The 144,179-nt window shown below is 33.3% G+C and overlaps 2 protein-coding genes across 2 annotated transcripts; both read left to right on the top strand.

Annotated features, from left to right (window-relative positions):
* The first annotated feature begins 66,692 nt into the window (after window positions 1-66,692).
* Window positions 66,693-74,507, top strand: LOC111370415 (callose synthase 12-like). Its single transcript, XM_022992105.1, has 2 exons — window positions 66,693-72,247; window positions 74,114-74,507. Exon 1 carries the CDS (start codon window positions 66,887-66,889, stop codon window positions 72,239-72,241), a length of 5,355 nt encoding a protein of 1,784 aa, XP_022847873.1. The 5' UTR covers window positions 66,693-66,886; the 3' UTR covers window positions 72,242-72,247; window positions 74,114-74,507.
* A 26,338-nt stretch (window positions 74,508-100,845) lies between these two features.
* LOC111370413 lies at window positions 100,846-101,834 on the top strand. The gene has a single exon (XM_022992104.1). The coding sequence runs from the start codon at window positions 100,916-100,918 to the stop codon at window positions 101,606-101,608; it is 693 nt and encodes a 230-aa protein (XP_022847872.1). The 5' UTR covers window positions 100,846-100,915; the 3' UTR covers window positions 101,609-101,834.
* Window positions 101,835-144,179: the final 42,345 nt, after the last annotated feature.

Raw genomic sequence — 144,179 nt, 5'->3', positions numbered from 1 at the left:
ACTATTTATACAATAACTATCTTATTAAAAATCTAGTCTAGAAAAATTCAATGTGATAAAAATACCAAACAAAGGGAAAAACGAGTAAAAGTATTTGTAACAAAATTGGAGTACTAAAATGCTATCTTGTTAAAACCTTGTCAAAAAAATTCAGTGGGACAAAAACTAAGCTAAGGAAAAAGAATACAGCTGCTCCCCCTAATTTCAATAAATGAAAATTCTTGCATGAGGTCATCCATGTTTTGTACGTCAATGTCTTTAATATCGCAATTTTTGGTGAAGTGTGTCTCATGGTGTCTTGTTAGTCTTCAAGCAATATTGTCTTCATATAAGATATTTATCAATCTTAATGACTGTAGTAATACGATAATTCGGAAAACATCTCTTGCTCTTTTCAGGAGTCTCATACATGTAACAGTATTATTTTGAGAGTAATGTCTTATATGTTATGGATATTCATTATATAAAGAATATGCCTCATTAAAAACCTTATTAGAAAAATCATGTGAGAAAGAATATGCCTCGTTCTGTCACAAGCTCATTCTTTCAACAATAACATTAATAGTCATATCAAATGAGTACTATAATCGCATTTCAAATTTCATGTATTGTCAGGATAACAAGAATGAACTTGTGATTGCATCCACAACGATCTTTGCAAAATTTATTATTTTGAAAGTTGTGTATTGCATGTTATGATTTTGTTTTTTTACTTACTTCTCACATATTTTTACACATTTAGATTTTCGGATTACAGGTCCAGAAACTTCAAGTTTCTCTAGTAATTTTATTACGAATGAGTCATTTTATCTGGTCAATTATTTTTTTGTCCTTCAATGAATTTATTTTGATATCTTTGCTTATTTATAATATGAAGCGATATATTATGTACAAAAATATTTTCGACAACTTTTTCATTTCGGTTCTATTTATTTCTCATGACAATATAACTTATTGAGATATCTCCACTTTCAGTATTTCAAATACCTAAACCTCTTCTTGGATTTTATAATTAGTTATGTTTATATGTTCCCCAAAAATATACGCCTTCTCAATAAAATCTTTTTTCTTATTTATTTCATTTTCTTTTGAAGATTTTGTTTTGGAACTGTAATCCACAGGAAAACAATCATGAAAGATTAGTGTTTCTCTTTCTTGTGCTAGCACGGTGTAGTTGTGTCGTGAAAATTTCAAACCCTAAGTATTTATTAACAGATGATTTAAGCGGGCTTGACCCACCCACTAAACATAAGTCGGTTCGCTAGTTAATTAATCTAATTAATTAAATTTTACCTATTAATAAACAACTCAATTCATTAATTGTACAAATGTCTCAGACGTGTCAATTAATTAATTCTAGCTATCATTATTTTAGTTCCCGCTTTTTGTGTGTGACTTATTAGTTTATCACTCACAATATCAAATGACATGAATTATTCTTTTGATCTAAACAAAATAAGATAATTAAAATTCCCTTTTTTTTAAAATTTATCTCCAACTCATCTAGATTAATAATTCACCTTCGTCGTCCCTAATTGACATCGGCAATGTGTCAGGATAATACATGGGGTGAGAAATATCACATGATGTGACAAAATCAAACTTTTTCGTTTATTGTGGAACCATAATCCATTCATCAAAATAACTCGATCAATTATAAGAGATGAAAATGTGTAAACCTTGATTAATCGGTCATATCTTTCATCCCGCTCTTAAGTCAATAATCGTCGAAGCTCTTTTGGATTTATGAACTCACTTTGGCCAAGAATTTCGATATCAACTTAAATGAATGAGATGCATGTCATAATCTCTTATTATCTAAAAATGACGAAGCATCTATTGATCATTCACAAATTTCATGTAATTCTTGTCACACCCAAATAATATCATATTATCGACACTGGGCAAAGCAACATTTAATATCACCAAAGTATTACGACCTCGTACAAGGTACTATAACAACCTCAAGTCGAATGACCAATTCTACTACTGAACGTTAGATGTTAACTACTGACACTGAGATAGTTATCTATGTAGAATCTCTGTAGCGAGCCTCTAGTATTTTATTCTATTAAAAAAATCCATGCATTCATTTAAATTTCTCTATATTTTCGCTTGTGAGATCAATTACTCACTTTATAAGTGAGAAATCCATATGTCCTGGACTATCCGCAATAATGACATTCGTATCTTGTTATTATTTGATCGCGAATAATTTAAGATTTATTCTTATGTAACTTATATCTTACAATCACAACACCTTGTGATTAATAAGTTTCCAATACTTGAATCTATATATTTTATTAATTTAATTTATCAGAATGATAATTCTATTAAATAATATATCTGTCATAAATAGAATGTATCAATCATAGCCCAAGTTCGAACCCCTTTTTTTGTCAAAATACATTTTAGAATAGTGCTTTGTTGGAAGATGTTAATTAAAAGTAAGGAAAATTTTTGAAGATGCGTGTAAAATTATTTTATAGGAGAATGTGTGGTAAAAAAATGAATTTTGAAAAAAATGGGAGCCAAACATAGGCTAAAGGTGTTTACATTATAAAGTCGATTGGACCTATAGTATAACCCACGTACCATGAAACTGTGATCCACTAATTTTTAACTATGTTATAGCATGTGTGCAATGAACTTGTACAACATAGGGAATACAATAATTGTTAGGTTGTGACTCAAAGTCAATGTGATTTGAAATTGTAGTTTATGGAGGAAGTTCAGATAATCTTGGTTTAGAAGTCCGAATAAATAAAGGATCAAATTTCATCATGTATTGATAGTTTGATTTGGATAAGGACTCTACTTCATGTATAACTCAATTTGACCCCTATAAATACTCTACAAGATATAGGGTCTTCATAGGCTCAATATAATAATTAGATCATTATTGTATACATTAAAAACTTGAGAGAATTGTTTAGATTTATACTAAGAGAATTAAATCTTGTAAAGACATTTTTTAATTTCTGTTACAATAAATTTTCCTCCTCTTCAACAAAAAATCTTGTTTGTCGTGTGATCCATTAATTTTATATTGCCCATATTTTCTCACTCTTCAATTATTTGGACTGGGTTTCTCAAAAAATTGGTCCAGAGATGAAGCTATTTTGGTAGATTTTTGAAAAGTCCAAATTAGATATTAACGTGAGGTTGAAACAAGGTCAATAGTTTCAGGGATGGAAACTATGAAATTCGAGATTTCGATTTTGGATCGCAACAATAAATTCTCTTTATCATAGAACAACATGCAAGCAGTTCTTGCTCAATTGGATCTTGATGATGCTTTTTGGGGATAGGTAAAATGCTCGTAACAACGATTGTAAAGGAGAAGCAACGTAAGGATCGGAAAGTCATATCACGGATACATCTTCATCTTTCCAATCAAATTTTTTAGGATGCGATAAATGAGAAAGTGTCGCTGGCTTCTAACAAAGAGGTTGACCAGTACATTACACTTGAAGCTGAGCTCGTATTTTCATCACTTGACAATAGGTGGATCTGTGGAAGATCATCTATCGATGTTTAGGGAAATCATCATTGATTTGGAGATTAGGAGGTCAAGTATGATGAAAAGGATTTAGGGCTAAAATTGTTATGCTCGTTGTCATCTTCATATGTAACTTTTAGGAATAATATTCTTTATAGTCATGACACTCTCACCGTTGACGAGGTATATGATGAGCTTTATTTTAAAAAGAAGATGAAGCATCTGGTCATTAGTTCTAAGGCCTAGGCAGAGGGTCTTATTGTTCGTAAGAAGTGGTCATGAAAGGGGTAGAGTCAGAGATAGCAACAATAATAAAGTCTGTTGATATCACAACAACAAGAGGCACATGAAGAGAGAATACTATGAGTGGCGGAAGATATTAGCTACTTCAAATCAAAAAGAACAACCAAAAAATTACGATAGTGTCAATCTTGTTGAAGAAGACACTAATGGAGATCTTTCGACAATTGCTGATGGCGACACCAAATCGACAAGATTGGATTCTTGATTTGGCTTGCACTTTTCATATGTGCTCAAATTGAGATTGATTTCCTTCATATGAAATAGTTACAAGGGGTTCTGTGATGATGTGAAATAATAAGCCATGTAGAATAGTTGGGATTGGTAATGTCAAAATCAAGATGTTTGATGGGACGGTTAGAACACTTGGCATGTTCCAGGCATAAATAAGAATTTAATCTCTTTGAGTACTTTTGATTCAAAAGTTTACAGGTATACCAATAGAGGTGGGGTTCTGATAGTTAGCAAGAGGAGCCGGGTTTGTTAAGTGGAGAACAAAGTCTCGATTATATGTGTTAGAAGGTTCGGTGGTCACTGTACATGCAGCCGCAGCTTATGGTTCGATAAGCAATTACTCGAGTAGAGTTGGATATGATCAGATTGTTAATGGTGATTCGAGTAATATTGGAAAATCTTCATTTAGTTCAAGTAGAGCTAGTTGTGATATTGTTGATCATGTTGCTCATGGTGATTCAAAACAAATCGGGTAGAGTTGGAAGTACTCGTGGTGATTCGAGCAATTTTGATGATTCTGCTAGAGTTGAAAGTAAACGAGATGATTCCAACAAGGTTGGCGGGCAAGGTAATTATGCTCATAAGCAGGACTTTGATTTAGTTCACAGCTGTAGTGTATGTTCGATAGGGATATGTTGTACCCGAAAGGGACACGATGGAAGAGTTGGAGAATGACTTGAAGAGCGAAGATTTAATTCATTGTTTTGGAATTTGTATCAAAGTGGAGTTTGTTAGGTTGTGACTCAAATTCTATATGATTTGAAATTGTAGTTCATGGAGAAAGTCTAGATAATTTGGGTTTTAAGTTTGGAGAGATAACTTATCAAGAAATTACATACTTCGAACCCCTAAATTTTAAAGTCATTTCATAGAAAGTTCTCAAGAACCTAACAAATACTTTTGCTTGATCCCAATCGACACGTGTTGGTGGTCTATTTATATGTCTTCCATTGCATCCATCTTCAATAAAATAGTTTGTATAGTTTTCATTGCTTTTCAGAGCAACAAATGCTTTTTTTTAAACTTCATAGCAACTTGCAACATCAAGTATGTGGAATTTCATCTAGTTGTGACATCCAAACACAACAAAGCTCGAGACTCAATATTTGCTTTCTTGCAATTCTTGTTGAACCTTATTAGTTGTTCTTGGGAAGATCTAACAAACTTCATTGCATTACGAATAGCTCAAATAACATGGCTTATTTCTTTCAGGCCATTACAAACAATAAGATTGAGTATATGAGCACAAACACCTCATATGAAACATTTCTCCCCCAGTATTAGGGCATTCTTCTTCTCATCAAAACAACTCTTCAATCTAAGTAATGCTACATCATTGGAGAAGGCATTATCCATTATCAACAGTCACACAAAAAATCTTATTGATTCTCCAATCTTTAAGACAAGAAATCAACTCTTTTCCCACCATATCTCCCTGATGACTTGGGACTTGAATGAAACTTATAATCCTTTTTTGAATTCTCCAATCATTATCAACCCAATGAAAGCTCACTAGCTTTCTACATACTAGAATCAGTCATTCTCTTTTGCTTTTTGCTTGAACCCTACATGGATACTTATTGCACAACTGCATCAAGTGATTCCACAATGTACTAGTTCCATGATTTTTAGAATGATGCTTATATGTTTGTCCATAATAATTACATTCTACCTTCTCATCTCCGTGAATTTTAATCCCACGCCTCGGACTTTTTGTTTCCCTTCTTGCCTTTCCTATCCATCGTCATATCTTCAGGATCATCCTCTATTGAAATTGCATCATCGATTTCTTCTAGAATTAGATCCATATCTGTAAAAAGAAAAGAAAAAAAAAACAAATTAGCATAAAAAACCTTTCCCTTGCCACCGTTTCATTGGTTGGCTATGGTGGTTCATGATTATTATAAGAAGAATTTCATCAGAGATGCCCATTTAACAATACACTTGAATTCTGGTTATCCATTCTAGTTTATAAGCGTACGGTGCAATGCCTATCAGAATGGCAACCTATGATGAACCATGGACATACAAAACTATTAAATCAATTCTCTATAAGTAATGTTCCTTTGCCATTAAGAGGTGTGTAACAAAGCAAGATGGTTACTAATTTTCAATATATTTGGAGCGAGTTATGTGAATCTTGTTAACTTTTGTTGGTTAATTGCAATATCCATGGAAAATATGAGACAACTATATCTATAGAAGCTACAAGAATCATTTTAAAAATATTTATATAACATGACAACACAATCTGTTTTTGGAATAAAACAATTGGATAGGTAAAACTGTATATACAAAAGCAAGACTAAACATCTATGGAACATATACATCACAATAAGCTGATATGAGTACAACTTACACTTGAATACAGAAAACTTAATTCCCATAATTGGGTGAAGTACTTGGGAATGCAGTTGCTGATTATCCTTAAGGTGAAATTGAGAATGAAGTCCCAGTACTAGATTGGGAGCTTGAGGATGAAAACAAACTGCCATAGAAGGGAAATCGAATTACAATTTAAATAAAACAAATCCTCAAAACATGACATAATTTACCAAATACCACTACTTTGATTCATCTTCGTTAATAGTTTTTTTTGTCTCGATATCATTATTTCGATTCTTTCTCACAGATTTCACATGTAAGTAAATACCAACAGATTCAACACCAAAAATTTGCCTGTGTATTCTATAATATTGTACCAGATAATCCGAGAACTTCAAGACAAACTCTAGGATGCAAACTTTACTATATATTTCTCGAATTTCTGAAGATAATATGAGATTTAGGGTTTGGTTTGTTGGGTTATGTGCCCATATAATATATTTTGCTATGATAAAATAATCATTTATAATAAATAAATTGTGGTTTTATTTATTTATTGCATTACTTATTATTGAGTATGCAAATTAAAGTGCATATGATCACTTGAGACATTATAAGTTGTGTACTTGCGGTGAGAAGTACAGAGTGAAACAACTTATATTTTGATCATAAATAATTTGTTCACAGCCAATGTATAAGAATTGGCACCTTGTACTAGAAGGTTGTAGTGTTAACTGATTTACTATTCAGGTTTGTGATTTGTCCTTATCACGAAAATGGTAAGAGGTGACACTAGTTCACTTAGAATGTATTGAATGGACCGCGTGTTAAATTTAATTCTATAGTATGACGGTACGGAGAATTAAATCCACTAGACCGCTGTATATTTCATTTAAATCCCTTGACAGGATGATGTATATCATTTCGAGATTTTAATGATTCTTTGATTCATCAATGGGTGAGATCAATTTGTTTGGTCAAATATCTCAATGAATTGGGAACTTGAGAACGAGCGAAATAGAGAAAATGAATTCGTGTCGAGAATCGTCACCCTGAAAAATGGGTAGAGTGACTACTTGATTATTTTCTGTTGAATGGTTAAAAATCTGAGTTCAGTATTTAGCGACGGCTAAACTTCGACATCTATGATTAGTTCATAGGACCATTGAAGAAAATAAAACTTAAGTTAGTGAGAATAATTAGAGGAGCAAAACGATCATTTATGCTCGTACCTAATTATCGAATCTCGAACATGGATAAAATATATATATAGTAGTTCAGAGGAAAGTGTTATAGATTTATCGATTTCTGTGATTTTATATATTTCAAGAATTCAGTCTTTTGCCTTTAGTGAAAAAAATAAAGACTAATAATTAGAGTGGATGGTCGGGGTAGACTAGCCAGGATCTAATTATTGGAGTTTGGAAAATATATGTCCGATCAGGTTCCTGTGATAGCTCCATAAAGTATTGAAAGTTAATTACGATAATTATAATAGTTTTGGGCTTAATTGTAATTACAATAAAGTTTTTACTTGGTTGTAATTACTGTGAAAATTGTAAACTTAATTATAATTGAAATTGAAATTGAAATTCTAGGACTACACATGTAATTAAATGTAAACTAATTGGATTGAATTTTAATTAAAACTCTTGGATTTTAATTAGAACTCCTATTTGAATGTGGAATTATTATTATATAAAGATTGGAACTCTTCTATCTCTATATATAGAGATTAGATGGATCCTAGACATCCTATGGAATGAAATTATACAATATTCATAATACATAATTCTATGGTGTTTAAATTTTGGAAAGAGAAAAAATTATTTTTCTTGATTTTTCAATTGTCCAGTTCAAGAATTGGTTTCTTGATTTAATTAAAAAGAAGGTGTCCATCCACCGGTATAGTCTTGACTTTGAAAAATACCATAGAAGATTTGGAGGTTGGAAGCATCGAGTTCTTGGAATTAAAAAGACTAGAAGTTCGTGATCCAAAATGCTAAAACTTCGTGATTCAAAATTAATTCAAGAATTGATTATCCAATTTAGATAAAAATTCAAATTCTTTATTTTTGATATAACATAAACGTGAACATCTGGACGATCTTTTTTTGAATTAAAGAAATTTTTAATTTCTGGATAATTCCACTTCCGCATTCCAACATAGTTTGGGGTTGATTCTTTTTCCTTCTAGTTCATAAATCGACGACTATGGATGGGAAATTGATTCTATCATTTTAATTAGTTTTCTTGGTTGGTCTTAATCAATGGGCTGTATATATTAATTGATGTAGAATGGGCTATACATATATTTTAATAAACATAACATACTACATGGGCCTAATTTTGTATTTAATTTTGTAATTTGTACGCATATGAAGTCTCTAAATGGATTTGTACTTTAACAAAATTTAAATCTAAAAATTTATAATTTAATAAAATTATTTTCGTAATTAAAAATAAAAAGAAGTTCGATGTTTTATGTGATTTTTGAAAATCAAAACTTAGATCAAACCTTTTGAAATAGTTTGGTTCGGTTCGAGAGAGAAATTCGAGAATTCATATGGACTAAACCAACGAGTTTAGTTCAGTTTATGGTTTTATGGCTTATTGTTCAGCCCTATGAAACAGTTACAAGGCGTTCCTTGATGATGGGAAATAATAAGCCTTGTAAAATAGTTGGGATTGGTAATGTTAAAATCAAAATGTTTGATGGGACAATTAGAACACTTGGCCAGGTTCAACATGTTTCAAGTATTAATAGGAATTTAATATGTTTGAGTACTCTTGATTCAAAATGGTACATGTATGCTGGTGGATGTGGAGTTCTGAAAATTAGCAAGGGTGCCCGTATAGTGTTAAAGGGGCAGAGAAAGTCACAGTTATATGTGTTAGAAGGTTCGACGGTCACTGTAGATGCAGCTGCAGTTTATGGTTTAATGAGCAATGACTTGGGTAAAGTAAGTTGTGATCAGGTTGTACGTGGTGAGTCGAAGTGGAGCTAATTGTGATCTTGTTGATCATGTTGCCCATGATGATTTGAGTAGGTTTAACAACTCAGGTAAAGTTGGTGGTGATTCGAGCAATTTTGGTGACTCGGCTGGAGTTGGAAGTGAATGGGATGATTCCAGCAAAGTTGGCGCGCAAGGTAATTTTGCTAGTAAACAAGGCTTAGATTTAGCTCACAGTTGCTGAGTATGCCCAAAAAGGTATGGTGTGCCGAAAGGGATATGGTGGAAGAATTGGAGAATGACTTGAAGAGCGAAGATTCAATTCCTTGTTTTGGAATTTGTGTCAAAGTTTAGGTTGTTAGGTTGTGACTCAAATTCCATGTGATTTGAAATTGTAATTTATGAAGGAAGTCTAGATAATTTCTGTTTAAAATACAAATAGATAAGTTATCAATTTTTATCAAGCTTTGAGAGTTTGATTTGGATAAGGACTTTGGGATTAAGGGCTTCACATCATCCATAACTTTAAGATTTAGCTCCTATAAATACTTCACAAGGTATATGTTCTTCATAACATAATAATTAGATAATTGTTTTGTACATTAGCAACTTGAAAGAATTATCTAGATTTAAATTTAGAGAATTATTTCTTGCAAAAATAATTTTAGTTTATTGGTATAATAAATTCTCGTTTTCTTCCACAAAAATCTTGTTTGTTGTGGGATCCATAATTTTCATATTGCTCATTTTTTTATTGTTTTTTGATTATTTGGTCCCGGTTCTTAACAAAATGGTATTAAAACCGAAGGTTTTTTGGCGGGTTCTTAGGAGTTCCAAATTGGATATTAAGGCGAGTTTGAAACAAGGTCAATTGTTTCGGGAATGGCAACTATTAAATCAAGATTTCACTTTTAGATCGCAACAGTAAATTCTCTTTGTACCAGATCAAGATCCAATCGGTTCTTGCACTATTAGATCTTAAGGACGCTTTGTTGGGGATAGATAGAATGCCCCAAACAATGACTGTGGAGGTGAAGCAACACAAGGATTGGAAAGTCCTATCACAAATAGATCTTCATCTTTCTAATCAAATTCTTTAAGATGTGGTAAAGGAGAAATGTGTCACTGGGTTGTGGTTAAAATTGGAACAACTTTGTATAATACAGGGCTTGACCAGTAAGTCACACTTGAAGTAGCTATTGTTTTCTCATTGCTTGATAGAAGGTGGATCTTTGGAAGATCAACTTATTGGTGTTTAAGAAAATCGCAGCTGATTTGGAGACCAAAGATTTAGCGTTCCAAACCGAATGGACCGAAACATCACTAGAACAAATGTACATTATCCTTAGACTTAGTAATTAACTATATTTTTAGAGATAACATAAACATTTAATTTTAAAATTTACTTAAGGATTGTGTTTTTCAAATAATATATTTTTTCATGCATATTACCTGTTTTATTATATGGACAATGGCATGCATGCATTTATCAAATAAATAAGAAGGTTTTAAATAAATTTTTCATATATGCACATCTTTAAATAGTAAATAAAACTGGGCTATTTTCTTTTTCTATTTCGCATGGCAAGTGCTAAAATAAATTCGTTTACATAGCTACGAATCTCAAAGCTTCAAGAAATTTTAAGGAAATGTAGAAACTTCTTATAATATGACACATCCATAAAATTGGATTCTTTCAACAACATATAACGCACTAAAATATTTTTCAAAACCTACAACGACTCGGTTTGGAAGGTAAATTAGCGCAGTTTACATAAAATGACATAAAATTTTACAGCCATCTAATTGACAAGATTTTAAGTTTATTCAGTAGTTAACCTATTAAGCTATCAAACCCAACTGGTTTGTCCAAAAATTTCAAGTAATAATTGAGTTACGAATTTTTGGAGTCCAGGACAGAAGTTGAAATTTTAAATACAGCAACACTAAATCTTATCACTTATATTTTTGACATAAACAGTAACTTGTTCGTTAATTTCTATAGAACATAACTAATTTATAAACATCTTCTTAGAATAGTTTCACACATGATGTTCACATAAATCTATTTATTTAAAACAAAAACATGTAAACGTTTCATAATCGAATAAAAACTTTAAGTCATCGGCTTCTCACGTCCCAAGCAAATCAAATCAAATCAACTGTAGGAATGAAATTAAGTCATGAGTTTGAAACTCAATTGATATCATCGTTGCATTTCGTTATCAAATTAGAAAATTCGAACTGTAAATCCATACCGTTGTAGATAGATGAATTTTAGGCAAAATTCAATTTCTAAAGGATTATCATAACACGCAGAGTCGGAGAATGATCTTTCAGACTAGTAATTCTACCATATGACTTGAATCGTACACATATTTTCTTATCATAGACACGTGAAGAACATCATGCACGATAGAAAGCTCGGGTAGTAGAGCTAACCGATACACTACATTACCAACCTTGTCAAGAATTTCAAAATGTCCTATATAACACGATCTTAGCTTGCTTTTCTTAACAAACCTTAGTACACTCTTCATAGGTGCCAATTTCAAAAAGACCTTTTCACCAATTTCAAAATTCAGGTCTTTTCTTCGATTATCTGCATAACTCTTTTGTCAATCTTGAGCTACTTTTATATGGTTTCTAATCTTATTGACTGCCAGAACTATTCATTCGCTCGATGATTTCTGGACCTAAAATTCTCTTTTCACCAACTTCATCCCAATGAATTGGTTATCTACATTTTTTACGTAGATTGCCTTGTATGGTTTACATAGATTGCCTCGTATAGTGCCATACCAATGGTAGACTGGAAATTGTAGTTATAGGAAAATTCTACCAAAGGCAAGTATGACTCTCAGCTTCTTCCTAGGTCTAATACATAAGCATGCAACATATCTTACAATATCTGAATGATTCTTTCGAATTGACCATTTGATTGAGGGTGGTAAGCTGTGGTAAAATTCAATTTTGGCCCCATAGATCCTTGTAAGCTCTTCCAAAACTTAGATTGCATGAAACACCATTCAATCTTACAATCTCTCTAATGTAAAATTGTGTCAACTGATCTAGATTAAAATGTTATTTTTAACTAAAGAAAATAAGTTGACTTTGTTAAGCAATCTACTATTACCCATTTAGTATTATATCATTTTGCTGACTTTAGAAATCCTAACAAAGTCCATTGCGATATTCTTTCACTTTCATTCAGGTATGTCCAATGGATTTAACAATCGTACTGTTCTTTGATGTTCTGCTTTAACTTATTGACACACTATACATTTCAACACATAGGCCTATATTTCTTCTCATATTCTCCCACCAAAATGTATTTCGACCAAAATGTATCATGAGAGTCTCGATACATATTCATACTACCAAGATGTTCGGTGTATGGGTGAAATGAGCCTCTTTCAATAGCTCATTCCTCAAAATTTCACCGTTAGGCACACAAATTTTTCCTTTAAACATTTTGTCTAATTCAAAGCTATTCCAAAATCCTCTCTCTTATCAGTACCAATCTCGTTCTTGATCTTCTAGAAGAATGTATCTTTACTATGCTTCTATGATCTAATCTCTGAGGGTAGGTCGAACCACCAAAGTTGTTAAATGAACGGTAACTTGCTTAGGCATGGTAACCACTTCAATTCGCAATTTTTTCAAGTCTTTGATCAACTCCATTTGAATAGCGAAAAATGACGCCAATTGTCTCATCGACTTTCTGTTTAGGGCATCGACAACAACATTAGCCTTACTCGGATTGTGATGAATAGTGCAATCATAATCATTTACTAGTTTCAACCACCGTCTCAGTCTCATATTCAATTCCTTCTATGTAAAGAAATATTTGAGACTCTTTTGATTCGAGTAAATATCGCACTTTCCTCCATGTAAGTAATGACACCATATCTTTAATGCATAATCTACCACCACAACTCCTAGATCATGTGTCAGGTAATTTTGCTTATGTTCCTTCAATTGCCTCGACGTATAGGCAATCACTTTTCAATACTGCATCAATACACATCTTAAACCATGTTTGGATTCATCACTATATATAACAAACTCTTCTGAACCTTCGGTATGGTTAACAAAGGTGCGGTAATCAATCGTTACTTTAGCTCATAAAACTTTGCTCACACTTATTTGTCCATTGAAACTTTACATCTTTCCTTGTCAATTACGTAACTGATCCAACTATTTTGGGGAATCTTTCGATAAATCTTTAATAATACATGGTCAATCCTAGAAAACGTCAGACTTCATCAGCGTTAGTCGGTGTATTCCAATTTATTATCCTTCCATTTTTACTGGATCTACTGCAATTCCTTAAATAGTAAATACATAATCGATGAATCTAATTTTACTAGATCTACTACGATTCCTTAAGTAGTCAATACATGATATTTTTCAGTCTCGCATCTTGATTATTATTATATGTTGTTATACTGTGAACTGTTAAATGATGTAAACTCAATTTTCAATAAAAATATATAAATGGAAAAGTATAAAGATTTTCGAACTTCTCTACTCATTGAACTATCAATTCATATATTTTTCCATGATTTTCTTATTTGGTAACAGTTAAGTTTTTGGATATCTTTTGGAATTAAGTCTTTGATTTTGGGGTTAGAGCTACCAGACAGAGTTTGCCAGTATGACTCATTTCATGAGCATGTAATCAGTGTTTCAGGACACATGTTCATTGTTGGATGGGACTTAGTACATAGCTGCAGGACTCACTAGGTATTTTACATTCATATGTACATTTCATGTCGTTGTCGTAGTAAAGTTAAGAATTCAGCTTATCTTTATTGTGTTGTATTATTGTTAGGATTGGTGCATAAGGATTACAAGTTGGTTAGTTCTAGTTACAGGGGAAATAATGTCGAAATTCTATTAAAATAATTTACAAAAAGGTACATATAGTAGTAGCCTTAATGATGGGTCTGACTTTGGGTTGGTATCTATCATTGACGTAACATTTTAGGTCCACTAGTGTTATTCGGAGTGGAGCACGTCAGTTTGGTATCAGAGCATACTTTAGAGTTCATAGGCTTGCATCGTACATACATTGTGATGCCTAATATATCATGCATTACTCAAAGGCTCCAAGATATGTTGCCCTAGCCTCACATTGCTTCTGAATGAGATGAACTTAGAGAGTTCAAGAAAGTAGATGAATCAGTTCAGTAGCCTCCTGAACATCGGGATAGAGAAGCGTAATTGGAAATGATCCATGGCTATTGAAAGAACTACTACTGCTGCTGCTGCTTCTACTATACGTAGTATTGACAAAGATTTTAATATTGAGAGAGCTACAAAATTAGGGACTAAAGTTTTTACTGGCATAGCCAATCCTACAATTGCTGAGGCATGGATGATCAAGATAAAATGGGTATTTGATGTTATGGGTTGCCCAGATGATTGAAAGTTGCATTGTTAGAAGATGGTACATATGGTTAGTAGCAGTCAATATAGAGAACATATAGAAACCCTTCTATTATTACTTGGAAAGATCCAGACGTATATTTTATGATTCTTATTACCCTTGTTCATATAAAGATGCAAAGCATGAAGAATTTGTGAAGTTAGTACAAGGGCAAATGACTATTGTAGAATATCAAGTGAAATTCATTAAACTTTCAAAGTATGCTCAAGTTCTGGTTAGTAATGAAATTGATAAATGTAGACGGTTTGAAAATAGGTTAAGACAGTTGCAGATTAGAATGAATTTGGAAAATTGGTTGAATTAGCTTTGAGAGTAAAGAATAATATTTTTGATAGACCAATTGGTAAGGAAGCCAACAAAGTTCTAGCTATATACCACCACAAAGGGATAGTAGAGATTTCTAAATGGTGTGTCCATTTAAGTCATTTCAAGCCCAGATCGTGAAGAAGTCAAGATCCTAGATTCAATCACAATACTGTGCAACAACCATTGGCCAGTCATAATAATATTCAGGGTTCTTCCAAAGAAATTATTTACTCTGAGACAGAACAGAAGTTTTTACTAGTATTAGATTTCCTTATTGTCGGTTATGTGGAAGACTTATCTTGGCACATGTTTAAAGTTCAAAGAGGCAACTTTTATTATCATTATGGCCAAGATGGACACATTAGAAGAAATTGTCCATTTTTATTACTGGAGAGTAATATGTCACGAAGAATATCTTTCCAACAAAGTTGTGTTAATACCAGACAGAATCAGATTTAGGATTATGCCACGGCTAAAAAGGCAGGTACAAAAATATGGTCTAGTCCAATATTGTAAGTGGTAGCGGTACTAAACCAAAAGGTCAGGTAGGACAATCGAAGATCTAGGGCAAAGTTTTTACTATGACTCAACAGGTAGCAGAAGAGTCACCAGATGTTATTATTGTAATTATTATGCCCTAGGTCCAATCAACCTTGGACATAAATACTTTTAATATATAATTAATGTAATGGCAGATTTATTATTTAATTAATAGACAATTAAATTAAATAATAGAGTCTGTAGATTCAAATCTTCGTAATTTGTTAATCACAAAGAGTTATGATTATGAGATACAAATTACATATGATTGAATCTTAAATCGTCCGTGATTGTAAGTAATAATGAGATACAAATATTGTTATTACGGATAGACCATCACGTGTGGCATTTCTTACTTGTGAAGTAAGTAGCTGATCTCACAAGCTCAAGTGTGTTGACACTTGAATGAACACGTGGATATTTTGTTATAGAACAAAACATTGGAGACCCACCTAGAGATTCCACATGGATAACTATCTGAGTGTCAGTGGTTAATCTGTAACATTCAGTAGTGGGATTGGTCCTTTGACTTGAGATCGTCAGAGTATCTTATATGAGGACAATCATGCTTTGACGGTGTTGGATGTTGCTCTACCAAGGGTCGCTAATACGGCATCGTTCGGGTATGTCAAAAATCATATGAAGGTTGTGAATAACCAATAGAGGATTCATCACTCTTAGATAGTAAGAGGTTATGATTTGCATTTCATTCAATTAAGTCGATAACGAAATTCTTGGTCAAAGTGTATTCATAAGTCGAAAATGAGTTTTCGACTTATATTGACTTAATAGTGGAGTGAAAGATATGATCGATAATCGAGATTGACACATATCCATATCTCGTAATTGATCGGATCATATTAAAAAAGGGATTATAGTTTTACGGTAAATAACGAGTTTGGTTTTGTCATACCACGTGACATTTCTCGTCACATGTATTGCCCTGACACATTGCTAAAAGTCAATTTGGGACGGCGAGTGTAAATTGGTGATAAATTAAAAGGGCGCTTTAATTTATCAATTTTGATTAGATCAAAATAATATTTCACGTTGTTAGACATCGTGATCGGAAAACTAATGGGTCATACACAAAAGAGAACCGGAAGATTGTGATTTATCAATTAATTAATTTAACAAGCGTTAAATAAATTAATTAATTGGATTGTTTATTTATAGGCCTAAATTAATTAATTAGATTAATTAATTCATGGACTAAATTTAACTAAATGGGTTAATTCAATATTGGACCAGGTCAGGCCAAGCTCGTTTGGGCTTATATAAATATAACTAGGGTTCTCAAAATCTGCAGAGATTCATTATTCTTGCTAGCACAAGAAGAAAACCTTAATCCTACAATCTTGTTCTCTGTGGGATTGCTGTTGGAGGCTGGACAATTGGACAACTGTAGGTGGTGAATCAAGATCGTTGGAACGAAAGAATAGCAAAGTAGTTTGCAGATTTCACAAAAGGTTCAATCTTTATCATAGTTTCTATCTAAATACAAAGACGATCATTGGTGGGAATTGAAACATTGTTTTATTTTTCGTTGTGCACGTTTAAGTAAATTCCCAACAGTGGTATCAAAATCTACACTGTGTTTGATAGGAATTGATTTACATATTGACAAATAAAAGTTGATTTATTCATGGATTTCTTGAATCTAGCAATTATAGTTTTTATTTTATATTCAAAATTGATTTTGAACAACAAAATAAATAAAATAAAAATAAATTAATCAATGGATCTAAGGCGAGAAGAGGCGGCGGCGCGCACCCCACCGTTGCACGCATCAGCAGGCACCGTTGTAATCGGCAGTGACGCCTACCGGTGCTACTAACAGCGGTAGTGTGCTGCTGCTTCAACAGTGCCTTCGCGCTGCTGCAAAAACTGGGCAGTGTCGTCGCCTAGTTGAGTTGCTGGGCCGGCACCGCCAGCAACAGGAATCACAGAAAAAAGGAGAAGAAAAAAAATTCTCTAGGGTTTCAGTCGGGTGTTTAGAGGTGGGGGCTTGACCTGCAATTTCTAAATTTGTAAGTCCCGATCTGCAATTATGTAAAGGGGGCCATTTTGCAATTTTAAAATAAAGGGCTTCTGTGTAATTTTAATATTTTGGGGGCTCTACTGTTAATTTGCATCTTGGGTCAGATTGATTTTCAAAAGTGTTTTGAATTTGAATTTTAAATTTGATTTTAAATGGGTTTGCCCCTAAAATTTCAACTTTGACCCATTTAAAATTTTATTTAAATTTGACGACATTTTATATTTTCGTTGAAATTGGATTTTAACTTAAATATTAAACTTTGACCCCCAATTGAATTTTATTTTATTTAGGAGTGTTATCCTAGATTAAATATTAGTTCAATTTAAATTAGAGTTGGACTCAGATTTAATACTTAATTAAAATTTGATTTTAATTAATTAATTACCCAAATATATTTTTGAAATTAGAATTGGATTCTAATTTGATATTTAATTAAAATTTGATTTTGATTAAATTGTCTCGCCCTAAATTTCTTCTTGAGATTAGTGTTAGACTCTAATTTGACATTTAATTAAAATTTGATCTTAATTAAATTAGTTCTTCCTAAAATTTTGGAATTAGAGTTGGACTCTAATTTTTCTATTTAATTAAAATTTGATTTTGATTAGATTCAACCGCCTTGAATTTTAAAATTAGAGTTGGACTCTAAATTGATATTTAATTAAAATTGGATTTTAATTAAATAGTCCCACCCTATAACTATGGAATTATAGTTGGACTCTAATTCGATATTTAATTAAAATTTAATTTTAATTAAATATGCCCGCTAATTAAATTAATTGATTAATATAATTAATTAATTACTTAATTGTTCCAATCCATTTGTCTAAAAGAGTTTAGACGACCTTAATTGTTAGATTCTTGAAACGTATTTGCATTTAATATTAGATATTATATTAGCCTACGTTTATGTGACGAATGTATTATTAGTAGACGATAATGGACCCGACCATGTGGATGTGTTGAATGGTTAATTATATTCTTGTCGTTTTGTGAGCCTGCAAGCTCTTAATTGTTTTGGACCTACGAGTCCATTACTATTGTTATTATTGTTGGCCTACGAGCTCTTAATCATTTTGGTCCTGCAAGTCCATTATTGTTATTGTTCTTATGGGCTGCAAGTCCATTTTCATCTAGGCCTGCGTGCCAACTAGTGTAGGATACAGGTTGCAACTGAGCTAATTGAAGACACGCGAAGAAGAGGAAACTGTGGAGATGGTACATTGATACTGATCAATGCGATACCCCCTAGGAATTGACCAACTAGTCTTCCTTATGGTTCGGGAAGACTAAATAGTAAAATCCATAATTGTCCACAGTATTACGTTATATTATATATATGTTTATTTGCATGGTAGATGTGTAATACAATATATATGATTGTTATGATGAGACTTTTGAATGCAAAACCCCTCAATAAAATATTAACTCACATTTATAATCGTTTTCCAACATTATAGTGAAAAACTATATGAATCCAGTAAGATCATTCGACCTTCAAGAAGGTGCGAATCCGTGATTACTAAACAAATATTACTGATCCAGAATGATGAACCTACTAATTGCACAAAAATAGAGTCAAATGTTGACTTAAAAGAGATAGCAAGAGGCCATGAAACTCGAGATGAACTCGACGTATGTGAACAAGTTTTAGACCTGGGTCAACCCTCTTGATGGGATAAAACTCATAGGTTGCAAATGGTTTACAAATAAAAGGTTGACATGGATGGGAATATCCATACATACAAAGCAAGGCTAGTAGCAAAACGTAACAAACAAAGACAATGTGTTGACTTTTGATGAAACCTTTCGCTTGTAGCCATACTGAGGTCTATTCGGATTTTGGTTGCAATAGTTTCATATCGTGATTATGGGTTAAAACAAGTCTCTTAAAGCTGAAATCTTCGATTTGATGAAAAAATCAAAAGGTTTGATTTTATCAAATGTGAAGACGAATTATATGTTTACAAGAAGATAGTGGGAGCATTGTCGCATTTCGAATATTATATGTAAGACATATTATTAACAGAAAACAACATCCTTACATTTCAATCGTTGAAATTGTGGCTGTTAAATGATTTATTCATGAATGATATGGGAGAAGTAACTTGATCTATAGAGATATATCTAGAAGATTGCTTAACTCATTCTAATCTACATAGATAAAATCTTCTCACTCTTAAATGATGTATTATAAAGGTTCCAAACATGAAACAATCATTAATTCAATAGCAGAAACTTAATACATGATTGTTTCAGAAGCAGGAAAGAGTTGCAGTATGAATCAAGATGTTCATTAATGAACTTGGAGTAGTTCCTAATATTATTGATCACATGCCATTACATTGTGATAACAATAAAGCCATTGCGAAAGCGAAGGAACTAAGGTTTCATCAATTATCCAAACATGTATTAATGCGGTATAATCTCATCAGAGGGATAATACATAGAATGACTAAAGAGAAGAACGAATTCCCACATTTGACAATATTACAGATCCACTGACAAAGAGTTGTCATAGTATAAACATGATCGTCATGTAAACTCTTATGATATTGGATACATAAATGATTGGATCTAGTGCAAGTGGGAGTTTGTAATTATTATATCCTAGGTCCAATCAACCTTGGACATAAATACTTTTATTATATAATTAATGTAATTTAATGGCAGATCTATTATTTAATTAATAGACAATTAAATTAAATAATGGAGTTCGTAGATTTAAATCTTCGTAATTTATTAATCACAAGAAGTTGTGATTATGAGATACAAATTACATATAATTGAATCTTAAATCGTCCGTAGTCGTAAGTAATAACGAGATACGGATATTGTTATTACGGTTAGACCATCACATGTGGTATTTCTTACTTGTGAAACAAGTAGCCGATCTCCCAAGTTAAAGTGTGTTGACACTTGAATGAACACGTGGATGTTTTGTTATAAAACAAAACATTGGAGACCCACCTAGAGATTCCAGGATAACTATCTGAGTATCAGTGGTTAATCTCTAACATTCGGTAGTGAGACTGGTCCTTTGACTTGAGGCAGTCATAGTATCTTATATGAGGACAGTCATGCTTTGATGGTGTTGGACATTGCTCTACCAAGGGCCTCTAATACGGCATCGTTCGGTTATATCAAGAATCATATGAAGGTTGTGAATGACCAATAGATGATTCGTCACTCTCAGATAGTAAGAGATTATAATCTTCATTTCATTCAATTAAGTCGATAATGAAATCATTGGCCAAAGTGTACTCATAAGTCGAAAATGAGTTTTCGACTTATATTGAATTAATAGTGGAGTGAAAGATATGATCGATAATCGAGATTGACACATATCCATATCTCGTAATTGATCGGATCATATTGACGAAGGGATTATAGTCTCACGATAAATGAACGAGTTTGATTTTGCCATACCACGTGACATTTTTTGTCACATATATTATCCTGACACATTGTTAGATGTCAATCTGGGACGACGAGTATAAATTGGTGATAAATTAAAAAGGTATTTTAATTTATCAATTTTGATTATATCAAATAATATTTCACGTCTTTAGACATCGTGATCGGGAACCTAATGGGTCGCACACAAAAGAAAATTGGAAGATTGTGATTTATCAATTAATTAATTTAACAAATGTTAGATAATTTAATTAATTAGGTTGTTTATTTATAGGCCTGAATTAATTAATTGGATTAATTAATTCTTGGACCGGATTTAATTAAATGAGTTAATTAAATATTGGACCGGGTCAGGCCAAGCCTGTTCGGACTTATATGAATATGATTAGGGTTTTCAAAATCTACAGAGATTTATTATTCTTGCTAGCACAAGAAGAAAACCTTAATCCTATAATCTTGTTCTCTGTGATGGATCACCGTTGGAAGCTAGACAATTTGACAGTTGTGGGGGGCGAATCAAGATCGTTGGAATGAAAGAATAGTAAAGCAGTTTGTAGATTTCACAAAAGGTACAATCTTTATCACAGTTTCTATTTAAATACAAAGACGATCATTGATGGGAATTGAAAATTTATTTTATTTTCCGCTGTGCCCATTTAAGTAGATTCCCAACGATTATGGCTATATTGTCTATTTTTTATAGAACCTTTAGGCAGTTGTTTGGTAGTGGGTACGCCAGCAGATGAATTACTATTAGGAGATGGTATATATTGAGATTGTAGGATTAAAATATATGAGCACTAGCTGAAAGAAAATTTGATACTTCTTAACGTACATGATTTTGATGTTATTCTAGGTATGGACTTTTTAGCTACAAATCGAGATTCAGTTTATTGTTTTCAAAAGGAGGTTGTGTTTAGACAACTAAGACAGCCTGAAGTTATATTAACTAGACATTGTAGAATCTTACCATCTTGTGTAACATCCGTTATTGATGCTAGAAGATTACTCAATAAGGGTTGTTATGCATATTAGGCAAATATGATTAATACAGAGCTAAAAACGTAAAACTCGAAGACAATCTAGTGGTTAAAGACTTTTCTGATGTATTTTCAGAAAACTACTGGGTTTACCATCAGACAATGATATCTAGTTCATATACATCTGATCTTCGAAAGTACATCTATTTCAGAAACTCCAGAGTGGCTAGTTGTTAGTCGCCTCCACTATCGAGTAAGGTTTGGTTGGGACCGAGCCATGAAGAAGTGGGCAAAAATGTACGGATTAACTATTGAAAGGGCTTATTAAAAGTTCGGGCACCATATAAAATGGCTCTAGTAAAATTGAAAAAGCTAAAAGTCTAGTTGCAAGAATTGGTAGACAATGGCTTTATCGAATCTAGTCTATCTCCATAGAAAGTACTAGCTTTGTTTTTGAAGAAGAAGATGGCATCATGTGATTGTTCATAGATTATAGACAGTTGAATAAAGCGACAATTCGCATAAATATCCACTGCCATGTAGTAACGATCTATTTGATCAATGTTGCGGCGCTGTAGTATTTTCAAAGTTTGATTTGTGTTTTGGGTATCATCAACTTAAAATCAGGGATAATGATGTGTCGAAGATTGTTTCAGGACAAGGTATGGTCGTTATGAGTTTTTTGTGATAACGTTTAGGTTGACCAATGTACACCAACAGCATTTATGGATATGATGAATAGAGTGTTTCACCTATATTTAGACAAATTTGTGATTGTATTCGTTGATGATATATAAGTTTACTCTCGAGATCATGATGAGCATATAAAGCATCTCAGAATTATTTTATAGACTCTACACGATAAGCAGTTGTAACTAAATTTAGTAAATGTGAATTCTGGCTCGAAAGAATGATATTTTTAGGACATCATATCAGCAGAGGAAATTTACGTCAACCCGCAAAAAAATAATCAGTTGTGAAATGGGAAAGACCTATGAATGTGATAGAAGTACGAGGTTTTCTTAGCTTAGCAGGTTCTTACCATCATTTTGTAGAGGGGTTTTGATGTGAATTAAAGGAGAAACCAAGTCATGAGAAGACCAAGTCCTACGGGCATTACTTTGAGTTTGTTTGTTATTTTATTGTTTAGCCTCAGGTGATAGTTTTTCTGTTTCCTAGTCTTCAGTAGTTGGTTATTATTCCTGATTTATTCCCTAGTATTTAGCTTTGATTTTAACAAATGCTAAATGCTTGTGTGGCTGTATATAGCCATGTTATAATGAATAAATTGTAGCAATCGGGAAAAAAATAATAATAGAATAAAAAAATTATTTGTTTGTTAGGGACTAAAACGGAATGGGTTTTTAATTTCTATTTTATTTAGGCTAAAAAACTAGATAATGACGAAACAAGATTTGGTATATCGATATTTGGACTCATTTTGTAGATCGTAATTAATTAGAAGTATTCGACTTGAGAAAAAGTTATTTTGGATAAGAACACATCGAATTAGACCCAATTGACGGAAAACAGGATAAATAGAATTTTATATAAGTTATAATCCAATTCAATTTCTCTTTCTGGAAACGTTTGAGATGGATATCAAATTATTAATATATATATATATATATATATATTTTTAACAAAAATGTCTATAGGAGGGTAGACTTGTGCTCTAATACTAAGCTGTAACACCCCAAATTTTCATAAATCTTGTATCAGTAGGTGTTACCAAAATTTTCTTTACTTTATAATAGAGGTAGAAATCGAATACAAATAAATTTTCTTTAAAAAGAAAATAATTGAAATATTTAAAATCTAAAACTAAACATGAAATAAAATTAAACTAATCCAATTCAATTTCTCTTTCTGGAAACGTTTGAGATGGATATCAAATTATTAATATATATATATATATATATATATATTTTTAACAAAAATGTCTATAGGAGGGTAGACTTGTGCTCTAATACTAAGCTGTAACACCCCAAATTTTCATAAATCTTGTATCAGTAGGTGTTACCAAAATTTTCTTTACTTTATAATAGAGGTAGAAATCGAATACAAATAAATTTTCTTTAAAAAGAAAATAATTGAAATATTTAAAATCTAAAACTAAACATGAAATAAAATTAAACATGTTCATCAACAAATTAAAAAAAATGTATTTGAACAAATTTAAGCTAACTAAGAATTTAAAAACATGAAAGCTTGAAGTGTATCTTTTTCCTTGTTATCATTTTCCTTCGACCCACTTGGCAGCCCGCATCACCATCCTACCACTAATCCAATCAACCCGACTAACCTATAAAATTTTGTAAGAGTAAGTATTTAAAATACACAGTAAGATGCATACAATTTTCATAAACAATTATATATAACAAATAAAGTAAATAATTCATATCATTCTTCTCTTATGGAGTATATCGATGACCAAGTGGTACATCCATCTTATATCCTCTTAAATTTCAGTAGGATTTCATGTCTCTTCTTAAATAACCCAAAGGTTCACCGACAATTCATGCATATTTAATTGAATACATAAAAATATAAGAAAACGAACCACTTGCACATAAGTATCCTACCTCATCAAATAAAAACGAATTTGAATAAATTCCAATATCTAGGGATGGCAACGAGCAGAGTCGAGCCGGCTTGCGAGTCGAAAATCAAGGCTCGAACTTGACTCCGACTTTTTTTGGCCCAAGCCGAGCCGAGCAAAAGCTCGGCCAAAAAATCGAAGCGAAGGCTCGGGCCAAGCCGAGCCGAGCCGGCTCTTTTTTCCCCTTTTTTCCTCCTTTGAAAGGCAACAGCTTGCTGCCTTTTGCCTTTTCATTTTTTTCGACCCGGCTTGCGAGCCACACGGGCCTACTCGAGTTTGGTCCGGCACCCCAAGATGGGGCTCGGCTCGAGCTTTTTGTGACCCGAGCCACGGAGCCTTTTTGCCATCCCTACCAATATCTATTCTACTTTCTCGACCGCGTCAATAATATAGTGACTGACTCTTCGAAAATATTCTCTCACTCTCTCTACTGTCTACTGTATAAAACTTCTTGGGGGAGAATTATGGGACAATTGCATACTATTTATGGTAAAAACAAATTTTAGTTGAGTCATGGTAAAATTCTGATATAGGAAAAACGTGTACCAACTTGGATAGAATTTAAATTTGATAAACCAAATCATGATATGACACATGTACTTTGATTGAAAGCGAGTACATGAATATTCCACAAATAGGATTACATTCCAACTTTTGACTTTATCAAAATAAATATAGGATAAAAATGACTTTATAAAATTTTATCTCATCTTTATAAAATATCTAGTTGGTGAAAATAATTTTTAAAACAAATAAATCTTTAAACACATGCCATGGCAAGAGATGGGAAATTACCTAGTTTATATAATAAATTCTAGATTAGTCTAATTAGGATTTTACATAATTTGAAGTATCCTAATCATAACTAAGTATTAATATTAAACCAAAAAAATGATTAATAATTTGATATCCATTTCACGTTTCCCGAAAGAGAAATTGAATTGGATTATAACCTATATAAAATTCTATTTATCCTGTTTTCTTTCAGTTTGGTCTAACTTAATGTGTTCTTATCCAAAATAACCTTTTTCTCGAGTTGAAGACTCTAATTAATTATGACCTACAAAATGAGTGCAATATCGATATACCAAATGTTGTTCCATCATTATCTAATTTTTTAGCCTAACTAAAATAGAAATTAAAAACCTATTCTATTTTAGTCCCCAATAAACAAGTAAATTTTTTTTATTCTAATTTTTTTTTCGATTACTACAAACTACTCTCCTTAAGAGAATTTCGTTCTCAAAATTAGTTGCGTTCGGGTCTTCCATGGCCTGTCCCTGGGTTAAAGGAAAAACTCGAGCCTTTCCCTTTTCTGGCTTGTCATTCTTCTTCGAATGGTCTTCTTTGCAGTTTTTGAAAATATGCCTTGTTTTACAACATCGATAGCACACTTGCTTCTCAAACAGATACTCACCCCTATGCATTTGGTAGCACTTTGGATAGGATGAAATGACTTGTCCAAAACTTGATTCGAAGTTAACCTTCTTGTTCTATTCTTCTCCTTTCTCTTCGTTAGGCCCATTTCATTTCCTCTTCCTTAAGGTTCGATCCCTTGTTGGGGAGTTTGGTTAATCTCTAACATATTTGAGATTGCCTAGGCAGTCTGTAGTACCCGGCTATAAGTGTTGAATTGGTGGGATGTCAGTATTCCATCAATCTTAGGACACAAACTTTAGTTCAGACCTCCTTGCTTTCTTTGCTTTCGTGTCCACTAGGTGTGGTGCATACCACGAGAGTTTTTCGTATTTCTCTCATAATCCTCAAACTTCATTTTTCTCTATTTAAGTTGAAGGAATTCTATCTCTTTTTGATCCCTCGGAGTTCGTGGAAAGTATTTTCCCATCACTTATCCTTAAATTGTGTCCAAGTCAAAGCACATTGTTGCGCTTCTGTTCTAGTGCACAATGCTGACTCCCATCAGTGGTCTGCAGCATCAACTAACATGAATTCTATACATAATACCTTCTGAGCATCATTGCAAGATAGACGTTTGAAGATTCGCTCCATCCCTCTTATCCATTCTTCAGCTGCTAGTGGGTCTGCCTTGCCATCGAAGGTTGGGGGTTTATAGCAACAAAATTGTTCCACAATTGAGCTGGAATAGTTAATGTTTGCATTCTGGGAACCAGCTTGTGCTTGTTGTCTATCCAGATCTTATACAGCCCTCAACAAATCCCTAATGACTGTAGCTTAATTTTTGTTGTTGTCTTGCCATTTTCTTAACACAAATAAAATTTTAATTTAGAAATATATGATAACACAAGAATAACCATGATAATAATAATCTTTATAATGGCGAAAAAAAAATATTTGTTAGTCGGATACTAAAATAGAATAGGTTTTTAATTTCTACATTAGTTAGGCATGATGGAACAAGATTTAGTATATCAATATTGGCCTCATTTTGTATAGCATAATTGATTAGAAGTCTTCGTCTCGAGAAAAAGTTATTTTGAATAAGAACACATTAAGTTAGAGTCAAGAAAACCGGATAAATAGAATTTTATATAAGTTATAATCCAATTCAATTTCTCTTTTTGGAAACGTGTAAGATGGATATCAAATTATTAATCGTTTTTTTTTTTTTTTGGGGTTTAATATTAATCCTTAGTTATGATTAGAATACTTCTAATTAAGCAAAACCCTAATTAGACTAATCTAGAATTTATTATATAATCTAGGTAATTTCTCATCTCCTCCCACGGCATGCGTTTAAAGATTTATTTGTTTTAAAAATTATTTTCACCTACTAGAGATTTTATAGAGATGAGATAAAATTTTATGAAGTCGTTTTTATCCTATAGTTATTTTGATAAATGTTAAAAGTTCAAATGTAATCCTATTTGTGGAATATTCAAGTACTAGCTTTCAATCAAATTCTATCCAAGTTGGTACACATTTTTCCTCCATCGAAATTTTACCATGACTCAACTACTATTTATGTTTTACTATAAATAGTGTGCAACTGGCCCATAATTCTCCACAAAGAAATTTTATACAGCAAACAAAGAGAGAGAGAGAATATTTTTGAAGAGTCGGTCACTATATTATTGACGCAGTCGAGAAAGTAGAACAGATATTGGAATTTATTCAAATTCATTTTTATTTTACGAGGTAAGAACTTATATGCAAGTGGTTCATTTCCTCATACTTTTATGTATTCAATTAAATATGCCTAAAATTGCCAGTGGACTTTCAGGTTATCGAGAAAGAGATATGAAATCCTACGAGAATTTAAGAGAACCTAAGATGGGTGTGTCACTTGGTCACCGATATATTCCATAAGAGAAAAGTGGTATGAAGTGTTTACTTTATTTGTTATATATAATTGTGTATGAAAACTGCATGATCTTACTAGATATTTTAAATACTCACTCTTACCAAATTTTACAGGTTAGTCGAGTCCATTGAATTTGTGGCAGGATGGTGATATAGACTTCCAAGTGAGTCGAAGGAAAAAGATAACGAGGAAAAAGATACACTTTAAGCTTTCATGTTTTCAAATTCTTAGTTAGCTTAACTTTGTTCAAATACATTTTTTTTAATGAACATGTTTATTTTTTTAAAATTTGTTGACGAACATGTTTATTTTTATTTCATATTTAGTTTTAGATTTTAATTATTTCAGTTATTTTATTTTTAAACCAAATTTATTTTTATTCGATTTCCGCCTCTAATATAAAGTAGAAAATTTTGGTAACACCTATAAATACAAGATTTATGAAAATTTGGGGTGTTACATAAAAACGCAAGTTGCATTATTTGAAATATTCCCCATTTGGAGAGAGTCTATTAATAGAGAAATTCTGTGAAATTTTCCTCTTAGTTGCCAACGTGAAGCTGGTCAGGAAATTGTTCCATTCTTTAATTAATTTGTTGTTTTCTTGTCATCAGTTTTTTTTTAAAATTGCTCTACCTTTGACCAGTTTGACTAAAAAGAATGCTAAATTTGTTTGAAATGAAGATTGTAAAATAGTTTCCTAGAATTGAAAAATGGATTAATTTCAACTCCAGTTCTTACCCTTCCATTTCCAAGTGAAGAATTTGTGATATATAGTGATGCTTCAAGTCAGGGTTTTGGTTGTATTTTGACGCAAAATGGGAAAGATAAGCATATGCTTTCAGACAGTTGAAGAAACATGAACTGAGTTATCCCACACGTTACTTAGAGCTAGCAACAGTTGCTCTAGCTTTGAAGATTTAGAGACTACTTATATGGTGAGAGATGTTAGATATATACATATCATAAAAGCTTAAAGTATATTTTTAACAGAATGCGTTGAACATGAGGCAAAGGAGATGGTTAAAGTTGATAAAAGATTATGACTGGAAGATTGATTATCATCTAGGGAAAGCCAATGTAGATGCGATGCTCTCAGTAGGAAGACATCTAGTCCTATGACCTAGACTAATGCAATATGTTCTTCCTTATTTGGTGAGTTCAGAGTTTCACTTGTTCTATTGTTAGTTGCTAGTATAGGAGCATTGTTTGTCAATTTCCAAGTGATGCCTACTTTGATTGATATAGTTAGAAAAGCTCAAACTCAAGATCCAGTGTTGAGCAAATTGAAAGAAGTTCGTAAGAGTAAACATATAGATTATACCATTCGAGATGACGGAGATTTAGTTGAAGCAGATTATGTTTTCTAGACAATTCAAAATTGATTCAACTTACGTGATACATCCAAGTAGTACTAAAATGTATCATGTACTCAAAGAACACTATTGGTGGCATCTAATGAAGGAAAAATAGCTGAGTTTGTATCCAGACATCCCATTTGCCAGTAGTTGAAACTAGATTGTTAGAAACCAGTGGGATTGCTAAAAACATTGTTTGTTCCTTAGTGGAAATGGATACACATTACTATGGATTTCTTATTTGGGCTTTGCATACTTAGAGTGGACGTGATGGCATATGGATCATTGTAGATGGATTGACAAAGACTATTAGATTTTTACATATTAAATCACTTATTCACTAGATAAATAGGCAAAATATATATGTTGATGAGGTAGTCAGTTTGTATAGGGCACTAATATCAATTGTTTCAGATAAAGATTCTCATTTCACTTCTAAATTTTGGCCCAATTTGTAGAAAGTTATGGGTGCTAAACTTTTTTTTAGTACAACTTTTCATCCACAGATAGTTGGTCAGTCAAAAAGAACTATACTGACTTTGGAAGACATGTTACGAACTTGTGTACTACAGTTTAAAGGAAATTGGGATACTCATCTTTCTTTAATAGAGTTTGCTTATAATATCAATTATCATTCGAGCATAGAATGAATCTTTTTGAAGCACTATACTTTAGATGAAGTGGGCAAAAGGAAGTTATTAGGCCCTGAATATGTTCATATTACTACCGAGAAAGTAAGAATAATTAAAGAAAAGTTAAAGACTGCTTAAGATACACAAAGGAACTACGTAGAAGAAATCTTGAGTTTACAGTTGGGGATAGAGTTTTCCAGCGATTATCACCATGGAAAGGTGTTATCAGGTTTGGTAAACGGGGAAAATTGAGTCCGGGGTATATTGGCCCATCTGAAATTGTTGAATGCAATGTCTAGTTGCTTATCGATTGGCTTTGCCAACGAAATTGTTCAGAATTCACGATGTATTTCATGTGTTCATGCTTTGTAAGTATATTTCAGATTCATCTCATATTTCGGATCACAACCAGTAGAGTTGAAAGAAAATCTTACATAACAAGAACCGGTCTAAATGTTGGACAAAAAGGAACAAGTCTTGCGTAGCTAGATTATTCCATTAGTTAAGATCTTATGGAGGAATCATGCTATAGAGAAAGTGGCTTGGGAAAGTGAAGAGCAAATGCGTTCTTAGTATCCACGCCTTTTTCGCACATAGCAAGCTGAATTTCGAGGATGAAATTCTTTAAAAGGAGGTGAGTTTTGTAATATCTTCATTATACAAAAAGAAAAGAAAAGTCAATGCCTAAAGTGGAAGTCAAACATGTCGTGCAAAAATAAAAATAAAATGCAAACAAAATTGAAAATGTCAGGCGATGAGTGATTGCATATATATTAATCAATTCCATTTCATCCTAATCCAAATATATGCAAATCCAATTACACAAACAATTTATAGAAACACATGCATAGAGAAAGCAGGAAAGAAAAAGGAAAAAAAAATAGGAAAGTTCGCCAACGTCTTGAGACTCGCTTCCATTCACTGAAGGAGGCCTAAAGCCCTGTCGGGAGTAATTAGCCCCAGGGAGAGTCTATGAACGTATGACTAGATTACAAATTTCAATCAAAATGTAAATTTTTTGGTGGATTTTCGAGCATATTTGATGTGATGAAATGATTGTATAGATTTCAGTTATAATTATATCATGATGACGAGATATTTTTCAGTATTATAAGGTGTCTCGCTTCTTGATTATTACTATTATTTTATGTTGTTATACTGTGAACTGTTAAATGATGTGAACAGTTAAATGTATAAATGGAAAAGTATAATTATTTTCTAACTTTTCTACTACTCATCTATCAACTTATATATTTTTTCACGATTTTCTTATCAGATAGCAGTTAAATTTATGTGCATCTTTTGAAACTGAACTTTGATTTTGGAGTCGAAGTCACCTGACAAAGTTTGACAGTATAACTCATTTCATGGAGCATGTAGTCATTGTTTTGGGACACATATTCATTTTTGGATGGGATTTAATAGATAGTTGTGGGGCTCACTATGTATTTTACATCCATATGTACATTTCCTATCATTGTCGTAGTAAAGTTGAGAATTTGACTTATCTCTATTGTGCTGTATTATTGTCGAAATTGGTAGGTAATGGATTACAGGTTGGTTAGTTCTAGTTAGAAGGAAAATAATGCCACAATTCTATTAAAAATAATATACAAAAAGGTGCTTATAGTAGTAGCCTTAATGATGGATCCGACTTTGGGTTGGTATCTAACATCGGTGTATGTCATGTTCCAAATCCAATAGTGTTACTCGGAACGGGGCATGTCATAACATGATTCCTTTCCCTAGCATTTTGTCTTTCCCTTGCCATCTGTCAATCACAACTTTAATTTCTATCACAATTCATGTCTTTTAGATAACAAATTTTCCTTTTCAAAATATGTTTATCTTTGCATATAATAATATAAATAAATAAAAAAAGTGTAGAATGTACCTAACATGGAAAAATAACAATAGTAATAACAATTTTAACTTAGATAAACATACATGGGTCATAGGGTGAGATCGACTGATGGATGCGAGATGTCATGGAGTTTCTTAAATATTTCATTTTTTTCATTTTAAATTTCCCACTTTGTACTTAAAATACATATTTTTTTTTAAAAAAATGACAAGTTTCCAGAATCAACTAAACTCGTACTCTGATACCATGCTGTAGCGCTCCAACCTAAATGGACCGAAACGTCACTAGAATAGTTGTACCTTATCTATAGATTTAGTAATTAACTATACTTTTAGCAAAAAGTATAAAGATTTAATTTAAGAATTTACTTAAGAATTATTATTTTTAAAATAAAATATTTTTCCATGCATATTACCAATGACATGTATGCGTTTACCAAATAAATAAAAGGTTTTAAATAAATTTTCGTGGTTATCAATCTCAAAACTTCATGAAATTTTAAGGGAAGGTAGAAAATTTCTTATAATATAACATATCCAAAAATCAGCTTTTTTAACAACACATAAGGCAATAAAATATTTTCCAAAATCCATAGCGACTTGATTTGGAAAGTAAACCAGTGCAGTTTACTTACAATAACGTATGAAATTCTACAGCCACCGAATTGACAAGGTTTCAAGTTTATTCAGTAGCTAACCCATGAGGCTATCAAAACAAACTGGTTTTGTCCAAAGATTCCGAATAATGATTGAGTTACAAATTTTTGAAATCAAGGACTGAAGCTGAAATTTTAAAGTCAGCAACACTAAATCTTCTCACTTACATTTATGACATGAACATTAACTTATTCGTTAATTTCTATAAAATATAACTACTTTTAAATATATCTAATCCATAAACATCTTCTTAGAATAGTCTCACAAATGATGTCCACAGAAATCTATTTATTTAAAAAACACGTAAATATTTCATAATCGAATAAAAGTCATTGACTTCTCTATAGCATGTTGCATCTTCGTCTACCATCATCTACGCCTCAAGCAAATCAAATCAACCAATAAGGAGGAAATTAGCCCATGAGTTTGAAACTTAATAGATATCATTGATACATTTCATTATCAAATTAGAAAATTCGAACTATAGATTCATACCGTCGCACGTAGATGAATTTTCGGTAAAATCAAATTCTATAAAATTATCATAACACATAGAGTTGGAGAGTGATCATTCAAATTATAGTGGTGCCAAAACATCCTACCCAGAAGTACCAATTCATTCATAATTTCAAGGAAAAATCATAATATGAAAATAAAGTAACCACTTGCACTTCTACCTACCTTGATTTTCTTGAAATACAAAGGAATAAAATGTGTAAAAGCCTTTATCCTTCACACCCTTGCTATTTCTTTAATTTTAACATAAAAGATATTTTTGAGAGAAAATAAAAGTAAATTTGGATTTGAGGAAATGTGTAGTGAAAATTTAACTTTCCTCTTTTTGCAACCTCTTTTTTTAGCAAAAAACTAAATTGGAGAGTTATATTATCATTAACGTTGTTAAATTAGGTCTTTAACCAGGAATTTAAAGAGTTTTAAGCCCATAAAAAATAATTCTTATAAAAAGTTTTATAAAACATTTACATAATTAAAAAATAGAGGAAAATAAACTACTCATATGATCTGTAACCTACCTCTATGAATGTTCACTAATAAAACAATCATTCCATCCAATTAATTTAATATAATAGTTCTTAATGTACAAAAATGAGGAGCTTTTAACTTAAAAATAATTTTATAAAAATATCTACATGGTGATTGAAACTTGGGTTGCCTATGTGAAATATCATGCAAATGACCATTGTGGCGAATCAGTTATTTATTAAATGTAATCAAATTTACTTAAAATTTATATCTTAAATTATTGGGCTTTTAAATGACTTATAGATTGGGCTTTCATAACCTTAAATGGGCCAAGTTTCCGTAACTCATTTCTTAAATAGGTTACTTCAATCAACTAAAAATATAAAATTTGGGACCTTACAATATAGGTCAAGTATGATGAAGAGGATTTAGGGCCAATATTGTTATGTTCATTGTTGCCTTTATTTGTGACTTTTAGAGATACTATTCTTTATAATCAGGATACTTTTACTGTTAGCGAGATATATGATGCACTTTATTCTTAGAAGCATTTGGTCATTGTTTCTGAGGCCGAAGCAAAGGATCTTTTGTTCGAGAGAGGAAGACAGGTAGTCATGGAAGGGGTAGAGTCAAGGATAGAAACATTGATAAAGTCTAGGTATCACAATAACATGGGCACATGAGGGAGGATTGCTACAAGTGACGGAATAGGTTTACTATTTTATATCAGAATGAGCAATTAGATAATTTCGGACATGTCAATCTTGCATAAGAAGATAGTAATGGAGATCTTTTGGTGATTACTGAGGGTGATTTCAAATCTGACAATGATTGGATTCTTGATTCGGCTTGCGCTCTTTATACGTGCTCGTGAAAATTCAGATTGGTTTTCTTCATATGAAATAGTTATAAAGGGGTATCGTGATGATGGGAAATAATGAACCTTGTAAAATAATTGGAATTGGTAATGTCAAAATCAATACGTTTGATGGGAAAGTTAGAACATTTGGCCAAATTTGACATGTTCTAAGTATAAAAAGGAATTTAATCTCTTTAAGACTCTTGATTCAAATGGTACAGGTATACCAATGGAGGTGGAATTATGAAAGTTAGCAAGGTTACTCGAGTTGTATTAAGGAAGCGAAGAGAGTCTTGGTTATATGTATTAGAAGTTTTGACAGTCACTCTAGATACAGCTGTAACTTGTGGTTCAATAAATAATGACTCAGGTCCAAGGTTGGTTGTGATTGAGTTATTTTTGCTGATTTGATCAATAATATTGGAGAATCTTCCTGTAGCTTAGGTGGAGCTAGTTTTGACCTTGTTGACCATGTTGCTCGCAGTAATTCAAGTAGGTTTGATAAATTAGGTGGAATTGGAAGTACTTTTGGTGATTCAAGCAATTTTAATGACTCAGCTCGAGCTGGAAGTGAACAGAATGATTCAAGCAAGGTTGTCGAACAAGGTGGTTCTGCAAGTGAACAGTGCTTGAATTTAGTTCACAGTAGATAATTTTAGTTTAGAAGTCCGAATAGATAAAGGATCACATTTTATCATGCATTGAGAGTTTGATTTGCATCAGGACTTTGGGATTAAGGATTCTACTTCATCCATAACTCCAGGATTTGGCTCCTATAAATGCTCCCCAATGTGTAGACTTTGCTCAACATAGCAATTGGATCATTGTTGTATACATTAGAAACTTGAGAGAATTGTTTAGCTTTAAATTGAGAAAATTAAATCTTGTGAAGACAATTTTAGTTTCTTGGTATAATAAATTCTTTTCTTTTTCCACAAAATCTTGTTTGTTTTGTGATCCATTAATTTCATATTGTTCATATTTTCTGGTTCTTTAATTATTTAACATGGGTTCTCAACAAGAATGTTAATATAACATGTAACATGACAAATACAACATGAAGCATAATAGAACTGAACCTCAACATGTTAAAAACGCGAATTTGCAATATGGGGTAGAATGTAATATAAACTTGTTTAGACTACTTGGATTGATTCTCTTCATACTAATATTTTCATTGTTTTAGTTGAAACTTGAGTATGATTTTCTCTAAGTATTAACCGTGATTACAGGGATCTATAGAGATTATTTCCTAGATTAATTTTATTTCCATACATAGCAAGATTATACATGTATCTATACACCAGTGTACCATAAATAAAATCAATGAAATTATTTCATTCTATATGAAAATTAACATGGGATCAGAGCATTAGGTTTCAAATTACATGCATTGTCTCTGCTATAGCCGAACTGACCTCTGTCCCTGCCTTGGATGCAAATAAATCTCTTACAGATGCTTCATTCCCATACTTCTTGCATTCATCCGATCGACCAAACCAATTTCTTGTGGATACACATCTTAATGGCGACAACTATTCGGCTTGGCGTCGATCAATTACTCCTGCACTCAATGCCAAAAATAAATTAGGCTTTGTTTTCGGCACCATTAAGCGTCCTGCCGATGACACTGCTGTAGCACTACTTTGGGACCGATGCTTTGACATGGTAATGTCATGGCTTCTACACTCAATTGATCGACCACTACAGGAAGCCTCCTTTACTGTGCCACACCGAACGACCTATGGTAAGAGCTAGAGAGTCATTTTCAACAAAACAATCGTACCAAAATTTTCCAACTCAAACGAGATTTGGCCAATTTCCACCAAGAACAACAATCAATCACAGCGTACTACAGCAAATTGAAGGAATTATGGAATGAACTAGCTTCCTTACAACCCACCAATTCATGTACGTGTGGGGCTTCTAAATCTCTTGCTGAACTTCACGAAACCGATCGAATTTATCAATTTCTTATGGGCCTTAATGATAGCTTTCAACAACTTCGACCCTAGATTGTGGCTACTGACCGACTTTCTTCCATTGGTCGCTGCTATGCTATCCTCCATCAAGAAAAAACTCAGCGTTTGATTCAATTATCGCCACCTCGACCGGATGTCTCAGCCTTAATCGCCAGCTCGACGCTGCCAAAGACCTCATCTCGTCCTCGTCGTGAATGGCCTGTTGGAACATACTTTGTAAGGCGATTGGTAAACCTGGTCACCAACGGAACAAATGTTTTGAAGTTATTGGATACCCGGATTGGTGGCCTTCTAAGATCAAACACAGCACGGCAGGTTCTTCATCTCCAGCTGTTCATCAGGTTTCTGCCGCCAACACATCATCAATCGTGAGTGGAATTCCTGGCCTCTCCACCGACCAGTATGCCCAATTGATGGAACTACTCAAAAACCCACCCCTTACCTTCGCAGGTTCAGCCTTTGTTCCCTCTTTTGACAATGAATCGTGGGTAGTGGATAGTGGTGCCGCACACCACATTACTAATTTGCCCTTGCACAATTCTTATAACCATGCTAGTCCACTTTTTGTTTGTTTGCCTACAGGGTCACAGTTTCCCATCTCCAGTACGGGTGAAATTACTTTATCTCCTCATCTCCCACTTTCTAATGTTTTGTCAATTTCTGATTTTAAATTTAAATTGTTATCTGTCAACCAACTAAGTAAATCACTAAATTGTGTTGTCTCATTTTTTCCTAATTTTTGCACATTTCAGGACCTAACCACGAAAATGCCGATTGGCACGGATAATGAGCGTAACAGACTGTATTACTTCAAGCTAGCTGCAGCAACTACTTTTCAATCATCTACTCACATTTCTTTTGATACATGACATCAACGTTTAGGTCACCCCTCCTTACATAATATTCCACATTTTATTTCTCGCCATAAAATTATTGAACATTGTGATGCATGTAATAATGGAAAATACACTCGATTACCTTTTCAATTAATTGCAAATAAAAGTTCGATGTCTTTTGAACGCATTTTTTGTGATATTTGGGAGGGTTATCATACTGCCTCTCTCTCGGGTGCACATTGTTTTTTAACTATTGTTGATGAATATACTCGAGTGACATGGCTCTACTTAATGCGTTTTAAATCTAAAATTTTACCTTGTTTTCATGCATTTTTTGCCATTATTCACACTCAATTCGATTTCAAAGTATGCCACATACGCACTGAAAATGGTCAAGAATTCCTTGCTCGGACCACCCAGGATTTTTTTCTCTAAACAAGGTCCTCTTCACAAATGTACTTGTGTTGAGACACCTCAATAAAACGGTGTTGCTGAGCAAAAACATCGCCATATTTTGAATGTGGCTCGATGTTTACGTTTTTTGGCTTACCTCTCACTTACCTTTTGGGGAAAATGTGTGCTCACTGCTACTTATCTCATCAATTGCACCCAATCATCTTCCCTGCACAATATTTTCCCTTTTGAGCACTTTTACCAAAAGGCACCTCGCTATGACCATTTACGTGTATTTGGTTGCCTTTTCTATGCCCACACTACTTCTGTTCATCGGGATAAGTTTCAACCTCAAGCTCGTCCCTGTGTTTTTTAGGATATCCCTGCACTCATAGTGCATATCAGGTTTATGACTTAGAACGTAAACAATTATCATCTTAGGGACGTCACCTTTCTCGAACATGTTTTTCCCTTCAAACTTTTACCCTAGCCTTCCACCTCACCCATTGTGTTATCCCTTCCTGTTCCTGATCCTTCTACTCAGCCAACAACCTCCTCCCCCCCCCCTCAGAACCCCTTCCGGTACCCCTCCCATTCGTCCTCGACGCACTATACATCATCATGTTCGCCTTGCTTATTAAGTTTGCCCTACCTTACCATCCACCACATCCATTATGGCTTGCACCGCTCCAACCACATCTTCAAGTACTACTCATCCCATTTCACATGTTGTCTCATATCATAATTTCTCTGCTAATCATTTTACTTTTTTGTTTGCTTTATCACAATCTTCTGACCTTACTAGATACTCTCAAGTTATAAACATTCCCACTGGCGTTATGCTATGCAGACTGAGATTTTGGCACTTAAATCTAATAATACCTGGTAACTTACACTTTTTCCTCCAGACAAAAAAAATATATTGATTGTAAATGAGTCTACAAAACTAAACTCCATGTAGATGGTTCCATTGAGAGGTATAAAGCTCAGTTGGTGGCCAAGGGTTACACTCAGGTTGAGGTCCTTGATTATCATGACAACTTTGCTCCTATAGCCAAACTTGTCACTGTTCATTGTGTTTTGGAGATTGCAGTGACCCGTAATTGGTATCTCCATCAGCTTGATGTCAATAATCCTTTTCTTCAAGGTAATTTGCAAGAGGAAGTCTATATGTCACTTCCTCTTGAATATGGTCGAAAGGATGAGACTTGTGTTTGTCGTCTACTTAAATCTCTCTATAGTCTCAAGCGGGCTTCCCGTATACTTGCCGATTCTAGTAATTTGGGTTCACGCCTACCTCCTTTCCCATGGATCATGGTTCACGCCTACCTCCTTTCCCATGGATCATAATTTGAAGCTTACTCCTGACGATGGCACTCTACTTTCTGATCCCAGTTCTTATCGACAATTAGTGGGTTGCCTTCTGTATCTCACTCTTACTCACTCAGATATCTCATTCTCGGTTCATATGTTGAGTCATTTCATGCTACACCCTCGAAATTCACATCATCAAGCTGTTCTCCATATTCTATGTTATCTGAAAGGATCTCTAGGACACCGTTTATTCTATTCTACTCAGTGTGATCTTAAGCTCCCTGCATACTCCAACTTTGATTGGGCCAATTGCCCTACCACTCATCGTTCCACAACTGGTTTTTTGGTCACTCTTGGCACTGGTCCATTTCTTGGCGTACAAAGAAACAGACTGTTGTTTTACGATTCTCTATCGAAGCTGAGTACCGTGCTATGGCCATGGCTACTTGTGAACTTGTTTGGCTCAAATCTCTTTTGCGTGACCTTGTTGTTTTCCATCCACAGCGTAGATTGCTCTATTGTGATAATGAGATTGCTCTCCACATCAGCCGCAATCCCCATCGATTGCCATTTTGTGCGTGAGAAAATCTCTCTGGACTCATTTTTCCTACACATGTCTCTACCAAGCTTCAACTAGTTGATATCTTCACTAAGGCTCTTGGGAAGGATCTATTTAATCACTTCACTTGCAAGTTAGGCATTACAAACTTTCATGCTCCAACTTGAAGGGAAGTATTAACCCTTATTACAGGGATATATAGAGATTATTTTCTTGATTAATTTTATTTCCATACAGAGCAAGATTATACATCTATTATACACCAATGTACCATACATACAATCAATGAAATTATTTCATTCTATATGAAAATTAACACTAAGTTCCCATTTTAAAACCATACCTTATGTTGCAATAATTGAAGTTCATATGTCTAAATTTTGAATAAGCTAAAAATTATCTATATGAGGTTGAAACTTTTAGTCTAAACTCAGGGTGCTTGGATATACAAATTTATGTTGGACTCTTTGTAAGTCAAAACTTTGTCTAGAGATTGCAAACGTAATTTATTCGAATTCAACTTCAAAACTAAATGAACTTTTATAAGTAAATTTCTACATTAAATTTTTATATTCAGTGTTGTTGGCAACCCTAAGAATCTCTAAATGTCAAAAAAATAGTTAACAATTGAAATTGAAATCTTGGGATGTTGCGATTTCTAATTGATGTTCTGTTTTCATATTAATGATGAGAGAGAGAGAGAGAGAGAGAGAGGAGTTTTTCCTACGTAAGTTTATAACTATAATTAAGTTACTTAAAGGTAGTAACAATATTTGAAGAAAACATTATTTTACAATTTTGGTTTCTTATAACATTAATGGGCTTAGTTTTCTCAACTGATTACAGAAAAGATCTCTACCTAAAGCCCAACCAAAACAAGGACTGGCAAGAGAACTAAAAAGTAAATTTTAGCCCAAATGCAGAAAAGACATCGCAGCTTGCAACCCAATTTGGGAGATGAAACAAGAAATTACATAAACATTATTTGACTGCAGTAATTTCACCTTGTGCTGATCTTCCAAATGAAAAATATTTCTCGAATAATCTCAATTTCTTTAGTCGACTGTTAATGAGATTTTTTTTTTTCTTTTAAGTAACAGGTTACTCGATCTTGTACTCAAATTTCAAAATTTTGTAAAATATATGTTTAATGGGTGGACGAATCGGAGAAAGACAAAATTAGCCTCATCATGAAAGAGTTATTTTTGGCTGCCCATTGGAGTTACGCTTTTGAGTTATTTAGTACATCAGTTTCTTGTCAACAAACATCTTGATCATCCAACATCAATTTGAAGGGATTTCAATGAGTTTCCACGTAAAATCTTGGTACTCTTGTGATTGTTTATTTTATTTCATCTTGCAATTATCCCGTGCTTCATAACAAATCGGTATCAAGATATTCCAGTTTATACTCATATATTGCCTATAATAGTAGAGTAATGTACATTTGGACTTTGGGCTATAAATTATTCAATTGGAGTAGCAATATTGAGCTAACAAGATTGTGGCTCAGATGTAGAAATCTTAAAAAATTAACGAAAACCATGTTTTAAACTTTTCAATGTAAAAAGTTAGGTAACAATTTGGACTTGTTTGAATTCCATTCTTTCCACACTTTTTTCTACAAGATCATTTTTAATGATGTCTTCACACAATAAAATATTATGCACGTAAACTAAAAACTCTTTCACTACTTTTTAACCACATATTTTCCTAAATCACTATTCAAAACTTTTTTTTTTTTTAAAGAATGACCACCAACAGGGCCTAAATTAGCGTGCGACGATCAATAATGTCTCGAAGAATAAAAATGTCCAAAACTCATTTTTCTTTCTGTAAAATTGTCAATCGCATGAATTTTTTAAAATACGGCCTTATTTCTTTGGATCAAAACACATATGATTATTCATCACAGACACATTACATTCGACAATTTTACTCTATTAGGAGATATCATTTGAGAGTCGCGTACTAATTTAACGGCCAAAATGATGTTTTCGGACAATTACAGATGAAGTTGTTGGATTGTCAAAGCGAAATTATTCAAAAATTTAAAAAAAAATAGAAATCGTTAATTCAATAATCAAGATAGTCTAAATGTTTGCATGTGTGTTATATCAAGAATAAAAGATTCGAAATTTTACCTATATTCCATTATCAATTCTTGAATTATTTTTGAATCATGAACTTCTAACTTTTTGAATCACGAACACTTAGCTTTTAAGCGCAAGAATTTGATACTTCAAACCTCCAAGTCTTCTATGGTATTCTTCAAAAACAAGACTACACCGGTAGTGGGCACCTTCTTTTAATTGAATCAAAAAACTAATTCTTGATCTAAACAATTGATAAAAGCAAGAAAATTATTTTTTCCTCTCTTTTTCTCTCACAAATTTAAATACTATGAAATTATGTATTGTGATTATTGTACAATTCCATAGAATGTCTAGATTCCATCTAATCTCTATTTATAGAGACGGAATAATTTCAATCATCGTACAATATTAATTCCACATTCAAATAAGGACTCTAGAAGTACTATGGTGAAGATGGGGTCAAGGTCCTCAAGGATGAAGCATGTGACTCGTGCATGACTGAGTTTACAAACACTGATATCGGATTGGCTTTTAAATGTTGCATGATAGTCTCGAGTACTTGAGTCAATAACTACTTGAAATCTTCTTCATTAACCATTTTCTGTTCATTCACCTCAAACATTTTAAGAGCTTCAGCCATAATATGATCCATCTGCAAATACATTGACAAGAAAACAAATCGACAGTTTTTAATTCATCAATTATTATCATTATAGACAACACTTAAAAAGAAATATTGAGACGAGGCTAGGAATATGTAAGGACGACTAATACCTGATCCAGAGCACCAATTGGAGGAAAGCCAGCGAAGAGGCAAGAATTTCACGAACTCCACAGAAATATTACTTCGATATTTCCCCATTCTAATCTTTGGGTACAATTTCTATAGCAGGATTCAGTGTCTGCATTGAGCAAAAGAATAATAATGAAATGTATAAATAGGTCGTTTTCTAAAATTCAACTCCAAGATTTTCATGGCCTATTGAAAAGAACAAATAGGTTGTGTTATGCTCAGACAAACCAACTATTTCTCTACTAACCTGGTGTAACTCAAATAAAATATGATTTATCTTATTAGTTTATTGAGTATCAAATGTCATGTGATTTTTTTATTTTATTTTTTTTTTTAAATTTCGGAAATTGAATTTTCCTTTTTCATAAATTATTTTGAAATTAATTAACCCTTGAAATGGTCGGATTACACGGTTTGCATGACTTGTTTTTTTTCTTTTAGAGTTAATATGGACAAGAAAGGGCTTTATTTGGTATGTTTCCTTAGACTTATCAAAACTCCACGCGTAAGCAATTTCGACTTCTAGGTTACCAAAGTCATAGAGATCATTTCTAGGAGGAAAAAAAGGGTAAAAAATGGGACATTTTCTTGTAATAAGGAGAAAAATAAATAGAAAATTAATTAGGTGAACAACCATTTATGAACACAAATAGACTTTTATTTGTATGTTGAATTTTTAATATGATAACATGAAGTTCCACTAGTTAGAATTTCTATACTCTTTCCCATTCAATATATTAATGTTTTTCCCTAAATTAATATATTAGGCGCAAGTAACTCGAATGTTAGTATTGCAATATTGACTATTTAGAGTTGAGATTTCATTTTAAAATATCAACTTTTTTAATAGTAATAGCAGTACAATTTCTTATATGTTAATTTATATATTTTTTATTCGATATCAGATTTATCTACTAACAATTAAAGTTGTCTTGTATCGAAAATTACGTGTTATCAAATTAGTGCCTAATGTCGAAGTATTCTACAATTTATCATTGTTGTATACATTAGAAACTTGAGAGAATGGTTTAGCTTTAAATTGAGAGAATTAAATCTTGTAAAGACAATTTTAGTTTCTTGGTATAATAAATTTTCTTCTCATTCCACAAAATCTTGTTCGTTTTGTGATCCATTAATTTCATATTGTTCATATTTTCTCGTTCTTTAATTATTTAGCATGGGTTCTCAACAAGAATGTTAATGTAACATGTAACATAACAAATGCAACATGAAGCATAATAGAACTGAACTTCAACATGTTAAAATCACGAATTTGCAATATGAGGTAGAATGTGATATAAACTTGTTTAGAATATTTAGACTGATTCTCTTCATACTGATATTTTCATTTTAAAACCATACCTTATGTTGCAATAATTGAAGTTCATATGTCTAATTTTTGATAAGCTAAAACTTATCTATATGAGGTTGAAACTTTTAGTCTAAACTCATGTTGCTTGGATATACAAATTTATGTTGACCTCTTTGAAGTCAAAACTTCATCTAGAGATTGCAAATGTAATTTATTCGAATTCAACTTCAAAACTAAATGAACTTTTATAAGTAAATTTCCGCATCAAGTTTCTATATTCAGTGTTGTTGACAATCCTAAGAATCTCTAAAAGTTAAAAATTGATTAACAATCGAAATTGAAATCTCGGGACGTTGCGATTCCTAATTGATGTTCTGTTATCAGATAAATGATGAGAGAGAGAGAGAGGAATTTTTTCTAGGTAAGTTTAAAACTATAATTAAGTTACTTAAAGGTAGTAACAATATTTAGGGGTGGGCGCGGGTCGGTTCGGTTCGGTTCTCTTTAGAACCGAACCGAACCAAACTTTTCGGGTATCTAGTAAATGGAACCGTCGGGTCCAAATATAATTATGGAACCGTTCGGGTTCGGTTCCATTCGGTTCGGTTCGGATCGGTTCGGTTCCGTTCGGTTCTGTACTATAATTAAATTTTTTAACATTTATAACAACGTTATATAAATACGACTAATGATACATTCAATAGTTTTGGAATGTCAGAGATTAGTAAACTATCTTGTTCAAATGATCGCTACGATCAAAGCTTCAGTCGGGGAAAGTCACGGCTTCGATCGGAGGTCAGAGTGTCGGCCGACGATTGTATAGGTTTTGGAATATTAGATAGGCTGCGAGAGTGAGTGCGAGAGTCGAGACAACGTTATACACTTTATTGTAGGTGCTTAGGGTTATTTAGTGGATTTGATTTGTTTGGCTAAGAAATGAAACAATAAAATGGGTAATTGGGCCAAAAATTAAAAAATTAGAAATGAAACAAATTATTGGGCCAAAAATTTGGATTTAGAAATCATTAATTTGTTAATTTGTTTAGAAAAAATTAAAATTAAAATAATTTGATTTACTCAATATAAAAAAAAATTAGAAAGATTCGGTTCTTATTCGGTTCTTCGGTTCTTGGTCTAGAACCGAGAACCGAACCGTACCCGTCGGTTCTCAATTCAGATACCCGTTCGGGTATTTAATTTGACAAGAACCGTCGGGTTCGGATCGGTTCGGTTCGGGTTCGGTTCGGTTCGGGAGATTTGCCCAGCCCTAACAATATTTGAAGAAAACGTTATTTTTCAATTTTGGTTTCTTATAACATTAATGGGCTTAATTTTCTCAACTTATTACAGACTAGTCTCTCCCTAAAGCCCAACCAAAACAAGGACTGGCAAGAGAACTAAAGAGTAAATTTTAGCCCAAAGGCAGAAAAGACATCGAAGCTTGCGACCCAATTTGGGAGATGAAACAAGAAATTGCATAAACATTATTTGACTGTAGTACTTTCACCTTGTGCAACAATCTTCCAAATGAAAAATATTACTCGAATAATCTCAATATCTTTAGTCGACTCTTAATGTGTGTGTGTGTGTGTGTGTGTTTTTTTTTTTTAAGTAATAGGTTTCTCGATCTTGTACTCTAATTCCCCAACTTTCTTGAATATATGTTTAAGAGTAGTGTTACAGGTACATAAGCATATATATAGAAGTGTCCATAATGTTACGTGGCACTCTATCATTTGCTTGTTTAAAACACAATCAATTTTTTCAACCAATCTTTTCCCTCCATATCACATTACATCATCCTTTATGTGCATTTATTATGTACACTTAGCAAAATCCTATGTTTAATAGGCGGGCGAATCAGAGAAAGACAAAATTAAAGGGGACACAAATAATCGAAATACTACTTTAGACTACATGGAAGAATTTCTATTTAATAAGTGGGATAAAGAATAAGTCCATATTCAACCCTAACTTTCCATTAGAATAATTCTCTGAGCACTAATGTAGCAACTATATATAGCTATGGTATACTTTTTTAAGATATAAATGTTGGTTTGTATATTTATCTTACATAAGTTGATCTATAATTAAAGAGTATGGTTTAGACTTCTATATGTATGTACAGTTGGATTTGGATATCTTAAGTTCATTAATGATTTGAGTGCATAAATGGTACATGATATGTTTTGAAATCTCGACACTTTTTAACTATGGTATTGTGATCATTTAATTTAAAATAAGGTATATTCAAAACGAGATCCCCAACCTTTATTTATTGTGACTATGGGACCCCCAACATTCAATTTGTAGCATCGAGATTCTCAACCCATGAAAAGTGTACATTCGTTAGCTGGCTAGAAAATGTCATTTTGATTATTAAGCTCCACTTTGATTCCCATTATTTTTAAACTTTTTTTTTTCTATAGGATCATTTTTAGTCATACATTCTTATAATAAAATATTTTGCACGAATCCCAAAAAAAATTTCGACTTTTAACCACATGTTCTCCTAAAACACTATTCAAGACTTTTTTTTGAAAAAAAAAGACCACCAAACAGGGCCTAAATTAGCGTGCGACAGTCAATAATGTCTCGTAAAAGGATAAAAATGTCCAAAACTCATTTTTCTTTCTATAAAATTGTCAACCACGTGAATTTTTTAAAATACAGCTTTATTTCTTTAGATCAAAACACATATGACTATTCGTCACAGACACATTATATTGGACAATTTTACTTTATTAGGAGATATCTTTTGAGAGTCGCGTACTAATTTAACGGCCAAAATGACGTTTTTCGGACAATTACAAACGAAGTTGTTGGAATGTCAAAGCAAAATTATTCAGAAATTTTTTTTTAAAAAAAATCTTTAATTCTATAATCAAGATTGTCTAAATATTCGCATGTATGTTATATCAAGAATAAAGAATTTGAAATTTTACCTATATTCCATTATCAATTCTTGAATTATTTCTTAGTCAGGAACTTCTAACTTTTTGAATCACGAACTTCTAGCTTCTAATTGCAAGAGTTTGATACTTCAAACCTCCAAGTTTTCTATGCTATTCTTTAAAATCAAGACTACACAGATAGGTGGGCATGTTCTTTTAATTAAATCAAGAAACTAATTATTGATATCGACAATTGATAAAAGCAAAAAAAAAAATTATGTTTTCCTCTCCTTTTCTCTCTTCGAATTTGAACACTATGAAATTATGTATTGTAATTGTTGTACAATTTAATAGAATGTCTAAATTTCATCTAATCTTTATTTATAGAGACAGAATAGTTCCAATCCTTATACAATATTAATTACACATTCAAATAAGGACTTCTAGACGTACTATGGTAAAGATGGGGTCGACGATGAAGCATGTGGCTCGTGCACAGTTGAGTTTACAGACACTAATATCCGATAGGCTTCTAAAAGTTGCATGATAGTATCGAGTGTTGGAATTAATTGAATTTGATTTGGGTTTAAAATATTAAATGTAATATTTAATGATGTGGGCCATTACAATTAATTTGGGTGAATTGGAAAAGTTTCCAATATAGGCCCATATGTTGATAAACCCATTTTAAGTGTTTTTATATGGAAAGGAGTCCCACATCGAAAATTTACAAGAAAATAGTCTTGTTTATATAGTAGGTTGTGTGAATAATATATAATTTAATAAGTTACCTACCACTTGGCTAACTTTAGCTAGCCAAAGGCCAAAGGCTAGTCACCACTAGAGTGGTGCTTCGTACCACTAGCATTGCTCTCCGGACCCGATCCCGGCACGCGCACGTTGCACGTTGCAAAGTACGCATTGGGGGCTTTAGAGGCGCACTTCGCATGTACGCATCGTCGCGAGGAGCTGGGGAGCCTTATAGTTTTCGAAAATGGAGTCGTGGTTCAATGACGTGGCAGCACAAGACTCGGTGAGTTGGCATTCTATGTGGCGCACAAGTGGTAGGTCGTGTCCCTTCGTCCTGCGTGGCGATTAGATGTACGCGTGGCATCCGCATGGCTGTGATTGTTCAGAAATTGGTGAATAGGCATGATGAATGGACACTTCACTTCATGGTTCAATCTGAGCCGTCGGATCATGAAAATAGTCCGATCCAATGGCTAAGACGAATCAGACCAAGTGGTGCACCAGTTCCTAAAATGTCACACACCTATTCCATGAGACACTTCAATCTCTATAAATGGAGACCTCCATATTCGTTTTTTGACACACCAAATCAATTACAAATTCAATTGATTTCTAAATTCTTCTCTCTCCATATTCTGCTCTAAAAAAAAATCCCTTATATTTCCTTAGTTATTCCGTTCGAGTACGATCTTTCATTGGTTCGACCGACAAGCTTGGTATTGTGCAGTATCAACTTTGGAAGGAGCGTTGTACCTTGGGAGACAGACGTCCATAATCCCGTTTACACTTCATTGGGGGGGCGAAATCTGTCTTAAGGAGATTTGCTTTATCATACCTCGCTTTATCTTGTATTTTCAATTTTTTTCTGCTTATTTTATTTGTTCTTTTGATTGCGTTAGTCGAATTACCGACAACATCGAGTACTTGAGTCAGTAACTTCTTGAACTCTTCTTCATTAACCATTTTCTGCTCATTCACCTCACACATTTTTAAGAGCTTTAGCCATAATATGATCCATTTGCAAATACATGGATATGAAAACAAATTGACAATTTTTAATTCATCAATTATTATCATTATAGATGACACTGAAAAAGAATTATTGAGACGATGCTAGGAATATTGAAGGACGACGAATATCTGATCCAGAGCACCAATTGGAGGTAAGCCAGCCGAAGAGGCAAAAATTTCAAGAACTCAATGGAAATATTCCTTCGATATTTCCCCATTTTGATCTTTGGGTACAATTTCTATAGTAGGATTCAGTGTCTGCATTGAACAAAAGAATGATAATGAAATGTATAAATAGTTCGTTTTTTGAAACTCGACTCCAAGATTTTCATGGCCTATTGAAAAGAATGAATAGGATGTGTTATGTTTGGACGCACCAATCTTATGTAGCTCGAATAAAATATGATTTATCTTATTAGTTTATTGAGCATCAAATATCATGTGATTTTTTTTATTTCGGAAATTGAATTTTTCTTTTTCATAAATTATTTTGAAATTAATTAACCCTTGAAATGGTCGGATTACACGGTTTGCATGACTTGTTTTTTCTTTTAGAATTAATAAGGACAAGAAAGGGACTTATTTGGTATGTTTCCTTAGACTTATCAAAACTCCATGCGTAAGCAATTTCGAGTTCTAGGTTACCAAAGTCATAGAGATCATTTCTAGGAAGAAAAAAAGGGGTAAGAAATGGGACATTTTCTTGTAATAGGGAGAAAAATAAATAGAAAATTAATTAGGTGAACAACCATTTCTGAACACAAATAGACTTTGAGTTGGATGTTGAATTTTTTGATATGATAATATGAAGTTCCACTAGTTAGAATTTCTATACTCTTTCCCATTCAATATATTAATGTTTTTCCCTAAATTTATATATTAGGCGCAAGTAACTCAAACGTTAGTATTGCAATATTGACTATTTAGAGTTGAGATTTCATTTTAAAATATCAACTTTTTTAATAGTAATAGCAGTACAATTTCTTATATGTTAATTTATATATTTTTTATTCGATATCAGATTTATCTACTGACAATTAAAGTTGTCTTGTATCGAAAATTACGTGCTATCAAATTAGTGCCTAACGTCGAACTATTCTACTATTTATTATCGTTGTATACATTAGAAACTTGAGAGAATTGTTTAGCTTTAAATTGAAAAAAGTAAATATTGTAAAGACAATTTTAGTTTTTTGGTATAATAAATTTTCTTCTCCTTCCACAAAATCGTGGTTCTCAACAAGAATTTAATATAACATGTAACATAACAAATACAACATGAAGCATAATAGAACTGAACTTCAACATGTTAAAATCACGAATTTGAAATACGAGGTAGAATATTGTGATATAAATTTGTTTAGAATATTTGGACTGGTTCTCTTCATACTGATATTTTCATTGTTTCAATTGATTACTCGAGTATGATTTTCTCTAAGTTCCCATTTTAAAACCATACCTTATGTTGCAATAATTGAAGTTCATACGTCTAATTTTTGATAAGCTAAAACTTATCTATATGAGGTTGAAACTTTTAGTCTAAACTCATGTTGCTTGGATATACAAATTTATGTTGAATTCTTTGAAGTCAAAACTTCATCTAGAGATTGCAAATGTAGTTTATTCCAATTCAACTTCAAAACTAAATGAACTTTTATAAGTAAATTTCCGCATCAAGTTTTTATATTCATTGTTGTTGGCAATCCAAAGAATCTCAAAAAGTTAAAAATTGATTAACAATCGAAAAGAACCGAACCGTACCCGTCGGTTCTCAATTCAGATACCCGTTCGGGTATTTAATTTGACAAGAACCGTCGGGTTCGGATCGGTTCGGTTCGGGTTCGGTTCGGTCGGTTCGGTTCGGGAGATTTGCCCAGCCCTAACAATATTTGAAGAAAACGTTATTTTTCAATTTTGGTTTCTTATAACATTAATGGGCTTAATTTTCTCAACTTATTACAGACTAGTCTCTCCCTAAAGCCCAACCAAAACAAGGACTGGCAAGAGAACTAAAGAGTAAATTTTAGCCCAAAGGCAGAAAAGACATCGAAGCTTGCGACCCAATTTGGGAGATGAAACAAGAAATTGCATAAACATTATTTGACTGTAGTACTTTTACCTTGTGCAACAATCTTCCAAATGAAAAATATTACTCGAATAATCTCAATATCTTTAGTCGACTCTTAATGTGTGTGTGTGTGTGTGTTTTTTTTTTTTTTAAGTAATAGGTTTCTCGATCTTGTACTCTAATTCCCCAACTTTCTTGAATATATGTTTAAGAGTAGTGTTACAGGTACATAAGCATATATATAGAAGTGTCCATAATGTTACGTGGCACTCTATCGTTTGCTTGTTTAAAACACAATCAACTTTTTCAACAAATCTTTTCCCTCCATATCACATTACATCATCCTTTATGTGTATTTATTATGTACACTTAGCAAAATCATATGTTTAATAGGCGGGCGAATCGGAGAAAGACAAAATTAAAGGACACACAAATAATCGAAATACTATTTTAGACTGCATGGAAGAATTTCTATTTAATAAGTGGGATAAAGAATAAGTCCATATTCAACCCTAACTTTCCACTAGAATGATTCTCTGAGCACTAATGTAGCAACTATATATAGATATGGTATACTTTTTAAGATATAAATGTCGTTTTGTATATTGGTCTTTATTTAAAGTTGATCTATAATTAAAGAGTATGGTTTAGATTCCTATACGTATGTACAATTGGATTTGGATATCTTAAGTTCATTTATGATTTAAGTGCATAAAGGGTACATAATATGTTTTGATATCTCGACACTTTTTAACTAAAGTACTGTGATCGTTTGATTTAAAATAAGGTATATTCAAAACGAGATCCCCAACCTTTTCTTATTGTGACTATGGGACCCCCAACATTCAATTTGTAGTATCCAGATCAACTAATCTAGTTGTACAAAACAAGTGTTAGCATAATCTTGATCTTTAATTTTAAATGATTTTGAAAAATATTTTTGAAATAATTGGTGTAGATGTTGTTTTGTAAACCAACTTTTTCAACTAATTTTGTATAAGTAGCCTGGCTCCACCCAAATTCTCAACCCATGAAAACTGTACGTGTGCCGTTAGCTAGCTAGAAAATGTCATTTTGACTATTAAACTCCAATTTGATTCCCATTATTTTTAAACTCTTTTTTCTACAGGATCAAATTCAATCATACATCCACATAATAAAATATTTTGCACATAATCCTAAATTTTTTTCTACTTCTAACCACATATTCTCATAAAACACTATTCAAAACTCTCTCTCTCTCTCTCTCTTTTTTTTTTTTTTTTAAGAATGACCACCAAACAGGGCCTAAATTAGCGTGCGACAGTTAATAATGTCTCGTAAAACGATAAAAATATCCAAAACACATTTTTCTTTCTGTACAATTGTTAACCACGCTAATTTTTTAAAATACAGCTTTATTTCTTTGGATCAAAACACATGATTATTCATCACATACACATTACATTGGACAATTTTACTCTATTAGGAGATATCATTTGAGAGTTGCATGCTAATTTAACGGTCAAAATGACGTTTTTCGGACAATTACAGATGAAGTTGTTGGAATGTCGAAGCAAAATTATTCAGAAATTTAAAAAAAAAATCATTAATTTAATAATCTAGATCGTCTAAATGTTCATGTGTATATTATATCAAAAATAAATTATTTGAAATTTTACTTTTATTTCCATGATCAATTATTGAATTATTTCTGAATCACGAATCCTAACTTTTTGCATGAACTTCCAGCTTTTAATTGTAAAAACTTGATACTTCAAATTTTCAAGTTTTCTATAGTATTTTCCAAAATTAAGACTATATCGATGGGTGTACACCTTCTTTTAATTAAAATCAAGAAACTAATTCTTGATCTAGACAATTGATAAAGGCAAGAAAATTAATTTACCCTCTCTTTTTCTCTCTCCAAATTTGAACACTGTGAAATTATGTATTGTGATTATTGTACAATTTCATTGGATGTCTAAATTCTATCTAATCTCCATTTATAGAGATAGAATAGTTCTATCATTGTACAATATTAATTCCACATTCAAATAAGGACTTCTAGACATACTATGGTGAAGATGGGGTTGAGGGTGAAGCATGTGGCTCGTGCACGATTGAGTTTACAGACACTGATATCGATTGGTTTCTAAAAGTTGCATGATGTCTCGAGTACTTGAGTCAATAACTTCTTGAACTCTTCTTCATTAATCATTTTCCGTTCATTCACCTCAAACATTTTAAGAGCTTCAGTCATAACATGATCCATTTGCAAATACATTGATAAGAAAACAAATCGACAATTTTTAATTCATCAATTATTATCATTATAGACGACACTGAAAAAGAATTATTGAAACGGGGCTAGGAATATTGAAGGAACCTGATCAAGAGCAGCAATTAGAGGTAAGCTAGCCGAAGAGGCAAGAATTTCAAGAACTCCACAAAAATATTCCTTCGATATTTCCCCATTTTGATCTTTGGGTACAATTTCTATAGCAGGATTCAGTGTCTGCATTGAACAAAAAAATGATAATGAAATGTATAAATAGTTCGTTTCCTGAAATTCGACTTCAAGATTTTCGCTGCCTATTGAAAAGAACAAATAAGTTGTGTTATGCTCGGACGCACAAATTATTTCTCTACTAAACTTATGTAGCTCGAATAAAATATGATTTTATCTTATTAGTTTATTGAGTATCAAATGTCATGTGATTTTTATTTTTTTTTTTATTTTATTCTGGAAATTGAATTTTTCTTTTTTCATAAATTATTTTGAAATTAATTAACCCTTGAAAGGGTCGGATTACACGGTTTGCATGACTTGTTTTTTCTTTTAGAATTAATATGGACAAGAAAGGGCTTTATTTGGTATGTTTCCTCAGACTTGTCAAAACTCCACGCGTAAGCAATTTCGAGTTATGGGTTACCAAAGTCATAGAGATCATTTCTAGGAAGGAAAAATGGGTAAAAAAAGGGACATTTTCTTGTAATAGGGAGAAAAAAATAGAAAATTAATTAGGTGAACAACCATTTATGAACACAAATAGACTTTGATTTGTATGTTGAATTTTTTAATATGATAACATGAAGTTGCACAAATTAGAATTTCTATTGTGATCATTCGATTTAAAATAAGGTATATTCAAAAGGAGATCCCCAACCTTTACTTATTGTGACTATGGGACCCCAACATTCACTTTGTAGCACCCAGATTCTCAACTCATGAAAAGTGTACGTGTGTCATTAGCTAGTTAGAAAATGTCAGTTTGACTATTAAGCTCCACTTTGATTCCCATTATTTTTAAACTCTTTTTTTTTTTCTATAGGATCATTTTCAATCATACATTCATATAATAAGATATTTTGCACGTAATTCCAAATTTTTTTCGACTTTTAACCACATAATCTCCTAAAACACTATTCAAAACTCTTTTTTTAATAAAAAAAAAAAAAAAGAATGGCCACCAAACATGGCCTAAATTAGCGCGCAACAATCAATAATGTTTCGTGAAAGGATAAAAGTGTTCGAAACTCATTTTTCTTTCTGTAAAATTTTCAACCACGTGAATTTTTTAATCTATGGCTTTATTTCTTTGGATTAAAACACATATGATTATTCATCACACACACATTACATTGGACAATTTTACTCTAGTAGGAGATATCATTTGAGAGTCGCGTGCTGATTTAATGGCCAAACTGACTTTTTTGGACAATTACAAATGAAGTTGTTGGAATGTCGAAGTGAAATTATTCAGAATAATTTATATATATATAAAATTCAATAATCAAGATCGTCTAAATGTTCACGTATATGTTATCTCAATAATAAAAGATTTGAAATTTTACCTATATTCCATTATCAATTCTTGAATTATTTCTAAATTACGAACTTCAAACTTTTAATTGCAAAAACTTGATACTTCAAACATTCAAGTCTTCTATGATATTCTCTAAAGTCAAGACTACATCGATAGGTGCCCAACCTTCTTTTAATTAAATCAAGAAACTAATTCTTGATTTAGACAATTGATAAAAGCAAGAAAATTAATTTCTCCTCTCTTTTTCTCTCTCCAAATTTGAATACTATGAAATTATGTATTGTGATTGTTGTACAATTCCATAGATTGTCTAAATTCCATCTAATATCTATTTATAGAGATAGAATAGTTTCAATCCTTGTACAATATTAATTCCACATTCAAATATAGACTTCTAGACATACTATGGTGAAGATGGGGTCGAGATTGAGTTTATAGACACTAAAATCAGATTAACTTCTAAAAGTTGCATGATAGTTTGGAGTACTTGAGTCAATAATTTCTTGAACTCTTCTTCATTAACCATTTTCCGTTCATTCACCTCAAACATTTTAAGAGTTTCGGCCATAATATGATCCATCTGCAAATACATTGATAAGAAAACAAATCGACAGTTTTGAATTCATCAATTACTATCATTATAAATGACACTAAAAAAGATCTATTGAGACAGGGCTAGGAATATTGAAGGACGATGAATATCTGATCCAGAGCACCAATTGGAGGTAAGCTAGCCGAAGAGGCAAGAATTTCAAGAACTCAACGAAAATATTCCTTCGATATTTCTCCTTTTTGATCTTTGGGTACAATTTCTATAGCAGGATTCAGTGTCTGCATTGAACAAAAGAATGATAATGAAATGTATAAATAAGTTGTTTTCTGAAATTCGACTCCAAGATTTTCGCTGCCTATTGAAAAGAACGAATAGGTTGTGTTATGTTCGGATGCACAAATTATTTCTCTACTAAACTTATGTAGCTCGAATAAAATACGATTTTATCTTATTAGTTTATTGAGTATCGAATGTCATGTGATTTTTATTTTTATTTTTTTATTTTATTTTGGAATTTGAATTTTCTTTTTTCATAAATTATTTTGAAATTAATTAACCCTTGAAAGGGTCGGATTACACGGTTTGCATGACTTGTTTTTTCTTTTAGAATTAATATGGACAAGAAAGGGCCTTATTTGGTATGTTTCCTTAGACTTATCAAAACTCCACGCGTAAGCAATTTCGAGTTCTAGGTTACCAAAGTCATAGGGATCATTTCTAGAAAGAAAAAAAAAGGGTAAGAAATGGGACATTTTCTTGTAATAGGGAGAAAAATAAATAGAAAAATTAATTAGGTGAACAACCATTTATGAACACAAATAGACTTTGATTTATATGTTGAATTTTTTAATATGATAGCATGAAGTTGCACCAGTTAGAATTTCTATTGGATGACAATATATCATTTCTATACACTTTCCCATTCAATATATTAATGTTTTTCCCTATATTAATATATTAGGCGCAACTAACTCAAATGTCAGTACTGACTATTCAGACTTTGAGATTTCATTTTAAAATATCAATGTGTTTTTAATAGTAGTAGTATTACAATTTCTTATATGTTAATTTATATATTTTTTATTCGATATGTGATTTATCCACTAAAAATTAAAAGTTGTTATTTATCGAAAAATTACATGTTATCAAATTAGTGCCTAATGTCAAATTATTCTACCAATTGTCAATAAATGTTGTAATAGCACCTCAGTTTCCTTTTAAAAATCAGCAGACAACCAGTTATTTAAATTATGTGAACTCGATTTGCACTTAGTATTCAATTGTTAAATGAAAATTTTATATCATCTAACATGTTTGGTATTTTACATTTAAAGTGATTTATCATTGTAATTTTCAACCACATTCTATGGTATTAATAATTATTCCCACTTCAATAAAATATTCTCTAAAAATTTAATTTTTCAAAAATTTCTCCAAAACAAGCTCTTAAACTTTCATGAAATGTTTAAGAGGTTGAAATGTATACTATTAAACAAAATTACTAAAGCAAAAAGTTAATACGATTGAATAAATGTAATAGTGAATAAAAGTTGATATAAATCGTATTTGACTTAAAAGAATTAACTAAATTAGATTTAATGACGAAAATCATAAATATTATCTCTGATTAAAAATGATAAATAATCGAGAAATTGAGAAACCAAAACAGTGAGTTCGTTCATCGAAAGGAGATGGTGAATTCAACTTTGATATTTAACCAACTATTGTTATTTATGCAAGTATCTAGAAGAATTTTAAAAGAATTTTAAGCAGTGGATGAACCGTCTCTTTTTCGAAATTCTCAAAAATTCTGAACTATTTTTGAGAATTTAAAATTTTTTTGGATTGTTCAATAATTAGAAAAAGAGATTGAACAATCTCTTATCCTAAATATTACGGCTCATCTAATGGGGCTACAAATATAATCACGTGACAGTCATATAATAAGCGAACACAGGAATCTACGTCACTTTTCTAGCAATTTGTAAAAAGGTCGCCTTATATTAAAATTGAGTCATATTAAAAAAATAAGATAAAACACATTTATATTTAATTTTAAAACTTATTCTAAACTTTAAATTCTAAATTTTGTGAAAATAGGGATGTCTATTTGACTATGTCAATGGTATGGTCCATTTTGAAGGGGAGCTCTATAAATCCATCCACAACATCACTTTCTATCAATTTGAAAGTGCCATTTGTGCCAATTTGTCAACAACTCATAGACAAAATGTGCATTTTGAATTTAACGGGCGATCTTTACGTATATTGTATGTGACATATTACACACGTCATTTGAAATGTATTAAACAAATAAATTTTATTACACATATTTCACATTTCATTGAAATTGAAATGTGAAGATGATTCAAAATTGAGATAAGATAAAGTTAGGGACAATAATGAATTTGAGTCGCTTGTTGGCTAGTAAAAGCTTAGTTCAGTTTGTATCCCGACATGCTTGTATTCCAAGCTCCCTAGAGGTTGTCGGCTTCACAAGCCGATCTTTCGGCTTTCATGCATTATTTAATTTTTTAATATTTTTCTTTAAACTATGTGCAAAAAAATCAAAATGCTCACTTGACTCATTACGAGTAGTGTTGACTCCTTGGTCAATGATTCGAGCATCGATTTAAACCATTGTCACCTTTACGGGTAGCTCAGCCCGTCAACATGGGTGGACGGTGGAGTGAACTTTTTCTAACTTTAGCAAAATAACAGAAAGTTAAAGAAAATCTAGAGAACATGACGGGCCCGTGTAGACCCACAAAATTTATTTCATGTCCAATTTTTCCGTTAGACATGCATTGAGACCTGCAGGAGGACCTGCCCTTTTGTCTTAATTCAAAATTTAAAGAGATCCTTCTCTTTTCAGTTATTGGGACCCACTAATCAAATTTTTTAAATTTAAAGCACTTGAAATCTGAACGTTAATAAATGTTAGATTAAGATTTTCTTTATTTTCAAAATATATTTTCTCTTCATTATTTTCAATCATATATTTTTCAATAAAATAATGTTATATACAAATTTAAAATTTTTTCTTATTTTTTAATCATATGTTGCCCTTGTTTGAGCCCAATTTTAAAAGAGAAAATGAATTTTTGAATAGTATATTGATAGGAAATTTGTGATTAAAAAATAAGAAAAAGTTTTTGATTTACGTGTAATATTATTTTATTGAAGAATGTGTGATTAAAATGATATCAAATTACTGTTGAAAAATATATTTTGGTGAAAAAAATGAGACTCAAACAAGAGCATTTTCCATCAATCCATTATTTTAAAATTCATTCTTACAATAAAATGAGGCCCAAATAGGCACCCTAAGCCCTTGTTTGCTTTTGATCTTCCCATTCATCTCTTGTGCGTCTTTCTTTCCCTAATTCTTTAAGATCTTTCAACCAATTGATTTGATCCCAAAGCTTTTAAGTGCACCTAGAATCTTTTACACATTTGGATGAAGCAAGAAATTCGCCCACAACAAACAATCAGTTTAAATATTCACGATCAAGAAGTGCTGGATTGCTCATTATTTCAAAAAAAATAAAAATTAATTAAATAGTGTAGTTAGAAAATGTTTGATTAAAAAGTAGGAGAAAATTTTGAATTTACACAATAAAATATTTGATTTTGTGAATGTGTGATCGAAAATAATTATATAGCAAAAACTTTTTAAAATAATAGTTAGCAAATAGAAGCTAACATTGTAAAATATTTAGTTTTCACATGTTAGGACCTAGAAATATGTGATTTTCTTTGACTAACCTTTTTTTTTTGGCCTTTACTTGTTCTTACATAGCAACTTATAAAACACTTTATCTAGTCAAAGTTATGCAATTATCTAACTTACTTTGTAGTAGAATAATGTTACTTGTACATAAGGAATTATACAATGATTTACATACAGACGATATGTCAAAAAGAGAGCAAACAAGTTTATTTTTATTTTATTGAAGAAATTCTAACCCAATTATATTTTACTACATTATGTATATGTAAACAATTATATAAACCAAATTACGTATTAGCACAACCATTTGGAATTGATCTCTTGTCCACTATGAATAAGCGATATCTTGCTCACTGGTGATGTGGGAAGACGTGGTCTTGCCACTTCACCGATATTTTAGACCACATCCCACCTCATCAATGGTAAGCAGGAGATCAATCCCGTATATATACAATTGATAGATCCCAATTATGATTAAACAGTGATCTAATACATTCATAAGGACTGACGTTAAGACCCTATGTACCACCAAGCAGTTAAAATGTTGGCATATTTTGATGTGTTGATTGGAGCTCATTTGTTAGCATCTATAAATTATGAATCCTGCAAAATATATGAATAGTAAGTGGTTAGCAATGTATAAAATTTTACAAAATGTGTAGTTTAAAAATATATTTATCCAATTTAAGTTTTGTAAAATATGCAGAATCAGAATCTAGCCATAATCATAAGAGTTTGTGGATTACGATTTTCTTGTTTAGTACCTGTTTGGTGAGAATTAAAATTAGATTTTTAGTAGATTTTTATTAAAAAAATTGATAAATGGTATGGCTAAAAAGTTGTAGGACACATGAAATATATAGTTAAAATTAACTGTTAACTTTCACTTAGATTAAAATTTTAATTTTAATCCCTACAAAACTAGGTCTTAAGGCGCCAACAATCTCAGTGCTTATTTGGAATGATTTTTTGACAACCATTTTTTTCTTTTCAAAATTATTTTCAATCACATATTCGGTGAGACTTGTAATTTTTTCCTATTTGTCAACCAACATTCTTCTAAAAAATATCTATTAAAAGACAGGAAATTCTCGATGAATTTCATAATATCCACATGCATCACCATAGGTTGAAGTTTAATCAGAAGACTCTCTATATCTATGGTATTAACAGAGTTAGTTAAATCTAATCTATCTAAAACAAGCTCTCAATAAAATGATAATTCGTCTCTAATAAAGGAAGAAATCAGAATCGTAGTTATATTAATTCAGCTCATAGAAATTGGAATAGTTGTAGCAAACACAGAGGGGTGGATCTAGTCTTGAGGTTGAACACGAGTTACAATACAAATATACATAGATTTTTCTTTAAGGGGGGGGAAAAAAAAAACCTAAGAAAAATTAGACATTTTTAGGATCCAATGACGGGTTATAGCATGGTTGAGCCCGTGCCTGGATCCGCCAGTGCAAACATAGTGAAATAGGACTGCAAGGCTTTAGATTGCCCGTAACGTGTAATATTCGGCCACTCTCTAGAAGTGAATTTGTCAAATAAAAAAAATAAACGGGTGATTTTATAAATAAATAAAATAAAATTGTCTGAAAGTCTGACTAGGCCCTTGTTTGGTTCTCATTCTTTCCTCATTAAAATAAAAAATATAACCGTTATCCATCACATCAAACCACCAAATTTGAATTTCTATCTCTTATTTGAAACCTGTAACGACTTTATTTTTTATTTACATTCTAACAAAAATAAGAAACAAACGGGAGCTACATTCAAATGTATGTCTAGATAGAGTGATCCAATGGAATTCATATTTCTGTTTGAAATTTATATTTCATATCCAGATTTAGACGTGACATTTGTTTTAATTTTAAAAAATAAAATAACCTAAATAGTGATCCATATACATTAGTAAAAATTCAAATCATATGGACTGAAAAGTCTTGATTTACCTACTTTCTAGCTTGCAATTTAAGCAATAGATCAAAGATGCTCTTTGTATACGTGGACAGAGTAAGTAAATCAACGAACATAAAATGTAATCAATCATGTTATAAGCACAAAAAATTTTAATAAAAATTTTTGATAGACGACACATGATGTAAATTATTAAAAGATGGGGAAAAAAAAGGTGAATCAAGTTCTGCCACGTCAACATCTATATGATTCGATAAGAGATTCCTTGTACTTGAAGCTTTTTCCAAATGTAATTACAATTTACTTAGTGCTTGTTTAGTAAGGATTTTGATAATTGATTATTTGATCGTTAGAGATAAAGTAAGTTCTATTTGTGAGAGAAAAATTAAAAAATGAAGGCTGTAATAATGAAATAACGATCAAAAAATTGATTTTAAATGTCTTTTAAATTGTACCAAACAAGCTCTTAACTATATAGAGCCCATATTTGGTACAATTATTTAATACTCATTTTTTTTCGAACTCATTTTCGACCACACATTTTGTAAAATAAAATAATTTTGCATGTGATTCCATAACTTTTTAGCTTTTAACCACACATTATCAAAAAATAATGCTTTTTAATAAAATTGATTATCAAAAAGGTACATTAGACATGCCTTTATAATCTTGTTTGATTTACCAAATCATGCATCAAAATTTACTTTAGGAGCAAAACTAATGATGCGGGTAAAAACCCAAAAGGAAAAAGTTAAGAATCTGAAATAGTGTTTAGAGGAAGAAAGGTGAGGGAAATCAGAAAGTCCCGATTTGACCTCAATTATAATTAGTTTTTGGAAAAAAAAAATTTATTTAAGAATGTGGGATTAAAAGGGAATGAAACATTTTGAATTTAATTGTAATATTATTTTATTAAAAAATATATGGTTGTAAAAAAAAAAAAAAAGAGAGAAAAACATTTTAAAATTAGTGGAGCCCAAATAGGAGTGATATGTAGTCGTTGAAAATAATTTGGTAGTTGAATTTTTTTTCTCATGTGGCAGTTGATATCTGTAAATTAGAATACAAATTTAGTCATGCTACTTGTAAATTTTATTTGACAATCTAGGTTGATAATTCACACTTGACAACATCACATTGATCCATTTCAAAATCTGTTTTAAAATCAATTGTCCGAATTTCGATAAAAAAAAAAAAAGTTATCAACTATAATTGTCAAACATGATTATACGAATAGATTAATAATCATACAAATTTGACCCCCAAGTTATTGATTCCACCCCCAAAGAATACGTTATTCCCCAACCCTCTACCCTATATTGGGAAAAAGTCACCCTCAGGGTACATTTCCAAATAGTAAAAGGGAAGGGTGGAGAAATCCAATTTTGATTCAGGCTGCTGTGTCAAGGGTTCGAATCCTGAAATATGAATTTGGCTCTTGGATAAGTGCAAGTGTACGAGCAGCCTTCCACCCTGTACCCTTAAAAGCATAACTTGAGATTTACTTCCCTCACGATACTCCAAGACAGGGGCGATGGAGAACCCTTAAGATTGAGGTTCAACATTTTTTAATATTTGGAAAAAGTCCCAACATTAGTTTGCGCTTTATGGCTTTCTTCGTGGTCGTGGAGTTGAGGACCCACCAACGAGAAATCTTATGCTCAAAACTTATGAAAAATTTGACCACAATATATTGTGCGCGTTTCGTACTGCTTTTCCACTTAAAAAAATTAATTTTTTAATCTTTATTTCACTATTTTAACATCATTTTTTTACTTCTTCTCGAATAGGTGAGACCCACTTTTCTTTCTAACAGTCAACAAATTAATTTTCATAATCATTACCGAATAAACCCATAGTCCTTCTTTGAGCCCCCTTTTTTGGGGAAAAAAAATCATTACCGAATAGTATTTTTATCATATTTCAACAACACATTTTTCAGTAAAATAATATTACACATAAATCTAAAACTTTTCTTTATTTTTTAACAATACATTTTTCATCAATACACTATTCAAAAATACATTTTTTTGACAAGAATTTGGCTCAAATATTCTGATAGAATAAATTTCATTAAAAAATTCACTTGGTCACTAAATATAAATAACATTACATTATTGGTCATTCCTTTAGTGACGATCACTTCAAGTCTGATGCCGGTTCGTTAAACCTTGACATCAACTATAGATTATTTTTTTCATGTCTTGAAATTTTGCATCTTCAAAATAAAAATGTGATTTTTAGGATGAGAAATCTCGCATTTAGTGAAAATTTTTCCAAATTGTTCTATTTAACCCTCGGTTTAACCCTAACTCTATTTTTTATCATTAACAAACAATAAAAAGCTACATTGCTTTAATTTTTCGTTAGTGCACATGAAGGTTTAACAACTGTCAACTGTTATGCTTGATGTGTCATTAATCGGACTAATAAAATAGAATTTGTCTAGTGGTATACGATGGGGTGTGTCGAATAGTGTACATTCCACTCACATGGGTGTGGGACCCATATGAAAGAAATGATATTTTATTCGAGTGGGTCCCTCGTCCATGTGAATGAGGTGTACACCATTAGGTACACCTCAATGTACCACTGGTGAAACTGAATAACATAACTACTTAAACCCTATTTGGCCCCCATTACGTGGAAAAAGTAATGGGTGGAATAATATTTTTTTGAAAAACGAGTGGATGAAAATGAAGGAAAAATTTTCGATTTACGTGTAATATTATTTTATGAAAGATTGTATGGTTGAAAATAAAAGAGAGAAAAATAAAATGTAATGTAATGAAAATTAATGGAACCCAAACATGTGCTAAATATCATTTACTTTGATGACTAACTGATCACAATGATACTTTAACGAGTAATTTGAAAATTTTCTCAAGCTCCAGTGATTATAATTTTCACATGCTTAGCGCCTAGAAAATAGGGCTTTATATGTTTAAAAAATTTGTGAGTTGCAAAAAGTATATTTGACTTTGACCTTCTTTATCATTCATTCCAATGCAAGTGGTGAATTAGTCAAAATTATACGGTTTTCTAAATTTTCAGTTTGCAATACCAATGACTTTAACTTTCTTAACCGTTGTTTGAGTCTATTTTTCACATCAAAATATATTTTTTAACAGTAATTTAACTTTATTTCAACATATTTTTTAATAAAATATTACGAAAAACAAATTCATGATTTTTCTTTATTTTTTTAACCACACATTTTCCGTTAATTTTTTTTTAAATGTATTTTTTGACAAAAATAGAGCTCAAACTAGGGCTTATTGCTTAATGCTATTTGTAGTTGCTTACTACCGTAATTGTACCACGTGATATACATGTGAGGTTAGTGATTTGATGTATTAATGTGGAATTTTGATAGAAATTAAAGATTAAAGCTTAAAATCTAATCTAATTCACATTTCATCGGCTTTTATCTACTGAAATTTTGATTTTAATCTCTACCAAATAGGAATTAAAAATTCAATGTCAACTATTTTCGAATTCATGCAATTGATTCTAACTAATAGGTATAAATAAGCGAGACATTGTGCATGGCTTAAATAAATATTCAATGGTCAAATAGGAACTAAAAATTCAATGTCAACTATTTTCGAATTTATGTAATTGATTCTAACTACTAGGTATAAATAAGTGAGACATTACACATGTGTTTATCAATACAAGAAGATATGTTATCTAATACAATTGATGTGAATAGACATTATAGACTCACAAAGGTACTAGATAACAAGAAGTTGAGAGAGATAACAATCAAGATGGGCAGCTAACCAAAACAAATCAACAAGATGTTGCTTACTCGAACTAACCTGAAAGACAACTACATTAACATTATTTACCAAGATCAATGTGACATATACTACTAAATATTTATTATATAATACATTTTAATTAGTTATATTCTACCAAAAAAACTTCATACACTTTAGAGATCAAGCTCTACTAGAGAGGACACCATGCCAAAATGTTGAACATATTTTTGAGCAAGATCAATCACAACATATCCTCGACTACAATAATCTCTCAAAGCTCAAGTATTATAAGAGTCTCAATCGTTGAAGACTCAGGTTCCGTACATGCAACTATAGATTAAAATCATTTTCAGTAGATATTTATAAAAATTGATTAAATATGATTAAAAAGTTGTGAGTCTTATAAAAAATATGACAAAAATTAATTCTTGGACTTGAAACTTTTAGTAAATTTTAATTTATATAACCAGGAGCTAAGTATATAAAAAGAGGAAAAAAATTTAATATAAAATATAAAATATGATGGTCTTTGTAATAAAAATTTAGTCCACGTTTGAACTCCATTGTTTAAAAGTAGATTTTGTAAAAATTGATTTTTAAAAAAAGAATATGTTGTTAATAATTGATTTTTTTTTTTTTTTAGTTTACAAGTAAAATTATTTAATTGCGAAAATTCTGAGGAAAAATTAGTTTGAGATAAATTAATTTTAAAGAATAAGACTAAAAAATGGATAACTCCTATCGAAAAATTTCATAAGATAGCTACTTAAAATTTTGTTTGAAAATTAATTCTTGAAAGAGATTCTTATTCCAAAAGTACTTTTAAAATAAATCACATTAGAAGAAGTACTTTTATAAAATTGGTCGAAAAACTTGAAAAACAATTTTTGCATCTTGAAAATTCCTTTTTAACTTCTTGAAAATCATGCCAAATGAGCACTACTTAAACGTAAATGATAAATTTATCTCCAAGATCACAAACGCACTAAAACAAATGGGTTGGAGACAGAAAGAGAATGATTATGAACGTATATGAAAAATTGACAGAATTTTTACGGATTTGATACTTATCAATTTTTTATTGAACATACAAAAAATGCACCATTCCGACACCTAGATGGTGCTTGTGAATAATTCCCCTTATTCTAGAAAACAAAAAGTCGAAAACATTAATGAATTGGAGTGTAATGTCACAATTTGAGACGGTGAGGGAATGGAGAAAAATCATTACACGATCCCATATTTCACAGAAGTAAAGGAAATCTAATTATAATATGATTATTACAATCAATCACAATTAATCGAATCTCCTTTTCCATAATCACTCTTCCCAAAAATTATTCTCAACAATTATTCTCAACTTTTAATCAATCATTCAATCAATCAAACAAGAAAAGTATGGTAAATGAGCTAACAAATCTTCTAAAATTAATATTTCTTAAATTATATTCAATCAAAAATGAAGGCATGGAAAATTTAAAATTATGGCTTGAATACCAATTAATATATATTTTTATACATTTGTGAAGGGCACAATACGAAATGCATAAATTCATGACTGTCAATTACGCTTCTATTTGATACCCATTACTTGAAAATGAAAATAGACGGAATAATATTTTTTAGAAAAATGAGTAGTTGAAAAAGAAGGAAAAATTTTCGATTTACGTGTAATATTATTTTATGAAAGATTGTGTGGTTAAAAATAGGAGAGAGAAAAATAAAATGTAATATAATTTAATTTAATGGGGATAAAAAAGGGGGCTACATTGTTCTATTGGTGTAATCATTTGTGTCGTGTTTCACACTTTAGCATCATCAATTCAACTTTTTGCCTAAAATGTCATTTTCATATATGATATTTGTGAAGTTATATATTTTTCAAAGTAACAAATATATACCATGTTTGGTTCAACCTAAAAATTTGAATTAAAATTAAAATTATTTGTTAAAACAGGTTCTAAAAAAGTCTTTGGGACAAAATTCTAAATGGTCTATATAATTGATCATATAATCGTGTTTATATATATGCTTTTTATACAACATCCTTAACAGGTACGATGAGGATTGGCAAGAGAGTAGAAGTACGTCCTGAAGCAGAGGAAATTGTTGCAGAAGTTTATAATTAGTTATAACTATATATTTTATAAAATCTTAGTATCACTTATATTTAACACCAATCTAGAAACAATACTCATGACATTAAATTACGGGTTCAATTAATAAATGAGTTATAAATTCTTGAATTTATAATTTAATGATACAAGTAGTATTGTGTAGATGGTGTAATATCATTACTGTTCAAAAATTTATTATGATATACTAACACCTGGATTGACATTTAAAATTATTCGTGCTAGATAACATCATTCAATTTTATAAGATCTATAATATTTTAATAATATATTTCAGTAATTTTTATCAAAATTTACTAAAATTGAATATGGAAAATGGAGGAAGGCAAGTGTAGCCGTGTGGGTGGTGGCAGGGAAGCATCGCAAATGAACATTTTAAAGACAGCAATTACATAGAAAAGACACGGAATGGGTCCCTCCAAATCAATGTACAAACATCACAGCACTACGAACAACACTTGTTCAAACCAGTATCTATCTACTGTGTCTCTATTCTTAGCAGCGTTTATGTTTATCCGCCATAGCCATTTCATTTGAAAACTTCTCTTTTCTTCCCTAAAAAACCATTCACAAAACCTTACACACCCCATATCCTACCCTATCCCACCCCCGATCTCCATTGTCTCCGCAAAAAATCTATCAAATCCACGTAACTCTGTAAATGTCATGAGAAACAACCACCGTCAACGGACAGCGCCTCCGCCGGGGCAGTCCGGTCCACCACTGCAATATTCGGACGCAGAAGATGTGTACAACATAATTCCGATCCACAATTTGCTAGCTGACCACCCCTCTCTCCGTTACCCGGAGGTCCGCGCCGCTGCTGCCGCTCTCCGTGCTGTTGGAGACCTTCGGCGGCCTCCTTTCTCCCCATGGCAGCCCCAGTACGATCTTCTCGACTGGCTTGCACTGTTCTTTGGTTTTCAATCCTCCAATGTAAGGAACCAGCGGGAACATTTAGTTCTTCATCTGTCTAATGCTCAGATGCGGCTATCTCCTCCTCCGGATAGCATTGATACTCTCGATCCATCTGTTCTCCGGCGTTTCCGCCGCCACCTCCTGAAGAACTACTCCAACTGGTGCTCTTACCTTAACCTCAAGTCCAACATTTGGCTTTCGGACTCCCATTCACGACACTCCTCCTCCGATCACCGCCGCGAGCTTTTATATGTGTCTCTTTATTTACTTATTTGGGGTGAGTCGGCGAATATACGCTTTGTTCCGGAATGTATTTGCTATATTTTTCATAACATGGCTATGGAATTGAATAAGATACTGGAGGATTTTATCGACGAGAACACTGGGAGGCCATTTTTGCCATCTTTGTCTGGAGAAAATGCGTTTTTAAATAAAGTTGTGAAGCCTATATACGATACTATTAAAGCTGAGGTGGAAAATAGTAGGAATGGCACTGCACCGCACTCTGCTTGGCGGAATTATGATGATATAAACGAGTACTTTTGGAGTAAGAGGTGTTTTGAGAAGCTGAAGTGGCCGATTGATGTTGGGAGTAATTTTTTTGTTACAGGGATGGGGAAGAAAGTGGGAAAGACAGGGTTTGTTGAGAAGAGGTCATTTTGGAATTTGTTTAGGAGTTTTGATAAGTTATGGATTATGTTGATTCTGTTTCTTCAGGCTGCGTTAATTGTGGCGTGGGAGAGGAGAGAGTATCCGTGGCAGGCATTGGAGAGTAAGGAGGTTCAGGTCAAGTGCTTGTCTGTATTTATCACTTGGAGCACACTGAGGTTCTTGCAGTCGTTGTTGGATGCTGGAATGCAGTATAGTTTGGTTTCGAGGGAGACAAAGTCATTGGGGGTGAGGATGTTCTTAAAATGTGTGGTTGCAGCTGCATGGATTTTGGTGTTTGGAGTGTTCTACGGAAGGATTTGGAGCCAGAGGAATCAGGATCGATCTTGGTCTCGCGCCAATAGGAGAGTTGTGAATTTTCTTGAGGTTGCATTGGCTTTTCTTGCTCCAGAAATTCTGGCCCTGGCTTTGTTTATCCTGCCATGGATTAGGAATTTTCTGGAGAATACGAATTGGAAGATCTTTTATCTGTTGTCATGGTGGTTTCAGAGCAGGACTTTTGTGGGTAGGGGGCTTAGGGAAGGTCTTGTAGACAATATTAAGTATTCATTGTTCTGGGTGGTTGTGCTTGCAACAAAATTTACTTTCAGTTACTTCATGCAAATCAAGCCCATGATTGCTCCCACCAAGACATTATTAGATCTGAAGGATGTTAATTATGACTGGCATGAGTTCTTTGACCACAGCAATCGATTTGCAGTGGGGCTATTGTGGCTTCCTGTTGTTTTGATTTACCTCATGGATCTGCAGATTTGGTATTCAATTTACTCTTCATTTGTTGGTGCTGGTGTTGGGTTGTTTGATCACTTGGGTGAGATCCGGAATATGCAGCAGTTGAGGTTGAGGTTTCAGTTCTTTGCTAGTGCTATTCAGTTTAATCTGATGCCTGAGGAGCAGCTTCTGAATGCTAGGGGAACATTTAGGAGTAAGATCAAGGATGCCATCCACCGGTTGAAGCTGAGGTATGGGCTTGGCCGTCCCTTTAAAAAACTTGAATCAAATCAGGTGGAGGCCTATAAATTTGCCTTGATATGGAATGAAATAATTATGACATTCAGGGAGGAAGACATTCTTTGCGACCGCGAAGTTGAGCTACTTGAGCTTCCTCAAAATGACCGTGCAGATCCTAAAAATAACTGGGAAATTCATGTGATTCAGTGGCCTTGTTTGCTCCTCTGTAATGAACTACTGCTTGCTCTCAGTCAGGCAAAAGAGTTAGTTGATGCTCCTGACAGGTGGCTTTGGCATAAGATCTGCAAGAGTGAGTACAGGCGATGTGCGGTTATTGAAGCTTACGATAGTTTGAGGCACTTCTTACTTGCAATTATCAAATATGACTCTGAGGAGTATACCATTGTCAGAACCTTCTTTCAAGAAATTGATCAATGGGTTCAGCTGGAGAAATTCACTAAATACTACAACATGACTGCGCTCCACAAGATGCATGAGAAGTTGGTCCATCTTCTCAATTTATTACTCATGCCTAATGTAGACGTTGACAAGGTGGTGAATGCTCTGCAGGCCCTTTACGAGGCTGCTATTAGAGATTTCCTTAAAGAGCAGAGAAGCAACGACCAGCTGGAGGAGGATGGTCTGGCTCCTCGGAGGAGAGTTTCCAGTGCTGGATTGCTTTTTGAGAATGCTGTTGAGTTGCCAAGTTCAGATAATGAGAATTTCTATCGTCAGGTGCGGCGGTTGCATACCATTCTTACATCACGGGATTCCATGCACAGAGTTCCAGAAAATCTTGAGGCTAGACGCCGAATTGCTTTCTTCAGCAATTCATTGTTCATGAACATGCCTCATGCTCCCCAAGTAGATAAAATGAGGGCTTTCAGTGTTTTGACTCCTTACTACAATGAAGAAGTGTTATACAGTAAGGAACAACTCCGAACTGAGAATGAAGATGGGATTTCTACCCTCTACTACTTGCAGACGATCTATGCTGATGAGTGGAGGAACTTCTTGGAGAGGATGCGCAGAGAAGGGATGGCAAGTGAAAAAGAACTTTGGACAAGTAGGTTGAGAGAACTTCGTCTATGGGCATCATACAGAGGCCAGACACTCACCCGCACGGTGAGAGGAATGATGTACTACTATCGGGCTCTTGAGGTGCTAGCTTTTCTGGATTCTGCATCTGAGATGGACATAAGGGAAGGATCAATGCAACTTGGTTCCATGAGGCGTAATGATGGCATGGATGGTTTGAACTCAGCAAATTCACCGTCCTCAAGAAGTTTGAACAGAGTAAATTCTGTCAGTTCGCTGTTCAAAGGCCACGAACGGGGGACTGCTTTGATGAAATTTACTTATGTTGTTGCATGTCAGATTTATGGTTCACAGAAGGCCAAAAAGGACGCCCATGCCGAGGAGATTTTTAATCTTATGAAGAATAACGAAGCTCTTCGTGTTGCCTATGTTGATGAGGTGTCATCTGCAAGGGATGAGAAAGAGTATTACTCTGTCCTGGTGAAGTATGATCAGAAGAAGGAAAGAGAAGTTGAGATCTATCGGGTCAAGTTGCCTGGTCCATTGAAGCTTGGAGAGGGGAAACCGGAGAATCAGAATCATGCCATTATCTTCACGAGGGGAGATGCAGTTCAGACTATTGACATGAATCAGGATAACTATTTTGAGGAGGCACTAAAGATGCGGAACCTTTTGGAGGAATTTAGACACTATTATGGCATCAGGAAACCTACCATCTTGGGTGTCCGTGAGCACATTTTTACAGGTTCTGTATCATCACTTGCTTGGTTCATGTCTGCACAGGAAACAAGTTTTGTCACTCTGGGTCAACGTGTTTTAGCTAATCCTTTAAAAATCCGGATGCATTATGGGCACCCTGATGTGTTCGACAGGTTTTGGTTTTTGACTCGGGGAGGGGTAAGCAAGGCTTCCAGAGTAATTAACATCAGTGAAGATATTTTTGCTGGATTCAATTGCACATTGAGAGGTGGAAATGTCACTCATCACGAATATGTCCAAGTTGGCAAGGGAAGGGATGTTGGGTTCAATCAGGTTTCCATGTTTGAAGCAAAGGTTGCCAGTGGGAATGGTGAGCAAATTCTTAGCCGCGATGTGTACAGGTTGGGTCATAGGCTGGATTTCTTTAGAATGCTCTCGTTCTTCTACACTACTGTGGGCTTTTTCTTCAATACAATGATCATTGTCCTCACTGTATATGCATTTTTGTGGGGCCGACTTTATCTTGCATTGAGTGGAATAGAGAGTTCTGCGACGGCAGATAATGCTAATGACAATAAAGCACTTGCTACAATCTTGAACCAGCAGTTTATCATCCAACTTGGTCTGTTTACTGCCTTGCCAATGGTTGTGGAAAATTCGCTTGAGCATGGATTCCTGAATGCTATATGGGAATTCATAACAATGCAACTCCAGCTTTCTTCAGTATTCTATACATTTTCCATGGGAACCCGTGGCCATTACTTTGGTAGAACTATTCTTCATGGTGGTGCAAAATACCGTGCAACTGGTCGTGGTTTTGTCGTGCAGCACAAAAGTTTTGCGGAAAACTATAGATTATACGCCCGTAGTCACTTTGTGAAGGCTATTGAGCTTGGATTAATTCTCACTGTATACGCTTCTTACAGCCCCATAGCTACAGGAACTTTCGTGTACATAGCATTGACCATCACCAGTTGGTTTCTAGTAGTTTCCTGGATATTGGGTCCCTTCATTTTTAATCCTCTGGGGTTTGATTGGTTAAAAGCTGTTCACGATTTTGATGATTTTGTGAACTGGATATGGTACCGGGGTGGTGTGTTTACAAAACCTGAACAGAGCTGGGAAAAGTGGTGGTACGAAGAACAAGATCATTTAAGGACAACTGGTATTTGGGGAAAGGTTCTCGAAATGATTTTGGACCTCCGATTCTTCTTTTTCCAGTATGGGATTGTGTATCAGTTGGGCATTGCGGCTGGAAGCAAGAGCATTGCCGTTTACTTGCTTTCCTGGATTTATGTGGTTGTGGCTCTTGGGGTTAGTGTACTATTAGCTTATGCTCGGGACAGATATGCTGCGAAAGAGCACATATACTACCGCCTGGTTCAGTTCCTTGTTATTATTCTAGCTGGAATTGTGATTGCTGCTTTGCTGGAGTTTACAAGGTTCAAATTTCTGGATCTCTTCACCAGTTTATTGGCTTTCATTCCAACTGGGTGGGGAATTATTTTGATTGCTCAAGTCCTGCGGCCCTTCTTGGAGAAAATGGTGATCTGGGAGACCATTGTTTCTCTAGCCCGTCTGTATGACATTATGTTTGGAGTTATAGTTATGGCACCTGTAGCCCTTTTATCGTGGTTGCCTGGGTTCCAAAACATGCAGACAAGGATTTTGTTCAATCAAGCATTTAGCAGGGGTCTACACATATCCCAGATTGTAGCAGGAAAGAAACCCAAGGCTGATTTGTGAGATGAGGTACTTCACCATTTATTCTTCCGTAAATATAACATATTGGAATCAAAATGATACTATTTTTAATAATTACATAAATATGATGGCTCCTGATAACATTGAGCATGGGACAATTACAATACTCAATCATTTAAAATTAATGCTGCCTCTTTTCTTTTTCTAGACGGTTCTTCCACTGTATATTCTCGTTCTAGGTAGAATTTTTTCCCATGTTCTAAGTTTGATCTGTTTTGTTTTATGATTTATGATATCAGATACTACCAGGAAACTAGAATATATATATATATATATATATATATATAGTTTCAAAACTCTTGTATTTTATTCTTTCCAGTAGAATGTGAGAAGTTCTTCTTAGCCATAAGAGTATACATTGCAGTTTGAATTTATTGCTAAGTCGCAACTGCTGTTTTTTGTTGATGATTGACATTTCCTAATCTTTTCTCTTGGGTATGTCACTACTTTTGATAGATTGGTCGTTTTACAAGCAAGATACACTATGTATGTAGAATGAAATAAGTTTGTTCACGTTACTGTGTTAAAGATAAAACCATAGTATGGTGGCTATGATTCCATTTGCTGAATCAAGTGCAACGAACCTCTCCTCTTCATAAACTTAGGCCCTGTTTGAGCCCCATAAATATCTTGTAATATATTATGGAATAGTAATTTGATGGGAAATGTATGGTAAAAAAAGAAGGATTTTTTTTTTTTGATTTTTGTGTAATATTATTTTAATGAAGGTGTAGTTGAAAATCAGTACAGTAGAAAAAATAATGAGAAAAATGGGGTTAATATGTACAAAAAAATTGCTGAAATTTCCAAAACTGCATTTTGTAGTTAGATGACTCATTATAAGTTTATCTTGAGCTCATTCATTAACACCAGAAAAAAAAAAGTGATTACGAATATGGAAGTATGTTTGTTAATTTTTTAGTTTGATTTTGAAAGCCGAATTTAGTGGACAACAATCTTTGCTGCCTTATTTAGTTGGAACTGATATGGTTACGAAGTAATGGTCCCAACTCATGAGTAAGACAAGAAAGTGACTATAAGGCTAATGGAATGCCAGGTTTTATTATATATTTAGAATTTAAGGACCGTCCTGAGCGTACTGGTTTCTCAACGCTTCGTAGTGGAGGTTCCAGAAATCATATATGGATTAATTGAATGCATGCTGATTACAGCAGAAGTGATGATGTCACTCATACATATCAATACTTCAATTTTCCTGTTAATTTGATTAAGAATTACTTTTTTCGTAGCTTTCTTGAAACTTTTGTAATTAGTGATTGTAGTTAGTACATACCATTGAAGGCGAAGCACACTTTTAAATAGAACAGTATTCACGAGATATATTGCTTGTTAAGGATGATGGGATAATTAAAAGCTAAAGTAGTATCGTTTGGGTGTTTGGGACTTTAGAAGGCTAGAACTCAACAACTGGAGTGTAAGACAGTACACACAAAAACGTCCTCCTCTGTGCTGTTGTTCTTGATGATTTTTGATCAACCCATCATCAACTGTTGGTTTTTGCTTTATAATTATTATCATTATCATCATCATCATTATTTTTTAAATGAAAGAAGTTCAAAATGTTCAACAACGCCAAATTTAGAAGAAAGCATGACTCTTTCTTTTAGTAGTTAGCATGGAAGGGAACTTCATATAGCCATTGTCCACTTTACTCTTCCATGAAGTATTTTGCCTATTTACAATGTGGGGTTTGGTACAAGAATCGGTATTTTATAAGTATCGGTGGAGCAATCTTATTTTGAATGGCGTTAAGTTATATTTTCTGTTTTCTTCTTATCATTTACTCTTCCGTTTTACTTTAGTTTCTTATAGAGAATCAATTCATGTTTGCAGGTTGGCCGTTCCATCGTGAAATAGATTTGATGCAGAACCTTGAGGCTGTATATGTATTTTGGTTCGTAGAGGTTGTAATTTGGATATAGTGGCATCATCATATTTTCCTTTCATCCATTTCTGCAGAGAAGCCGAAGAGTCTGATATGCTTTCATCTTGTCATCTGCTTCGTCTTCTCCAACTGTTGTAAGTAACCAATTGTTTTCATACTGCGTTTACAGATTCTTGTAATATGCCTTTGCTGTATCTTTCCGGAGTAAATATGATGGGTAATAGCTTTACACATTGTGCAAATTTTGTCATTCTTTGGTTTTTTGGGAACTGGGCTGGCTTGAATTTTGTTACTTCTGATGCCAGATTATCAATTTTGTTGATGTGTTTCATCTGCCATGTACGGCTTGACCACCCTACTGGATTATTGGCAATTGATATAATTCTTAAACTCCACTCTATAATTTTTCTATTTGGACAAAAGTTTGATTGAGGATGTGACCATAGGGGATGCGGATGTGGAACGGCCATATGGGACAATTAAATCTTTCAAGCAATAGTCATTGGCATCTTTATGTTCCAAGCCATCAATTGACACAGTAGTTAGGGCATCTCCAACCACAACACCAGCACCATTTTGCACCATTTTTTGGTGCAAAATTGCTCCAACCCAACACCAAATTTTGCACCATTTTGGTGCAACATGGTGCAAAGTGTAAAATATCAATTTTGCCCTTATTTAACATTTCTCAAATAAATTTGTTGAGGGTATTTATGTAATTTGTGCTATATATTTTTTAATTCAATAAATTATTATTATTTTTTATTAATACTAATATTATTTGTGTTTAAAATAAATTTTAAATGTAAGACATAATAATTAATTAATTAATTAATTAAAAGACGAAAATAATTTAAAATACATCAAACACAATTATTTATTAAAGTTAACACGAAATATATTAAATAGCAATTTATGTTATATGTTTATTAATTGTATTTTTATTAATTGTTTTATGTTTTTTATATTTATTAATAAATTTAATCTTTTTTATAATTTAACGTAATTATTTATTTAGTAATCTATGTATTTATGAAATAATTAAATAAATAATATTTCAAATAAGAAGATTATAAATAATAAAAAGGGAAGAAAATAGTTAAATACTGTTCATTTGGTATAATTTTTGGTTTAATGGTTGGAGATGAATTTTAGTTTGGTGCAAGATTTGGTGTAAAATGGTGCAAAATTTGGTACACGGTTGGAGATGGCTTTAAGCACGTAAAGCCAGGGGTGGGCAGTTTTGGGTTTTAGCCCAAATCGAAGCAACTTGGGTTGATTTGGCCCAATGTGGAATTGACCCGACCCGAATGAGTAACGTAACACTGCCCGACCCGATGGTCGGCGGTCTGGGCTTGGATCAAGATTATATATTTTCAAAAATAACACGTAATTTTTTTTATTTTTTATTTTTTTAACAAAACAGGTGGTCCTATTTTGAGACTTTAGAATGCTTGCTGGTCCACGGAGATTCATCTTTATTTGTTCAAACAAAACCTTAAAAAAATAAAAAAATAATGTGATCTATAAATTGATTAAACACGTTACAGTTATGATAACACAATTTATTATTATTATTATTTTTTTATGACGGGGGTATCCGCAATCACTACCCTTCGGGTGCGCACTGGGTAAATTGATTAAACACGTCACAATTACGATAAAACAATTTATAGTCACACATGTAGAGTAACATGCTATTCACAAATTGCACATTTATCCCGTTTGATGCCATTAAAAATATTTGTTTTTTGTTAATTTCAGGAAAAATGAATTTTGAAATAGTGATTTTTTGGGAAATGTACAGTTAAAAACTATGAAATTTTTTTGGTTTTACATGCAAATATTTATTGTGAGAATGCGGTGAAAAATGAGTTTTAGATTAAAAGAACTGTTTTTCAAAAGGATAGACAAACATGGGTTTAATGTCACAAATTACTTACTAGTCACATATTAATCAATTAACTGGTCACGATAGTTGCAAATTACACATTTAGTAGGTCACAAATTGTTTATTAACTATAAATTATAATCTGTGAACACCATTGGCACCACAAACATCGTCGCCACCATCACGTCAAATTCACCATCTTCAACTCAAATCCACAACTACAACTACCTCTAGGCACCACCTAAAATCGTTGCCACCACTTCACCTCCACCTTCAACTCAAATAAATTATCAATTTCAAAGCACATTAAGGCCAAAGCTCGTTTTTTGAAATGAACCCCCCCCCCCCCCAACACACACACACATTTTTTATCCAGTTCCCAGAGCGAACATTTCATTATGATGAAAGTTCACTTTTCCAAAAAGGAATCTCTTGGCATATCTTTCGCATGAACTTCTCACCATATCTTGAAGAAATTTAACATTTGAATCCCCCATTCCACCATGACCTAAGTTAGTACACAGAATATGTAATTGCTATATCTTTTTGCCTGTTTTAGTTTACAAAATTCAGGTCCTTCAATTTTAAGTAGTGGGAATAAAGTCACTTTTCATGGCTTTATAGGCCTAAAAGAAGCTTCTGGTCATGGATCTCATTTTTCTCTGTCTTCCAGTGTTGCTTTTATAAGAATTGCAAGAAAAGATTTACATCCAATGCAAGTGGAGAAGGTATGATTGAACGAGCAGTTGCAAGATTTAATATTTTTTTAATTGCTGGAAGATGCCAAAAGCTTGTAGGCACTAAGCATGGGGAATAAAATCAGTAATTTTTGAACCTACTATTTCTTAAACTAATATATCTTCCTTAGTTTATTGAAATTTCATCGTCTATGTGTGTATTTAAACTACCCCTCTCTTTTTGACACATCATCTGTGTGTAAACTATTATGTAATTCCTTTATGTATAAGTAGCATTACTCGTGTCAAAATGGGTGGGGTTGTCCAAGTCTGTAGTCACCTTGCTCATTAATACGGGTGGGCAAAAATAGAACCAACCCAAATGAATTGATTGGTTCAGTTGGTTTGGTTTTTTCTTAAAATTCTATTGGGTTAGGTTTTTTTTAAAAAGAAAATGGGTTGGGTTATGGGTTGATCCACCAAATAGATAAAATCCGCTCAACCCAACCCGCTACTTAAAAAATTGAAAAAAAGTTATAAACAAATGTAAAAATTAAAAAGTTGAAGCCTCACGATCCTAATCACAAAGTTTTATCATCTCTCTCATACTTTCTTTTTCATTCTAGCCCTAAGGCTAATTGTTGCCCTCTCTCATTTTCTCTCGTTCAAGACCGTCGATCGTTCCAACTCCATTTGCATCTAGACTTGACGCTAATCGTCGGCTTTTATTCATTTTGGTACTCTTAACTTTAAATTTTAAGTTGATTATTCATTTATGTCTTGCAAATGTAGGTTTCAAGCTTTTTTTTTTTTTTATTGTTATTAAAGCGAGATGATAATTCATATAATATATACATTTTCCTTCACGCATGATTACAAGTTTTTGTTCATGAAGTGTTGTGGTCAATTGGTTTTTATTATCGAGCATATTTTTATATTTTTAATGTTTAAACTGATCAATCCAATCCAACTCGATCGAAACTTGATTGGTTTGGGTTAGGTTGGGTTGAAACACATGAATGGGCTGTGTAGGCTGGCAGACCATGTCGATAATAGCTCAGTAATGCTATGTCTTCGCCCGCTCTTGTAGGCAGACTTTGTCGAGATAGACATTCTAACGCCATTTCTTTTCTAATTAAAAAGGGGTTCGGTCTTGCTTCTAGCGGCAGGGTGGAGAGTTCGATTCCTGGTGGGAACCTGGGGCAAAAAATTTGGTATGGAGCAATCATTGTGGAGGAGGGTCTCTTGTGCACAGAAGTGTATAGACAATGAATTTTGGTACTCTTAACTTTAAATTTTAAGTTGATTATTCATTTATGTCTTGCAAATGTAGGTTTCAAGCTTTTTTTTTTTTTTTTATTGTTATTAAAGCGAGATGATAATTCATATAATATATGCATTTTCCTTCACGCATGATTACAAGTTTTTGTTCATGAAGTGTTGTGGTCAATTGGTTTTTATTATCGAGCATATTTTTATATTTTTAATGTTTAAACTGACCAATCCAATCCAACTCGATCGAAACTTGATTGGTTTGGGTTAGGCTGGGTTGAAACACATGAATGGGCTGTGTAGGCTGGCAGACCATGTCGATAATAGCTCAGTAATGCCATGTCTTCGCCCGCTCTTGTAGGCAGACTTTGTCGAGATAGACATTCTAACGCCATTTCTTTTCTAATTAAAAAGGGGTTCGGTCTTGCTTCCAGCGGCAAGGTGGAGAGTTCGATTCCTGGTGGGAACCTGGGGCAAAAAATTTGGTATGGAGCAATCATTGTGGAGGAGGGTCTCTTGTGCACAGAAGTGTATAGACAATGGAGGGAACTAGTGATCCAGTTGAGGCATAACCCGCGATTTACCTTCTCCAAAGTTCTAGGGGCAAGGGTCTTGGGGGTCCAGGATCTAATATGGTGTAAGCTAGGATGCCTGGATATCAAAAAAAGAAAAAAAAAAAAAAAGGGTTCGGTCTACACTGCCCTTGACAGGTTGATGGGCCTGTACGGACCTAAAATTTAGTCCATGGTTCAGGGTAGGCTCGGAAAGCATAAGGATCTAGGTTGGTTGCGGTACACAGCCAACCAATCCTCTTGTTTTGCGGGACGGTTTAAACTGGTCTACCTGATTTGACACCGCTCGATAAAATAATATTAATGCCAGTTTTAACATGTGATTTGATGCAGCTTTCAACAATTATGTGAAAGAGTCTACTGAAAGGATAGAGATCGTTGAACAAGGTCGATCTGTCACCTACCGAGTCACCGAAGGTGACCTGACCAAGATGTATGATCCATATAGAGTTACATTTTCATTCATTCCTATCAAAGGGAAAGAAAGTGAGAAGTGTACTGCTCAATAGAAAGCAGAGTTTGAGCCACTAACTCCAACAATACCACCACCTGAAGAAGCAAGAGATGCAGCCCTCAGCTTCGTCTGGTGTTTCGATAAATTTCACCCAATTTACTAAATGGATCGGGTTTCGGTCCTCAGATTTCGAGTTTCGAATCCTTTTGTATCCGTTTGGTAAGTTTCATCCTCAACAATGTTAATTTAGTTTCTCTTCGAGTTATTGTGAAAAAAAAACTAGTAAGAGTATGGAATAAGGTATTGCAAAACCATGTAAATCTGTACTTCTAAACTATTGCAATAAGAATCTCTGCCGAGTGTTGAGGATTTTCTCTTACAAGTACATGCATGTAAATGTACAAAGACTTCAGTATACGTCAACTTGGTTGCCCCAGATATAAAATTAAAGGCGGTTTGAATAAATGTTAGTGGATGAATACCGGATTAACAAATACCGGATGGATTATACTAGATTGACACAGACCATCTATGCAACAAACACACCGTATATGCAATTTATCGTATTTACGCATATCGTATTTGTAGCTTACCGTATTTACAGTGAATTTGGGTACTACTCAAAATATAGCATATTTAATTGCAATAAACTGGACAAATTAATCTACTTAACCAAAATATAGCAGATTAATTTCAATAAAATAGAACAAGTAAACTAATTAGCCAAAAAAAAAAAAAATAATAATTGAGACCTATGTAAATACGGTTTTTTTAAAACAGATTCGCCATCTCACCGTAGGTGCTTAAGGTTTAATTTGGATGTTTGTCTCTCAAGATAAAATGGAGGAACTACAAAATTTGAGCACTTCAAATACTAATTTGTCGAACAGAATTTGTGTCTGAACAATATCACCAACTGTGTGACTATGCAATATGCAAACCAAAATATGTAGAAACTGTGTTCTGTAAATATGCAGAAATCAGTATGCTGCATTGTTGTTTTTTCTCTTGTCTAGAATTGTTAGAAATCGGGTTGAATATATAGGCTCAGCACCATGAACGTTGTTAACACGTATAAAATGACAATGAATATTCGAGTTTCAATAGTTTTGGAATTTAAGTGGTCAGTTGGAGGAAAAAAATTAGCAAATGTAAGCTTAAATTTTCATATATGGGACAACCTTAAATGGTTTCCCTCCAATAATATAAATTCCTTTTAATTGGCACATTTTGAGTTCCAATTCCTCATTCACCTGAACATCATTTTTTGGTGAGTAAATACATGATTTTGACATTCTCACGGAAGAGAATACAAATCAATCTTGAACTTTTAAAATAGCCAATCGGATTCCTCTCAAATTTTGTGCCAAAGTTAGCTACTAAATTCATTTTTTCCAACAATGACATCAAGCATAATTTTATTTCTGCCTGTATTTGTCAGCTCTTTAAGATAAATTTCTTTTGGGGAAGTGTACCGTTGGTTGGCAACTTTGCTTCTAATAGCAAGTTAGTTTCTAACATTTAAAACGGATAATTTTAGTTATGCACATGTCATTGTTGTTCAAGACTAATAAAAATAGACAATTTCCATTCGAAAGTTCATTGCCAAGTCGTCTCATTATTATTATTATTATTTTTCTATAAAATGTTTGGGATGCAATTATTTCCAACTTAAGTAAAAAGAAAAGACTGGTAGAAATGAGGAAAAAAGGTAAAATAAAATGTGTCAATAAAGTGTAAGTGTTAAGTTGTGGAACTTAATTATTGTTAATTTATGGAACTGGTTAGACTTTTAAATTACAATAAAAAAGAGAGTTTAGAGACGATAGATGTTCGATTTTCTCTTTTAAATTTCATTTTAGCATAGTGGATTATTATATCAATGGAAAGAGGAAATGGTCTTATATTGTGACGAACCTCCATAAATCTTGAGTGTCTTTATTTCTTTCTATTAAACTGATTACTTTTGCTAGAATAAAATTAGAGTTGTCAATTCTCAATTTTGTGTATTTTGGAACAAATGAATTTTGATCTTTTTTAAAATTAAACTGTTTGAGATGATTTGGAAAAATCCCAAACGTCATTACTCAAACAGCCAAACTGTCGTTTGACAATTTTATTTGTTATTAAATCATGATTTTCGCATCAAATAGCCGTGTAGGGGTTTCTTTTCTTTTCTTTTTTAAAAGAATTAGTGAGAATCATTGTTTTTTATTTTATAAAATGCAAAAGAAAGGAAATGAAAACGAAGAAAAATTTATTTAGCATTTTGAAGCTTTTGAAGTTACGAGTTCTTCGAAAACTTGATTTAGAGGTCAAGACTTCTTTGACTAAACATACAATAACCAATTTTTTATTATTTAAATAAATGTTCATATCAAATTGCTAATAACAATCGAGGTCACGGAACTACCGATTTCCACAACTGATCTTAGGTAGTGTTTGATTGCTCCATTTTTTCCATGAAGATTCCATTTTCCAACTTTTGGTTATTTGATTGCCCAAAATTTTCCATGGAATTGAAATTCTCACTTTCTTGCCACGTCAGCATTTTCATGAAATCATGGAATTGGAATTCTCACCAAAATGGTGAGAATTGGAATTCCTCGTTACTGTAGCGATTTTTTAATTTTTTTATGTTATTTATTATTATTATTATTATTATTGGCAATGGAAATAAATTATAAGAATTATTATAAAAAAATATTTCCTTTTTACTGACAATTTTCATGTAAAACATGTTAAGGGAATAAATCTCATATCGATTAAATACTAAAATATTGACCAACTTAAATAGATCTTGGACCACTTCTTTTAATAAGGTTGACCTTATTAAGATGGATTTCAAGTCTTAACATGGTATCAAATTCCAATAAGCTCCAACGAGCTATTCGATCCGATTAAGTCTCAAAAATGAGCATACGAATTTTAAAATTGGTCTGCTCAAAAAGAGCCACCATCTTGTAGGGGCATTTCAAAGGAATAAATTTCACATTGATTAAATACCGAAATATTGACCAACTTAAATAAATTTTGGGTCACTTCTCTTAATAAGGTTGACCTTATTAAGATGGACCTATTTTGAAGAAGTGGAGTAGGTTGACGATTTATGAGATATGCGGCCGTTTGGAATGCATGGGGTCAATAATCAAGTGGTAGGAAAGCATCATGAAGAAGTGTGAGGCCTGTTTCCACTAGGTGACAATGACGTCATTTAGAAACACCATTTTGTTGTGGTGTATATGGGGTGGTGGTGTAATGACTTATGCCATGTAGGGAAAGATATGTCTTTAAACCTATGAATTCACCACCATTGTCTGAATACAAACTTTTTATTTTTGAATTGAAGCGTGTTTCAACAATATGCTTGAATTGTGGAAATATAGTAGACATGCTTGATTTTGAAACCATTGGATAAGCCACATGTATTTTGTATAATGGTCAACAAAAATAAGATAATAACGAAATCCATCGAGACCAATATGATGTGCGGGTCCTGGAGTCGAAGGAGCATCTAGGTTTCACGAGGTGTACATCCGCGAAAAGGGAACACCAAAGGAAGGAAGATGTTTAAATGAGCCTTCGACTGGGTCTGGGCCTCTAGACGTAATTGGGCTTTTCACCTCATCAAATAGGACATGTCGTGAGATGTATAGCCTTTTAGTGGATAGGTCCATGCATTTATAGGCATTTTGAGTTTGTGAATATCCTAAGAAAGTGCAAGAAACAGATTTGGGCTGTAGTTTGTGAGTATTATATGGCTTTGTGAGAGGATAACAAAGACATGCAAATTTCTTGAGCTTGAGATAATTTTGTTTTTGTCTAGAAAGAGCCTCAAATGGTGACCATGTGTATTTGTTTGGGCTTAAAGATCTTATTCATTGACCTTGTGATCATGGTGTGAGTTCGGGAAGATGTATTTTGTGGTTGTGCTGAACAATTGGGGGCAGAAATTGACATTGGAGCACTCTCATTTACATAAACAAATTCTAGGTTAACATTGGAATCTGAAGTTGATGGAGATGAGAGAGAGGAGATAAATATTGGGCCACTCCTCTTAATAAGGTTGACCTTATTAAGATGGACATCAAGTCTTAACAAAACAAAGCCAAACGAACACCAAAAGATAGATGGTATTCTTGATTTTTTTTTGTTGGCAATGGAAACAAATTTCATAACCAATACCAGTAAATTTTATCTCTTTAATCGATAATTTTCATGTAAAATAAAGCCAAACAAACGTCAAAAAATACTTTTGTTTCAATATTTTTCAGTGAAAAATTATACCAATCAAACACAATAATTTGCAATTCCCAAGAAAATAATTTCTAGACAATTCAATTCTCTGAAATTCGTTTTCAATTCAATTCAATTTTATATTTACAATCAAACGGACCCTTATTTCAAAACTTGCACACACAAGTTTTACTCTTTTCATTAGTCTTGTTCAATTAAATATAAGAGCGTATCTCTCTTTCAAATAAATATATAAATAAAATAAAAATAAATTTCATTAATATATTTTTGAACGAAACCGCCTTTGATGAATATTTGCAATAACAATAAAATTAGAATCAACATCTTTCATTTTAAAGATTGAAGACGAACTTCTTATACACTCTATAAATTGAGAATCACTTACTTATTTTTTTTCAAAGTTTTAATATAATCTAAAGACTAATGAGATAAAGGCTATGAGCCTCCGAGTAATAAAAATTTGCGAGGCTTGAAAAGGAAAGTAATTCATATATACACACACCATGCGGGAATCAGTTTAGGTCCTAAAACAAAGCATGTACATTGTCATTGCTTATTCATAGTCATGTATATATGGAAAACAAATTAATAGGAATTGGTGGTGGCTGACCGAGATGATTGAAGGAGATCCCTGACTTTGTGCCCTGATTGACTTTCATTCTTTAACAACTCGTCTAAAGTTTGAAGTATATGTTAATAATTCCTAACTTGCCAAGTAAAGTCAAAAAATGTGAAGAACTCAACAACTTTGTGAAAATGTCTGCTATCTAGTGTGATGTGGATATACGAGTCATTTTGACCATTCCTTCTTGAACCTTCTCCCGTATAAGATGACAATCAATTTCTATATGTTTTGTTCGCTCGTGAAAAACTAGGTTTGAAGCAATATATAGTGCCGCTTGATTGTCACAATATAGATTGGCAGGAAGTGAGTGTTGGATGCCCAAATCTTGTAGGATGTATTTTAACCAAGTAATCTCACAAGAAGTTGCAGCAACGGATCGGTACTTAGTTTCTGCGCTAGATTGTGATATCATAGTTTTCTTCTTGGTTTTCCAGGAAATTAATGAACTTCTAAGAAATATGCAATACCTGGTGACAGATCGCCGAGTATCATGACTTTTAGTCCAATCTACGTCACAAAAGGCATTTAATTGGATTTACTTTCTGTAGGAATAAAAATTCCTTGACCTGGTGTTTGCTTTACATAACGTAATACACAATAACCTGCTTCCAAGTGTGGAACTTGTGGTTTGTCCATAAATTGGCTTAGAACATGGTCCACATATGCTAAATAAGGTCGTGTGGTAGCCAAGTAAATTAGTTGTCCAACAATCCTTCGATACGAAGAAGGATTACTAATATAGTTGCCATCAAACTTACTAAGGGACAAGTTCTGCTCCATGAGAAAAGCGACTGGTTTGGCCCTTAGATAACCAACATCTTTGAGAATTTCGAGAACAATGCCTTTGATAGATCGTGCAACTTCTATTCTTGGAAAATATTTCAATTGCCCAATGTCCTTCAATTTAAATTGATCTCTTAAAAATGACTTGGTATCTTCAATGTTTTGTAGATTATTTCCCGCTAGGATGACGTCATCTACGTAAATGAGGAGAGCAGTGAATTTACCATCTTCGGATCGGACAAACAAGGAATAGTCGACCTTTGATTTTTTGAATTTGGCTCGTTCGAGGGTTGTGGAGAGTTTAATAAACTATTGGCGAGATGCTAGTTTGAGACCATACGATGATTTGTGAAGCTTGAAAACTCTTGTCTCTCCCTTTCGTCCGAAACTAGAAGGTAAAATCATGTAGACATCTTCATCAAGATTTCCATGCAAGAAAGCATTGTTGACGTCAAGTTGGTGAAGGTGCCAATGTTGGGTTGAGGCCACAATAAGGAGGAGGCAAACAGTCACAAACTTTGCAACCGGAGCAAAAGTCTCACTATAATCTAATCCTTTTATTTGATTGTATCCTTTGACTACCGACCTAGCCTTATAACACTCGACAGTACCATTGGGTTTGAAGTTGATCTTGTATACCCATTTACAGCCAATCAGCTTCTTCACTGGAGGAAGTGTCTAAAGGGACCATGTTCCATTAGCCTTAAGTGCAGCAAGTTCTTGTTGCATAGCTAGGCACCATTTGGGGATCATGAACTGCCTATTCCAAAGATGTTGGTTCTTTGGTGAAAGCATGGTCTTGGGTGATAACTTATCATATGCAAGGACATCAGATAAGGAATAAGGAATGCCTGTTTCTGTAACCATTGTCGGGTTAGATGATGGAATGTTCCTTGAAGGAAGAGAAACACCAACATGATATTCTCGAAGATAACTAGGCGTTGCTGTTGTTCGTGTCAATCGTGAGGCAGGAATTTGTGGTTCATGGGACGTAGCTGGAGAGTGTTGAGTAGTGGAAGGAATAGTAGACGAAGTAATAATAGAGGATATAGTTTTAGTGACAGAGTTTGAAGCAGAAGTTTCTTGAGAGATAATCTGATGGAATTGGTTCAGCATTGAATTGTGGAGAAAAGGATGGAGTGGGGTTGTCATCATCATATGTTGGCGGTTGTGTTAGAGGAATGTATGGCGGAAGAGGAAAAAGGAAAAACATTCTCATGAAACAAAACATCACGTGAGATAAAAACTTTACCAGTTGAGCGATCATAAAGTCTGTACCCCTTTTGACCATATGCATAGCCTAAGAAGGGATATTGTGTAGCTCTTGCATCAAACTTTGAGGGGGTGATGATGGTGTTTTGAGGCAAAACACAAGCATCAAAAAACTCGCAAATGGTCGTATGTTGGATTTCTGTGAAAAAGCATCTCAAAGGTGTTTTTGTTGGAAAAATGAGTAAATGGGTCACTTTTGGCATAAGTTTGAGTGGGACCCGTTGGTCCGATTTGAAAGATCAAAGTTGATCAGCGTTCTCCTCCGTGAGAGCATCGAAACTATATATTTACTTGCCAAAATTGAGTAACGGATGAATGAGAAATTGGAGCTCAAATTTGGCCATTGAAAGATGGTTTATGTGGAAAAAGTAACATTTGTCTCACATAGGAAAATGAAGAAAGCATGAACCACTTTATATATGTCTATACTTTGGAATGGTGTAATCATGTGTAACATAGAGGCTCTCTCCACGTGCGCGCGCAGGGGGTACAAATCTCGGACCGAAATAGCCTTCGGACCTTGAACTTGGGTGCGGGCGCGACCTGCGGACCGAACAAGGCAAAATTCGCTCCTTCGGAGAGCCCACATTTTACAATTTTTTGGCTTTCTCGAATGACTTTTGAGTTTCTGAAACTGCAAAAACTCCAATGGACTCCCAATGGTCACAGTGTTAATGGGCAGTAACTCCAATGGACTCCCAATGGTCACGATGTTAATAGGCAGTATGCCTATAAAAGGCTCATTCTCCAGCAATCTAACATACTCGAAAATCTCACCTACATTCCTGCATACACAGTTTCTTCTTTTCTGCATTCCTTGTCCAGTAAGATCTTGTTCTTGTGGTGATATTGTTCGAATACTAGATCAGTTCGCCATAGTAGTATCTGCGGTGCTCAGATTCTACTATATACCGTTGTATCCTGGGAAACAGATGCTCGGATTAAAACTCAAGCACGTACGGTGAGAGAGCAAATCTATTTTAAGGACACTGTGTTTACACAGGCCTCGGGTTAAAAGTTTATATGAAGTTACAAGCACGTCGTTAATTTTTTTGTTGTCTGAAATTTCTGTTAATTTTCAGCTTTCCCGTTTAGATTTATTAAATTAACGTGTTTTACATAACTTAATATAATTTAGTTCTAAATTAGATTAATATATTGTGGTTTATGATAATTTAGTTTATTGTGTAATTAACTAATATTATAAACCAATATGAGAATAGCCGGTATTTAATCTTATTGTCTGCGTAAAATCAAGTTTGTGCAAATCCGGTATACAATCTGTGCATATACGGTATATTGCGTATACGGTAAGTGCAATTTCGGTATCTAAAATACATATACGGTACCCGTAAATTCGGTATCATTCCACCAACATAATTTCCAACAGTTTTTCCTTTTAGGAGAAGTATAGGTGTTCGGTTAATGAGATAGGTATCAGTTAAAATGGCATCTCTCCAAAACTTCTTGGGAAGATTGGCTTCAAATAGCAAAGCTCGGGGCTCATTTAGGAAGTGGTGATGTTTTCACTTCACTACTCCATTTTGTTGTGGAGTAGAGACACAATTGGTTTGTTGAGTGATCCCTTTATCTAAATAAAATTTTCTCATTGTAAATTCAAGGCCATTATCAATGCTAAGAATTTTGACTTTCAAGGAAATTTGCGTCTCAATTAAATTGATAAATGAGGTTATGTATTTAGAGGCATCAGAATTATAATACATCAAATAAAATCATTGACATCGAGCGTAATCATCCACAATAGAAAGAAAATATTGTGCCCCACTGATTGCGGGAACATGGTATTCTCCTCAAATATCAACATGAATTAATTCAAAAGGTGTACAAGTATGAATTAAACTTAATGAAAATTTAGAACGAGTCTGTTTGGCTAATGGGCAAATTAAACAATCAAACATTTCAAAATTTTATGTTTGTAGCTAAATGAGAAAGTGAACGCAGACTCTTATTTGAAAGGTGACCAAGGCGTTTATGCCAAAGTTGAGAGGTTGTTGCTATAGTGAGTTGCATCTGGTTTTCTACAGAGTATCAAGGTAGTAAAGTCCTCCTCGTTCAATTCCCTTCCCAATCATCCCCCCGGATCATTGGTCTTGTAGCATACAAGTATTCTTAGTGAATGTGGCAAGACAATGGGATTCGGAAACAAGTTTGCTAACAGAGACCAGATATAATTTAAAGGAAAGAATACATAGTACATCATGTAATGTAAAATCAGCCACATGAATGCTGCCTATGTGTGCAATAGCCGCTAGTTTTCCATTGGGGAGATGAACAGTTCGATCGATAACACAAGATTTCGTGGTCAATAGATCAGTAGAGCAAACCATGTGATCGGTAGCTCCTGTGTCAAATATCCAACGAACTTCGTAGCCAATAATGGGATCACAGAATGTTATACATGAGAGATCACTTATAGCATATGCACTACTAACATGATTAGCCATGGATTTGAACTTGTTCTTATCGAGCATTGCCATGAAATTCTGGTATTGCTCTGCTGTGAGAGTGAAGGATGTGGAAGGTGTTGTTATATTGGCACATGATTCGCTTTGGAGAAATTATTCTTGCACTCTCGCCGATCAAACTTGTCACCTACAAAATTAATCCTTTGCAGCTTTCGACAAAAATCAACGGTGTGTCCTTGTGCATTGCAATAATCACATTTAAGGTGTGATCGGCATGTCTTTGAGGTGTGCCCAACTGTGTCACATTTTCGACATTTTGAATGAGGTTTTAGGTATGTAGGTTCTCTTAGAGATTTGTGTATCATTTTCTACAGCAAAGGCTGCGGCTTCTAGCTGCAATGTGCTTTCCTTTGACATTCCTCGATGTTTTTCGTCTTGAAGGATGAAAGAGTGGGTTTTGTTGGTTGTAGGTGGATCCATAAGCAATATTTATCCACCAACAGCGGCATACATGTCATTGAGCCCCATGAGAAATTTGATAGTCTTCTGCCTTTGCTGAAATTGCAAAACTTCCTTCACAGTCGCACAGGTGCAGGTTGGGATAGTACACAATGCATCACGTTCATCCCAGAGGCCCTTCAGTTTGGTATAACTAGCACCAATGGTCATGTTTTCCTGTTTGCAGTTATGAATGGCTTTTTCAACATAGAAAAGATTAACACCGTTAGTGCATGAAAAAGGTTCTTTTTAGTCAACCCAAATTTCATGAGCACTTTCATTGTATATTATACTTGCTCCAATCTCTTGTGAGATTGAATTAAATAGCCATGCCTTTACAAGATTGTTGCAACGCCTCCATCGTTGGAGTTCTGTGGTGGACGTTGTTGGTGGCTATTGAATAATGCCGGTGACGAAGCCTTCTTTATTTTTGATCTGAGAGCCATGAGTATGGCATGACTCCAGGTACTGTAGTTTTCTTCATTCAGTAGTTATGCAACAAGTACGAGCCCTGGTTGATCACAGTGATGAAGGTAAAAAGGATAATTTGAATTGTAGTATTCATTGGCCTCAGGCTTGGCTGAGTTTTAGATAAATTGATTATCTTTTCTGCCATGTTCGTTGGCAGCAGTGCTTGGGAAGGGAAAGGAAATAAGATTCATAATTATTGTGGCTCTGATACCATGAAAAGAAAAGTAATTCTTATGTCTTTCATTGAAAAAGCATAAGATATATATGCACCATACGGGAATCAATTCAGGTCCTATATCAAAGCATATACATTGTCATTGCCTATTTGTACTCCTGAATAGATGGAAAACAGATTAATAGGAATTGATGGCGATAGACCGAGATGATTGAAGGAGATCCCTGACTTTGTGCCCTGATTGACTTTTCATTCTTTAACAAGGCTTAGCATATTTATCTGTGTAAAAGCTCAACCAACTTCTCGTGAAGTGTTTAAAATGTTGAAACTATTGTACAAAATTTAACATCTTTCATTTATATGTACATATGTGTATATATATATATATGTTACACACACACACACATATGTATATATGTGCGTGTGCGTGTGTGTATCAACACATAAAGATTTGAACACTGTTGAACTACATGAATTAAGACGGAATTTCAAATCTTAATATAGATATACATGAACAAAAACCATTTTTTATTAAGGTTCATCATTCCACTCCAACAATTTGAACTATATTCACATTATCTCACCAAAATAAATAATGCTATTTAACTAGAATGATGATCATCAAAAATCAATTTGGTCACGATCATCTCTCTAAATGAATATTGTTACTCAAATATATCTAAATTTTGGGGTGAAAAAAAATAAAGTCTTAATTTATGAGTTTTGAGCACACTATAAAAATTACGTTGAACTACATTTACTAGTGTTTCAACTTCCCATTTTTACCAGGAAAAACTATCATGCGAACTCAACCTCCCTCTCAGGCAAAGTCTTAACACGCGAAGACGATAAAAGGATCACAATAGAAAAAGTGAAATATCCCTTTTATGGCTACAAAAATCATCATACAAACATATGTGAGTAAACCCGACAAACGTTACTTCTAAACAACAATGCATAAATGAAATTAGTTATTAATCCACCACTAATATCGCCACTTGTCATATTTCAGAATTACCTAAAAGGGATTCGAAATTCTAATATTTCCCTCCCAAATAATTATTTAACCTTTTGCTTCAGTTTAAGCATCGAAATCACTGTGTTTAAGCGGAGAAAGCCTTGGTTATGTGAGAAATTTGTTTATTAGAATTCTAACACCAACAAAATGGCATCGTACATGGAGAATTTGAATAGAGAAAACCACAAATCTACACATTAAAGTTAGGAAGTCTCTGTAACCTGCAAAAATGAGTCATGTAAAAGAATATCTGGAGCGGATAAAGGCACTAGAGGTCGGGAATAACAAGGTTAGTTAGGATCTAGTCCATGCAAGTGCAAGCTTAAAATAATAGCAAGAAAATGAAAAAAATGAGATTGGAAAAGAATCTCTCTCCCACCTAACATCGCATCATATGAAAGAAGAAAATAGCTACAGATGCCATACAGAAAATGACTGAAGATCTGAAAGCATTAACAGCAAAACATCTTGCTTTAAGCATGAAAATAAGGAATTTGAAAGGCAGGCCAACCAAACGAAATACAATGTCAGAAACCTTTAGAAAGGCTGGTAAACCACAACCTCTAACCTCTTCGATTAAATATATAGAATTTAAAAGTGAAAATAAAAATCTTGAAGAGGAAATAGTAGTTATCTGGCAACAATAGCTGGGGAATGTTTTCACCATATGCTCCTAAACAGTGGAAGTCAAAGGAGCATTTGTATGAAGAATATTTTGATCAAATGTAGAAGTATAATCCCACGATTCATGTGTTGGAGCCTCACCAATTTACCAAAGACGGCCTAGTTCCTCGCAGACAGGCCACTTTGCTAGTGAAAAGAAGAGAGTAACCCCAGGCATACCAGGGATATATGGATTTCAGTATCATAAAGGAAAAATCCGCATATAACAAAATCTTTGGGCAACCTTTCCTAAAACAAGCGACTATTATTATTTTCCTCCGTCAAATGTATGACCATTTTTTACAAATAAGATTAAAAAGTTCTTAAACGCTAATTAGAAAATCTTATATAGGAATCATGAACAGAACGTGGAAAGGAAAGTCATCAATGCTCCCAAAAGGAACATAATCGCTATAGCTAAAACGACTAATCTCGAGAATAAACTTGAGATCAATGATTCAATCAATCCTTTCATATTTACTGCATGTTCAGAGCAACTTTAGTCGAAGAACTGGAAAATTTCTTCATCAGCTCTAAGGACACAAGTAAGGCCCTAAAAATAAGTAAAGAATTGAGGAACCTATGAAAGGTTTACTAAAAACTTCCTGATGGTAAACCTAGATACATTCACTGGATGCATGCTTACATGGTGGGAATAAATCCTAAGGTAGCATGTCATGCCCTGAAAATTGACCCCGAATAAAACCCAAAATGCAAATGAGGATATGCCAATGAGCGCTAAGATATATGATGCACTAAAAAATGAGATAGATAGAATGTTAGAAAATAGATTTATCTGCAAATCTTAGTATCCCATTTAGGTATGTAACTTGGTATTAGTACCAAAAAGCAACAAAAAATAGCGAACGTGAAAGGACTTCACTGACTTAAATAAAGCATGTCCAAAAGACATATTCGCTTTCTACAAGTGATTGATGGTAGATGCAACCACAATACATGAGTTATTAAGTTTCATGGATGCCTGTTTGGGATTTAAAAAAATCCTTATGTATGTGCCAAAGGATGAAAACATAGCCTTAGTAACAGATTGAGAATTTTATTATTATAAGCTGAAGCCATTTGGGGTAAAAAATGCGGAGCCAATTGCCAAATGCTGGTAAACAAAATATCTACTGACCAATTAGGAAAAAAAAAAAAAACGATGGAAGTATACATAGATGATATGCTCATCAAAAGCCTCTAAACCGAAAGCCATTTAAAAGATTTGGAGAAAGCCTTCAATTTATTACGAATATATAATGAAACTCAATTCGCTAAAATATGTCCTTGGAGTAAAATCTGGAAAATTCCTAATGTACATGGTCAATCAACAGGGCATCGATGCAAACCTTAACAAAATCTCACTTATTAAAAAGCAATCCCTAACGAAGCCAAAAGAAGTACAAAGCCTAAGATGAAGGGTTTCAGCTCTAATTAGATTTATATCATGTACAATGGACAAATGTTTTCCTTTATTTTAGGTGTTGAAAGGTGGAAAGAAGTTTGAATGGGAGAAATAATGTAAACAAGCATTCCAAGCTCTGAAAGAGTACCTAGGAAAAGTGCCACTACTAACTAAACCCGTAAATAAGGAGAGGATATCTAGCAATGTCTAAAGTGGAAGTTAGTTCTATCTTGGTAAAATAAAAAATGCAGCAATAGTTACCAATTTACTGCATAAGTAAAGTTATACAAAGAGTAGAAATAAGCTATTCAGATATGAAAAAGCTAGTTTGGCCTTAATCATAGTCTCATGAAAGTTGTAGCCATACTTCCAGGGCCACACTATCGAAGTATTAACCAACTTACTATGCAACAAGTTTTGCAAAGAAAAAAAAAAGGAAAAAGAAAAAGAAACTTGATTTATCAAGAAGATTAATAAAGTGGCAATATAATTGGGACAATTTGAAATAAATTATTAAGGGAGATCTGTAATCAAGGCACCGCCATTGGCAGATTTTATAGGAGAACCGTCAAATATTCCTAATCTTGAGGAGGAGCCTGAAATAGGAATATGGAAATTATTTGTAGATGGATCATTAAGATATACTGGCTTCAGAGTAAGTACAGTCTTGATAGCTTGGAGAAGCATAAAATGAACTATTCAGTAAGGTTCATATTTAAAGCAACCAATAATATGGTCGAGTATGAAGCCTTATTGGTCGGACTATGACTGGCGAAAGAAATGTAAGCTAGAAGTATATAAGTAAAACTTAGGTGAATGAAAATTTGACAACCAATGACAAAATGATGGCCGCTTACCTTGTAGAAGTTTGAAGTTATCTCAACATTTCAACAAATTTGTACTTTCACAAATTCCTACCGAGGAAAATGAATATGAAGATGCATTGTTAAATTTGCAAGTACAAAATATACAGTCTTATTCGAGATAGTACCTCGTAGAATTGTTTCCAAAAACGTCAATTAGCCAAAAAAGGGAGGAAACCCTATGGATATAGGATAAACCCTCATAGTTCAATAAAGCTTTTTTAAAGAATTGAGCGCTTCCTGAAGATAAAAGGAAGCATAAAAGTTACAAATAAGAGCTGCAAGATATGCGCTAAAAGGTGATATTTTATTCAAGCAAGAATACAATCTTCCTCCACTTAAATGCATAAATGAGGACTAGACAACCGATTTAATGAAATAAATACATTAGGGTATATGCGAAAACCATGCTAGCAAACATTTCCTAGTAAAAAAGGCCCTAAAACAAGTTTACTATTGGACCAAATATGAGAAAAGATGCAATGAATTTTGCAAAAAAGTGTGAAAAGTCCCAAAAATTCACACCCATACCATGATAACCTATACAAAAACTGGTAACCAATAGTGATCCTTGGCCCTTTGCAAAATGGGCATGGACTTTGTTGGACCTTTACCCAGAGGAAGGTCAAATCTGAGATTCATAATCATGGCAGTGGATATTTCATGAAGTGGGTAGAAGCAGAACCTCTCATAAATATCATTGAAGCTAATACTTGCAAAGTCATACGTATAAACATAATCCGTCGACTTGGAATATCGAATTCTATAACCTTAGATACTGGTACATAATTTGAAGGAAAAGAGTTGAATGAAATGTGCGATGAATTAGGGATTTGTAGGCACTTTTCCATTCCATTTTGTCCATAGGGAAATGGGCAAGTAGAGGCAATGAATAAGACGCTGAAAAACATCTTAAAAAAAGAAATTAGACAATGTGAAGGGTTATGGGTTGAAGAACTACTACAAATTCTATGGTCCTATCACACCACTACGAAAATCAAAAACCCCTTTCTCCCTAATGTATGGGATGGAAGCCATGGTGCCAGTCAAAACCGATTTCAGTTCATTGTGATGAATAGGATATGACGAAGAACAAAATGAAGAAGCCATAAAAGCGAACTTAGACCTCATAAAAGAATGAGAAATGATTCTCAGGTTAAGCTCACCATATCAAAAAAGGATGAAAAGATATTTCAATTACAAGGTTCACAAGAATACTAAAGAAAGTGTTTGTCCTAGATAGAAAAAATAAGCTTTAGTTAGCAAGATCTAAACTGGAAAAGGACCATAAACAACAATCGAAATTGTTGAATTAGGAACATACAAATACGTTGGAAAGGATAACGAATCTTTTAAACATCCTTAGAATGTCATGTATTCGACAAAATATTATCCATGATGAAATGCAAATAGGATCATTAATCATTCCTACTAAAATGTGATAAAGATTGGTTGGATATTTATAAGTCTACAATAAACTAAACATAAGAAACATAAAGTTCTTATTGATATAAAAAAATGTTACGAAACAAACCTGATACAAGACTGCTTTTGTATCTTTCGCCTCTATTTTCTTTTTTGGGGGGAGGGGGATTTTACATAGAGTACCAGAGTGGATTTGACTCACTGCTTTTTTTTACTCTTGCTCTTTCTTTATCCGAGAGATGATTCCCAAAGAAACAAAAAACAAATAGGTATGGAAGCTATAATTGCAAACCAAATCCACTTTAGGTTTACTGGTAATATATGATCAACTTCCTTTCGTAGTACCCTACCGCCAGGGGAAAGAGGGTTGAGGGTTGAAACGAACGTATAACAAGAATTCTTGGAATGCCATGGGACTTCTTGATTGGAAGATTTGGTTCATCCGACATGTACACGTCATGGACATCCTGCCTTTCTATGTTCTATAGACTTGTGACCTGTACTGATGAGAATTTGACTCCACGAGAAATTGAACAAAAAGCCGCCAAATTGGCCATCCAATTGAGCGCTTCTAGCATATTTTTTCACAGTAGCAGGATCACTATAACTGACTCCATTGAGTTCGTCGCTGTAGAACTCAATAGTTACACCTACCTGTTCAACACTATACTTTGATTACAAATTAAGATCTACTCCGCATATCAGGTGTCAATAATCACAAAGGTCGATTGAATCAAAAGATGAGGGGCAAACCGAAAGCATTTTGGTGGAATCAAAATTGGCGAAATGGCATGTGATTGATAGCTCATGGTACATTAGCTAGTCAGATACAACACCTTTCCACCACAGGCGATCCTCACTCATATGCATAAATGTGAAATATGCAAAACTATGACAAATTTGCCCTCTTCTGAGTCATTTAATGCCAACTCTTGAAATGTATGCACCTTTACTAGAGTCGTAAATCCTCGACTAAAGTATGACAGATGAAATGTTAGAATAATCCCAAAATATAGTTCAATAATATAAGACACTAACGTAGAACAAAGAGAGATTTGTCCCAAAAAATGTGGGAAATAGGGATGGAAGAATGTTAATGATATTTTTAACGATTCTTGTAAAAAAGAGAAAATCCACCAGAATTAGTAACAAAGAAAATAATAACATATATCTTTTTATAGTGGGTTAGAATGTATGCAGTTGATAGCATGACGTATATATAGCGTTCGAGAACACATCCCAACTAATGAATCCCAACGGATTCACTATCGCGCATAGAAAAGTCAAGCAATTTCAACCAATGAATCCAAAAAGACAGATAAATGTACAATAAAAAATAAGAGTGAATAATGTGGTCATTGAATGGAGTAAGTCAAAGAGACACTCCCCCTCACCATGCTTGAAGTTACTATCTAAGACTAAGAAACATTCCATCTAACTAGCCAAAAAAAAGAAAAAAAAAGTTCTTAATCCAAATATAAATAAACATGTTCGAACTTAGGGGACTATTTGTTGTCAACAAAACTATCCTGTGAACTTAACCCCCCTCTTAGGTGAAGTCTAAAATGCCAAGATGATAAACGGGTGGCAAGAGAGAGCGAACCATTCCCTTTTATAGCAGTAAAAACCAATATTTGAACATACGTGAGTAATCTCAAGAAACGTGACTTCTAAACTTTAAATGCATAAACAAAATTAGCTATCAATCCATCACTAAAAAGTCATCATTTGTCATATTTCAAAATGACTTAAAATCCCAAGAAAATATATAAATACTCCTGCTTTAGGTGAAAAAGGAATGCAGTTCAAATATCACACTTTCACATAGTCATTTCAACTCTTACTCTAGTTTCAATATCAAAACCAGTGAATCTAGGAGGAAAAAGCCCTGGTTAGGAGAAAAAAAAATATTTATCGAAATTCTACCATCAACATCCACAATATTATATTACTGTTTTTATCTCCCAAAAAGAAATCAATAATATCTTCCCATGGAGCATGCTCATAAGATTTAAATGACTCGTATAAAAACACTTTAGTAACAAGTAAATTACCAATAAATATAAAAGTGCATTTGATTGCTAATATTTTTCATGAAAAATGTCATTTTCCATCCATATTCTTACTTTTGTACTGTTTGTTCAATATTTTTTATGCAGAAAATATTTTTCTACTTTTGGTTACTTGATCATATTTTTTTTGAAAACAAGAAAAATATTTTCTTTAGAAAAAGTATGTTTTTATTTTCTAACTAATATACTCTCTCCATCTCTCTTATCTACTCTCCCTCTTCTCTAGTGATGCCAATTGGGCTTGCCAACTTGGACCGCTTGTAACTCGGCCCCAAAAAAGCCCGAGTTGGCCAGGCTTGAGGTTTGGAGGCACTGAGCCAAGGCTTAGGTCGAGCCCTATTTCGAGTTGGCTCAAGGTCGAGCCAGCCTGTTTAAATAATTAAAAAAAAGATAGCCACGAAAAAAAAAATTCAATCTATAAAGCTGCCTTAATCGATAGCAAATCTGTTGCCAACACAGCTGCCTCAACTGACAGCTAATCTGTTTCCTTTTAAATGAAGTTGCCAATTGAGGCAGCCTTAACCAATAGCTAATATGCTATCAATCGTTAGTTATATAGCTGCCTCAACAGGCAGCAACCGACAACTAATCTGTTATTGATCGTTAGTTATATAGCCGTCTCAACTAGGGATTGACAAAACTCTCGAACCGAACCGACTAAACCAAATCCGATGGTTCTTCTCAAGTTAAATACTTGAACGGATGTTTGAATCAAGAACCGACGGGTATGGTTCGGTTTTCGGTTCTAGGCCAAGACCCGAAAAACCGAATAAGAATCGAATCTCCGTAATTTTTTTAATTAATTTATTTTAAATAAGTAAATTTGTTAACTAGTTAATTTAGTTCAAACCACAAAATATGATTTTCCTATTTCTAATTTTCAGTTCAAAGTCAATTTAATTAAATTGACTTCAATTTTATCCAAATCTGTTATTCTACTGTAGTGTCATTTCTATCAGAAAAAATCGAATTAAAGCTCTACAGCATTTCTTTTAATTATTTTGAGCTCGCTATCTTTCTCTTTCTGTGATTTTAATAATCAAATTTATGAAGAATTCAACAAAGAGAGACGTGAAACATATAAGATTGAACAACGTTATTTTGTAAGAGCTAATATTGAACATACCATTAATTAAATTAACGTAACTTTGTATATATTAAAAAATTTAATTATAATACGGAACCAAATGGAACCGAACCCGAACGGTTCCGTAATTAAATTTGGACCCGACGGTTTCACTTACTAAATATCCGAAAATTTCGGGTCGGTTCGATTCTCGTTAGAACCGAACCGAATCGGACCATATCCAACCCTAGTCTCAACAGGCAGCTATGAAGCTACTTGTCGAGGTAACATTTATGCCGATTAACAGGCAGCTAAATAGCTGCCTTAAATTGGCACCTATTTAAAAAAATAAAAATGAAAACAAAAATCGAGTCAAAAGCTCGGGTAGAGACTTAATTTTTTGGCTGAGCTTTTGTTTGGTTTGGCTCGGGCTATTTTTAGCCTGAGCTAAGAGTTTCGGCTTGGCTCATTAACACTCCTACTCTCCACCATTTACCTACCAATAAAAAATGGACAATTATAATATTTTCAAGGTTAAAAATAAAATAAATCATACACATTTAATTGACAATTTCCATGTAAATAATTTATAGACAATTTAATTGCTTAGGATTTATTTTCTTTCTACGTAATTTCATGTTTGCAATCAAACGCACCCTAAAAGAAAACAAATTTTATGAAAGATAAATGCAGTATCTTTCGAAAGAAAATACCTTTTTTTGTTTTAAATTTTAAGGAAAATATTATTCAAAATGTTCATAGTTTTTCGAATATTACATTACGAAATTTTTTCTCAATTCTCGACGTAGTGACTCACAGTTTTAATGCGTTACTCATTTGATTAATCATTGCCCCAATCCTCAACTGGATAAAAGTCCAAGTTCGATGGATCTCTATCTTTGATTCTCATTTAAACAATGTTCTCAACTTTTATTTCATAAAATTTTTATTTGAGAAATTTACCTTCTACTTAAATAGCAAGATAGAATATATCAAAATAACAATTGTGCCTTTATTTTTAAATAAGTAAAAAATACAACAAAAATTTGAATAAAAAAGAAAAAATGAAATTCATCTTTCAATTACCTTAGGGATGGCAAAAATTTTCGTTATGTATTCCTCGAACTTGCCCCACCTTTCTAAAAAACCTTGATGGAAAGGGGAATGTCCACCCTGTTGCCATCAATAATCCCTCTACCCCAAATAATTGATATAATTGCAATGAAGGTCTCATACGAGGAGAACTAGAATGCTAGGTTTTTGATAGAAAAAGTTGTTTCAAAAATATTTCAGCAATTTTCGATTGTTATACAAGCCCTTTAACAAATGGTATTAGGAAATTTTTACCGTAAAAAATTGATCGCTATTTGATGGTGATGACAACGGCTACGCCGTCTCCATTGAAATTGTAGTAATTGTATTGATGGTAGGTTGGTTGAAGGATGAATTTCCTTTCCTCTTATTTTTTCATTTATTGTCGTATTTTTCGTTTGCTTAAAGATAATGACAAAATCAGGGGTAAAGCTCCCATATGGTGCCCGCATTGGACTTCGGGCCCATGCCCATTCCACATTTTTTTTGAGAGCCCCATATTTGGAATGCAATGGTGGGATGAACAATGGATAATTGGCACAAAACGTCCTTACCTTTCATTTTTGGACATTTTTGTCTCCACCTTCCACCTTTCTTTGTGTTGAACATCATTTTCATCCATTTTTGACAAATTTACCTCCTATACAAATAAAATAAAAAGAAAAGAAAAAATAGAGAACTAATTAGAATCACGGTCCCAAATATTTAAAAAATTACAAATTAGTTACAAATTTTCAAAAAATTACAAATTGCAACCATGCTGCCACTTTCGCACTGGCTTTATCACCATTTGCAGTGTTTCCGGCCATCGTGAAACACTCGACTTCGACATACTCAGCCCTAGTAAAATTGTTTTACTATAGATAGAATCCTAATTCTTAATAGAGGGGAAAAGACAGAACTTACAACCCAATAAGATAGGGACTGAACAGTTTGGCTGGTCGAAGAATGGTGAAGAACTTACAACCCAATAAAGTAGAGACTCCCCAATATCATTTGCCACTCCAAGAATGGTCAACTGCTGCTGGTTGAAGTTGAGAACTAATTTCAGTGAACGAGAGTATAGGCACTTATGGTTTCTATTTCTACCCAAATTGTAGCGCCTAAACCTACCCATGGTGGCTTGCTAACGACACCATTCTTTTTGGAAGAGTGTTTTTTTTTTCAAGGAATTCTTCTTGTTACTTAACTCAACACTGAAATAAAGGGTTTGCACATGAAGATTCTCCAAAAGGGTATAAACGAAAAATAGAGAGTGCCTATACTGTTCCTCTGTACTTTTTGAAGAGAGTGTCCCAAAATTTTACAATGGTTGCAATCAGTTCTCTATTTTTTTTTTGTTTTATTTGAATAGAAGGGTAAATTTGTCAAAAATAAATGAAAAGGACATTACCGCAAAGAAAGGTGAAAGGTAGGGGCGAAAATATCAAAATGAAATATAAGACCGTTTTCTACAATAAATTTGAATTTTGAAATAGTAAATTGATGGAGTATCTGTGGTTGGGAATATATATGTTATAAAACAAAGATTGAGAACAAGATTAATTCGAGGGTCAAAGGTTGAGGACCACTAGTGTAATTAACTAATATAAATTGAGATTTCATTTCGCTGGAAATTCAATTAGCGCGGTATTTTCTTCTGGGCGGCAACATTCCCGCCCAAATCTCAACACCCATGGAATCTACTATAAATCACACCAGAAAACCCACATTTCTTTGTCATTCACAGTCATATCACAAATTCACAAAATAGTTTATACACGTTCGGCAAGCATGGTTGTGGCTTTGGGTCCTGGAAAATTCTACGGAAGCAGCCTGCCGAGGCCGCGATTCTACACAGATGTAAAGCTGAACGATGAAAGGGTGGACCCACCGGCTACAGTCATGGATCCTTTAATCTCGTGGGCTGAGGAGGCTCACTGGTCCATGGGTGGACTCAGCTTCAAGCGCCACCGTCTCCAGGGCCGGATTGAGGGTAATGTGATCAAGCTCCGTGCTCAGCGTGAGATGAGCTTCAAGAAATCTCATAATTCTGCTGTGTCTCACCCTGAAAAGAGTAAAAATGGGAGAACGCCGTCGCCATCCCCGCCTCCGGCTCCGGTGGCAAATAAGAGGAGGCGTGTTGTCGGTTTGGTGGACGAGGATGAGGGCGAGAAAGAGGAGGGGTATGGATCTGGGAGAGAAATCAAGAGAGGGGCAGTGAGGAAGTTGGGTGATGATTTTGAGAGGGTAGCACGTGAGAGTGGGATGAGAAGCAAAAAAGCAAGTCCGGCAAAAAAAGTTACCGTCGGTGGCGGTGATGTCTTGACGGCAATGACAAGGAGTAAGAAGAAGGAGGTTATGAATGAAGAAAAGGCTAAGAAGGGGAAAAAGCTGGTAAAGGGTGGAAAAAGTGTTGGTGCTGCGGTGGTGACTGCTGCCACTTCTGGGCTTAGAAGCTCGCCTCGTCTGGCGGCACGGGGTTGATTGATGTCAAAGTGTTTGATGAAATTCCTCAATAGGATGAAGCCGTAGGTCCGTAGATTATTCTGGGATTTATTTATATTTTGCTTGCAATTTTACTTTTTGTTCTTTTTCATTCTGAGATTCGTAATGCAAAATCATTGCAGCTAACTTTTGATGTAAATTGCTTGATTGGGAATGAAAGATTAATTTACTTCTGTGAACTGAAATATTATATTTTGGGATTGAATCTGTATTGTAATTTTTGGCTGATGATTGCAATCTAGAATTGGAGTTTTGAGTTCTTTAAGTAGATCTCTTTGCTTTCACTGTTTCTTTATTCTATAAAATACCACCAAATATTTGAAATAAAACTTCACGATTGACATCAACTAATTGATACAAAAATAAGGCTACAAATCAAAATGGAATTTCTAAATTTACTGTGAAGGATGTCCAGTATTTGAAGAACCAAAATCCTGTGTTCAAAACATTTGTTACAGATCTTAAGAGTGCGACTTAAAAAACCAATCCTTAAGAAGAATTTAGAAGGCGTTTGAGTGTCAATAATGTCATTTTTTAATTAAAATTTTTACTTTTGTATTATTTGGTTGATATTTTTTTACATGAAAAATATATATATATATTTTTTTACTTTTGGTAATGTGATCATATTTACTTTGAAAACAGAGAAAATATTTTTGTTTCTTTCTTGTGTACTCCCTCTATCTCCTACATACCACCAATAAAAAATGAATAAGTGTAATAATTTTTAAATTGAAAATAAAAATAATCAAATACGTTTAGGACCTGTCTGGAGGCAATTTTCCTCTGGTAAGTCGTAGATTTTTGACCTTTAGAGGTTGTAGGTGGGGAGGAGTGGTCAACTTCTGTAGCCCCAACAGTTGATTTTCAATTTTAATCCAAGGAAGAAACGACTCCAAACAAGCTCTTAAATGACAAGTTTCATGCAAATAATTTTTAGACAATTGAATTATTTAGAATTTATTTTTTTTCCATATAAATTCCATGTAATCAAAACACAACCTTAGAGTGAGATTTGAGTTGGAAGTATAACGATTTCGAGTCTTTTCTTTGATGCACTACAACGTGTGCTTTAGGCTTCTTAATTTTACGAAACAAGTTCGAAGAGAAGAATTGCATATCATTAAACAAGGAACAAGTGGGTCAAATTGCATATACACAAAAAGCTTATGAACTACAGCAATTTTGTAAGTTTTTCTAGCTAGGCAATTCTTGCTCGATAGATGTATTTCGTAGTTTTGAAACTCTCAAACCATAGGTAAGATAAGATGTATATCGTTTTTCAAAATCAATAAAAATGTGTAGAACAATGTGTTGTATGAAAAATAGAACCGGTGGCCCAAAAGTTGGCCTATGCGACCGCGTAGGCCAAGAGGACTAGTGGTCGCATAGGCATTTGCAGGGCCTAAAGGCCCTACCACTAGTAGTTTTATGTGGTTGCATAGGTTTGTTCTATGTGTTCTATATGGCCCCATAGAACAAACTTATAGTTGTTAATGGTCGCTGTTATTTGAAATTTTGGTGGTTTTTCATCTGCTTTTGGCACCACTTCGTGGAAGACTCATTGAAGCCTATAAATATGTGATTAAGGTTCATTATTACATATATGAAAAACTAATTTTGTGATCATAATTTCATTCTACAAAATAAAAGCTCTTTCTTAATACCATATTCATCCTTCTTCGCGTTGTCAAGTTTTTTGGGGATTTTACTTGGTGCTTGAGTGATTAATCTTTATCAATGCTTGATTAATCGTGCAAACTGATTGTCGCTAATTCCTTTAAGGACCAAATTTCAATCCGAGGAAAGAATATCATTTGAGGGCAACGATTACATGGTGGAGCCTTTTTCTTTAATTTCTTCTTGTTATTTGTTTTCGTTTCTTCTCCACTCCCTTCTTTTTGTGAAGAAATATTTTTAACAATCTCAAATGATATTTCTACAATGGAGAATGAAAGTACTATGGCGACGATCAAGTTAATGAATCTAGACCTTGTTCGTTTAGATCGTTTTGATAGCACTAACTTCACAAGATGGCAAGATAAATGGAAGTTCCTACTAACGACGTTGAAGATATTTTACATGATTTGGAATTGGCACCACTACGGGATTCAACAAATGGAAAAACGGATGCCATAAAAGCTGAAAGACAAAAACGTCAAGAAGATGAACTTATATGCCGTGTTCATATTCTCAATGCATTATCCGATCGACTGTATGATCTGTACACCAATACGTCCTTGACAAAAGAAATTTGGAATGCTTTGGAAAGCAAGTACAAAGTTGAAGAAGAAGGTACTAAGAAATTTTTAATTTTAAAGTACTTTGATTTTAAATTTCTTAAAAATATTCCCCTTCTTCCTTAAATTCATGAATTACAAGTCCTTGTCATCAAGTTGAAGGTGGTCTAAATTGAGATTTCGAAAACTTTTCAATTGGGAGTAATTATTGCAAAACTCCTCAGGACTTGGAAATGATATTGGAAAAAAATATGTATAGTTTCGAAGATTATTCTTTGGAACAATTACAGAAACTCGTTCGAATACGGGAAGAGTCTGGGGCAAGAGATAATAGCAACAATTTTTATGAAGGCACTTCAAAGGCTAATGCTGTGAAGAAGACTAAGCCTTCTAATAAATCCAATAAGAGAAAGCCTTCAAGGAATTTTAATAAGTTCAAGAAGTCCAAAGGTAGTTGTTTCGTATGTAGAAAACCTGGACATTATGCAAAAGAATGTAGGCACCATAAAAAAAAAATTCCAAAGAAAAAGTAAACTCCATCAAAGAAGATAACATTGTGCCTACCTTAAGTGAGACCAATGCTATTAAAGGAAAGTTTCTCGATCTGTGTTACAATACATATGTGATCGTACATGTATCATATGATAAAATCGTTGTTCAAAACATACTATGAAGTGGATGGAGAGCAAGAGATTCAAATGGGTAACGAAGTTCGATCCAAATTAATTGTAAAAGGAAATGTAGAAATCTTTTCTTTCGACAAGACCGCTAGATTATCCAATGTGTTACATGTTTCTAACATGAATTGGGATTTGGTTAGCTATAATCTCTTAGGAAAATTAGGCAAAAAAGGTGTTTATGAGTTGGGGTAAACTAGTATTATCCCTAAATGGAAAATTTGTTGTTAAAGGCTATTCTTGTGAAGAAATGATCAAGTTGTGTATAGTTGACAAATTGATTAATAATAATATTGATTTTGCTTATATTGTTGATTCATTTACGTTATGGCATGTCAGATTAAGTCACATAAGTAAAAGTACTATCAAAAGAATGTTAAAATGTGAATTAATATCATATAATGAGAATGATACATTTAAATGTAAAAAAATGCCTAGAATCTAAGATGACTAAGAAACTTTTCAAAGTGTAAAAAGAACTAATATATTAGAATTAATTCATACAGATATATGTGAGTCAAATGGCATGTTGACTAGAGATGGAAATAGGTATTTCATTACCTTTATAGAAGATTGTTCTAGATACACATATGTTTATTTGATGAAATATAAACATAAAGCTTTTGATATGTTTAAAGCATATAAAAGTGAAGTAGAAAATCACCAAAGTAAGGAAATAAAAATTAAGAAGTGACGGAGGAAGTGAATATTTTTCTAGTGACTAACTTTTTTCATGAACAACAAGGCATAATTCATCAATGTTCTACACCTAGGACATCCGAACAAAATGATTTGCCTGAAAAAAGTAGAACTTTAGTTGAAATGATATATGCTATGTTAATCGACTCTAAGTTGCCATTTAACTTGTGAAGTGAAGCATTATTGAGTGCATATAAAATATTAAAAATGATTCCTTATAAATTTACGAAGGTTTCTCCTTATGAATTATGGAAAGGGAAAAAACATAGCATTGGATACTTCAAAGTGCAGAGTTGTCTTGCTTATTGTAAGAATCCGAATCCTAATAAGACCAAGTTAGGTCCAAAAGGCATAAAATATACCTTTGTTGGATATGCTAGCAATAGAAAATCATATAGATTATTAAATTTGGAGACTAATGTAATTATTGAGTCTAGTGACATAGAGTTATTTGAGAATTCACTATTATCGGATAATGAATTAAGGAAAACTCTTAAAGAGATCTTAAACTCTAGTACAACACAAGGTGAAACATTTTCTAAAGATGTTAATGAATTTAATGAACCTTGAAGAAGTAAAAGAAGTCGAATTAAGAAGTCTTTAGGACTGGATGAAATCGACTCTCAACTCATTTCCATTTACTTGGTAGAGGGAATTGAGAAGAATATTGTAAGAACAATTGATTTTGTTCTACTAGTGAAAACCGATCCCAAAACTTATAAAGAAGCTATGACTTCTCGTGATAACATCTTTTAAAAAGATGAAATAAAAGATGAAATGGATTCAATTATGTCGAACAATACATGTGAACTTGACAATTTACCACACGGATCTAAACTTATTTGATATAAATGGGTGTTTAAGAGAAAGTATAATGTTGATGGCTCTCTTAATGTGTTTAAAGCTAGATTAGTAGCTAAAGGTTTCGACAAAAGGAAGGAATAAACTATTTTGATAGTTATGCACTGGTAGCTAGAATAACATCAAATAGGATATTATTTACATTTGTTTCGATGCATGACTTGTATATTCATCAAATGGATGTCAAGACGTCATTCCTGATGGGATGAGGAGGTTTACGTGGAACAACATGAAGGATTTTCTCTACTCGAAAATGAATATAAGGTATACAAGTTAGTGAAATCATTATACGGTTTGAAGCAAGCTCCTAAGAAATGGCATAAAAAATTTAACTTGCTATCGTATCATTTGGTTTTAAGCATAATAATATAGATAAATGTTTGTATTCTAAATTATGTGATATTTATTTGCCTATATGTTGATGATATTTTGATTATGAGTAATCACATGAATGGGATAGAAGAAACAAAGAGGTTTTTATCTTGGACATTTAAAATGAAGGATTTTGGACAAATGGATACAATTTTGGGTATCAAAGTTACTAAAACTAATGGGGTTATAATTTAAGTCAATCACATTATAATGAGAATGTGATAAATAAGTTCAAACATTTGAACAAAAAAGAATTTAGTATACATATTGATTCACGTTCAAAACATGAAGAATGATTGAAGGATAGTTGCTCAATTGGAATATGCAAGTATTATAAGAAGTCTAAAGTATGCAGCTCAATGCACAAGACCAGACATAGCATTTGCAATTAGTAAACTCAGTAGGTTTACTAGTAATTCGAGCAATGATCATTAGATGGCTATTCGTAGAGTTCTTGAATATTTGAAGAAAACTAAGAACTTAGGTCTACAATATACTAAATTCTCGACTACGTTAGAAAGATTTACAGATGCTAGTCAGATATCTAAAACGGGTGAAAGTAAATCTACTTCAGTTTGGGTGTTTACTCTGGGAGGAGGTGTAATTTCTTGGAAAACAACGAAACGTACATGTACAACACACTCGATTATGAAATCTGAATTTGTAGCATTATCAAAAATCGGAAAAGAAGTTGAGTGGCTTAAGGATCTACTATATGAGATACCTTTAGGACCGAAGAAAACATCTTTAAAATCTATCATGTGATCAAGCCACATTAGCAAAACCATATAACGGAGTATACAATAAAAAGTTAAGACATATGAGTCTTAGACATGACTACATAGGGAAATTAATCAAGGATGAAATAATTTCCCTAAATTATGTTAAGTCAATCGAGAATGTAGCAGATCTTTTAACCAAACCTCTATATAGAGATTTAGTAACACTACTTCAAGTAGGATGGAGTTGAAACTCCTAAACTAAAGGATCTACCAATAATGGAAACCCTACCTGTCATTACGTAACAAGTAATTCACGAGTTCAAAGGGTATAACAAATCATTCGATATGTGAATAGGTTCAACATTATAAATCGATGATAACCCCTATCCGAATTAAGTAATGCTAGTTGTTACTAAAACGAAGGTTGAGCATTGAGCTTTTAATGAATTTCAGTACTAAATACAACTATATCTAAAACTAACAAAGATACTGGAAGAGCTTTAGTTAGATAAACTTTGAGGTGGTGCCACTTCAATAGAGAGCTAGAGTTTTTCTCTTAAAGGTTTGTTGAAAAGAATGAGTGCAAGACCATATTAGTGTTAAGAGAGATTGAGGAACTTGAGAATGTATGATACTTTTGAGCGTGTTCTTACCGATAGAGTCACATGGAATAATTGGTTCAAAACTTCATGCTACCTTTAATTCTGCATTTACTTTGTTTGAATTAAACTATTGTTAGATTCAAATTAAAACATGTTTAATCCTTATGCATGAGTGTTGTATATTTTGAATATGAGATTTTTATTGAATGTTGAACAAGTAGGGAATTGATGTATATTGTTGTTCAAAATCAATAAAAATATGTGGAATGAAAAATGGAACCAGTGACCCAAAAGTTGGCCTTTGCGACTGCAAGGCCAAGAGGGCTTGCAGTCGCATATGCATTTGCAATGCGGCCGCATAGAACAAATTTATAGTCGTTAATGGCTGTTGTAATTTGAAATTTTGGTAATTTTCATAAGATTTTGGCACTACTTTGCGAAAGGCTCATTGAGGCCTGCAAATATGTGATTGAGGTTCATTATTACATATATGAAAAACCAATTTTGTGATCATAATTTCATTCCACAAAATAAAAGCTATTTCTTAATATCATATTCATCCTTCTTTGCCTTGTCAAGTTTTTTAGGGATTTCACTTAGGGCTTGAGTGATTAATCCTTATCAAGGCTTGATTAATCATGTATATCATTGCCGATAATCCCTTTAAGCACCAAATTTCAATTCGAGAGGGGACAAATATCGTTTGAGGATAATGATTATGTGGTTGAGCTTTCTTCTTATTCTTTATCTTATGATTTGTTTTCATTTCTTTTGTATTCCTTTCTTTTTATGAAGACGTATTTCCAAAATGAAAATAACAATAGACACGTGTTATAAATGAAGAGTTGGAGATATGTTATAAAATGGAGTCCTTTCTTCAAATTCAAGTGGATCGACATAGATGTAAGGAAATGGAAGATACAACATAACTTGTATAGGATTTCATAATCTCCTCTCAAGCTCAACAAATGTATTCGAAGAATGGACCTAATTGGAGATTTGTCAAGAAAGTTTATAACCCGATGTGGATAGCTAATAAACAAATGGAAGTTGTATTTATCTAAGAAGATGGAGTGATATTGAACCAATACAATTGAGGATGATGTTGTAATAGACAGATTTTTATTCAAGAACGCGATGATTCAATGTTTATTTACTCTCAAGATTACTCATTTGATAACGATGAGTGTTATACTTGTGAATTATGTGACATAAGTGTGATGGAAGGGTCCCTATATGTCGACGTGGTATCAACTATTCAATTGATAGGGACGTTTAATTAAACAGCTTTATATTAGGCTCGGGCTCGACCTATTAACCCACATGGCACATTTGTATTATATACGCACCCACACACACACACATACACATATAATCTCATTCGCAGCTAAGGTACGTTCATTCTAACCTTAGCAAAACTACCTCTCCCACCTCTTGCACTCTCATATTATTTTTAGTCCGACCGTTGACTTGACGATCGAAATGCAAACGGTCGTCGAACTTTTTTCTTGATTGATGGCATTTACCTTTTAACAGGGTATTCAATGTGTAGGTGATGTTTACGTGAAGGAGGTGAGGTCAGAATTCTATTGGCGCATTATTTGGGGTCAACCGATTAATGCCTTTTGTGGGAATCGGTACATTAACCATGTTATTAACACATCCCAAAAGAGACTGAAAAATGTGGTTTTTTGGGCCATAATCTATAGAAAACCAGCAAATATAGCAGCTAAAGAGGATTTTTCAAAAAATTTTACTTCTACCAAAAGAGGAAGAAGTCAGTTGCCGAAGAGATAACTACTGGAAAGAAAGCATTTTTAGGCAAAACGGAAAAATAATCGTTCTCGAATCTTTTGGTTTTGTGCTCAAAGAAAGAGGAAGCTATCTAAGGAAAAACTCACATACTGATATCCAATAACCAGCCAAAGGGAAAGCATTTACGTAGTCAATCGCACTTGGCGTACAGAGGGCGACTCCTATAGGTGTTTTACAGGGTAAATAAAAAAACGAAAAATAAGGAATCTTTCACTCTTTCTTTCGTCCTTCTTCCCAAGACCCCAACAATCCCTAATTTTAAAACCTACCTATCCAAAATCCTCTCTCCACTTCACAACCCCAACCGAACATCAGTACATTAATCTCCACCTCCGGTAGCCCTTGAATAGCCATCCTCATCAGGTTGTGTTTCCTCAAATGAGTGCATCTTTGAAGCCGGTGTTGAAAATTGTCGATTAAGCCGATTTCCCCACCATCGTAATTCATAAAGATAAAGGTAAATCCAACCTCCTTTGTCACAGGCTTCAGGCAACCGAATCAGGCCTCATTTGCAATCCCCAAACACTTACCCATTCCTTGAAAAGCATCAAACAAGCCGACACTTTCCTCAACTGCCTCTGCCGCTAAATGAGATTGGTGACCCAAACAATACAACCACCACGATCTAATCCCAGTCAGGTAGTAGTTTAACTTCATCTTCATGTTCTCATTTTTGTGGCTCTTCTGAAAAATGAAATATTTCGTTGTGCGGCCCTGCATCTACTTGTTTATGACTTTGAAGAAGGTTGGCCCAATTCCTATTTCACAGTAGTATATTCTTCGTAATTTATACATTATTTATGTAATTAAGATTCCCCATTTCACAGTACTTAGTTTGTGAACATGAAAACAGATTGATTGTTTGTGGTTGATTTGCATACTTGAATGCCAGGGAATAATTCAGGTATATGCCATAGTTACAGAGGTAGGGGACACTTCTTTCCTGAATGCCAGATCAAAGTGCGATGTCCGTTGTGTAAGCATGGATATCAGAAATGCTTTAAAGTGGAGAAGGAGACTTGTAATAATGGTAAATTATTCAAGTGTTGTAGTAAAAAATGTGGATTTTGGATTGGTATGAAGAAGGTCCAACACGAGGTGAATGCAGTAGCATTAGTCTTACCTTAACTAACCCTGCGGTGATGGAAGCAATTGAAGATATGACCCGCGCGTTCCAATCTCAAGTGAGGTTAAATGATGATGAAGATCTCCATGTTCACTCTGTAAGGAAAAATGTGGTGCGTCTGGGCATGCAAAAGGGAGGGGGCCTGCTTGATTGGCGTCGTTGTTCGAATAGGTTATTTTCAAGTTATGTTTGTCTACTACGAACGAACACTAGGAGGGAACTTTATATTTTCTATGTGATAATAGCTCACAACTATGTATCGTGTTTTGTGGTTGTAACGTTTGTGAACTAATGAACTTGAATGTTAAGTTTTTCACTGAGTTGAAGCTGCATAAGTAGTTCTTTTTTTGAACCAACGTTCCTAGATTTGCTAAGTATTATCTTCTATTCAAAGCAGTAATTGGTAATTAGTTTTGGTGTTTGTTAACTGCTATCTTCAGGTTAAATAAAGCATTGTTCTACCTCTCTTTCCTATGTACTATGGAATGGAGCTTGGCAACTTGTTGATCTTTGAAGTACAGGAATGTGTATTATGTCTCTAGCTAAAGCCAACAAGTTCAGATTAGAGAAAAATTATATAGAGATCGGTTGAAACAAAAATTTTGTAAAAGTTTGGAGAGATTTTCATGTGCTGGAACTCTTTTAGCTTTGACCTTTATTTGCCATAATACGCAAGAAGTTGTAGTCTTGTTATTGAAAATAGCACAATAATAGTTCCATATGCTTGTGACTATGATAATTAGTGGAAGGGAGGTTAAAATACAAATCTATTATAAGCTGTTTAATAGTTCATCAACACCATTGTAAAGTTTGTGATGTACAATTTTTGAATAAAGATTCATAGCCCTATATCAAAACATAAATCACTTATCTGACTTCGGTAAAATTTGAATTGCCTATTTTCGCTCTTCTTTAAATTCCAATGGCCAGATGATATATAGCTCCGGGTGCAAGAAACATCTGCATCACTACTCACACTCTTAACAGGAAGTGATTCAAAGGGAAAAGCAGGCTTATGTTCTGCACTTGCTTGGAAAGTGCTGGAGATAGATTTACTAGCTGGGGCTTGTTTACGGAATTCAATTTCAAGTCCATAAAAATTAGAAACAGCTTCAACAAAATCTCCACCTTAACCACCAAGTGAATCCAACATCTGGCATGGAGACACCGAATTGGGCAAGCAGTTTTGAACAAAAAATGGCATCCACAAACTTCATGCTTTCATGCCGAAGAAAGGCCTACTCGGATTGAACAAAAAATGGTCTGTCACAAATTGGCAAAGTTTTCTAAATTTCTTGTCAACTTAACAAATTTCTTTATGGCAATTCAAAGGTGGAAACTTAACCTTTTCACAAGCCCCTGCCACCGTCTTTTGGTAAATTAGGATCGTAGTATGGCATTCCATGATCTTCCATATATAACGAACATTAATACAACATAACGAAATAAAATGATACCGTATTGTAATGATTTCAACAATTATTTACCTCGTGAATTAGTGCTAATATCATGCGGCGATGGAGACATAAAGTTGGAAGGCAGGTATTTTTGGATGAACATATGATTTTCGGCATCACCCTACATATAATCATAATATAAATATAACATAAACATCCATCATAACGGAGAATTGAAAATACTAACCAACAACATTTGTGAATATGAGAATGTGGGCGGTAGTGAATAGCTAAGCTGTGATGGTTCTTGAACTTGGGGTGGTACCACCGGCATGTTAGTATGCGTCACCCTCGATGTGTTTCCCTTGCTTGAAGTCGAACTTCCCTGCATTTATATCAAACATACATGAGAGAATTTGAAATTGGACTCCATTTCAATGGTGAGGTTAACAAACAAAGGTACCTTTGTTTTCTTCAACCTCGACCCCAATGGGCCTTTTGCACGAAGGTTTTTTGGTGCACCCTTTCTCTTCACGGATATAGGATCCCTTACACTATCGCATGCAGCGGGCTGAGAATCAGTGCACTGAGAGGATAAGTTAAAAGCAGTTAGCAACCGAACATTACTTTCACTACTCGACTTGCTAAGCGTAAGCTCTCTATATTGGCATTTTATCTAGTCCATTATTGCACATGACCGCCCTTCATCATCTGCAGTGAGATCTGCCACCTGCGAAAAAGCTTGATACATTTCGTCGTATCTCAACTGTGCCGGAGTACTAACCAAGCCATCGTAGTTTACTGCCACTCTTGTGTGTGATCTATTAACATCTCTTCTTCACCTTCATAGTATATACCTTTTGGGTATTGATCTCACGTCGTTACAGATTAAGGCTGCAATTGCATGCCTGCACATTATCCCTCGAAACTCAAACAAATGGTAGCTGCAAACTATTTCACAACTATCCCTCCGAAAAGAGACGAAGAACTTTTTTTCTTCCGTTGGTGGTCATACAACATGTCCTAGAACTTCGTACCTTATCCCTAAGTCCCCCTCTAAAGCAGCTATGAGATCGCAATATACCTTCCTTGTGAACTCATCTTGCACTTCTTGAAACTTCGAAATTGTGTACACCAACTGAAATTGTTTTTCTATTTCGTAATTTGTTGCAAACAATACTATCTGTGAGTATGACTTGAAATCTGCATAGTACTCCTTCTCAGTCTTACTTCTTAGTGCTCATTCATATTGTTCAACAAATTGCTTAAGCAAGGTCTTCGAATGTACATACCCATCGAAGAAAGCATTCATACTTTCACTTTGCTGAGTTGTGAACATACTAGCCTAGAAAGTGGTTTCAAAAAAACATGGAACCCAACGACTTCTGTTATTATAAAGTCCAGGCAACCAATCATTTTCATGCAACTCGTATAAGTCAACCATCAATGCCTAAACTTCTTCAAATTATTCATCAGTTTGCGAATCATACACCAATCTATGTATAGCCAAAAATATGTTTCCTTTATCAACATGATACCCAAACTTCTCTGGCAATTTCTTCATAATGTGCCATAAACACCATCTATGCTTGGCGATCGGAAAAACAATTTTAATTGTGTTTTCCATAGCCCTGTCTTAGTTTGTAATGATTCCATGGGGGGGGGGGGCTTGACCATGCATGCACTCAAGCCATGTACTGAATATCCAAATAAATGTATCTGTGTCCTCGTCTGATAACAGACCACAACCCAGCAGTATTGATTGACCGCGATGGTTAACTCTAACAAAAGGAGTGAAAGGCATGTCGTATTTATTGGTAAGGTAGGTGTGTCAAAGGTGACAACATCACCAAAGTCATTGCATGCTTGCCTGCATCTATTATCAGCCCAAAATACATTCTTCAGTCGTTACTCATCATCTAAATCCATACTGAAGAAAAATCTGGGACATCGTGCTTGTATTTTTGAAAAGTAAGATTGTATTGGGGCTGCATCACCCTCTCCGAATCATAATCGTCTCACTTGCTCAATATAATTTCGACAATCCTTTTCCACACAAGGAAAATTCTTATATCCACCAGTTTCAATTCAATGATTGCAGAATTGGAACTTTTATGTAGCAGAATTCCGGCCATGTCATTCACTTCAAGCTTTCTTTTCACATGTGTTGGCAATTTTCGATTGCAACAGTAAAACTTGGACTTTGAAGGGCTTGTTGTATGATTGTGCTCGAGGTAGACTGTGTTGATCCTCCAAGTTCCATTATCATCCGAAGTAGAGATTCTAGCTTTACAATCCATCTGCATTGTTGGTTGAGGCTTCAATGAACCAACAACATTAGTGCTTCTTTGACCTTCACGACTACATGAAAAGGTCACATACCTTAGAACTCCGTCCTTCCCTTTTTTAGAATTCCTCTTCCAAACTGGAAAGCCTATATCGTATGCATATCTTTTATAGAACTAAAACATTGCTTTTTCATCTGTGATCTGCATACCAACCTCATGCACAATCGAGCCTTCATCTCCTAACCCTTCTTCTTCCTCTATATTAGTATTTTGAACAACATTCTCATTTTTAGAGTTAGCCACAAAATTACTTTGCATGTCTTCCATAACAGACCACCTGCGATGAAATAATTGGTAACGTTATGTTAGATAAATCAATTACACTACCATAGAGACATCAAAAATAAATTCATGTTTCTATATACATATTAACCCACTAAACAAATTTTCTCTGTAATGACAGATTGAGAGCAAAACAATCACAACATTTAATCATATTACCCATACTACACGACAACATTGACAATACCATCATATGAAAATGGGCTAATAACAAACACAAGGATAGATATTATTGCAGCCAAAGAAAGGGGTTGGGCCTTGGACAGTTCAGCATAATAAAAGCAATTCAATTGGTTATTATTTTTCACGTTACACTTGGTTTCTATGTTGAAAAACATAAATCACTTATACTTAGCAATCTCATTTTGTGATTAGTTTCTTCGTCTACCTTCTAGCTTTAGATTTATAATATTCAAGGTGTTTTTTCTATGTCAGCCATGAGTATTGAAAATGGGCAAATAAGCGATGAGTATTTATAATAAAGATTGAGATTACTGCACTAACCAACTAGTCACGACTTGGATATTCCGGCAACATTCGCACTTGGACACTTCTTTATTCCACGGCATGGGTGCAAGATAGTTGGTCGATTGATGCTGGAGGTGGAGAAGATGGCTGGTTGGGGGCCGACAGTCGAGTAGGCGGGCCGAATTTCAAGCTTTGATGAAAGAAACGTGATAATGAGCTTGCGTTTTGCCGAATTTCACTCTTGGATGAAAGGGGATACTGAGCTTGCTATTTTGGGGGGAACTAAGGTGGAATGCAACTCATTTCCCTCCACTGCCGGTTTTCTTATTTGTTTATTGACCACACGTGTGGGTCACTTTTTAAAAATTACCTGTAAAAGCCTTGGCAAAGCATTCTGTACGCTAGGCTTTATTCTTATGTAGTTGACTAAAAGAAAGATGTTGAAAAGGCTATCGACCATACCCTCCTTGCACTAGTAGTGAGAAGATCTGGCCACCACATATTGTACGAAACTTTTCCATATTTTCTCAAAATACAAAGGAAGTTCAAGCCTTGCGATGAGAAATTGAAAATACTAGTCTTGTAGGAAAAAATTCTTGTTGTCTACTCTTTATGGCAGACTAATATTTGAATGGGATTCAAGGAAAATGTCACTTAACTATGAAAAAAAATCATATTGTTACTTCAGCCACCAATTGCTTGATGAAATTCTTCAACAAGCTATTTAACATATTATCATTCTATGTTTTGACAGAATGTTGAACCTCTAGCGTGCCGCGGTCTCTTGCAAGAGCCTCCGTCGTAAACACTTTTGAAATTGAAGTAAAAGCTGCAGGCACATGAATTTTCTCTTGACCAGTCACTTTAATTTGGTCATTGGTTTTACCTAATGGTCATTGCAAGAGGTATGTCGAGAATTAATTGTGGAAATGACTTGTCCTTTTCTCTACAACTAAGCTACATGCTTTTGATTGAAGATGGTGCCTATTCCCGATTCTCAGCTTGGGCGGATCAAGTAATTTTTTCTTGGGCTTTCTCATATGTTCGGGCCCAATCTAAATAATGGGAAGGCCAAATTAAATTGTGTTGTGAAGTTAATTGGACTAGACTCAATATTTATTTTCCATGGTTACAATTAGACTTTTTTAAAGTTGCATGGACATTATTTTCGCTTCTAAATTTGTTTTCTATGGTTCGATTAATTACCACTTAACTTTAGGTTGGCTTGTTGTCCCTATTTTCTTTATCATTAATTCTTAACTTTCATGTTAAAGCGAGGTATCCACTCCAAGGATAATTTCTACTAGCAATGTTTATTTTAGTACACTCCAACCTCCCTGTGACTTTTATTCTTGGTTTGACATCAAGTGCGTATGAATTGGCACTTTCTATGTAGATACCTATACTTTGCAGATTTAACGCCATGGTAGGATTTCGGAGTATGGATTTTTTATGACACTAGTTGTCTTTGGAAACAATTTTATTCTAAAGAATCTACTAGTTATGACTTTTGGTATAAGCATATTCAATCCAAAGATGGCATCGGGTTAAGGTATGTTGGACTTGTTTATGATATGCCAAACAATATTTTTCATGGCATGAAATTGTATTAGAAATGGAGCCTGTGCATGGAATTTGAAAGGGGAAGATGATGGAGCTTAATTTAATTACTGGAAATGAGTTGTCATCCTATCTTTGCCCAACATATTTTGGAAATGGCTATTGGCACGCACCATGTATTTGACAAATATCTTTCTTATTCAAAGGCAATTTTGGTTATCATCTTTATTATTCAAGGCAAGCTCTGAGGCCTCATTTGCCCTGGGCTAGCTTGTAAGAATTCGCATCTTTGAAAGCGAGCCCTGTATTGTGGACTTCTTATTATTATCAGATGTGGCATTTTATAGGTCCTTGTTCCTTAAATAAAGGGAGGGGTGGCATCTTGGAGTCTCGTTCCTTGAATAAAGGAAAAGGCGGCATCTTGGAGTCCTCATTCCTTGGATAAAAGGGAGAGATAGAATTTTAAAGTTCTTGTTCCTTGAAAAAAGTAAGAGGCCAATCGTTAGACATGTTTGTCCCTGTAAAAGGAGCCTTTCCTGGTCTTATTTGTGATATTCCTCACCTTTTTCTATTGTTGAGCTTAGTTATAATAGCTCATTTGTTTGAGGTTGCTTATAAGATACAGATAATTCGAAAGTTATTCACGAGATGCTTGTTCTCTACTTTGCCATATGCTTATTCTTGACTTCACGAAATTTTTATTCCTTACCTCTCACTATCGTTGAGTTTAATTATAAAACTTCGTCTATCCGAGACCGTTTACAAGACTCTGATAGTTCAAAAGCTCTTCGTGAGATGTTTATTCTTCGCTTCTCACTATCGTCGAGCTTAGTTATAAGACCTCATCTATCCGAGGCTACTTATAAGACTTCGATAGTTCAAGAGCTATTAGCCAGATGTTTATTTCTCGTTTCACCAAATGTTTATTCCTGACTTCGCTAGATGTTTATTTCCTGCCTTTCACTATCGTCGAGTCTAGCTGTAAGACCTTGTCTATTCGAGGCCGCTTATATGACATTCTGATTGTTTAAGAGTTGTTCACGGGATGTTTATTCCCGGCCTTGCCAGATGTTTATTCATAGCTTCATGAGATGTGTTGTCGATTTTATATCCCGTAAGTGTACAAATCGTAAAAAGTAGTAAAGTGGACATTTTAAGTCCGGATTATCATTCCTACGAGGACTATGCCCATGTTTGGTTATGACTAAAATCTAATTTTGATCCAAGTCAAAGTCAAACAATCAATATTAACCACATTTTTCATGTGTCCCACAATTTTTCATCTACATATTTTAAAAACTTCTATCAGAAAATCTAATTTTAATCCCTACCAAACATCCTCTATATATTAGTACTCAATTTATTATTTCTAACTTCTATTTGATGAAATTAAACAAGAACAATGATTGGTTATGATTTTGAATCTAACAACCTAACAATACATGGATGCACACAAATAATAATCGAGAATTCAAATAATAAATGGATATTAAGGGGAACAATTTCACCTATTGATCACCTTTAAGTCTTAAATCAAGATTCATAAAATCTAAGGTAGTGTTCGATCTCCTATTGTATTCAATTTACTTCTCTTGAGTTCTCATTGAACCTATTTAACTACTTTAATTCCATATCTCTATGTGAATCAAACTTAGTTAAACGAAATAACAGTTCAAAGAATTCATTTATGACCGCAGTAATTAATATAGATACATCTACACGTTATATTAATTTACCGAATTTGATTATGTGGACTAACAAAGAATCCACATCTCTATGTATTATTGTTCACGAAATCATTCAATAATTGGCCAGAAATTTCAAAGCATTGAGAACATGATTAAAATTCACACATATAATCATAACGAACAAGAATCTCAAATAACAAAAATAAAGGATCACAAGTAGGTTACATTGTTCACCCTAAAATTAGATTTAGCTACTCATAGTAATGAAAGAAAAACATGAAATTATGGAAGACATCATCGGGTTTTAAATAAGAATATAGAATAAGAAACAAATCCTGCACCGAGATCTTCTTCTTCTTCCAATTTATGTTTCAAAACTTGGATTGCTTGACGTTTTTCTCTTTTGAATCCCGTCTTTCAACCTCCGATTACATGTGTTTTCCTCCTAAAAGTAGATTCAATCCCTTGATCCTGTGGCCCCTTGAATTCTCTCATTTCTCCAATGTTTTTGATGTGTTTTTATGAATAAAAAAGGCTCCCAATGTGTAAATCTTCCTTTAAAGGTGTGAGAAATTTGTATTTATAGGTGCCTCCTCACGTGTGTAGAAAGTAGGGTTTTTATGAACTTAAAAAAGGACCAAAAATGCTCCCTAGATGCACCTAGGCGCTACGGCACCTCGACGCCCTGATGGTGGGGCTGAACTGACAGTACATCATTTATTATTTTCATCATAACTTTCTTTCTCGATATTTGATTGAGAAGATTCAAGATCTATTGGAAAGTTAACTCAAAGGGCTACAACTTTACTTAAGATATTATTTTTAAATTCGATCATTTTGTATGTCAAATTTTGGTCCCAATATGTGGTTGAAAACCGTGCATAACTTTTTTTCAATTGTAACTTGATGTGTGATCATATTTTGATTATATTTAATCCCTTTGACGTCTTTCTTTACCCAATTGACCCTGAGCACTCTTGAATCTTTAACATGAGGTCGGACAATTTTTTTGAGCTTTTGCATTTTAGTCTTTTAACTTTGGATCTCTAGCAACTTTGCCATTTTCTCCAATTTTGCCCACTTTTGCTTCTTCCAATTTCTTGTGCCATCATTTAATTTTACTATTCAATACTAAATGCAACAATTTAGACGATAATTCATCTAAGAAGCAACTAAATATCATCATTTTAAAGCCTTGAATAAGTGTATTAAATACACTTATCAAGTACCCTCAAACTTAAACATTTGTTTGTTTTCAAACAAAACTATCATCTAAATTACTACGAACGCACAAGCATGCAAAAGATAATGGTTGGAAAATTAAGCTTTTTACCTCTGGATTTGAGATTTTGATGTTTATTTCACAAACATGCTTCAAAGTCACAATACCAAACCAATATCTACTCTTCAGTGCAAAACTAACATGTGTGTGTGAAGAATTAAGTAGTCAACCATGACTGCACAAGTTTTCTCGTGTGATTCACACCCCCTAAAACTTACATTTTTTCATTCATTCCCACTGTGTAACTTAAAGTTTAATATTTTATTAAGTTCAGGTAGACATTATTAGTTGCAAGTCAATACTTCAGCGAACAAGGATTCTCCAATTATTTGATTGCTTTGACCGTCCCGACTCAATAGCTAATTATCCTTCATTGAAAGTCAAATTCTTTCAAATAAGTGTTAGGACTTAACCAATGTATTTAGTTCTTTTGCTCTTTTCATTCACTTGCTTTTTCTTTTCTTCACAATTTTTTTTTTTTGGTTTTTGCATTCTCTCCATTAAGTTATATAGATGACTTCTGTAGAAAGTTTTAGACTGATGAATCCTAAATAAGATGATTTTAGGACACCAGATTTTTAACACCCTTACAGGCTTACTGACCTGAGTAAAAAAGGTTTCGAAGAGAACCAATTTTTTTTTCAAGTGCAGCTTCATCTTTGATTGCCTTCTAAATGACCACTGTAGCGAACTTTAGGTCGATGACTCGTAAGTTAGACGACTTTAGGGCTCGAGGTTTTAAGATACATTTGCAGACTTAATTACTCGAGTCATGAAGACTTCAAAGATAAATTTTTAGATTTCAAATGTATATGCCATGATTAGTGCAATGCTCCTTTCACACACTTACTCAAACAAACCGATGTCCAACTAAAGACTTTCGCCTTGTTTCATCATGTTAGTATAAGAAAATCCACACATAAGTTTTCACACATGGAATCCATATTCATATCTGCATCTACCTACAACTGTAAAGTCACTTCCAAGCTGTGCTAAATTTGGTTTAAGGATAAATAATTTACTATGGTTTAGGTAAAGCATCTATGTCCAATTAAATCAACCTATCTAACAAATGAATCAACTTGTTCATCTTATTGTCAGACTCAAATCTAGTCCACGTATAATATCAAGATTTGCAAGATTAAGCTTCAATCAATCTAGCATACATCCTATCCACAGTTCATAAATCAATACCAAATCTCAAAGTAAATCATCATTGTCAGCCAAACTGTCCAACTCACACAAAAATTTAGGTAGGCAATTAAGCAATCAATAATACACCCCCAAACTTAAACTAAACATTGTCCTCAATGTCAAATTTAAAGGAAAAGAAGAGCCTTCCCTGAAATGTCAATATTGCCTATGACGTTGTGGTGCCTTGGAGTTGAATTTGATAGAATCTTTTTCTACATTCTTCCCCAAACTTGAGATTTATCCCGTGTTTTCCTTGTCAATGTTGGTTTAAGTGTTCCGCAACGTCATGTAGCGACCGAAAAAACTGTCGTATTTCGTTTTAAAATAAAACTTCCTTGTATAACTTGAATATAATTTGAGTTATATTATTATGGCGCTACGAAACTTCCTCCATAGTTCAAATTAAAAGCTTTGCTCATGATAGTAGAGTTCACGTACTTTTTTAAATTTTGTAAGGTGTCGAAATCTCTTTAGACGACAAATTTTTATTTTGTTAAATTATTTTTGACGACACACTTTATATCAATTGCTACCTCTATTATGTCCTTAAATTTTAAAATTAGATACACTTGTTATATTGTACCAAATAACCCCAAATTCAATTCCATTATCTTGAATTCTTCTTACGGTTTTTCCATCTACAAAGTTTATTATCTACCCTACTTACTAGATTAATCTCCATGTTTTTATCAAATAAAAACTACCAAAATATATATTTAAAACTGCCATTTCAACTTACCATCAACCACCATTTTTTTGTCAATTGCTATTGAATTTGGTAGTTAAAGATATGTTCCTGTTCAATATCCATTTGAAGACTCACATTTCAAAAGTCATAACCACCACTAACATTATCCCTTTGCAACTTCCATTTTAAATACATTGCCCTGCCACATCATTTGAAATTTAACAACATAACCGTCCCTTTATATATATTAAATCATAAGTTTATTTTGATAACTCAAATTTAAACTCCTTTAGCCACGTTTTCTCTCCCAATTCATTTTTCTTTTTCTCATAGACTAAAGGAAAACTCTAAATCTGAAAATTATTTGAAGAAGAGGCATAGAGTACTTTGCATTTTACTTCAAATTGGACGTGAAGGTGTTTTTGGCACTTTTGTAAGTGATGTAAGAATTATTTGTTTTCGTTTTGCATTAAACATGTTATTGTGTTAGTCATGAAGTAAATGATTGAAGATGACAATAATGAACAAAATTTGTATTTGTGCTGTTGTGTTACTCACGAAAGAAGCACCGTTTGGTGTTTCAAATAAGAGAAAGAGCTTGACAGTGACACCAATGACCAAAGTTTGCATTTTCGAAAATATATATTATTTTACTACTTATTTTAGTGCCTTCCTACAGAGTATTATTCATTGTACTCATCCATACTAAAATTTCAAAAGTTGATTCAAGGCATACACATGGTTTGGCATAGTGGTAAGTGCTCGATGATTTGAGAAGCTTTCAACTTTTTAGTAAAAACAGTTAGTGTAAATGTTTTATGAATACTTAGACAACACTTTTCCATCTTGTTTTATATACATTGTATGTTGACTATAATTTCGAATGTTGTATTATTTGACTATGCATGAAGTTTAAGTATGCTGCACTAAATTTTTAGATTTTGCTCTTCTATTCAAAATTGCATAATTTGAGCTACAGTACATGTTTTAGAGTGAAATTAGTTGAATTTGAAAGTTTACGAGTCTTCTAATAGTGGCCTTTGGAATTATCCAAAAAATTACCTAGAGAAAAAGTTATGCCAATTTTAGTATACTACACTGAGTCAGATCTGAATTTTCTGTCCAACATAGTCAAACAGTATTTTCGTGTTTCAACATTTATCATCGATACCCCAATTTTTTATATGTTGTACAAATTTGAATGTTTTAGTCTCTGTTAAAATTTCATAATTTTTAGTTGAAGTTTGTTATTCTAAACACTTTTTTCTTTCCGCTGTTGTGCAACTAGTACTTGCTGATTTTTCCCAAAACGTTTTCCAAAATCAGATTTCACCATAATTGTTCAAGTCTATATGAACAAATACTTTCCCTATTTTAATATATATTTCAAAATACAAATTTTTTCTCATTTACAATTTAATTCGATTAACATCAAGGAATCAAACCAAAGAAAGATTGATATTCTTATCGCTTTGGGTTCCGAGAATTTGAGGCGTTACACGTCATGTCCCTGAAAAATCAAATTTGAAATATTAGAAATATGGAACAAGGTTTACTTGGCTCAAACATCTAATACCCAACTTAGTTACTCAATGACCTAAGGGTAAATGGGATATTGGTGATGACTCCTAAATAGACTAATAAATAAACTAAACTATCCTATAACTTGAAAATAAAATAAATAAATTAATAAAGAAAGTTTAAGTTACTTCCCAAGTAGTGCTTAATTTAAAGTATTTAGCTACACTTTTGCACAAGTGCTTCATGGTACTTTGAATATAGCTCTGGAGCTCCTACTTAGCTTGCTCAATTTGACTTTGTTCCATACGTCATATGTCTTCCAAAATTGTACATTTTCCTTTTGAATACGGCATGACCTGCCTAAACCGCTCGCTTCAAACTCAATAAAAAACACTTTGATCTTCTCATCGTCTTTAATCACAAATTCAATGAAGTTTGATGTTTGCACGCTAATTCCATCTTCATTGAATGCAACTAATTCATCTAGCTCCTTCACGATTAATTCTTTCGTTTCTACATGTTCTGCATCTTTAGTCGTTAGTTCCTCGGGTTGAACGGAATGCTTCGTCGACAAGTTATTTGCCTCATCTGGAATTATTTGATCCTCAATCTTTTTACATTTTTGCATGATGATGTCTCCCATAATTATTTCACTGTAATCAAAATATTCTTCAAATGGATATCGAAAATATGTTCTCTCACTTCCACTGGAGTTGCCAAATATGAGCATTTTTTAGTATAATGAAATGCACCGGAGTATTCACATGTCGGTCCAATCTCTTGATAAACAATTGATTTGATGTTTAATCCCTTCGGCCAACCATCCTTAGTGAATTCGATAGGCTGATTATATCTCCACCTTTGAAGTTTTTGAGTAGGAATTCTCCAAAGAGCACATCACCTTCATTTAAGTTGGAATCAATCATTGTGAATTTTTGACCTCTTGCTTCTTTTCATTCCTTGTCAATGGAGCAAAGAAAAACAATTAGATCAATTGAAAAGAAAGAAAAAAAAAGGAAAAAAAAACAAACAAAATTAAGAAATAACCAAACCAATATTAAAGAAAAATAGTACCCGACAACGCGCGAAAAAATTGTTGTCGATTTTATATCCCGCAAATGTACGGATCATAACAAGTAGTAAAGTAGACTTTTTGAGTCCGGATTATCATTCCCACGGGGACTATATATTAATACTCAATTTATTATTTAACTTCTATTTGATGAAAATAAAGAAGAACAGTGATTGATTTTGATTTTGAATCTAACTGCCTAACAATACATGGATGCACGCGAAGAATGATTAAGAATTAAAATAATAAATGGATATTTGGGCGGAACAATTTCACCTCAATCACCTTTAAATCTTAAATCAAGATTCATAAAATCTAAGGTAGTGTTCAGTCGAATTCTCCTATTGGATTCAATTTACCCCTCTCGAGTTCTCATTGAACCTATTTAACTACTACAAATTCATATCTCTATGTGAATCAAACTGAGTTAAACGAAATAATAGTTCTAAGAATTCATTTATGACCAAAGTAATTAATATAAATATCTCTAAACGTTACATTAATTTATCAAATTTTATTATGTGGTCTAAACAAGGAATCCGCATATCTACGTAATTATTGTTCACGAAGTCATTGAATAATTGGCTAGAAAATTCAAAGCATTGAGAACATGATTCAAATCCACACATACAATCATAACGAACAAGAATCTCAAATAAAAGAAATAAAGGCTCACAAATAGGTTACATTGTTCACCCTAAAATTAGATTTAGCTAATCATAGTAATGAAAGAAAAATAAGAAGTTATTATGGAAAATATCACCGGGTTTTGAATAAGAATATTGAATAAGAAATCAATCATGTACCAAGATATTCTTCTGCCTCTAATTTATGCTTCAAAACTTGGATTGCTTGATATTTTTCTCATTTGAATCCTGTCTTTAAATCTCCAATTGCATGTGTTTTCCTCCTAATGAGTAGATTCAATTTCCTGATCTTTTGTCCCCTTGAATTCTCTCATTTCTCCAATGTTTTCGAGGTGTTTTTATGAATAAAAAGAGGCTCCTAATGTGTGAACCCCCCTTTAAAAGTGTGAGAACTTTTTATTTATAGGTGCCTCATCGTGTGTGTAGAAAGTAGGGTTTTTTTAGACTTCATAATGGGCAAAAAACATGCCCTAGATGCACCTAGGCACCGTCACTAGGCAGCACATTGTTTAGTATTTTTATCATAACTTTCTTTTTTGATGTTCAATTGAGGAGATTCAAGTGCGCTGAAAAAGCTAACTCAAAGAGATGTCAAAATTGGCTCCCAATATGGGGCTGAAAGTGGTGCATAACTTTTTTTCGGTTGGAACTTGATGTATGATCATACTTTGATTATATTTAATCCCTTTGATGTCTTTCTTTATCCAATTGACTCTGAGCACTCTTGAATCTTCATCATGAGGTCCGACACAACTATTGAGCATTTGCACTTTAGTCCTTCAACTTTGGATCTCTTACAACTTAATTTTCTTCAATTTTGCTTCTTCCAATTTCTTGTAATGTCATTCAATTTTACATATTCAACACCAAATTCAACAATTTAGACCATAGTTCATCCAAAAAGCAACAAAATATCATTTTTTAAAGCATTGGATAAGTTATAAAATACACTTATCAAGATGCTTATTCATCGGCTTTCACTATCATCTAGCTTAGTTGTACGATATCATCATCTCGAGACCAGCTTATAAGACTTCGATAGTTCAAGATAATCCATCAGCTCGATTTTCATTCCTTGCTTTGAGAGTTGTTTCACTATATGAGTTGTTACATTATAGATGTATTTATCTTCAAAGAGTTTATCATTCCTAAGCATTGACTGCATTATAGTTGCCTATTTTTCAAAGTTTTACTTCTACTTTAAATATCTTCATCTATTTATCTTCAGAGAGGTTAAATTAGCCCCTACATGGACGAATCATCTACCATGCAGGAAGCCCTTGGCATGGATGAACCATCCACTACACAAGAATGTCATTTATTGCTTTTGTAAGGAGAGAGGTGAGCCACCTTAATACCTTAATACCTATGAAGATGAAACTTTCAATGGCTGGATCAAGTACCATGTAAGAAGCCCTTGCGTGAAAGAACCACCCACTTGCAAGGAAGTAAAACAACCTCGGCAAGAATAAGTGTGATGCCTCATACACTTTCCATGGCTCGACTAAACACCATGGGTGAAGCCCTTAACATGGGTATGCCTTTCCCATGTATGGATGTCAGCTTATAATAGCTACTTATGTCTAAAGCATCGCCTCATTGACTCATGTTCAGAGCATCGCCTATGCTACTCACATTCAAAACATCGCCTCTGCAACTTATGTCCAGAGCATCACCTCAGCTACTTATATCTAGAATCTCATCTCTACATCAACTTTATCGCAGGTACTTATCTTTAGAGTATTGTCCTTATCCAAAAGTCTACTTATTATATGAATACCCATACATAAAATTGGGTTACTATTTTGATACTAGTATTTTACTATCATTACATAGTACTTTATCAGGGCAATTCATAAGTCCTCACCTATTCATATTCGTACAGATATTTTTGAGACAATTCGTAAGTCATAAATTGGAGCAGCTTATATTCTCGAGACAATTGCTAAGTCCTCGTCTATTTGGAATCAATGTGTATTTTCGAGGTAGTTTCTAAGTCTTTGCTTATTGGAGCTATCATATTTTTGAAGAATCGGTAGGATCTCACTTATTTGGCTACTTATATTCTGAAATTTGACCCGCATATGAATATACGACTCAAACTTGGGAACTATTGTTACACCTATAAATTAGGTGTCATACGCGTGATGAAGAGGGTCCCATATATGCGGACATGGCATTGATTATTCAATAGATTGAACTATTTAATCAAACAGCTTCATATTGGGCCTGAGCTCGACCCATTTACCCACGTGGCCCACTTGTATTTTCTGTACAAACTCAATACAATTTTCTCTCTACAAAGATATCACTCTATCTCACTTTACTCCCATTCCATCCATGGAAATTTTCTCTCAACTCTCTATATTACTCCCACTACTCATTCATGAGATTTACAAATGATCAAGCATATGTAGTCCGGCCATTGATTTGATCGTTGGAGTACAAACGATTGTTCTCAACTGACGACCTTTGCCTTTTAATGGAATGTTCAATATGCAGGTAATGTCTATGTGAAAGGGGTAAGGTCAGGATTCTGTTGGCACATTTTTTAGTTCAATAATGATAATTTGATTCAAGCACATAATTCCATTTTATGCATTCCTTTGCAATATATAGCAATTCATAAACTAGGCCACGACTTAGAAAGAACTTCTAACGGTGGTCTATGCCTTTGATAAATTTTGATCATATCTAGTTGGATAAAAGGTAATAGTCTGTACAGACCATACAACTTTAAAGTATCTGATGACAAAGAAAGGTACAAAATTAAGACCGATCAGATGAGTACTACTCTTTCTAGAATTTGATTTGGAGATAAGAGATAAGAAGGAAGCTGAAAATGTAGTAACTAACCAATTATCCTGAGTTAAGCATGGAGAATAGGAAAATCAGTGAACATAAATGAGATCGTTATAGATGAACAATTTTTTAATGTAGAGAATGTACAATGGTATGTAGATATAATGAATCATCTGGCCAAATCCATCATTCCACCAGATTTTCCAAGTCATCAGAAGAAGAAATTCATTTTAGACTTGAAATACTATTTTCGGAGGACTTATTATCTACAGGTGGGGTCCAGATCAGGTTATTAGGCTGTATATTCCTAAAGAAAAAGTCATTCAGATATTCGAGCATTGTCATTTATTCACCTATGTTGACACTTTGGCATTTCAAAGACAGTTGCAAAATCCTACAGTCTGGGTTCTATTGGCCTTTAATATACAGATTTGTTTATATTTTTGTAACGAGATGTGATAGATGCTAGGACATGGAAAATATCTTTAGAAGGAACGAGATGCCTTTGAACAATATCCAGGAGGTAGAGCTATTTAATTTATGGAATATTAACTTCATGGTAATATTTTTCCCTCGTTCTCAAATTAATATATTCTCGTTGTAGTTCAATATGTCTCTAAATGGGTAGAAGCAGCTGCATTACCTACTAACATGCTTAGGTGGTGATAAGTTTCTAGAAAAGTACATTTTCACTTGGTATAGCACATCACGTGTAATTATTAATGACGGAGGTAAATACTTCTGTAATCGTCAATTTGAGTATTTGCTAACTAACTATGGTGTCCGACATTGCATAGCCACTCCTATCATCCTTAGACTAGTGGGCAAGTCGAAATCTCTAACAAGGAGTTGAAGCGTATCCTTGAGATGATAGTGAGTTTCCCAGTAAAAAATTGGTCTAAGAAATTTGATGATACTTTGTGGGCCTACATACCAGCTTTCAAGACCCCTATAGGCATGCCTCCCTATTGCCTAATTTTTGGGAAAGCATATCATTAGTCAGTTGAGTTGGAGCATCGACTTATTCGGCAGCCAAAAACTTAAACTTTGATTTGAAGACGACGGGTGAAAGGACATTATTTCAATTGAATGAGATGGACGAGTTTCAGTTGGAAGCCTATAAGAATGTAAAATTATATAAGGAGTGAACCAAAAAGTGGAATGATATGTATATTCAAAGTAGGAAGTTTGAAGTTGGGCAATAGGTCTTGCTATACAATTCACGAATCAAGTTCTCAAGCAAGTTGAGGTCAAGGTGGTCGGGATTGTATACTATTACTTAGGTCTTTCCATATGGTTTATTGAGATTACTCATGAGAGAAAAGGAACATTCAAAGTTAATGGACAATGAAGTCATATTAAAGTGAGAAATTCTCAAAAGAAAAGTCCAATGTTCATTTTGCAGCACTGGAGTGAATCACCCAAAAGTCGAGCTCTAAATTATAAATTGAGGCTTAATGGGAGGCAACCCTTTTTTTTTATTATCCATTTTCACTTATTTTGATTAACTATTTCATTATACGTAGTTTTATGATCTACATTAGCATTTTCGGATCATAATTAAGAACTCATGCATTTAAATGGGTTTTAACATATTTTAGATAGTACTTTAAGATTTGCATTAGTAACTTAGGTATGTTTACTTATTAGGTTCATTTTTACTTAGGCTCATCGCTAACATCCTAACATTTTATTGAGGTAACATTGATATTATATGCATTCTTAAAGTTTAAACCAATGTAACGACCAAAATTTTTAATAAATTTAAGTCGTCACCAAATTCATTTATACATTATTTAATATATGGTCATTTATTCTTTTTATAAAATTGATGGAACAACAATGGATTCTACAACTTACATGCATGGTCTTTTAATAATTTATATTATACCATTATTAATTCCAACGAAAATTTTAAAGCACAACTTAAAATTTAAAGGAATATGAAAACTAATTAAATTACTAGAAAGTAGACAACTAGGGTTTGCTAAACATGTTTGAGAATTTAATTAAATATATATGTCTATTGCTACCAAATTAAAAGAAACAAGCTAAGTGCTTAAGTTCTAGATTTTTGTTCCATGAAACGAGGCACAACCACACCATCGAACCCCACACTTGGACACGACCCGTACTAACTTGTTATGCAGGAAAAAAGGTGTGAGCATGAGAAATACTCAGTAGGTTACAAATATCAGTAACATCCCGAATAATATTTATCATTCATATATAAAAATAAATCGTATCGGCACATCATATTGTTATAACCGGTCAGAGCTCATGTCATATCATTTCTATCAGATGGCCATATATATCATATCCTTAACAAAATATTTATCAATGTGAAATAACAAAGATTAAATGGACAAACTACTTGTACGTTGTATCCTACCTTAACCTTCAAATGCGTTTCAACCAAATGAAGAATGCTAAAAAATGTACTTAAATGCTTTTGTAAAGTCCTTGTTTTGATGCACCAAAATATGGAAGGAAAATAAGTAATAAAATATAGGAGGATAAGTTATGAAATGTTGAAATGAAGAAACAGCAAAGTGATGTGAGATAAATGAAGGAGTTGAGGAAATCTTTCATATTAGTTGGGTAAGTGGAAGAAATAACATGGCAAGTTGATGTGTGAAGGTTTGTTAGAGGTGGTTGAATTATGAGTGGAGGAGAGAGAATCTCAACATTAGAAAAGTGTGAATATATTAGCAAATTTGTATTTCAATCTCTCTCTCTCTACACGTGTCACCTTTAAATTCTAAATTCCTTAATTTAACTTAATTAAAAACAATTTAGCACCATATCTTTCGACCTCGATAACTTGGGCTTCGTTTAATCAAATTAACTTCTTCTCGAACCTAATATGCATGATTAACTATGATCTATTCAACGAGCCTAAAATCCATATACTTATCATTACTCGGTCAGTGTCTACTTATTTGACCCAAATAAAATTGTAATTTGCTACATATTACTTTAGTCCCTAACTTTTCAAAATATTGAAATATAACATATAAAAAAAATTTAATTCTATGCTATGAAAATTTTCGGGACATTACAATCTCTCCTCAAAATATTTTCATCCTCGAAAATTTATCTTAGCTAATCGAAGAGTTTTGAATACTTGATTCATAGAGATGTCAACGAGCCGAAACTAGAGGCTCGGGCTCGGCTCGAGCAAAATCAAAAGAGTTTTTTCGAGCCCCAGCCGAACAAAAGCTTAGCAAAAAAAAAAAAAAAATTATTAAAAAAAAAAAAAAAAAAAAAAAAAAAAAAAAAAAAAAAAAAAAAAGGCTCAGGCCTTAGCGAGTTGAGCCAGGCTCGCTCTTTTTCTTTTCTTTTTTGTGATAAGATTACAAATCTAATATTTTTTTAAAGAATTTAAAAATTTTATAATTTATACGAGTTATAAATATAATAAAAATTACAACTTATAAAGTTGAATTATTTATACGAATTACAAATTAGATAAAAATTACAACTTACAACCATCCTTTTTTTCTTCCGAGCTTGAGACCGTTACACGACGTAGGTGGAGTTAAAATTGTACATGAATAAAATAATTCGTGTACAATTTTTTTCTTGAAACAAATAAATTTAAAAATTACACATTTTTTTTGAAATAAATTATTTTTAAAACTTACAACATTCTATGTTTGGATTTGCTGCAACTCTTCGGTCAGTATACTGTCACTATGTTCTTGAACATATAATTCTTCACATTCCTAGTCCTTATCAAAGCCTCTAATATATCTTTTTTTAGTCTTGAACGTTCGTCTAATAAATTTCGATCACCTAAACTGAATGCAGCCTTCGATGCTACTGTAGACATCGGATGTGTTAGTACATTACGTGTAATTTTTGATACAATTGGATATTATCTTTCATTACACCTCCACCAATTTAGAAAACTAAACTCATGTAATTCTTTTTGAGGTAACACACTACGAACGTCCATGCACATATGCCTAGCTGACTCAGAGGGAATTTCTAGATTTGTATCACCGATATTTATCGTTCTAGACATTGATGAACTAGAACTAAATGAGGAAACACTTGTATTGCTTTTCAAATAAATCCATAAATTATCTGAATTTGTTGAAATATTTCTTGAAAATGAACTTTGGGAAGCAGAACTACACTGGCCTTCTTTTTCAGCATAATAATTATACATTCCATATAACTTAGATTCTATATTCACATGTGATAATTTCACATTCATGACGGTAGTTATTGTGCCATTCAAATTAACTCGAGGGTCCATTATTGAAGCTAAAATAAATAAAGAGGGCAATTCTTCCCAATATATACGAAATTTTAACTTCATAGAGCATAATACTAAGTCAGAAAACTAGCAAATTCCTATATTTATGAAATGTAGAAAAAAATGTTGTAAAACAAGTGAAGATGTATGGTAATATACTCCGCTACCTTCCTTTGTAGTATCGAAAAAAGATTTAATTTTTTTTTACGTGAAATGCAATAGACATTCCCAAATTTCTAAATTATGTTTAGGTCCGTATGTATGCCTACCATTATAATATAATGAGATCACTTTATCATAATTTTCACACGAATGTAACATAAGATATGTAGAGTTCCATCTATGTGTTACATTAGTGACGAATGATTTCTCCTGTAAGCCATACTCTGCATACAAACTGTTAAATGCTTGTTTTCTTGCTAGTGAGACAGTAATAAAATTTATTGATTGTCTAATTTTATCTAAAGGAGAAATTATATATTCTAATCCAGCTTTAACAATCAAATCGATAATATGACATACACAACGTTGATGAAAAAATAAAGTTCTAAATGAAAGGTTAAGATCATTAATAAATCTTTTGATAACACCTTCGTTCACACTAGCATTATCAAAAGTAAAATTTCGAAACATATCTGGTATACCATACTCCTGTATGATATCTTTTAAAACCATGTATATGTTGGTGACATTATGACGATATTCTACACATCTAAATGTAATAATCCTTTTATGTAAAAGCCACAAGTGATCAATAAAATAAACCGTACTAGCAATATAATCTTTTCTTTTACTACCGATCCATAAATCAAATGTAAATGATATTACACTATTAAAAGTTTTTAGACCTTCAATAATAACTTGTTTTCTTTTGTTATATAATTTTATAGTATCCAAACGATGAGTATTTCAACAATAAGAAGAATACTTGGGTTGGAGATATTTCTGCACGAGCCGGGTAAAGTGTACTGAGTCTATCATCGTAAGTGACATCTCTGGTGCAGCCACGTATGCAGCCATTCTTTCATAAAATCTTTCCTATGAATATACAAAGGTGGAAGGAGTAGAATAAGAACCACTAAACACTAGTTAGGTCTATTTTGGGTCGAGATCGACTAGTTTCGCTTTGCAATTCCTTAATATGTGTCTATTTAAATGTGCTGTGCTCGAACCGGGCTTCCAACTAAGTTTTTTACCAGAGTAATCACAACATGCTTTCCAAATATCCACTCCATTTTGAACACTAATTTTTTTACGTGTCATATATTGTCAACAATCCAAGAATTCTTTTTTCGACCTTTTAATCTCATCTATTTCTTCCTCTTCAATATTCTCCAAATCAATTGGAATATTTTGAGATGCATCATAACTAGATAGAGTACTCGAGCTACCTTTAAACTGATTAAACTCATCACTAGTAAAATCCATTTATAAATAGTATAGTATAAAATACTGAATATTGTAGTGAAAGAAATTGAATATGAGATTGAGAGCAAAGAATTCGAAGTTGAAACTTGAATCTATAATACTACAAGTAAAAATTGATTGAAACAAATTGATCTAAAATTTAAAAGTTTACCCCATATTTATAGCCAAAAAAATCTGTTTTTCTTCCAAATTAATTTGAATTTGAAATTTTCAATTTACGACACTACCTCGTAAATTGAATTGTAAAAAAGGTAGAAAAACATAGGTTCATAGTTGCCTTAAGGCAACTTATGTTCACTGTTGTGTTTATTATTATTATTATTATTATTATTATTATTATTATTATTATTATTATTATTATTATTATTATTATTAATTTCGAGCGAATCGGGCCTTATCACGGGCCATTTTTGGCCCGTGACACGTGTCGGGCCGGCTCTGGCTTTTCTTGAGCCGAGCTACCGAGTCGGTTTGACATCCCTAGTTCTAAGCTCATCTTCCCATCAAGCCGGTTTGACATCTCTAGTTCTAAGCTCATCTTCCTTCTCCGAAGTTGACTGGTCAAGTCCATGATTTCGCCATTGGACCTTGACTAGAGGAACTTCCCTATTTTTGAGTTGATGTATTTTTCTATCCAAAATCATCATTGGGATCGCTTCATATGATAAGTTATTTTCTATCTCTAACGCCTAATAACTCATCACTTGATTGGGATCATGAACATACTTTCTAAGCATTGAAACATGGAACACGTCATGCACTACTGCTAGTTCAGGTGGTAAGGCAAGCTGATAAGCCACAACACTAATCATTTCGAGAATTTTGAAAGGTCCAATAAATCACGATCTCAACTTTCCCTTCTTACCGAATCTTAGTACACCCTTCATGGACGCTACTTTTAGAAAAAAATTGTTGCCCACACAAAATTTCAAATGCTTTCTTCTTCCACTGGTATAACTTTTCTGCCGGTCATGTGCTATCTTTATTTAAGCTCTAATCTTGTCAACCACCTCAATTATTCGTTCAATAATTTTAGGATCCAAAATTCTATTCTCTTCGACTTTATCCCAATGAATATGAGATCTACACTTTCTATCGTAATGAGATTCATATGGGGCCATGCCTATAGTGGCCTGAAAAATATTGCTGTAAACAAATTCCATTAAAGGCAGATGTGTCTTCCAACTACCGTCAAGATCCAAAACACATGTCCTCAACATATCTTCTAGAATTTGGATGGTTCTTTCTGATTGTCCATTCGTCTAAGGATGATAAGCAGTACTAAACTTCAGTTTTGTCCTCATGGCTATTTGTAAACTTTTCCAAAATTTAGATGTAAACCTCGGATCTTCATCTGAACGATGTTGACTGGAACTCCATGCAATTTTACTATCTCTTTGATATATAACTATGCGAGCTATTCCATGTTGAAGTTTACTTTAACTGGAAAAAATGGTCTGACTTCGTTAGACGATCAACTATTACCCAAATAGTATTGTAACCTTTTGTTGACCTCGAGAATCTTACCACAAAGTCCATCGTTATGTGTTCTCATTTCCATTCTGAAATGTCTAACGGTTTTAATAGTCCTGACGGCCTGTGATGTTCTACCTTAACCTGCTGGCAAACAATACATTTCACTACAAATAGACCAATTTTTCTCTTCATGTTTTTCCACCAAAATGTATCTCAAAGATCTCGATACATTTTTGTACCATTTGGATGCATAGCATAGGGGATAGAGTGAGCCTCTTCCAATATCTCTTTCTTATACTTCCATCCTTAGGTATACACAACTTTCCTTTAAATGTTAGCACGTTATCTACAGACACTGCAAATCCCATATGTTTGTTTGTACCAACCTCAATCTTTATCTTCTGCAGAAATGGATCCAATTTTGTGCTTCCTTGATTCGATCCCGAAGAGTAGGTCAAATCATAAATGCTCTTATTCTCACTGTAGTCTGATTTAGTGGCATGATGACTTCCAATCTCAGTTTCTCAAAGTCCTTTATCAAGTGTTACTGCACCGTGGGTAAAACTGTTAACTGCGATCCTATCTTCCTGCTTAAGGCATCTGTGACTACATTAGCCTTACCCGAATGGTAATGAATTGTGCAGTCATAATCTTTCACTAACTCCAACCACCTCCTCTATCTCATATTTAGTTTCTTTTGTGTGACGAAGTATTTGAGACTCTTGTCGTCTGTATAAATTTCACACATCCCATAATAGTATCATATCTTTAAGGCGTAAATTATCGCTGCAAGCTCAAAGTCATGTGTTGAATAGTTTTGCTCACTACTTCAACTATCTCGAGGCATAAACAACTACTTTTTCGATCTGCATTAGTACACAGCCCAAACCCTACTTCAAGGCATCGCTATAAATTAGAAAACCCTTTGAACTTTCAGGTATCGTCAATACAGGAGCCAAAACTAATCTCTGCTTCAGTTCTTGAAAACATTTTTCACATTTACCTGTCCACTAAAACTTCACATCCTTTCTTGTCAACTGAGTCATCGCCCCCGCTATATTTGAGAAACTCTCAATAAATCGTCTATAATAGCTAGCCAATCCCAAGAAACTATGAACTTTACCCACAATAGTTGGTCTAGTCCAATTTGTTAATGCTTTCACTTTAATAGGGTCTACTTCGGTTCGTTGGGCAATAACCACGTAACCAAAAAGACCTATGCAATCAAGCCAAGATTCGCACTTCTTGAATTTGGCATATAATTTCTTGTTTCTCAAAGTTTCAAGCACTATTCGAAGTTGTTCTTCATGCTATTTCTTATCCTTTGAGTACACAAATATGTTATCAATAAATACTATGACAAACTGGTCTAAATACTAATGGAACACTCTGTTCATGAGATCTATAAATAAGACTGGAGCGTTGGTCAAACCAAAAGTCATGGCAATGAATTCATAGTGTCCATAACGAGTCCTGAAAGCAATTTACGGTATTTCCCTAATTTTCAGTTGATGATACCTCGACCTCAAGTCGATCTTTGAAAACACTGTTGTATCCCCTAGCTGATTGAATAAATCTTCTACTCTTGGTAATGATTTATTTTTGATGGTCGGATGGTTCAATTCTCGATAGTCAATGCATGTCCTTGTACTCTCATCCTTCTTCCTTACAAAAAGTACACGAACGCCCCAAGGAGATACACTCGGTCGAATAAAATCTTTCTCCAGCAACTCCTCTAATTGCAACTTCAATTCATGAAGTTCTTTCGGTGGCATTTAGTGCAACGAGATACTGGTCCTGCTCCAAAAACCAAATCAATTGTAAATTTCACTTGCCATCTCGTGGAATGCTTGGTAAATCTTCTAGAAATACGTCTACAGAGTCTCGTACAATGTTAATATTATTAACTGTCATTTTTACATGTTGGGGACTAATGATATTAATGAAGAATCCCTTGCATGACTCCTTTCTCAACATCTTCTCCGCTTGTAAAGCCGATACGAGGCTAGGTAGGGATTTGAAACTTGCTCCAAATAAACGGAACTCTTTCTCTCCTGGTTTATGAAATAACACTTCTTTCTCGTAACATCGAATGATCGCATGATTAGGTCCCAACCAATCCATGCCTAAAATAACGTCGAAATCTTTCATCTCCAAAAGATATAAGACCACCTCTAATATTTTCCCATCAATCTCTAACTCATAGCCTTAGTCATTTGATTTCAGCAAAGAGTTCTTTTTGAAAGTATGCTAAGCTCTAATTCATTATTCATTCTCACACATGCAAAGTTAGACTTGGCAACAAAGAATTTGAATCCGAGAGTCAAAAAGTATGTAAGCAAGTACATCAAAGAATAATAGAATACCTGTTTTTGTAATTATAGTGTTAGGCGTAGCGACTAGGGGACAGAGATAAAACTATGTGTAGTCCTAATTAAAAAGAACATAAGTAGGTACGTAAAAAATGATAATAAAATACTTGCTATCACATTCGGATCTTGCTCTGCCTCATGTTGATTCAGTGCAAAAACTCAGGCCTTCCCTATTGGGTTCTTATCTTGGTCATCATCTTTCTTTCGTGGAGGCTCTGTATAGCACAAAGCGATATGTCCCAGCTTACTGCACTGTAAACATATGTTCTTCCCGAATAAGCATTCACCTCTATGGAGTTTCTTACACTTAGGACAAGATATAATACTCTCACTAGCCCCAGTGATATGAACTCCTGCACTTGGTCTTTTATTTTGCCAGTTACATTTATTTTTGCTTTGATCGCTCTACTTTAATTTTCCCTACGACTCCTTGTTTTGTTGGGCATACTGTTCAGCTATAGTCCTTTGATATGAAACAGCATGATCTCTCTCTAACATTTCACGATATGAAGTGAAATGATGGGACATAATGCTCATGCCAATTTTCAGACGTAGTCATTTTTTCGAACTTCCTGATCTTCTTAACTTCTATACCCACCAATTGTGGAGCATATCTTGAAAGCTATTCAAACTGCCTCTCATAATTAGTAAGTGACATGTTTCCTTGTCTGAGTTGCAGAAACTCTGATTCTTGAAGTCTCTCAAAGCCTATGGAAAATACTTTGCCCTCACCTCATCCTTAAACTGCTCCCAAGTCAAGTTACGCTATTGCTCTTCGATTCTAGCACGTGAGACAGATTCCTACCGATGACTGACTGCTCCAACAAACATGAATTCTGAGCCTAGTACCTTCTATGCATCCATACAAGCAATGTGTCAAAAGATGAGCTCCAAACCTCTAATCCACTCTTCAATAGCTAGTGGATCGAAACCATCGTCGAAAGTAGGAGGCTTATACCTATGAAATTGCTCAATCGCTGAGACGGCTACATGAACATATGAAGGTACATTTTGTTGTGGCGGTGCATTTTGTGGTTGCGATGCTTGGCTTTGTCTGCTCAATTCTTATACAACTCGCAATAAATCACACATCAAATTTGTATAGGTAGGTGGCGTCGTCTCCTTTAGATAAAGAAAAATTAAATGTCCTCCATGTCAATCTTCTAGGTATCGTAGTATACTATTTTAGTCCCTATAAGAGCTAATCTTTTGTCACAATCAAGTACCAAGCCTAACATATTATGCTTGTATTTTCATAATGCATATCTTTCTTTACTTAAAACAAGTATCGTGAGGAAAAATAAATAATTCATGGACAACTTGTCGTGAAGTCCATAAGTAAATAGTGTGTCTATATATATATATATATATATATATATATATATATATATATATATATACTATAAGATTATTCAAGAGATTTGGATTGAATATTTCCTTACTCATTTCATACCTTAGAGCTGTCGGAGGGTGGTTGATTGGTGGTTGTGTGCCGATATTCCATTCACTTTATACTTACTTTAAGAAACTAGGTAATTCACATTTAACCATGTTTAACTTAATAGTTTTCAACATGAATCCCATTTGTGTACATACATAAAGTTTTACATAAGCCTTTGTATAATTTCGAATATGGTGGACCACATCCTTAAAAATACAACTCTCATTCATTATATATATATTTTTTTCGAAGTGACTTAAACAATCAAATTGTAAAGAACATTCCTACCTTGTGTGGATATACATATGATATTTTAATAATATATGAATTATTATTATTTTAATAGAGATCACATAGTAATCTCAGCGACTAGAAAATATAATATACTAGTGCATGGACTATTATGAAATTTCATAAATTGAAAAGAAAATTAATTACTAAAAAATTTAATGGCCATTTGTAGTAAAACATGAAAATATTTTTCAATGTTACAAATGCATACATATGTATCTATATATGCACAACTAAAGGACAATCTTGTGAACTTCCAATCTTAAATATACCATAACAAGATAGAAGTCATGTTGAAAATATCAATAACTAAAAATATTCTAGATATTTAGAGATCTTCCAAAATATACACATTTTTATTATATATGTATATCTTCCGTTTAATTTTTGAAAAGAGAGAGGATTTTTTTTCACCCATTGTTCATCGTGAACAGTGACAAGAACACTGTTCACGTCCTTAATTTTTTTTTTAAAATCTAGAAAAATCTTGGTACCTACTTTAAATTACTGCCAAACAGGGTAAACATAAATAAGAAAGGTACAATCGAATAAAAAGCAATAGCATATTAAATCATTGAATTATTTCTAAGAACTTATAATTATTACGATTGTTTATGAAATTTTTATCCTCATTTTTTTTACAAAAAAAAAATAATAATAAATTTATGAAAATACACAGGTCTGCAGAAAATTAACCCTAAGCTCTGATACCAAATTTTAATAAAATTTAAGTTGTCACCAAATTCATTTGTACACTGTTTAATATATGGTCATTTATTCTTTTTATAAAATTGATAGAACAACAATGGATTCTACAAATGTTAAACTTACATGCATGGTCTTTTAATAATTTATATCATACCATATATTAATTCCAACGAAAATTCAAAAGCACAATTTAAAATTTAAAGGAACATGAAAACTAATTAAACTACTAGAAAGTAGGCAACTACGGTTTACTGAACTTGTCCAAGAATTTAATTAAACATAAATGTCTATTGCTACCATATTAAAAGAAACAAGCTAAGTGGTTAAGTTCTAGATTTTTATTCCATGAAACGAGGCACAACCACAATCGAACCCCACACTTTGACACGACCCGTACTAACTTGTAAGGTAGGGAAAAAGGTGTGAGTATGGGGAATACTCAGTAGGATACAAATATTAGTAACATCCCGAATAATATTTATCATTCATATATCAAAATAAATCATATCGTCATATCATATCTTTATAACCGGTAAGAGATCATATCATGTCATATCGTTTCTACCTAATGGCTATATATATCGTATCATATCATTAACAAAATATTTATCAATATGAAATAATAAAAATTATAAGGGACAAACTACTTGTACATCGTATCCTACCTTAACCAACCAAATGAAGAATGCTAAAAAAATGTACTTAAATGCTTTTGTAAAGTCCTTCTTGTTTTGATACACCAAAATATGGAAGGAAAATAAGTAATAAAATATAGGAGGATAAGTTATGAAATGTTGAAATGAAGAAATAGTAAAGTGATGTGAGATAAATGAAGGAGTTGAGGAAATCTTTCATATTAGTTGGGTAAGTGGAAGAAATAACATGGCAAGTGGATGTGTGAAGGTTTTTTAGAGGTGGTTAAATTATGAGTGGAGGAGAGAGAAATCTCTCTCTCTCTCTACAAATATATATCTTATTTTTATTTATAAAAATCAATTAATAACTTATCAATAAACTTGCTCTATACGTGTCACCCTTAAATTCTAAATTCCTTAATTTGACTTAATTAAAAATGATTTAGTACCATATCTTTCGATCTCGATAACTTGGGCTTCGCTTAATCAAATTAACTTCTTCTCGAGCCTAATATGCATGATCAATTATGATATATCTAATGAGCCTAATATTCATATACTTATCATTACTTAGTTAGTATCTAATTATTTGACCCAAATAAATTTTTAATTTGCCTAGTATAATTTAGTCCCTAACTTTTCGAAATATTGAAATATAACCCATAAAAAAAAATTCAATTCTATTCTATGAGAATTTTCGGGACTTTACAACCTAGATTTCAATCTTCAACCCTATTTTGAAAGACTTATCTTTTCCTACCTATATGATTTTTATAGGGATGACGCTTTGTTAGACAATCTTTTCAAAAGCTAGAAGATTAGAATTTTCTTGGTATGAATTCATTTCAAATATTTAAACCTTATATGCTATCATTAATATTTATTTTAAATTCTTCTAACATCAAATGAAAATCTAGCAACAAGGAAAATTGGCAATGTCATAACGTCTACCAGTCGGACTAGCCTGACCTTTCAACTCAAAAATTGAAAAAATGAAAAAGTAGAAAAAATATTTAAAAAAAACAAAAATAGTGTCTAGTTAGTGTTGAATGACTTGCCGCTATGATGATGTTTATTTGTTCGAATTGAGTACATATTCAGTTAACTGGACAACACCATAAATTGTGCTTTTACTTGAGTACTTATCCATGTAAGACTTGATTATTTGAGTACATAGACATCATTTTCTTATTATATATGTTGGCACGTGACTTAATTACGTGGATTTACATGTTGATGTTGTTGACCAAGGGTTGAGTTGAATTAGTAAATCCTTAATATAGATACCAAACCAAATTACTTTTTAGTAGTTTTAGAGTGGGAAGGCTAGTGCTTGTTTTCATATAAGTTTGATGGTTTGGAGTTCTTGGATCATAGCTCTAGTTAGAAGAGTTTGAGTTAAGGAGTCTAGAATGGGCATTGACCATTTTTAAAATTCAAATCTCACACATCTTTTACTTCTTTTCCTGGCCTTTATGCCTTGAGAGATGAAGTCTGCTAGGGTCTTTAAAATTGGTGCCTTACAATCATCTGACTTGGGAGTCATTGGTTTAAAGCTTGCTATATAGGTCATTTAGAAATTTTAATCGAAAGAATTTGTGCACGTAAAATGTCAAAAGAATGAAAAAATAGATTTTCATATCAAAAGAAAAGGTGATACATCCACATCTTCTAACTCTCTTCGTAGCCTTTTTGAATCGAATTATTAAGTTTGCAAGGGTGTCTAAAAATATGGTACCCTGTAATCATGACTTGGGAGTCATTGGTCTAAAAATCGTTGCAGGGGTTATTTAGAAAGCTTAATGAATAGAGGTTTTGCAAATGAGATGTCAAAAAAAAAAAAAAAAGACCTAAATTATCAAAAGCGAGATGTTCTTGATAAAAGACTTTGAGATTTGAACTCTAGAGACTGGTAGTGCAATTTTGAGAAAACTTATCATCTTTCCTTTCAGATTTTCAAGTATCTAACTTTGATTACTTTGTGTGAAAAAATGCATTATGATAATTTCTTCAATTACATGTGTTAGAAATATCTTGAGATTGGATAGAAAATCATAAGAAGTGATTTTGCACCAGAGGTGAAAGGAAAAATTGACCACAAGAGGATTGGAATTATGAGAAAATCGATGACACTTAAATTGGTTGTGTTCTAGTATGAGTGTGAGTTCGATGTTGGCTAATCACATATGCACTAACTCCAGTATCGGATAAATAAAAATTTATTTTTAACGTGGTTTGAATATTTCTAAAGTGTAACTTAAATTCGAACCAGAGGCACTTTGGAAGCAGTTCAACTTTGAGTTTGTCATTTGCGATTTATTTTATATAATAATATATATTTGGCCTAGGTATTGTTTTACTTTATTTGAGGATCAATAAAAGTTTTAAGCTTGAAAGTGTTGTTAAGTGTGAAACTTACACTTAAGTAACCAAAAGTCGCTTTTGTTAGATTTTGTAAATTTGATGCTTAACTATTTGTGGTTTGGGATTATTCTAGGAGAAAACCCACAATATTGATGAGGAAGACGTAATAGAATAAAAGATGCAATTTTGGGATAAAATTCTACACTTTGGAAATTGAAGGATTTGAATTTAATTAAAAAAGATATGGGTTGCACAAATAAATGGACTCAAGGGACATTATTTGGAAAGAATTATTATATTGATCGGGCATTGAAATTGGACTTGCGAAGGGAGCGATTTCTAATTGGACTCCTAATTGGCACAAGCTTAAGCAATTGCAATTGATGGGTATATATACATCAAAGTTGGTGGCTGAATGAAGGGAAGAAAATATATCAATTAGACTTTTTTCCTGGTGCATATACTGAGAGTTGCAACTGAGAAAAATAAATACACGCAAAATCGACAACTGCTGAAGGATTTTGGGCACAAAAAAATGGGAAATAACAAAGAACACACACGCATATAGAGATTTGGGCGGCGGTTTTTAAGTTGGTAGCAGTTTGGAAAATTGAAAAGGGGAAGTCGTCGGCGAGAATTAACACTACAACAAAAAAACTTTTTGCGACGTTCAGCAAAAAAACATTGCCGTAAGTGTTCTGCAACAGTTTTTTTTAACAGTAAATTGACTCGTAAAATTGAAAATGACAAATTTTGGAATTGCATAAAAATTGATAATTTCATTACAAAGTTTTTAATACACTAGTGAGATGCACGTGCCTTGTATAGTTGGCTACTTAATAGCATAGATATACAAAAAAAAATTATTTGCGTTAAGCATTAGTGACATAAGATTTAAGCCTTGAATACACGAAGGATTGGAATTCCCTTCTGCATTGTAACACTCCCCTTCATCGGAACACTTCTCTTTATTAGAAACACAGCTCCAACTCCATCACTCATTTGGGTAGAATTTTCTTAACATACAATATAGAAAAGTTAGTATTTGGAAATTCATAGTTTTTGAATTCAGGAGAGATAGAGAGAGAGAGATACCTGGACATTTTCTGGTATGAAGAACTTCATTAATGACCTTAGGAAGATAATATATATATATATATATATATATATATATATATATATATACACACACCAAAAGGAAGAACAAAATCCAATTGGGAGTAATCTACGAGCCCATGCCATCTTTAAATTTGCTTCTATCCAAAAATTATTTAAATGTCCTAGGAGTAATCCGAACACTTGCAACACAAATGGGCAACAGCAGCAGGTAAAATGTATACCAGTTTTCAACTAAAAAAGATTAAGAGCCAACGAAAGTTCTATCACTATCATGCATCTTCCTCTGGATTTCCAAAAGTGGAATATGTTCCTAAGGAAAGTCTAGACAGGCCATCAATTCATATATTGATGGACATCCAAAAGTCGAATATGTTCCTATGGAAAAT

Source organism: Olea europaea, chromosome 21, assembly GCF_002742605.1.
Source record: "Olea europaea var. sylvestris chromosome 21, O_europaea_v1, whole genome shotgun sequence".
NCBI classification, from domain to species: Eukaryota; Viridiplantae; Streptophyta; class Magnoliopsida; order Lamiales; family Oleaceae; genus Olea; species Olea europaea.
Note: the sequence above shows the minus strand (reverse complement) of the source record. Positions and strands in the feature narration are given on the sequence as shown.

Bases quoted from the DNA above. Each gene is read 5' to 3' on its own strand.
- LOC111370413 (XM_022992104.1), top strand. From the start codon at position 100,916: ATGGTTGTGGCTTTGGGTCCTGGAAAATTCTACGGAAGCAGCCTGCCG.
- LOC111370415 (XM_022992105.1), top strand. From the start codon at position 66,887: ATGAGAAACAACCACCGTCAACGGACAGCGCCTCCGCCGGGGCAGTCC.